Source organism: Marmota monax, unplaced genomic scaffold (assembly GCF_021218885.2).
Source record: "Marmota monax isolate L192 unplaced genomic scaffold, Marmota_monax_Labrador192_F-V1.1 WCK01_AAM20220418_F8-fsc00002, whole genome shotgun sequence".
In the NCBI taxonomy this organism is placed as follows: Eukaryota; Metazoa; Chordata; class Mammalia; order Rodentia; family Sciuridae; genus Marmota; species Marmota monax.
Window position 1 is genome coordinate 6,529,143 of NW_026693571.1, and position 144,179 is coordinate 6,673,321.

The following is a 144,179-nucleotide window of genomic DNA, read 5'->3' on the forward strand; positions in this document are numbered from 1 at the left end:
CAACCTACTCTGCTCCCTGTCCCCCACCTTGCCATACTTCACTCTCCCAACATATTGTCCTTTTGGGTTAAAAAAAAATTCAGTGTTACAACTAAATGAATGAGTTTTGCAACTGAGTAATGTTGTTAACTGTAATTATTTCTTAGAGTTAATAATTGCCTCTCTCTTTTAACTGACTTTTAGATAAGTTCTGCAACTTTCTGGGAAATACAAAAGTTCTTTCAATTTAAACAAATATGACCTTCTGCTTTCTTTTAACCCTCTCTCCCTTCCTTCTCTCACAACTTTTCGTCTTTCTTTCTTCTTGGATGCATCCTTTAGAGACTTCTGCCCTTTTTCCTCACTCTTGAACTAATTGCTTTCTAGGTCCATTGTTTTCCTTTATTAACACCCAAGAGAGGCCTTTGTTTCTCTACTTTGTTGAATTTTTAATTTTCTGGATCTCATATCCTTTTATTGATTTTACTCTCATTTTTACTGCCTATTGGCCATCTGTAAAAGGTGATAAGAATTAAAATAGTTCCAGTGCTTTTCATATTTTTATTTTTCTTCTCAAAAATGTTCATGGATTTGGCTGGGTTTGGAATTCTAGGTAGGAAAACAGCTTCCTGAGAACCGTGAAGGCATTTCTCTCTTGCTCAGTTTAGGGCTACTGAGAAGATGTCCTTTTGGATTCCCAAACATTTTTATATGACTTGCTTTTTTCTCTCTGTAAACTTTTATCCTATCCCATTTTATTATTATGGTCATGATTTCAATCTCCAGCTCTCTTTTGGTGGTAGAACCTTTCTTTTGTTGTAGCATTCTTTTCTTGCTTCATGGCATCACTATCTTCTTATATCTTTTTGAGGAATTCATTTCTTTATTTTTTTGGATGGTAAATCATTTTTTAAATGTTTAAAAAAATAAATTTGTTTTAATTAATTGAATTTAATACATGACAGTAGAATACATTCATGCACTTTGATATACATAGATGGGATACAATTTCTCATTTTTCTGAGTGTACATGTTGTAAAATCACATTGGTCATGCAGTCACATGCATTCATAGAGAAATAACGTTTGTTTTGTTCTACTATCATTCTTATCCCCACACGAGGCATTCATCCTTTAAAATGTTCGTGTATTTTTTATTTTCAGTAGGTACTATACACACATGACAAACCATTCAAACAATAAGAAGAATACTCAGTGAAAAAAAAAAGTCTTCCTTCCTTCCATGACACCTTCTGTCCTGTTTTGCTCCATCAAGGTATTCCTTTTGAGGCTAGTAAATATTCTTTACAAGAATTCAGTCTTCCTGTGGGGAAGTGTATATGCCTTGGCTATCAGTTTTCTGGGATCCATGTGGGCAAAAGTTCTAGAAGTTTCCATTGTTAGGGGTTCAACTATCTGGTAGTCTCTTTTCATTAAGCTGCCTCACTCCCACTTTGACTTGTGCAATTTTATTTTATTTTTTCCAGTACCAGAGATTGAACCCAGGGGTGCTTAACCACTGAGTCACATTCCCAGCCTGTTTTTAAAATCTTGAGATAGGATCGTACTAAGTTGCTCAGGGCCTCTCTAAGTTGCTGAGGCTGTCTTTGAACTCGCCATCCTCCTGCCTCAGCCTCCCTAGCCACTGAGATTATAGGCATACACTACGCACCCAGCTAGTTGGGCAAACTTCAGAGACTCCCTCATATAGCTGCTTGGGGAAGGGATATTCAAAGGTCTTCTCTGAAATGGAGGAAGAGTGGTACATGTCTGGAACAGGAGATGGGAAGGGAATCAGGATTGCTTCTTAGAGACTGTTCAGTTCATCTCCCTGTTTTCAGCTTATACTTTAGAGGATACTGTTTTCTGCCATTTCTGAGTCTTTCTGAGGTTTTGTAGTGAATTTCAGGTGTCTGATTTTGGTACTACTTTCAGATATTTAGCAGTCCATTGCAACCTAGAGAAAAGCCTTTCTTAAGTTCTCATCCAAATCAAAGCTGCTCTCTTTCTCTGCTTAGTGAATCAGTAGCCAGCAGTGAGCTAGCAGGTCTGGTGAATGATTATTTTACTTTCCTGGTTTCTGTCTCTCTTCTGCCTGCTTCAGGTTCCTTCAGGTAGAGGAAGATAAAGACAGGAGTAGAGGTTGAAAGTCCTTTTAACTCAATACAAACTGTTGGTTCTCTCTCAGGGGTCAAAAATCCTTTGTCATGGAAGGAGTCCACGTGTTTTCTATGTCTTGTGGGCCACCATTGTAGGTGTGTTGGAGTTTCCCATGAAGGGAACTTGACAGTGTATCTCTCCTCTCCTACGGATTCCATCCAGTCCTCCAGCTGTCCCTGAGGTCTACTCTCACACACAGCCTCTTTCTGCTGGTATCTCATGGTCATCTTGTATAATGTTTTCCTGTTTTCTCCACCCCATCTATCTTTCTCAGTGTCAACCTAGTCCATGTGAGAATAGCACGAGCCCACTAACCCATTCTTTCTTTACCCAACCAGTATAACCACTCTGACCAGTATTAACCTGTCTTTATTTTTCCAAATGACACCAGACACCAGGATCTATGCCCTAAAATTCCAGAAAAAGTCCAAGAGCCCTGTCTGTCTGTGCCAGTAATAATATAGGGCTGATCCATGAGTTTCTGTTTCTCAGCAAAAATATTGCTTGAGAATATTCTAGACAGCATCTTTTCTCAATCTTCTGAGTTGTTCTCTTGGGGACCCTTATTTAGCTTGAGGAAAAGGGAGAAAAGGGGAAATATAAATTTGTTATTTGTACATAAATGCATTACAAAGTCTTCACCTGGAGAACTCTCTGTGGTTGTCTTTTTTAAAGCACTGGGGATAAATGTAATTTAATAATAAGTAGTTTGGTTATCAAATTTACTAACCAAATAATGTGCTTACAAGTCCTATCTGTGTTTGTCTACATCTTCTTTCTTTATATTGTGTTGCAATTTGAGAGATATATATTTTTTTGTCCTTTCTACTCTGCAGTGTACTACTACAAGGAAAGCTGATTCCCACAGACTCCATAACTTGGATTCCCTAGCAGCTGATTTCTATCTTACAGTTGGATTTAGCCAAGAAAAGATCAGTGGGAGTATGGCAGGAGAGAATGATCAGAGAATTTACTTCTGTTTCTTCCTATTATGTCTCCTATTGCTGCAGCTTCCACTACGTGGTCCCTCCTTCTCAGCATCGGGTCTCCCTGAGCCCCTGGAATATTATCTCCTCTCCCTTCAGTACCAGTCATGGTAATAGAGTCCCATTATTGACATCTCTGGGTGTCTCACCATCTTTTCTTTTTTTGTCTCCTTAACCCTGTCCAAATATATTCAATTTCTTGCTTCATAGGAGATTTTCATTTGATTTATTTGGAGCTAATATATTTCCCACCAGGGTCCTAAAGCATACAACAGGAAATATTAGTATTACAGAAAATAGAAGTATAGTTTTAGAATTTAAAATAACACTTTGTCACTAATTGAGAAAGAATTGCATTGCAGGAAGGGAATATGGAAATAATCAAGGGCCAGATGCCAGTAACCACCACATCTTAGTTCCTTGTTGTATCAAAACAAAAGTGTTATTATATACATATACAGCATATATTGTTGCCTCACTGATGGAAGAGTAGAATGTATAATTACAAATAAAATATTTCTTAATTTGCAGAGGGAAGTGGTCACAATGTCTGTTTTGTGCTTATCATTTTGTTGAGACTAACTTTTTGGTTCACTCATCTATCTTATTATATAGAAGAACTGATGTGTTCATATTTTCTTTTCTCAGCTTGAAGGAATAAACCCCCCCCCCCCCCCCGCCACCATCTCCTGTTCCAAAAGCAAAGCTCATCTTCCATGGAGGTTGAGGAAATGAATCTTCTGTCTTAAATTCTGTCTACTTCTGAAAATGTCCCCACTATTTTGAATATTTGCAGGCAGAAAAAGAAAAGGAAAAAAATCAATCTGGTGTATCATTCTTGAGATGGGGAAAGTGAGGAGGAGAAACAAGACCAGCCACCTGTTAAATGGCTGCAATTCTGTGACATTCCTGATGGATCTTGAGAAAAATGCTGTGTTTGTGAGCTGATCTACCCTATTGTCCCCAAAGGATAAAGCTGTAATAACTTCAACAGGTGTTCGGCAGCTTTTGCCAAAAGGAAAAATAATTAGAGAGTGTGGGCAAAATTTTAGAAGTCACATACAAATCATCTTGTCTGTTTGATAGATGCTCTGAGCATATGCCCTTGGAGAAATTGGTTTATTTTCAAAAGGCTAAATTAATTGTGAAGTTGTGATATGGCATGGCATGCTCAGTTTATTCAAATACACAAGTTCATATAACTTCAAAGGAAAGAAATAAAAAACATAATCATGTTCACTGATGGCGTCTCTTAGGTTTCAAATTTAGTAAATGTACATAAACTATTGAGAAATTTTTTTTGTTAGTGAATTTGGTAAGAGGAGGTATGTGGGCATTAAAAATTCCCTACCATTTATACTTAAACTTATCACAGGTACGGGTTGATTTCACTTGGTCTGCCCATGCACCTAGCACATAGGAGGCACTCCCAAATACTTATTAGTTGATTTTTAATGCAACTCCAGTGGTTAATTTTCATCACTGTCCTCATAAAAGTAACTTCTATTTAAATAGCTGTGTTGAGGAAAGAAGAATAACTTTTCCAAAAATTTGCTTGAGGGCATCTAATTTCAATTGCTTTCTTGCTGACTACTTCAAAGATCTACATAAATATGCCATATTTACTTATTTATTGTCAAGTTACTTTAGTGAGGAGACTCTTGGCAAGTAGTCAGTGAATTTGATAGTTCAGATGCTTCTGATTAGCAGATATTTTATGGTTTTTAGCCTGGTGTATAGATTTATAAAATTTCCTAACATCTATCTGCTAAGTGTTCTTTATTTATTCAAAAAGTACATGTATTAGGAACTTAGTATATGCCAGGCGTACTTGGCTACACATTTGTGTTAGAAACGAAGGTCAAGAACATAGATTTATGTTTTCATGGGGTCTAAAACTATGTGCCTATGTTTATACGTGTGTGTGTGCGTGTGTGTGTGTGTGTGTGTGTGTGGTGTGTTTGTGTGTGACACGGCAGGAACATAGACCAATAAAATCAACATGAAATTACATTGTAATGTGATAATAACAGCTAAGGTGAAGAGCAGGTTTCTAGGTGCCAACTTGGTCCTTGAGGATTAGGGAAGCCTGACTTCAAGAAGCCATGTTTGAACTTACAGTGGGGGAGGGATGGAGTTGACTAGGTAAGAAGGTAGTGGCAGGAACAATGTTTCAGGCAGAAAAAAATTCTACATACAAATTCAGGAATCTGAGGGTGTCTGAAATATAGTTATCAGCTAAGTAAAAAATAATTTTTTTCTGCCATAGTAAAATTCCCCCTCTTATTGACAAAAATATTGGCAATAATATTGACAGTATTTATTGATCTAAAAGTCAGTGTGACTTTTAGAACTTCTAGCAACACTTATTGAATATTTATCATGTTTCAGGTAGGTGCTATGTTTCGATAAGTATTGTTTTATTAAATTCTCACAGTAGATACATGAGGCAGGCTTCATGCTCTCTTTATCTCAAACATAGGGAGAGTCACAGTCAGAGATATTAGGAGAAAGGTCAGACACTGATTAATTGTGGATCCTGGACCCAGGCAGGTTTCTCTCACTCTAAAGTCTGTGCTCCTAATCACTGTGCTTATGATCTGTCTGAGCCTGGGAATTAATAAAGAAACTTAAGCAAGCACATAATTCACGTAACAGTTCATACTTAAAGAATCTAAATTTTAAAAAGGAGAAAAATCTAGGTTATTTTCAAATGTGCTTTTCTACCTATCTGAGAATTCTATCCTATGGTTATAAGTAAATGCAGATTTAATTCAAATACTGAGTGCAAACACATTCACAAGTAATGCAAAGAGTGTGGACATAATACCTAGTTTTCAAGTCAGAGGAAAGATTAGCAAAGCTATAGAAATCAAGTATGAATGACTAGGGCTGTATGTAACAACTAAAGAAAAACGAATATATTGTCTTAGGTTTCCTAGAGAAGCCTCTATGAACTGCAGTTATTTGAAACGAGCCGGATACTAAAAGGCCATGCCTGGTGTTATTTTCAACATTACAGGCAAACCTTGGCTTCTGTGTGTTTGACATCTCAAATCCCCTATAAGTTCCTCACTGTGATCCAGCTTGGTCTGTTTACCAAATCTAAATCTCTGGAAAATTTGTTCCTGCAGAAGATCTAGAAAAAATGATTTATTTTGGGGCCCCACATTTGTCATTCACCTCCAACCTTTCCTTCCCAGGGTCTTGCTGAGGTTTCCATCATCGGGTCTGACACCTCTGGGAATATCCCTCCTCCTTTTGTTTCCTGTTCACTTTCTTTCTGTCCTTTCCATTAACTCCTTTATCTCTACCCATAATTCTGGTTTATCGTTCATCCTTTCATATACATATCGCTGGCATCTATCTTTCTGATTCCATCTCCTTCCACCTCATTTTGCTTTGGTTTCCCCTCATTTCAAATTTTCCCTTTGCTCTTCACCTTGAGAAAGTAACGATCTGTACAGATTTGCAGCCGGCGTTATCTAATTCCTTGTCTCCTTACCTCCTTCCTCTTGCATAGTCTGGCTGAGGCAGACAGATTCTCATCTCTGTTCTCCTCCTCTTGATTCCCTCCCCAGCTGTATTATTTCTTGCATGGTTTTATTGCTTTGGAGGAGGCTGAAAAGATTGCCAGGTGACCCGCAAGACCTGACCGGTGGTCTTTTGTGTCTCAGCACCCAAGGGGTAGTATTTAGATTTTATGGGGTGTGAGGTCTTATTTTGGATACTGTACAACTCCCTTGTCTTAGAAAACCTCTTTGGGAGAGAGTGGACATTGAAATCTTTAAGCTATGCAATGCTATGTTCCTTCTGTAACTTCTTGTCTTTGTATGTCTCAAATAAATATCCCAAATTAGGTTTGAGGTTAATAAACAATGATGAACAGTGTTCTTGTTAAAATATTAAAAATTTTTCTTGTAAAATAATTTGTGTTCACACTTGGTACAGTGGCACACGCTTGTAATCCCAGTGTTGCAGGAGGCTGAGGGAGGAGGATTGCAAGTTTAAGGCCAGCCTCAGACAGCAACTTAGTGAGACCTTAAAAAATTTAGCAAGACCCTGTCTCAAAATTTTTTTAAAAAACTGTGCCCATTAAAAATGGTAAAAGAAAAAATGGTAAAAAAATTTCTGAATTCCTCATTGCAACCATTGTCTATTTATTATTTTTATTCACTTTCAGATTTTTAAAAATTCTGTTATTTCTTTTGATTTCTGACTATTGCATAGTTGTAAACATTATGTATGCAATTTGCATTTTGTCCACTTAGTATATAATGAATGGTTGAATTGTTTTTTCATAGTCTACCATGGTCATGCTTTATAACTTATTTAATTTTATAGTGCTGGGGATTGAACCCAGGACCTTGTATTTTAGGCAAGTGCTCTACCACTCAGCTATACCCCAATTCAGTTATAACTAAAAAAACTGAATAATATTTTTTGGCATGTCTGAAGTATAATTTATTCAATCATTTACCCACTTTTTTTTTTTTTTTTTTTTTTTAAAATATTTATTTATTTATTTTAATTCTCGGCGGACACAACATCTTTGTTTGTATGTGGTGCTGAGGATCGAACCCGGGCCGCATGCACGCCAGGCGAGCGCCCTACCGCTTGAGCCACACCCCCAGCCCATTTACCCACTTTTTAAGACATGAGATTTCCCTGGCCTAAGTGCTCAAGGTGACCAACTTTATGTCATCTTTGAGTGACTTTCCACGTGACCCTCTTAGTCGTTGCCTCTGGGTCCTATGTGAGTGGTAACTCAGGGAATATAAGGCATGAAACAGAGAAAACAGTCCCCAGGCTGTGGTAAGCCTCCTTCCACAAATCTCTGTAACAATATGGTGCCCAGAACAAAGTCAGAAAATGCCTGGGATTAACTGGAATGAGAAGTAGTGGGGAAAAGCAGTTAACGACATACAGACTGGCAGGCACAAGTCCCCAGAGGAAAGTTATTGACATCCCTTTCAACACAAATAAGGAATGTTACATGGTACCTACAGGGAGGGTGAGTGTTTTGGATGGATGTTTGTTGAAAGAATAGAGTAGTAAAAAAATCACTAGAATCAGTTTGCTTTTAGGTATGTGTTAGGACTGCAAATATCAGAAAACAAAATTAAACCAACTTAAATAAATATTGTCTCACCTGTTGGAACATTGGTGGTGTGGGGATGGGGAGCTTCAGGCTGGCTACAGCCAGAAGTTCTGGGCGATTCTCTTCAGTAGTTCTGCTATTCCTGCCTCTGTATGTCACCTTCATCTTCAGGCTGGCTTCATTTATGGGCAAAAATGACCCAAGTTCCTCACAGTTCCATTTCATGACTTCCACAGACAGTGAAAACTTATTTTTCTGTTTTTTTTTTTATGAAAAGTGAGAAAAGTTATTTCTCAAGAGTTCTACCTAAATCTTTCTATGTATTTCAGTGGTTTAAATTAGATTGCATGTCCAATTCTGTACAGATCCTGTGGCCAGGACAATATCACATGCTGACTGTTTACGTCTGTGTTCCTGACCCAATCACTGTGACGGAAGTGTTAAAAGTAACCACCATTAAGTCAATCTGGTTTGCTCCAGGACTAGGGATGTATGTAGTTTGTGCCTCTTTATATATATGGAGTTCCCCGGGTGAGAGATGGTGGCAGGAAGAAAAATCAGACCATTATTAGGAAAAAAAATGGATGCTATAAAGTTTAATCCATAGTAATTGTCAATCTGGAACTTGTGTCTGGTTTAGGGTTTGAAAAATGTTAAAATCTTAGGAAATGTTCACACAATTGGAATAGATAACACTTCCAATGTAAACTGTGATAAAAATTTGGTGTTATTAAATAAATGTTGATGAGGATATGGGGAAAAAGGTACACTCATGTGTTGTTGGTGGGACTGCAAATTAGTGCAACCAGTCTGGAAAACAGTATGCAGATTCCTCAACAAACTAGGATTGGAACCACCATTTAACCCATTTATCCAACTCTTTGGTATATACCCAGAGGAGTTAAAATCCACATACTATAGTGATGCAGCCACATCAATGTTTATAAGAGCATAATTCATAATAGCTAAACTGTGAAACCAACTTATATGCCCATTAACAGATGAATGGATAAAGAAATTGTGGTATATATGCACAATGTAATATTACTCAGCCATAAAGAAGAATTACTTTATGACATTTGCTGGTATATATGGGTGGATCTGGAGACTATCATGCTAAATGAAAAAAAAATTCCCCCCCAAAACAAAGGCTGAATGTTCTCTCTGACCTGTGGATGCTAACCCACAACAAGAGGAGTGGGGGGCATAGAAGTTTACTGGATTAGACAAAGGAGAATAAAGTGAATGGAGGGAGAATAGGAATAGGAAAAACAGTGGAATGAATCTGACATAACTTTCCTATGTTCATATATGAATATACCACAGTGAATCTCAACATCACTTACATCCACAAGACTGGGATCCTAATTAGCATAAGATATATTCCAGGCTTGTAAAAATATATCAAAATAGATTCTACCATCATGTATAACTAAAAAGAACAAATAAAAAATTTGTTGTTAATTAATTTAGGAGAAGATATGTTAAGGGAATATTTTGGGTATATACTTCTGGAAGCCTGTTTCCTGGGTTTTCAAATCTCATTTCTTTTACTTACTAGTTTTGTGATCTCAAACACTGTTACTTTATTTCCCTATGCATTTGAATTTCCTTTTCTGTAAATGAGACCATGAATATATCTATAGCACAGGGTTGCTGTGAGGATTAAAGGAGTTAATACATATAAAACTTTGATAACAGAATATAGTAAAGGATAACACTTGACAGTTATTTTTAATACTTTTTTATTTCATTTTGTACTCTGATCAAAATTCTCTCACTGTCCATTTTATTGTTATTTGTATTTTATATTTTCAACATGATTATTTGAAAAGTTTAATGTCTCCCATAATTTGATACAAAATCAGTTTTTCAAAATATCCAAGAAATATACGTTTTGGTGAGATGTACTTTACTTTGTGTGCTCTCTCTCTCTCTCCCTTTCTGTGCGTGTGTGTGAGTGAAAGAGAGGGAGGGGCGTATGTTGATAGGGCTTATCAATATTTTTTAAAACTTTATTCAGTTTTATGTGCTTTTTAAATTATAAGGACAATATATATTGATGGCTGTCATCTATGCCATCCACTCCACAGAGGTGGATGAACCCTACTTGAAATTTGATTTTTGATGTTGAGACTGATGATGTCACACATGCCTAAGAATACAGGACAAGGTATATGACTCACATTACAGGGATTTCTGCAGGGAGCAGTGTAGCCTCCTGGATGGGTTTAGAGACAGCTTGAGAGAGTAGAGTCTTGGTCAATTGTTATTATGGTTCCCTAACCATATTAGACAGTTTTTAATACATTAGACATGTATTAGACAGTTTTTCCTTGCTAATACCCAATTTCCCAACAAAAACAACATAGAGGAGGAAAAGTCTATTTTGGTTCATGGTTTCAGAGGTTTAGTTCTCAGTGGGCTGACTTTATTACTTTGAGCCCAAGATAGGCAGAATATCCTGGTTTGAAAGGTATGATAGAAAGTGCTGTCTATTCACGTAGGCCAGGAAGCAGAGCACATGGGAAAAAGGCCATAGGGAAGATGAACTCTTCCAGGGCACATCCCCAGTGACCTACTTCCTTTAGCCACACCCCACTTGCCTGGAGTTACCACCCAGTTAGTCCATGCAAACTAGAATGGACTGATGAGGTCACAGCTCTCACAATCTAATCCTTTTACCTCTTACATTAACACAGGAGCTTTTGTGGGGACCTCTCCTATCTAAACTGTTACAGGGGATGAATGTAAGGTAAGTGTTCTTGCCCATGGACAATGGATTGTATGGTTTGCACCTCCCCTCAACAGTAAAGGACAGGAACCCCACTCCATTCCCAGCTCTCCACTTTTTGAGCTTTCTTATAAGCTTACCCAGATGAAGAGAAAGAGTGGATGAAGACATTTAGAAGCTTTCAGCAGCCCAAGCATCATCAATGGAGTCAGACAACTGTCGAAAACATGGAAGATAGAGAGAGCATACTGATTTTACTGAAGTTAAAATCTTCAGTAATCATCCTTTTTTAAAATTATTCCTGGTAATTTTAAAGTACCAGACTTGATTTTTTTTAGCCACTCTTTACCATTGTAAACCATTTGAAGCCTCCTATTGTGTGTATTGAACCGAAGAGAAGAGGCTCTTTGGGTTATAAATCTTCTGTAAAAACCAAATTGTCTTCTGAGCTTTCCTCTTTCCAACTGCAAGTCATTTAAGGTTATCCATAGTGATATTTAACAGATAACTTGAGCCAAATGACTAGATAAATTCTATTCATTTCATGTGAGTCTGTTGCCAGACAGTCAACATCATTCAGCCAGACAAAACCCTTACAAAAATGACCTGAAGTGTTTGTATTCCTTTTAGCCTTATTGATTGCCCATTTAAATTCAGTTATTAGTCTGATTTCATGTACCTATTTTTGTTTTGTATATAAACCTTTATTTTTTGAAGGGAGCTGTGTTGAATCTGGGTCAAACAGACTCTAGAGGACCCTAAATATGGTCTAGCTTAAAGTAATGATTTCTTTTCTCTTCTTCATGCAAAAGATTATCCGAGAAGTAGGTTTTCGAAGCTCCCTTTGTCCAGAAAATGTAAGTTATTTTTAAAAAACATAACAGTTTTTCTCTTGGCACAAACACAAGGCATATTATTTAAGTACTTATTTTGCTTTTGTGTTAAAGGTAAATGATACATTAATTGGACCAGAAAAATTCTTAAACCTGTTCTAACTGCATTATATAGTTTTAAAAAGCGAAATGAAACCTCTATGCTCAGATATTCTGGTAATAGACCTAACAGTTTTGCAATAAGCCAGATGGAGTTCATAAATATGCCATCCATTGAAAATGCTGCCATAAAATTATAGTCACCCATTTATTTATTCCCAATGTGGTTGTTGATTGTCGAGAACACAACAATGACTAACGTATAGACTCCAATTCAAGAAACTTTCACTTTAGTGGAGATGGCAGACAATGCAGAGTCCAGGACCATGGAGTGTGGTGTTAGGACAGAACACACCAGCACCACACTCTCAAGATTCCATGGTCCTCACTTTTCCTTTAAGTGTGTGTGACTTGGATCTCTGGGCCTCAGTCAGTTTGATTATGTATAATTTATAATTTTTAAAGAATTAAATGAAAAAGTACAAATACACAGAGTACCTGGCAATAATGCTATGCATAGTAAGTGCTTGGTGAGTAATAGCTATTATTATTAGCAGTCTTGGAAGTCATGATCATTGTACAACCATACATCCTAAAAGCCTTCACAGATATTATTACTATGTCACTTACTCTCTTACTGCAAACCCTTGAGTGATTTCTTATTATATAATAAAAACCATAATACTTCTTTGAGGTTCTAAACAATCTGTCCTCCAAGCCCCACCCCTTTTTTATCAGTGGGCCCTTTGTGCATCTTATCATCTGTTACTTTACCTAGCATGCCCCATATTTGTCCATCCTTCCATACTTATTATTTAATAATAGAGACTAATACTTATTGTGCACCTATTATATAACAGGTATTATTACATCAAGCACTTTATATGAATATATTTAGTCTCAACAGTGAACCCAAGATTTTTTCTTATTATCTTCATTGGCCAATGAGAAACTGGCCTGAGTTTCATAATAGCTCTTTAGACGGTATTTGAATTCTAACTGTTAATTCATTCAGCTAATTCTTAACTGTTGTACTCTTCTGCCTCTACATGGCCTGTCTGATGAGATCCACTCCTCCTTCATGGCCTTCTTGAAATTTCAACTTCTGTAAGGATCTTCCTCAGTTAGCTAGAGTTAACCTTTTCATCCCATTGGTACTCAGAGCTTGAATTTAAACCTTTGTTACATACTTTCTATTTTTGTTCTCTGTGTAAATATCTCCTGAAGTCCATTATCACAAACCAAGAGTGGGTGCAGTGTTTTATTTGGCTTTGTGTTCCTTGAAGGACCACACAATGTGCTGTGCTTTACTTCAGAGGTACTCAATGGATGCCCAGGAAGTTAAATGAAATTATACTGACACTGTTCATCTGAGCTCTGGAAATATTTTGTTATCCATGCTAAAGTGTCTTTGATGAGTGTGACTCAGAGAGGAAATAGAAAGCTTGTGGAATTAAGAGGTAATATAGTACCCTTTATGTTAAAGACAACACTTGCTGTTAGTAAGTGGGTATCTGAAATGTAGTTTATGATTCAATTACCTCAGAAGTCTTCATAGAAACTTTCTAGTTTCAGTAGTCCATATGTGGACAGTCAGTTATATTATCCTTGCTACACTGGACCGTATTGCTAGACTGTAAACTTTGAGAAGCAGAGGCATACTTGTCCTGAATCCCCAATTACTATGAATCCCCAATTTTTAAAACTGTGTCTGGATAGGAAGTGCTCAATTAGATCAATGTGATTGACATTAGCTTAATGTTGAGCTTCCTTCTTTTTTTTAAGAAACAGGTGGACTATCAGTAAATAAGTCAAATGATGAATCAAAAAAGGATGATTGTCTTAAATATGACATTTAACCAGTAATTTCCTTCCAAGCTAGAATAATAAATTGTTTTAATTCTCAATCTATACACTCAATTTTGGTTTTGTGCTTTTTTTTTTAAATTTACAAATGAAAAACAAACCAGAATAAAACATATTCATTTATTTTCACCATTGTAACCACTCTTGATTTTGTGACTATAATGACTGTACCTTGCTCCTTCCCTGTCTCCTATCTGTACTCTTCTGTGCAGTTTCTGGAGCTGACCTCTCAGTGTAAATCCTTATCTGAAACCCACACTTCACCACCATCTTCCTTTAGAGTGTGTGTAGCAGGGCCATTTCTAGCTGTGGAACTGACAGAATCCTAAGAGATAACCAGATGCATCAGTCACTTCCCAGGGTTTATAAAAATAGGGTTTTGACCAGGACTTTGCCAGGGGCCCCAAATGATCAGGAGAGAATAAGACTAATAAGTCATTTTAATGTATTTCAGGATGGAGATGAAAATACCTATCATGGAAAATACCTTTTGTTCTAGGATTTACGAGTAGCCTGATTTTCTTTCTGATGAAACAATAATGCTGTGATTCAAAATTCCATTCCCTTGATGGAGTGATGATTGTTATGGGTTCCCTGGGGAAGGTTTTACCACCTCAAGTTGGGGAGTGGGGGAGGGAGGAGAAACAAGGTAGGGGGCAGTGAGTGGAAAAGAAAGGGAAGATGAAGTTCTATTTAAAAAAATTTTTTTATTCTTTTTAGATATACATGACAATAGAGTGTATTTTTGCATATTATACATACATGGAGTATAACTTATTCTAATTAGAATCCCGTTCATGATGTGGAATTTCACTGGTGGTGTATTCATATTTGAACATAGGAAAGTTATGTCTGATTCGTTCTACTGGTCTGCAAATACTTGTTCTCCTTTACCTTGTTATCTCAGTTTTTGTGAATGCTCATAAATAAACAATTTTACTGAAATATTTGACAAAATATATTAATACAGTGAGTTCATTGGAAATACCAGGAAATATGAAATAGTAAAATGATGTCTCTCCTTGGCCTTTGAATTTGATGCTTGCTTCCCTGGCACGTGGCCATATGAGCCTGGAGCACATTCTCTTGGAAGCCATCTTGTGGGAGCTTGTGGGTTTTCATTTTCCAGCTAGACAAAGTCATAGGAGCTGAAAGTGAAAATAGACCTCCTTCCAGGTCACTGCAAGACCCTCCGGAGTCCTTGATAGCAAAGCAGTAGTTCTAGAAAGTGGATTTGTTTTCAAGGTAAATGCTCCAGGAGTCATTAAGTTTCCGTTTCCAAACTTTGCCGTGAAGTGATCTTTTCCCCTCCCAAAACATTTATTACTCATACTGTTATCAGCTATAATTAGGTTAAGTTAGACATTCCCATTTTGTAATGCTCAGAAAAGTCTGTCATTTCCTAAATGCTCTGCAACAAAAAAAATACTTTCTATGCCAAATAATATGTGATGGAAAGCTTCCTTCTAAGATGCAAAGACTTACTGCCTTAATGAAGAAGGTGCACATGCTCTATCCAAGTTGGAGTTACTGGATTCAGACCTTACAGATTTCTTGGTAATTTTTAAAGATCTTCTTATTTGTTTAGCTAATTTTGGATTTCCTTTTCCTTTTCACTGTGCTCAAGAGTACCCATGCATTTATGCAATTTCCTGAGAGAAGATGGTTTTTGAAAATGATTCTGAACATAAACTTATGTACTGGATACACAAACCTTAAAGATTTTCATTGTCTTCTTCCCCCCACCCCCCCAATTCTTGGTGTCATGTTGCCTTTAACAGAGAAATGTCCCTCTGTCCTTGGCTCACATACTCCCCCAAGCCACTCCATCTCTTGCCACCTCCTTCACCCTACGGAGTCTGCTGTCTCTATCATCTTTCTGCGGTGCTGAATGTATACAGCTTCTGAAACACTTTGGAATGAAAGGTGATATGAAATTGTAAAGTGTTTTTATCACAGAGTTCTGCCAATATGTCTCAATCCTGACGTGCAACACCTCTTCTATTTCAGTGTTATGACGGGAACACAGCTGGTCCTGAGAAGCCACCACACTCAGACAAGCTTGTGAGATTGCATTTGTCCCTGTGGGGGACCCCAAGCTTCAGAGCACCTACCATGTTAGATGATTGATTGTGAGCAAGGGTAAAGTAGGTTAGCGTCTTACTACTTGGAGTGTGGTCTGCGACATCACCTGAGAATCTGTCATAAATACAGAACCTCAGGCCCTGTATTTGATTTTGAGTCAAAAATCTGTGTTCTAACAAGCTCTCCAGGGCATTTGTGCACACATCATTAGAACAGTGGACATCTGTTAGGTTTGTCTGCCTTGCATTTCTTGCTTTGGTAACCATGTCTCTCCTTTCCCAATAAAACTGCTCCTTTCTTACTTTGTTATTCTGGTAAGATTGCCAAAATCTCAGGGCCTTAATATCTTGACAAGAGGCAGACACACATTTCAGATCTGGACATTGATGCTTCAGTGATTGATCCTTGGGTGGTCACATGGGACCCAGGCAGGCCCATAAGGATTCTGTGTTTATTCACCCTGAAGTTGAAGAGGCGTCTTTCCCTCTGAAGTCATGGGCTTGGGAAGAGGTGAATGTAGCGTTTTCTGTAGCTGTTCTTCCAGCTGAGTGGAGAATACCTGTCAACTATATGTGAGAAAGAGAGTAACACCTAAAGAGAAACAGAGAGGAAAGATGGAGATCTGGTGCCTGATTTCTACCCATGGTTTGGCTCAAAAAATGTTTTTTCTTCTTAGCTGACTTTCAGTCCCTTGCAAAAGGTGCAGATATCCTCCATGGCACAGACAGATGTAAGAAAAGCAGGGTTTGTTGTGAGAGGGTGAAGATTGAGAAAACACACAACATAAGAAAAGCCAAGGCTTAGTTTCTTGTTTAGCACTTCACTCACCTAAACTCTCTCATTTTTCTTCCTTTATATAATAATGACTAAAACTTCTTATAAATTTATTGAAAATTTTAAGTGAGAGAGTATATATGGAACACATAACATGGAGAAGCATAAGTAGCAAATGTTCAGTGAACATCACCTGCTACCCATGTTTTTATTATCGACATCATCCCATCATTTAGCTCCTTTGATAGGGTCAACTCCCTCTAACCTAGGGATCTGAATGCTTCTTTACCCTTTTGAATCCCAATAATTGCTAATGCAGGTTTAACTGTTTTCTTTTCCTTCTTTCCTCCCTTCATTTTTTTCTTTCATCTGTCCTTTCTTTTTTAGAGCAGGTCTAAATGTTCCCTTCAGTGAGATGCATAACTGCTGTAGCCTCAAGTTAGAATGTCCCCCCAAGGCCCATGTGTTGTTAAGGGCTTGATCCTCAGCTTGGAGTATTGGAAATGGCAAAAACTTTCAAGGGGTGGGACTCAGTGGGAGGTTTTGGATCACTGGGAGTGTGCCCTCAAAGGATATTGTAGAAACCTGGTTCTTTCCTCTTTCCCTTTGTTTCCTGGCTGCCATGAGGTGGGCAACTTCCCCTGTCACATCATTACATATTGCCTCACCATAGGCCCCAAAGCAGCAGGACCAACAGACCATGAATTAAAACCCCCAAACTATGAGTCAAAATAAACCTTTCTTCCTTCTTCTTCTTCTTTTTTTTTTTTGGTACCAGGTGAGCTGCCACATCCCCAATCTTCTTTTATTTGGAGGTAGGTTCTCACTAAGTTGCTTAAGATCTCACTAAGTTGCAGAGGATGGCTTTGAACTTGTGATCCTCCTGCCTCACTCTCTCTAGCTACTGGGAACCTTCCATCTTTAAGTTGCTTATTTAGGTATTTTGTTGTAGTAACAGAAAACTGATTAACATAATAACAAAAGTAATTCAGATTGCAGAGGAGCTCCAGGTAAGTAGAAGGGTAAGTAGAACCCTTTTCCCCTGTTGAAGAAGTCAAGAGGACCAGAATCCCTTGTGTAATGAAGTTGCATTGAATGAAGTAAATGAAACTCTTTCAATTTCAGTGACAGCCACTACCAGGAGTGTCCACTTTCCTTGGATGTCCATCCTCTGCGTCCAATTTCTTCCTCCACAGTATTCACTGGATATGGATGTGGATGGCAACTCTCAGCTATAATTTATACTGACTCCGTTTTTGGTGTTCTTAGTCTTTTGGACTGTTCTTAAATATACTCTCTTAATAGCTGGATACCTCAGTTTTTTCACACTGATTTGCTCTCAGAGGAATTCTTTTTGCCTGTGAGGTTGTCAAAATTTTCAAAGTAACATTTCTTAAAGGAGGTTATCCAAAGTTCTCCATCTTGCTTTAGGCAAATGATCTGGGTGTCACCATATTTCTGGTTGTTACTTCAATTCATTTTGTTCCCTTTAGGTGGGCATAAACACAATAATTCTTTGGGTATAAGTTGGACCACATCTTCCAAAAGGTGTACTCACAGGCTGCTATACAGTAGTCTTTTTCTCTGCCTTTAGCCAAAGTCTGAGCTCAGGTATTTGAACACATGACAACAGCTCCTAAGTCGTGTGTGTCTCTTTTCGGGGGCAATGGTGTCATCTTGGGAATCAAATTAGTAGTTTCCTAAAGAATAAGTTAGGTTACAGGTTGATATTTATTTTGTGTTGCACTTCTCTCTGTCTGGATTAAAAACTGATTTGAAAATAATGATCCTGGGGCTGGGGGTTTAGCTCAATGATAGAGCACTTGTCTAGTATGTGTGAGGCACTGAGTTCGATCCTCATCACCACATAAAAATAAATAACAAATAAAATAAAGGTATTATGTCCATCTACAACTAAAAAATATAGTTTAAAAAATAATGATCCTAAAGAAAGTAGAAAATATCTTCTGATCTGGGTGCAGTGGCGCACACCTATAATCCCAGGGGTCAGGAGGCTGAGGCAGGAGGATCATGAGTTCAAAGCTAGCCTCAGTATTATCAAATATTATCTTAACTCCCAAACATGAATTTTTACTTTTTTTTGGATGTGATATTGCCCTTGCTAAAAATGTATGGTGTAATGATAATAACAGGTCTTTTAGAGCCAAAATCACTTAGGTTAAAATACCAGCTCCATCATTTATTTCTGGGTAGCTTTTGGGAAACAACCTAAACTTTTTGACCTTTAGTTTTCCTATCTATGATGTAGGAGTAATAATACATACGTACAAGAATATTGTGAGGATTAGATGTAATATCAGTAAAGTGGCACTTTAATATGTGGTAATAATTTTCAGTCATGTTAATTCGCTTGAATATCATTTAGACTGTTATGTCAGATAATATATAATGTAATGCCTTATTTATCATTAGATAAATAGTGATAAATTAGATAAATAGTCTACATAGTGATATAATAATCAAAATTCTTATGGATCTGTGGTACTTAAACTTAGCTGTATGTAAAATTTTCTGAGAATCTAGTAAATATTTCAAATTTGGGCCAAACCAAGGCCAATTAATTCACAGTGTCTGGGACAGAATATAGGCACCCATATCCTTGCTCTAGACATTCAGTCCAAAGTATGAATAAAATCTGGAGATAACTTTAGCTTTTATCTCAAGAACATGTTACCTGAGATTTAAAAACAAACTATCACAGAGTCATGGGAAGAAATTGCAGTTGATTTATTCTAGTATGGAATAAGTTGCATTAGATAAGTGCCTTTTTCCCAAAAGATGTATTTTAATAATGTGTGATTTTCAAACAGGTAATTCTTTTCTTCCTTGTTACTGTTTCAGAAAGCCATGAGTGAGCAAGCCCCAGGGGCTTGTGACATGTGGTATTTTTCTCTTTGAAGGGAAAGGCATATTTTCCAACTTGAGGCATACCACAGCCTAGACAGCATGTCACAGCTGAGAAGTCGGCTTATGATATGCTTTTCCTTTCATTGAGAAACATGTCACACGTCACAAAAGACAGTGGCTAAACTGTAACTGGCATGGATCAAGTGAGGAAAATTTTCCATCCAACTAAGAGTAGAAATAAATGTACTGTTTTTTTTTTTTATGTGACATACAGCATATGAAATTCTTGGTGTTTCATGATTTGCTTTCTAGAATTTCAGTTAGAGGTACTTGTCCTTGGAGTGACAATCTTATTCCATCAATAAATTGATGCTCTGTCAGCAGTGAGATGCCAGGAGGACCTAGTTCAGAATGGGTGTCTAAGAAGCATGTGACAGACACACCCTAGGCACCAACGGTAGTATTATTAGGAAAGACATGCTTGGCCCTACAAGGTAGAAACAATTTTAGACTCAGGCCTGAAAAGATAAATGGACAAAGAAAGAATTTCAGAGCTACATGAATATTTAATAACTATAGATTTTTTTGGTGAGTAGCACATTAGACACATTATTGCCATGATCAAAAGTAATTGAGCTCAGTGTGGTGGCATACTCTGTAATCCCAGCAGCTCAGGAGGCTGAGATGGGAGGATCATAAGTTCAAAGATGGCCTTAGCAATTTAGCTAGGCCCTATCTCAAAATAAAAATAAAAAATAAAAAAGGACTGGGAATGTGGCTCAGTGGTTAAGTGCCCCTGGGTTCAAAATCCTGGTACAAACAAAACAAAACAAAACAAAAAATAGTAATTGATCACAGAACAAAGTCTGATGTCTTGAGTAGTTGTCTGGTTCATATTGAGTGTGTCTGGCATTAATATAAAGCCATGTTTTAAAACCAAATCCAAAAGATTCTCACTAATAGTAATAAAAATTAGTTTTAATAATAGAGAAATATTCTAGTACTTAAGAAGTTATGACTTCTGTAAATTAAAGACCTAGTTTCAGTTTATGTAGTCTGAGCATTTCAAATATAGGTCAATTTCCCAACCAGATCAATTACTAAGAAATAGAAAGTCTAAAAAATTTTGAATGAAACTTTTCAGTTTGGGCTTATAGACAAAAACAAAAACAAAAACAAACAAACAAACAAACAAAAACTGAACAAAGAAAACTTAAACCTTTATGTGCTCTCAATTTATTCTTTCTCTACTTGTTTGGAGATTATATCCTTATTTTAATGATTATTCTTAATATTTACATAGAATTTTATGCTTGAGTAATTAATTTTCTTCTTATAATTTTTCTTACCAATAGTTTTAGTTTTTAAACTAATGATTTTATTGTTGCTTCTCCTGCTGGTTGAAAAGCTAAAAGCCATACATTTAAAATTGATTGAATATCTGTAATTTCTGGGTACTTGCATACTTTTCATTATTTGCCAATTGTTTTGAAAAATCTTTTTTTGTGTGAAAACCTTTATTATTTGCAGTTATTAGTTATTCATTGCCTTTTGTGGATCAAATTTCCTGGAATAGTAGGATGGAAATTATTAGCTATAGTTGCTAGAGAAATTAATTAGTCTTAGTCATAGAAATTGTCACTTATAGGGAAAGCAGCTTGTGCCATTTTAATATATGTGTAAGAAAGGAACTTGGGTCTTCAAATCAAGAATAAGTCATTGTTATCATTTAAAAATTAAATGTATCATCTCTCTCCATTATAATTCTATTATCAGTTGAAATTTAAAAAATATATAAAATCCTAAGTTATGGGCTTGAGTTGTGGCTCAGCAGTAGAGCGCTCAATTAGCATGTGCCAGGCACTGGGTTCGATCCTCAGCATCACATAAATTAAATAAATGAAATAAAGGTATTGTGTCCAACTACAACTAAAAAAGAAAGAAAGAACAAATTCTTAGTTATTTATAATCAATATGAAGTATTTACATACAGATTTATCAATAGAACATATTTTTTAAAAACTTAATAATTCCTGCTGGGGATGTGGTTCAAGAGGTAGGGCGCTCGCCTGGCATGCGCAAGGCACTGGGTTTGATCCTCAGCACCACACAAAAATAAAATAAAGATGTTGTGTCCACTGAAAACTAAAAAACTAAATATTAAAAAAATTCTCTCTCTCTCTTTAAAAAAAAACAAACACTTAATAATTCTTTCCAGGACTTAAAATGTATCAAATGCATTGACACATTCATGGAAAAACATGGTGCCAGTTCAATTTATTTGAATTACAACCTCAAGTTATGTATTTGTTGAAATGACTGAGATGATGAAAATTTTAGGAAGAGTTGTTGGTGACGCCAGTTCTCTCTCTTACAAGGGTATGAGCTTATTAAGAAGAACAATATATTGATTTGGTCTTTCAACTAACACAGAATATTTATGAAGCTTCTATTATTTGCAAGCTTCAGTTTTAAGGCATTCCAGAAATGTCTCTTTCAACTCATTTGAAATAAAAAAATGCAAAGATACACACAAGTGCAAAAGCATATACATCCATGCATACAATTTTACACACACATACACATTTCCTTTTGAGGTGTGCAGTAACGAGAGAGAAGAAGAGAACCTGTTTAGGGGTAGGGTCTTAAGGATGTATAGTGGGTTGAATGCTAAATCTATGGAAAAGAGAAATAAATGTTTGGGGTATAATTTAATTTGATGTGCCATGCTATTTTCTTCTGAGATTTATAGGAATGTTTTCCCAATAATAATAAAAAATAGAACAGAGGGCAACAATGGCAAGAAATGCTTTTCTGATGGTTTGGGATACCTAATACTGAGTTTCTAAAAACTTTTTCCTTTGCCCTCCAAAAAGGATTTTCTCCGAAGAAGAAAAGAAGGGATTCTAAGGATGAAACAGACATAGAATTAGCTTAAAGAAACAATGATAGTGCATGTTGTTTATGAAAAACAAAACAACAGGGAAACAAAGAATGCTCCTCTGAACAAGTCCCTCAGTTCTCTATATTTAAAACTCATCTAACTATAGAGCAAGGGATGTATTCTTCTAGCACTTGAATAGGACAGTTCTGGCCATCCTTGTCAATTGTTATCACAAATGAAGGTCAATTACCTCTTTATAGTGGCTTCATTAGGAATGGGAAGAAGTACAGTTTTTTTTTTTCCATTGGGCCATAAGAATAAGATTCTTATTAGTATGAATTAGTAGTAGAATAAGTATGAATAGTAGAATAAATATTATTATTGTCATTATTGGTAAAATATTACCATTGATATATTGACAATAATATTTCATTTAATATTATTAATAAACAACAACAACAATATTACTTTGTCCAATGAAACAAATAGACACAAAAATAATCCGAGTATTATTTCTAAGGGTACTTTTAATTAGTTAGGGGGAAACTTATTTTTCCATTAATGATTTAGCTTTGGGGTTTAGATTAAGAATGTGACTTAAAATTCTATTCTGTGGGTTATGTGCTAGAGGTGGTGTAGTTAGAGCTGTGAATGATGTCTCATTTATCTGAAGTTTACTCAGAAGAGAGGAGATTAACAAGAACTGATTCTTGCAGAAAGAAGAGGAGGGTGTGGGTGTCTCCAGCATGAATTAGAACAAAGGACTCAACTAAGTCAGGTGCAAGCAGACTTTGGGGAGAGAGGAGACCTGGAGTCAATGTAATGAACATTTTCAAACATGCATCAGAACCTCATAACAGAGGTCCACTTCCTGAGCTTATAATAATGAAACAGGTCTTCATTTCTTAAATGTTTAGGTGGGTGAAGCTAAACATCCAATAAGCCAGTATAAGCCAGCTATGGTTAGGTACCAAGCTGTCATTTAGTGCCATTTCTAAAAATGAAAACAAATAGTTTTAATGTAGAAATGCCACTCAAGAAAAAAGGAGGAAAACAAAAATCATTTAATCTCCCTCTCCTTCAGGATAACAAACTAACAATTTATGGTAATATAGCCTTCTGGTTTTCTTCCTACCTATATGTAAGCCAATGTTTATGCCTGTATGTGTTTTATTTATAAAATGAGACCATATATATACTGTTTTAGAGCATATCTTTCCTATTTGAAGATATATTGAAAATGTTTTTACACCATTAAATCTGTCTATAATTAAACAACTGCACAATATTTTAATATATATCTTTCACAAAATGGATTTTTACTTAATTCCCCATTTTTGGACATTTAGTTTATACATTCTTCAAAAGACTTGTTCGTTTCCTTTACTTAGAGGAGCATTCCTAACCTCAGAATTGTTGGCATTTTACTGTTACTGTTGCGGGGAGCTGTCCTGTGCACTGTAGGATATTTAGCACCATCTGTGGCCTCTTACTAGGTGCCATTTGTACCTCACAGATATAACAACAAAGTGTCTCCAGCTAGTGCCCAAAGTCCTATGGGCTGAAGTTAGGTATGGTGAATTGTTCCCAATTGAGAGCCATTAATCTAAATGAAGAATAAAAAAAAAACATTAATAGATATATCAATGGTATGAAAAATTGTGAAGTTTAGAAGTAGCCAATTTGGTTTCAAATTTAGCTCTCCCATTTACTAGCTGTGTAAACTTGGTTAAGGAAGACAAAGCTAAGATTTAGAATTATATTTGGTGGAATTTGAGAGGTATTTGTAAGTCTCCATATATTCAAATATCTCCTTTACTGGATTAACATGGCTCAGTAAGCCCCGAAATCTCCCTGCAGTAGATTAAATTGTCTGGATTCTGACATTATATTTCTACAATCCAGCCCCTATCAAACTATTATCTCTTTGCAGGGTTGATAGCATTATAAGCTTCACAGACCATTAATATTCAGCACATTTTGATCAGAGGGAAATACAGTTAGACTGGGTACAGAGGGGAGATTCTGTGGATAGGTGACAGGTAGGAAGATTTCTTGGGTTGTAAGCATAGGAACTGACTGTGGCCAATTTAAGCAGGTAGAAGGAGACTGGGCGGGTTCTTACAGAGTTGAAGGGAGCCCAATGTGTAATTGTGTGGAGCATAGAAGGCAGATGGTGTGAGCCTCTGACGACATTTATTCATGGTCATTCTTCCCAGGGTATTGTGATTAATACCAAGATTTTGTACAGCTCAGTTTAGAATTTCAAATTCTAGTAAGAGTGCTGTCTTGTTCTGTTTGGGTCAGATGACAACTTCTGAAACAATCAGCTATTTCCAAGATGTCACAGCCACTTAGAAATATGGTCTCATAAAATAATACAAGGGGGACAAATGAATGTCAGTAGAGAGGGCAGAGAGAGAAGAGGGGAGGGGAGGGGAGGGGAGGGGGGATAGTAGAGGATAGGAAAGGCAGCAGAACACAACAGACACTAGTATGGCAATATGTAAATCAATGGATGCGTAACTGATGTGATTCTGCAATCTGTATATGGGGTAAAAATGGGAGCTCATAACCCACTTGAATCAAAGTGTGAAATATGATATATCAAGAACTATGTAATGTTTTGAACAACCAACAATAAAAAATTAAAAAAAAAGAAATATGGTCTCATATCCCATGCTTCTGTTTGTGTTTATTCCCAAACAAGGGGACAATTTTGTGTTAAGGAGTTATTCTTGAAATATCTTTCAAAGAGCAGTAAGATAGTTCAGATTGCTCTGAAGACGGGAGACCTGGGCAGAGGGAAGTGGGTCAAGAGTGTCAGCAGAGTTCATTGACTTTGCATTTGACTTTGAAATTCAGGCAAATGGCTGTGTCCCTCCGTGTTTGACTGGAAGCTCCCTTACATCAGGCACTGTGCTGTCTTCTTAGAGCTGGATGGAGATGGCCCAGATTACTAATGACACTGGGTAGCTGCACAGTAAATACCTGTAGAAACACCAATGCATTATGTCTTATACAAAGCTTTCTCTAATCGTTCCCTTATGACTAGGTTTTGTCTGTCGTTCGTTCATTCGTGCGTTCAATCGTTTGTTCCTTCCTTCCTTCATTTCTTCCTTCCTCTTCTCCTTCTCCTTCCTTCTCCTTTCCTCCCTTCTTCCTTCTCCATCTCCTCCCTTCATTTCCTTCTTCTTCCTTTTCTTCCCTTCTTCTCCTTCTCCTCTTCTTTTTCTTCTCCTATTTTCCTCTGTATCTCCTTGTCCTCCTCCTCTTTCTCCTCCTTCCTCTTCCCTGTGCCTCCCACTTTTGTCCTGGGGATTGAACACTGAGCTACATTCCCAATTTTGAGATACACACTTGCTAAATTGCAAGGTGGTTTTCAAATTTATGATCCTCCTACCTGGGCCTCCTGAGTCACTGGTATTATAGGCAAGAGCCCCTGTGCCTGGCTCAGTTTTATTTTCTATGGTGCATCACTTTGTGTTCATATGTATGGTTTTATTTAATCATATTACATTGAGATTGTTTTCTTTCTCTGTTAGCCTCCACTAGACAGTGGGCACCTAGAGGGCCAGGGCTATAGCCATTCATCTTTTGCCTAGAACTGTATCTGTAATGTCAGATCTTTGTCTTTGTGACTTATCACATTAGGTAAGTGTTTCATATCATGTGAGCTCTACATATTGGGAATAAATAAACAAATGAATGAACCCATGAATGTCTTGGCAGCTCTAAGTATCAACCTCTGACATTCATCAACATATATAGCAAATAAAAGTTGATTTAAAAACCATAGTTCTTGGCTCAGTTGGTAGAGTACTTGCCTCACATGCACAAGGCCCTGGGTTCAATCCCCAGTACCAACAAAACAAACAACAAACAAAACAAAAACATATTTCTTGGGGTAACCATGGGAATAAGTCACAGGCATTGTTAATTTTGTTGTCTGCATGATTGGCTTTAATATGGGCCTTTATATTTGGGGGAGAATTTTCTCTTGGGAAGTGGCATGAAACGGTGCTACTTGGCAACAGTGCTGTTCGGTAGGTCAGGAGTGAGGTACGTCATGAGTATTCATTACCAAACATAGTTGAAGCACTGAAGCTTGCAAATAATTTACATTTAAAATATATTTAGAACAGTCTCAAGGTTATCTCTGTTATAGCATCACTCTCACTCTCTCCAGTGCTGATATGCTTTCTAGGAGTGAAGTGCTGTCTATCTGGAGTCCCACACTCTGTTAGGCAATATGGCTTACATGTGAGGCTCACATGTTGAGACCACTGCCTGGGGTGAAGGGTCACAGATGCAGTCATTCAATGGAGCTTATGAATTGCCCTTCCATTTATACACTTCCTGTTATTCAAGGCCCTTAGAACAAGGGTCTGATAATTTTAACTCAAGGGCCTGCGTAGAAAATATCTGATGGGAAGAATGACAACAAAGGGGGCTCTTAAGAGTCTGGGGGATTCTACAATGGTGTAAATGTGGCTCTGTCTCTTGAAATTTCCCCTTATAGTGACAGAAACATGTATTCAGGTCTTACTTTTTGAATATAATAATACTTCTGACAATGGGGGCTAGAGAATTTCAACTAAAGCAATCACAAGTAGTGAGTTGATGTGATCCAAGGGGTACTTGCCTCCAAAAGGGTTTGACGGCTGCCTCACTTGGTTCAACACCATCTATCCATCCTTCACAAATGTGGGTCATGATGTCTGTGATTGAATCCACACCTCTATACTTTTCTCTTAAGCTCACCTGTTGGCAAATGATTAAATTCTTTCACCTAGTCCTAAGTTTTATCTTTTTGCTCCTCCTCCTTCTTTCCTTTCTGATAATCATACCTTCTTCTATTGCAGTCTGGAATTTGACTTTTTCTGTGTGTGTCCTTTAAAATTAACTATTATGTTCAATCCTTATCTCCTAGGCCTCACAGCTACCTGTGCTGTGCTGTTCACGTCATCTCCTATTTATGTAACTCTTCCAGGCTGTGATGGGTGAAAAGAGGAGACACACTCAGTTCTGCGATGCCCTGGAGTCTGTACCCTTCATTCCTTGGCCTCTTCTCAGCTGGCTTCCTACTTTCTGTTTGCAATATAATAGTATATCATCAGCAGGATTCCTCTGGCAAGAGATTTCAAGGGGTAAAAGGTTTCTTGTGCTTCATCTTCAGTAAGGAGAAGAATTAAAAAGTAAATATTGTACAACAGAGGTTGTCAAAATTTTTTTGTGAAGGGCCAGACAGTGGATATTTGGTTTTGTATATAGTTTTTTTGGCTCCACTACTTAGCTTTGCTATTGTAGCATGAAAATTCTCCTGGATGGTTACATAAGCAAATGAACTTGGCTTTGTTCCAATAATACTCTATTTATAGACACAAATTTGAATTTAATATAATTGTCACTTGTCACAAAAATAGTATCCTTTCAATTTTTTCCGATCACTTAAAGACAGAAGAATAATTTCTAGCTTGTGAGATACACAAAATCAGTGTGAGTTACATTTAAGGGTACTACATTTAGTATTTGGTGTCCTGGACATTTTTAATAGAAATTCATTTGATGTTTATCTGAAATTAAAATTTCATTAGGCATTCTGTATTTTTTTTTTTCAGATAACCCTAGCTTTTTGGTCTCCAGGCATAGTTTGTAGACACCCATCCTATAAGTATTCAGTTCTTGCAAAATATTTCTCTGATTACACTTGTCAGGGGAGTAGCTGATAGTGGGTATAAACCTACATGTGCTTTGTTCATCTAGTTTTAAATAGTAATATGATCATCTGCTCTAATGGGGTTCTCAGATGTGGAAGAAAATATTGAGACACTCAGGAACCAGTTTGTTTCCAGAAGAGTCATGACATCAGAGCTGAGGTTTGCAGCAAAGATACATAAAGCTAAGGTAAAAATGACCTTAGATATTTAGCTGCATGACAAATATTATTCTTCAAATTTTGTTTCTAAGAGTGTTTGTTTTAAGGAGGAATGAAAAATACCCCACAGACTTTCCCTCTTACCAGCTAGGATAGTGGCCAATTACTGAAGTGCTCATAGTAAAATATTTGTGCTAATGGTTTTCCTATTCTTTAATATTCATATATCCATTGAGTTTTTGTTGTTGTTGTTTCTGTGGTATAAGGGATTGAACCCAGGGTCTTATACATTCCAGGCAAGTGCTCTACCATAGAACTAAGGGTCCAATCCTTTTTTAAAATTTTTATTTTGCTAAAATGCCCAGGCTGACCTTGAACTTGCAATCCTTCTGCCTCAAAGTAGTAAAGCCTCTGCCCTTAGGAACTCCTATTCTAGTTCAAGAAAATAAACAAGAAAGTAAAATGTTTGTCTAATATAGAAAGGGCTATGGGAAAAAATGTAGTAAAGAAGAGTGGGTATTGCTGGAGGAGAAAGGAATTGCACTTTCAACAGGGGGGTCCCTGAGAAGTTTACTGTGGAACAAAGACCCAAGGACGTTGGAGAGTGGATCTTGTGGTCAAATGGCTGAAGCATCTGTGGCTAGTGTGAAGTATTTAAATTTTGAAGAACAACAAAAAGGACAGAATAACTCAAGCCATGGTCAATGAGGAGAATAGTAAAGTTAGAGTACTGTCATTTTCATGAGTATTTCTTCTATATTTTATTAAGTATATGTGTGTGCATATATACACATATGTTAAGCAAATATCTTTGTTTTCTTTCCTCTTATTCCTATATGATGTAACAACATTGATTGACTTTATGTAAGTATATAAATGCTATTAAATTTACATCATAGTATTTAAATTATGGATGTCAGGAGAAGAGTAGGCATTGGTCAAAAAACTTTGCCTCCTCTTCTGGGGAGGAAATTAGTGAATTTTTGGTTATACAGTATAGTTATATCATGTTGGGTAGAATTATGACCTTGTTATTTTCTTTTTTGGAGATTAAGTGCAGTTTAAAGAGACATGTTTGGGTGCCATGTTGATAAGGGTGGACTTGTGATGATTACTCTTGATTGTCAACTTGACTGGATTGAGAGACCCTTAGAAAACTGTTAAGGCACACTTTTGGGTGTGTCTATGAGGGTGCCTCCAGAGACTGGTACATGGATCAGCAAAGCAAGTGGTTAAGACCTGACCTGAATATCAGCAGCACTATTCAGTGGCTGGGGCCCAGATGGAATGGAAATAGGGGATGTTTATACAAGTAAACCGTTGATCCTTCTTTAGCAGGTGTTTTTTTTTGCTGTTGCCATTGCTCATGAACATCTGTCTTCAGATTCTTCAGTCTTTAAATGTGAACTTGCACCAGTGACTCTCTAGGGAGCTTTCAGAACTTCAACCTCCTGCTCCCTCTTCTTCTAAGACTTACAACTTCTTGTTGAGTGAGCTACTGGTTTCTTGGCTCTCCCACCTGCAGTTGGCCATTGTGGGACTATCCACACTATCTAATAAAAACCCTTTAAAATTCAAAACATTTTATTAGTTCTGTTAGTAGAACCCTAACACAGGGGGTAACAAGATATGAGGTATAGAGTGTGGTGTGCAGGGTATACAGGACTTTGGAGGGTTGGCTTTTAGTTTGCTGAAACAAAATATAATTTTAGGATTTTGAAAAGAGGAAAGACATGCTTTACTTAATCCCTTGTTTTTCCTAATCACTCTGAATACTTTATACCTACTAGACTACAAGCAGCAAGATCAGAGGCAGAGACCAGTTAGAAGATTATTGAGTAATCCAGGGGAGAGATGATGGCTCTTGGATCAACACAGTTGCAGTAGAGACAGTGTGAAGTCATTCTAGGCAGCAGGGAAGGTACAACTGACAGGATTTGCTGATAGATTTGATGTCGGGTGTGAAAGAGAGAAGTCGAAGATAACTCTCAGATTTTTGGCTTGAGCAACTGGGAGGATGGACCCCTTATTTACTAAGAAGGGGAAAATAGTGGAAGCAGAAGATTTGGGAGAGAAATCAGAAGTTTGGGTTAGGCCAAGATAAGTGTGAAATGCGTATTATCCTTCAAATGGCGATGTCATGTAGGCAGCTGAATATATGAGTCTGGAGTTCAGAGTTGCTGTCTGGGTTCCAGATATAAATTTGAGAATCATCAGTGTATAGATGATGTTGAAAGCCAAGTGACTGAATGAGGTCATCAAGGGAGTGCGCGTAGCAAGAGGAAAGATGAAGTTCAAAGAGTCATATTTTATGTGAGTTAGTGAAATACTTGATAGCTTCTGCATTAATCATAGCTACAAATACAACTAATATTAGGAATATTCACATTATGCAAACATCAAATGCTTTATGGTAGCAAAGATCTTCCACCATATGAATGCTAAATATTCAGATGCATCTTTTTTTTGTAAACCAGATAAAAATGTTTAGATAAACATTTAATTTCCCTACTGGAATATTTCAATTGGAGATGTAAGATTTGACCAAATTTGTTAAGATTTTGGTAAAACCTGAAAAAAATATATGTTCTGATTTGAAAACTGCTTCTGGATAAAAACAATTTCAGAGGAATGAAAATACTTCCGGATTAGTTGACTCTTATTGTTTTGCTTTGAAAAATATGTTTTATTGCTAAATTTCAAAAAATTGTTTATAGTTACATTCATTTTACTAAAATACCTATATCTGCATGTATACATCTGTATTATCTCTATTGATGTGCATATTCATAGGATTTGTAAACATTACTGGTGGGGGTGTTAATTGTTGCTGGGCCTAGATGCCTCCATGCACCTCCTCCCCCACCAAAGTCATTTTTTAACAATAGTCAGGTTATCCCTTACCTTCCACCCTGCTTATTACTATTTCCTAAAGTGGCTAAAGCTAATGGGCCTTTGTTATAAAACTGTCTGAGGAATTTGTGGAATGTTTCATGAATCAGGACTTTGAATTTAGACCCAAATACTACCTTCAAATGTAAAATAGCATAAGAATTTTAATTTGTGATTTAAATGGCTTTTCCCCCCATTCTGTTTGCTTTTAAAAATTATTTTTCTTTCTTAGCTTGGGAGCGCCAGTCCCTAAATGTTTGGCTATCAGTAATGAGTAGTCAGCCTAACCCTTAAACATCAAGTCATCCTTAGGGTAATAAGATGCTTGATTCTGGTGTCCATCGCCACTCCTAATAAGAATTTGTACAAGTCTGCTGGCCCCAGTAGGAGGAGCAAGAGTAGGAACAGCCTAAGCCACATGCATGGTACATATCTACTCAATCAATCTGTTGTCATTGTACCCTTCAGACCCAGCTGACAGAAATGCTGTCCATTTTCAGGAGAGGCAAGAAATGACTTGGCTTTCTTGAAGCCCTAGCTGTTTGGCTTCTCTTCCTCGGTAGGTTGCTGGACCCTGCCTGGAGTTCTCATATCTTTTCTGGCTAGGAAACTTCTCATTATTTCCCACTAGGGGTTCAGAAGAATGGAAGATATTTTCTTCACACTCTGTAGTTCTGTATGACTTCTTATCATGTGGATCCTTATGGATCCTTATAAACCCTTTGGTCCAGAAGAAAAAGTACTCTTTGTACGGCTCCTCCTATATATCAAAATTTGTCCTTAATTGACTGGCATACAAATCCTTCTTAGTAAACTACTTCAGTATGATTGCCAAGGTCAACATATTTGATAGGCAGAGAAGAGGAGGGCGGGATGTGCCAACATTAAAAAGTTCAAGAAGCAATAGATGAATGAGGAAGGAATCCTAAGGTCTCACTGAGCTAGGGTCAAAGTATAAGTTGTTTTCTGGAAGCTTAATGGAAAAAAAAATGTATTCAGAGGAAGAGAGCAGTTAGGTGTGTCAAGTGCTAGGTGTGATCAATTCCTAGTTTGGGACTGAGATTTAGCAATGTGGAGATCATTAGTGATCTTGGAAAAATAACTTTGGAAAAATCATAGAGGTTAAAATTAGAATGGAGTGGGGTTAAAGATAGGATGAGTTAGGTGAAGTAGGAGTGAGTGAGATTAGAGGATTCTTTTGAGTTTTGCTTAAAGGAAAGCAAAGAAATCACGTGGGAGATGGTGCAAAGTAAAGTCAAGGGCAAGGATTCATTTTCTAAGTTAAGAAATGACTTTGTGAAGAGAAGTCAATGAAGAGTCAAAAAATTGTGACTTAAAAAAATAATTGATGGAAGGATGTCTTTATTTAGTGAGGGGGAAAAGGATTTGGTTCATATATGTAAAGACTGATTGCTAATAATAGCATTGGATGATTGAATAATGATGACACAAAAGAAAAGATGTTTGCCTATTGCAGGCATGTGGGTAGATGTAAGGGTGGAATATGCGGGAATTATTATTATTTTTTTTTAAATTTGCTTTTTTTATCTTTCTTTCTTTCTTTTTTTTTGGCAAAATAGGAAGCAAGTTTAACAGCTGAGTAGAATGGTATAAAAAGAAAACATGAAAGGCAAAGGTATAAAATGTCAGTCTAAGGAATAGAATGGACAGACTAGACATAGTATGTTGAGTGATGGGCCCACTTGAAGTTTGTCATACATAGAAAGCACAACCAGTTACTCTGATTTGTATTTTTCTACCTCATGATTAACTACCTTTAGATTAACTAGGGCAGGCTTAGATTAGGCAGAAAATTGGATTTAAATAGGATTATGCTTTTGCCAACCAAGAACAACAAAATGGTAGAGGGAAAAGAAAGTCAATAAACATTGACAATGGAATTTATGTTTCTTAAGGACAGCAAAGAGGATATTGAGGGGATTATCATGGTGAAAGATAGTGGGATCAATGAATTAAGGGGATAGAAGAATTGTGAGGTAGAGAGAATGGGAGAAAAATGATAGGGGATGCTGGAGAGATTGAGATCCATGTAATTGACACTAAAGATAAGATGTAGCCATTGATTATAACAAGGTCTAGCATAATGACCATGGGAAGGAGTGGCTTGAATGTATAGAGGAAATAAAGAAGATCCTGAGATTTTGATGACCACCACCATGAAGAGTTGTGGTGAGATTATATCTATGACACATATTCAACATGAGTGGCTTTTGGAATAAGGGAGGATTGTGATATAGAATGAAAAGCCACAATAAGGAACAAGGAGGATATGTTCTCTACTTCTAGGCAGTATAAGAAGCCTGGGAGACATTATGAACTCCACTATAGAGGGAATCAGGGTGGCAGTTTCGTCAGTGCCAAGCCAAGGAGAAAAGAGTGCTCAGATAATGGTGAAGAATCAGGGGAGTTTGCTGATGGCTGACTGAGTTTCAGAGGATAGAGTGGAAGATTTTCAGAACTTGGGGAGGGGTGGAAAAAGGGGACAGAATAACTTCAAAATCTGATAAAGACTGTGTCAGCTGAGAATCAGCTTGAGTCTGGGCATTTCTTGAAATGGAAAGGGAGTGGGGAATGATGAGTCCTGGGGCATCCAAGGCAGATGGTGCAGGTGAGATTGAGCATTTCCTGGGGAAAGAGGATGGCTGTGGTGGAGGGCTGGTCTTTCTCAGATTCACACTTCCTATAACCAGTGAAGTCCAATTTCAATCCAGGTCTCCCTGGCTCCAAAGGAAATATCCTTTCCTTTCCACTTTTCTATTAAAGGTGCTGTCTGCAATGGTATAGAGGATAGGTATCACTGGAGAACTTGTCAGGAATTTAGACTCTCAGACCCCAACTCAGCACTCTTCAATTTGAATCTGCATCTTAACACAATCTCCAGGTGATTCACATGCATATAACAGTTTGGGAAATGCTGCTTTACACTATATACTTTTCAACCAGTGAAAATTAATTTTTCTGCATACATTCAGTGGGCCTTCATGGGATTACAAAGGAGTAGAACTTTGAAGTATGAAGGCTTTCTGCACTTTTCAAGACTTTAAAATTTCCAAAAGCAGGGTGTGTAAAAATTGAAGGCAGCTGAGTACAAGGGGGAAAAAAGCTTGTCATATTTAGTTATCTGGCAGATGGCTGATCTGTTATTTTCCAAAGTTTTAGGGCTATGTGAGAAGAAGCCCCGTATGCCTTTGAGATTTAGTTCTTTCTACTTGGATTCTGGGTTTGCCACCCATCTAATTTATAAGCAAACTAGAATTATCAGGACAAGGAAGAGGTGGGGTAAAATGAGTGTTTATTTTCTTCAGCTATTATTAACCTAAGCTCTGGTTCTTGTACCAAAGAAAGGAATTACTTGTATTTATTCTTATGGATAAATTGCTTGCAATAAATTATGAGAAGGAAAAAAATAACCATGGGGGATAATTGACTGAAAAACAAATGTCAGTAAGAGTAAACAGAATGGATTCCACTAAACCTATTTGCAAAAATGTCAGAGGAGTTGAGCTGTTTTCCCTCACAATATTTGTGCTAGTATAAAGGGACTGCAGTTTAATTAAATTTCTCCACAGAGACTAGGTATTCCACTAGATGTCACTTTGAGATTTTGCTGAAGGAAGGACTGCATTCTGATTAAGTGACGCAGTGTCTTGTCCTCAGCAGTGGGGTGAAGACAATTGACACCTCTCTTCCCCAGCCCTGGAGAGTGGCAGGAAATGAGAAACATCTGCCACCAAACCAGGATCGTGGAAGCTGAGACTGGTCCTGCTTTGGTCACTAGCCAGCTGTGTGACCTTGAGCAGGTCTCCTGAGACATCCTAGCAGCAGTGTGTTAGAGACACTGCTTTGCCCTGCGACATATGTTCAACAGCCAACTCTTAAAGTCGTTCAGCTCTAATAATCTCCAGTTCTGTTGTATTGTGTTATGGAGACACCAATATACATGGTCAGTGAAATTTAGCAGAATGAAAAGGAATTTTAGGAATTCTGAGAACTAATAAATTATTTACAGGGCTAGAGTCATCAAGTAGCTCTATATTATTCTGGAAAAAGAAACTTAAAGGAGTAATTACTTAAAGTAATACTTGCTGAACCTTTTACGATTTTAAAAAAAATCTCAATATTTAATTTATTTGGCTTATAAGGCAACTAGTTCTGACCATTCTTGAGTTTGGCTATGTTTTCAACCCATTTGAGAATGACAGACAAAAGAGTGTGGTTTGTATGTATAGTTATTTTCTTCTTTTTTTCTGGTGACTTAAGATTTTGGGGGACAATTTTAGATCTAACCACTTAGTAGTTTTTTTTTTTTCTTAAGGGCATTGTCCCAATAATTAGAGAATTGGAAGGAAGACAGGCATATCACTATTTAGAATTCTTATTTTAAAAAATTTATATATTAGTAATGCCTTAAAAATAGTTATGGTAGTTTTATTTCTTTTCTTGTGACCTTCCTTTTATGTGGAAGAAAAATAGAATTGACTTGTGTATGAAGAGACAATTGAGCTATTGTTTGCCACTAAAATAATAAAGAAATGTTCCCAGTGAAGTAATCAAAGTGATTTTTTTTGTCTTTGCAATTATGAAATTGCCTTTTGTTTAGTTGGGAAATGAATAAGAACCAGAAGGAATCTCTGTTCATCCCAACTTCTATGGTATGTCCATTCACCTTTGATGTCATATAAGTAAACAACTGTATTTGTGATATTCAGAAAACAAAGAAATCAAGAACAAAAGTTTAAAGAAAAGAATATGTCTGAGCTCTGAACACTGAGCTTTAAGGATTGCTAATGAGTATTCTAGAACCCCTACAAGCTGCCTAATATTTACGCTGTAAACATTCATGATGTTTGCACCTATGCTCATTTGTTTACTAAATATATGAAAACAATGGATCTTAATTAAAAGCAGATTAAGCACACAGGTACCAAAGGAATGTGTAATTGAGTTTGGTTAATTCAGCTAAGCTAAGCCCACCTAGGTTTTTCTTATGGTTACATACCATTTTAGCTTCTACTGCCAGGAGAACTTGTAGGCCATTGATTATACTGGGCTATAGATTAGTCAGGTAACAAACGAAAAATATACCAAGTCCTCAAGTATGATGCACTTAGTTTAGAGAAATAATACACTGCTTTGGCCCCTCAACCAGAATATCTGCTGTTCCACTCCATGTTTGTGTGTTGTTTTTCTTTTATTCCTGCAGGAACACATATCTGAGGTCAAATCAAAATTTTCTGAAATTTAGTTTCCTCTGGGTATGTGCTATTCTTAGAAAAATATCTAAGCATGTTTTCATTTCGGACTCTGATTGTGAAGATGAAATCATACCAGGAAGCTTAAAAATTTAATAAAACATCTGAAACTAAATTTACCTAGTGTTATCTAACTAATTGGTTGTTTTGCCATTATTGTTGCACTGAAAGTTTTATGTAACTTTTTTTCCCTTTCTTTTCTTTTATTTTACATACTGATAATTTATAGATATGTTTTGACCTATAGTGAAAACAGCAAAGGAGTTGATCAAGTGGGCTCTGTCATTGCGTGGAGGTGGAAACCTTTGTGGGGAACAGTATAACAATAAGTAGAAAAGCCTTAATTTGTAGGCAGTTGTTAGTTTATAGAAAAAAATTTTTTAGGACTTACATATTTTTTTAAAAAAAATTTTAAAAAACTTGAGAAAAATGTAAATGTTCCATAGTTGTTTTTAAGAAGAAGACCAGGAAAGATGAAGATTTGGGAGAAGGTAGGTAGTAGGAAGAGGTCAGAGGCAATGTGGAGAATCAGATCTGATATTGCCCTTTACCATTGTTTGGTGCTGACCAAGAATTACTTCTTCTTTGTTGGTAATGTAAATTATTATTCAAAGTTTAGTGTTTCTTTAAAGAAAAAAAATAATTTATCAAAGGAATTCTAGATGTTTTTCCTATCCATAAAGTTAGCACACTAAGAACTCACAGGAAACACAACTAAAATATCTCTTCGAAATTTTTGCAAACACAGTGCTTTTTTTGTGTAAATTCAGCAAAATATTATTGATTCAGAATAAATTGTCAGTTGATGGAACCATTTCCTAGGTTCCTGGCCATTTACAAACATAGTTACAAAGCACATACGACGTGACATGAAACCATGAGAAGACACGGGCATCTCACCTTGTGGACCTAGTTTGGGTGGTTAGTATTTAGAAATTTATTTTCAGAAATGAGATCTATTAAGGTTCTCCCAGAGAAACAGAGCCAGTGTGATGTGTGTATATATGTTTATGAATATATATTTAACATAGTTATTTTATGTACTTGTACAAACACATGTGTAAGCATCTATATCTACATGTCTAAAGATATACTTATTTTAAAGGATTGGCTTATGTGATTATGGAAGCTGGTAAGAAACAACTCTTCAAGGTAGTCTGGCAGGCCGTAGCTGCAGGGAAGAGTCGATATTGCAGTTCAAGTCCAAAGTAGTCTGTTGGCTGAGTTCCCTCTTCCTCAGAGGAGGTAAGTTTTAAGGCCTTCAGTTGATTGAATGAGGCCCATCCACATGATGGAAGGTAATCGGTTTTACTCAGTCAGCAGATTTAAATGTTAATCTCATTTTAAAAATACCTTCACAGCAACATCCTGATATATTTGACCAAATAAGTGGGTACTGTGGCTTGCCAAGTTGATACATAAAATTAACCGTCACATGAAGCCAAGCACTGACATTTTGAAAGTCATTACTAACTTGAGGGACAGCCATGCAGAGAAAACCTAGGTTTAATCCCAACTCAATAGATTTCTCTGCAATAAGAATATCTAGAGTTTATAATTCCCATAGGAAGTAATATTTTCCCCTCATATCTTTCCTGTATTGCTAACAGTAGACACTCCATATTTCAAACAAGTAAGCACTTCTATAAAAGTCTTCATAGGGTTCTTGGTTTTACGCCAGGACTTAAGAACACAATTTGGTAGTGTCTCTAAGCTGGGATGGGTCAAAATATAACTAAATCCCACACTTTAGCTCACCAGTTAGAAACAATTCAGCACTGTGCCCACAATTTAATGAAGACCTCTGTAGACATTATGAAGTGATTTAGCCTAGTGGTTGAGCTTTGTAGCCTCTCAAAACTGGCAAATATATACATGAAATTGGAGTTTGGTTATGTCTTCTCTATGATGCAACAACTACCTTTTCCCATAAAAGGAATTAGGGCCTTGTGTTCAGATATTTGGCCTCAAATTAGTTGAATAGCAAGGCCAATTGGACGGAATAAAAATAGATGACACTTCTCAAATGCTCACCCTATGCCACACTCAATTCCAAGTACCTTGAATTAGGTAATTTAAATCCTCACAGAACTCTAGGAGTAAGGTCTAAATTATTCCCATTCAGGGGAACTTGAAGCAGAGGAAAACTTAATACATCTTTTAAGACCATAGAGCCAGGACCCAGATCTGTGGAGGTTGGCCTCAGGGTCTGCACCTAACTGCATCACTGTCCTATGTGCCAAAATAGAATAAGCAAGTTACAGAGTGCTTGGAGCAAAGCTCTCAGGATGGCAGGTACAGAGCCTCAAAGCCATGTTAACAGAATGAATGGTGTGTAGTCTGATTCTTCTAAAGAATAATACTAAGAAGGGGCAAGCCCCATGAGGATCTAGAAATGCACATTCATCAGCCAGATATGCCGAGAACTGAAGGATGGTCCTGATATAAAAAGAAGGGTTTTTTTTTTGTTTGTTTTTCTTTCATACGTCATGCAAAGAACTGAAGTATAGAGACATCCAAAAATTGGGGTAATGAAAAGAGACAAGGAAAAATGATTGCACCATCACAGAGACCACACTATTGCTAAGAATTGTCACCAATTCCTATGGAGGAGATAGTTGGACATTTATCCTGGAACCTTACTGTACATAGTTTTGGTATAGACATATAATTACATACAAGTCATTTATGTAATTATATGCCATTATAAACAGATCTCATTTAATCCTGTAGGCTTACTAATGACTAAATAATTCCCTTTATTTTCTTCCTGAAACCTAAATTCAAGGATGCCTTGAACTGAACTTGAACTCATCTGGACTGAGCAGATCCTGTTGGGAGCATCATGGGCAGAATGCAGATGTGGATTGTCATCAGTTGGCCAAGCTTCTTCCTTTTCAAGATGATTCCTTGTGTACCATCTGAAGTTTGTCTACTGCATAAAAACTTCTTAATGATTGGCTTCCCTCAGATGACTACAATAAGTGACCCTCCACAGAGCCTACAACTTGGATATTGTGTCTACCTCTGTTTGGACAGAAATATGACTTTGGGGGCTCTTGAAAAAACCCCTGATATCTGAAGTATGAGGATGGGTGATTAGAACGAGGAGACATAGCAAGAGCTGTTGAGCTGTTTGAATATGTTGGCAGAGAAGATTAGGAAGGAAAACTTATCTGCAAAACTGATTATGTGGATAGTCTTCAGAATGATTTAGAGGCTTTGGCATGGTCAAACCGTCACGAGCTTGGCTGTGGTTGTAAGATGCGCACTCTTTGCTTTCACATTCCTGGCTGAGGTTCAAATTTAGAGAGGTGGCAGGTTGAAGCTCTGTGTAGCTATCAGCATCTTTGTGGGCATCTGAGATGGCACGGAGCCCTCACATGGCAGCAAGTCAGACATGATCCCTCCTTTTCACACGTAGGGCTCTAGTCAAATGCTGACAAGGCCAGCTTTGGGCAGAGCAAGAGCCTGTGTCAGGGGAGTGGCTTGACTTCCACCTAGTGGCAATTGCAAATGGATCAGCCTCTTTTTTCAAGTTAGGAACATTGAAGGCTAATAGATTTTCCAAATATGCAACTCAGGGCCTTCCTGATAACTTTCCTTAAAGATAGGCCAGTTCTGTCAGATATGGAGAACAAACAAAGTACACCTTGCTGTGTGCACCTCCAGAGAGAAATTAATTCTCCCTTTTATTTCCACAAAATTCCTCTTTTAAAAAACATCCTTATTTCTCTCTAGCTTCTGCATGAGATAAAACATTTAACCTTTGACTTTAAGTCAGCTTATTTGACTTAGCATGATGTTTTGCAGTTCCATCCATTTATCAGCAAATGCCATAATTTCATTCATTTTTATGGCTGAATACAACTTCATTGTGTTTATATATAAGATTTTCTTTATCCATTCATCTATTGAGGGACACCTAGGGTGGTTCCATAACTTTGCTATTGTTAATTGTGCTCCTATAAACATTGGTATGCATGTATCACTACAGTATGCTGATTTTAGTTCTTTTGGATAAATACCAATAAGTGGAATAGCTGGGTCATATGGCGGTTCCATTCATCCTCTTTTGAGGAATCAATTTACTGTTTTCCAAAGTGGTTGTGATCATTTGCAGTCCAATGTATGAATGTACCATTTTTCTCACATCCACACTAGCATTAATTGTTATTTGTATTCTTGATCATTGCTCTTCTAACTGGAATGAGATGAAATCTCAATGTAATGTAGATTTGCATTTCCCTGATTGCTAGGGATGTTGAACTTTTTTTTTCATATATTTGCTTGCTATTTGTATTTCTTCTTTTAAGAATATCTGTTGAGTTCTTTTGCCTATTTATTATTGAGGTTTTTTTTTTGGTGTTAAGTTTTTTGAGTTCTTTATATATTCTGGGTATTAATCTCCTGTTGGAAGAGTAGCTGGCAAAGATTATTTTCCAATTTTCTTGTCTCTCAGTTCATGCTCTTAATTGTTTCCTTTGCTCTGCAGAAGCTTTTCAGTTTGAATCCATCTCACTTATTGATTCTTGTTTTTATTTCTTGAGTTTTAGGAGTTTATTAAGGAAGTCAGTGTCTATGCCAATATGTTATTGTGTTGACCCTGTGTTTTGTTTTAGCCAGTTGCAAAATTTCTGGTCTAATTCCTAGGTCTTTGATTTACTTTGAGTTGACTTTTGTGCAGGGTGAAGTTAGGGAATGAGTTTTGTTCTTCTATGTATGGATATCCAGTTTTCTCAGCATCCTATGTTCTATCTTCTCTATAAGCTATGGCTTATGGAATAATTTGAAGAAGATTGGCATTAATTCTTTTTTAAAGGTCTGATAAAATTCAGCAGAGAATCCATCTACTCTTGGATTTTTCTTTGTTAGAAGGCTTTTAACTTCAGGTTCAATCTTATTGTTTGCTATTGGTCCTTTAGGTTTTCTTTATCCTCTTGGTTCAATTTGGGTAGGTAGTGTGTGTCTTTCTAGATTCAACAATTTATTGGAATATAAGTTTTCAAAATAGTTCCTAATTATCTTCTGTGGTGATATTTCATTTTTAATCTCTAATTTTATTTGATTTAGGTCTTCTCTCTTTCTTTTGGTTAGTTTGGCTAAGGGTTTGTAAATCATTTTTCAAAGAATCAACTCTTTATGGCATTGATCCTTTGTATTATTTTTTATTCTCAATTTCACTAATTTTGGCTCTGATCTTAATTGTTTTCTGCCTTCTAATAATTTTGGAATTAGCTTGTGTTTTAAGGGTCTTGAGATGTAACATTAGATTGTTTACTTGGGATCTTTCTCTTTTTTTAATATAGGCATTCAATGCTAAAACCTTTCTCTTTCACTTCATAGTGTTCCAGAGATTTTGATATGTTGTATTTCTGTTCTCATTTGTTTCTAAGAATGTTTTGATTTTTTCTATAATCCATTCCTCATTCAGAAGTAGCTATTCAGTTTCCATGTGTTAAAATGATTTGTATTTTTCTCATTATTAATTAATTTCTAATTTTATTTTATTATGATCTAATAAGATACAAGGAATTATTTTTTTTTTTTGTATTTGTAAGATCTGTTTTGTGTCCTAAAATGTGCTATATTTTGGAGAGCTTCCATGTGCAGCTGAGAGGTGAACTTGGTTGTTGATGGGTGAAATAGTTTATAGATGTCCATTAATTCTATTTGATTAATAGTATTGTTTAGGTCTGAGGAGTCTTTACTAAGTTTTTGTATGGATGACCTATTTATTGATGAGACAGGTGTTTTGAAATCACCTAGTATTATTTTATGGGATTCTATCTGAGTCTTCATATTGAATGGGTTTATTTTATGTGTGTGTATGAATTGGCATGTGGGGCACACATATTATAATCATTATATCCTGTTGTAGAATGAAGTGACTGTCTTTGTCTCTTCAGATTAATTTTGGCTTGAAATTTACTTTTTTTTTTTAACTTAGAAAATCCATCTTTTTACTCCTTATTTGGCTCATTACTTAAACACCACTTAATGTTCTTAAAGTTTGGCTTCTGTTGTATAATCAAATCCCACATTCTAAATATAATGAATCAATGTAGCATTAAAATCTAAACTATTAATATTTGATTAAATTTTGTTTATATTAATTTTCATTAGTTATTATTGATAACAATAAAATATGATCCTATAAAATAAAAATATGAAGTATTCCTAGTTTTATCCGATGTTATGAATATGAGAATATAGAGTTACAAAAATTAATTTCAAATTCTTAGGACACCTTCGTAATTATGCTTGTTTAAGAATAGGGCATAGTTTTTTTTAAAAAATGGTGTTTTCAAGTGAGGGAGAAGGATCGAGTATCAGCTTTGGGTCAGAGAGCTCAACCTTGGGCAGATAATATAGCATCTTAGCTACAGGTTTCTCATCTGAAAAATGGATATAATAAAATATACATGATATTTGTTGTGACAATAAACTAAGATTTGTAAAGCACCTGGTATATTGCTGAGAACAAAGTAATCAAAAGAGTGATTACTTTTGTTATGATGGTAATGATACATAATAGTACTGTCTTCTTTAATATTTACTTCTCAGAGAACCAATAATTCTGCCTGAGCTTCTTTTTGGCTACAGAAATGTAACTGCTCAGGTACTCCTATGTAATTAGTGTTTTGAGAGAAAAAGAGCTACTAATTTTCTGATTTATTTTGATTCCTGATTCTTGACTTTTGTTTTTTGCTCATGAGGTCATTTTTTTTTCAAGAATAATATCAAAATATCTATGAGCTGCAGCAATCAAATCCCATTATTTTACTTGGTCAACTGTAGATATTCTGTATTTTAAAAAATCACATAAATTTTATGATTTTTTAATGCTACATAGGCTAATTGAAAGTATCATAATTGATTAAATTACCTTAAATTATCATATGTAGTGTACATAGATCATTTATTGCTTCATCACTAATATATAAAAAAGCATTTTTGCTCCCAATTAAAAAGTCAGTAATTAAATTTAACAAAATACAGTTCACTAGTTCTTCATTAAGAAAGGATCTTTTAGGGCTGGGGTTGTAGCTCAATGGTAGAGCACTTACCTAGCATGTGTGAGGCACTGGGTTCGATCCTTGGCACCACATAAAGATAAATAAATAAAAATAAAAGTATTGTGTTAATCTACAACTAAATATATATATATATATATATATATATATTTTTTTTTTTAAAGAAAGCATCTTTTAGGTAAATCAATTTATAATTTTCATCATCATTTTCATTTAAAATCCTCATTGTTATCCTTTTAAAATGTTTCAGTATATTCAAATATATATGGAATAGAAAAAGTCAATTGTTTTTCTCTATAATCACACATATTATTCTCCCCGCTTCTGCCCTGCACCAAGAAATTCTACAATTTAATTAAATAGCCAACTCAAGGTCCTACAATTAAACCCAATTTGGACACTCACAGTTTCAAAACCCAATGGTTGAGAGCTGGTCTCACAGGACTGCCCCCACTTCAGAGGACAGTGGAAATCCAGGTTATCATCTGTACTTTCAACTGAAGAGCTATAAACCCAGTTTCTCATGACTGCCTTCTTGAATTAGGCAATTTCATAGAATGGCTGGCAGAATTCAGGAAAGCAAGTTACTTACTAAATTACTAGTTTAATATAAAGGATATAGAGGAATAACAGTCAGATGAAAGATACATAAGGCAAGGAATAAGGCTAGGACGTTCCAGACCCTCTCCAGGCACATGACCTTCTCAGACCTCCATGGGTTAAGGAACTCAGAAGCTTTCTGAACCCAGGTCTTTTGTTTTTCATAGAGGCTACCTCACATGGGCATGGGTGATTAAATCATTACCGATTGGTGGTTACTTGGTGGTTACGTCATTGTTCAGTCTTTCTCCTTTCCCTCAAGGTTGGGGCTTGGTGCTAAAAGGCCAATCCTCTAATCACATGGTTGGTTCCCCTGGCCAACAGTCCCCCATCTGTAGGGGTTTTCCATAAGTATTCTCATTAACATAAATCCATGTAATTAAAAAGGGCTTCTTATGATCATAACAAAAAGTGGCCTTTCAATTACTCCTATGACTTAGGAAATTACAAGGAAATGTGTGTGTGTGTGTGTGTGTGTGTGTGTGTGTGTGTATATATATATCATAATATCACAAGTATAGCCTTGAATCTAGTCAAATAGATCTCTGATGCAAAGCTTTGGCCAAGCTGTTCTCATAAATTTGGGAATGATTCTGGTTGCTCATGAGGGAATATCAGAACACCAGTGCAGAAACCATAGAAACTTGATTTTACTAGTTAAAAAAAAACTTATTTCCTAGGATTTTCAGATTGTATGAAAGATGACAGTTGCTTGTTTTCTGTTGTATCCCTTTCTCTGCTCTCTAGAAGCAAGGCCCTGATTGGTTGCACAGTGGGTTGGTTAAGGTGGTGGGCTAGGGGCTGCTCCTGACACTTGCCATATCCCTCCTTTTTCATGAAGACTAGGTGCTGCCAACATAGAGCATGCACTCACTGTAGGAGGTGAAGGCCAGAAGTCTGTTCACTTCACAGTCAGCAGAGGGAAATGGGGTTCTTTCTGCTATTTAACTCTAGGCTCAGATAATTCTACTTCTTGAATGCTTTTAATGTCAGAAGACATTGAATTATTATCAACCACATCTTGAAGGTACTATTTGTATAAATACAGATATAGAGGCCAGTTTTAAAAATAGCAAAATGGTGATCTAAACCACATCAAGGCAAATACTTTGGAGTTCAAGAGGTAAAATATCTAAGGAGAAGAAGATACCAGAAGTTGTTTAAGTCTTTCACTTCCATATTTTGTGTTTTTCTCCTATAAAAGCCTATTTCTAAATTATTACAGGGAAATATTTACGTATATATTCTGATATACATGTATCTACATCCATATCTATATAATCCATCTCTATGTATATGAATATGATATGTTTGTTTGTGTGTGTGTGTGTGTGTGTATACAGTGGGTTTTATTGACTTTGATTGTTTAATATAAGAATCTTCTTGGGCTGGATTTATGTTATTGCTGATAAATAAGAATCAATGAACAATTTGGTTGGTATTATTCTTTTGTTTTCAACAATAAAACTACCATATTATTTCTTCTCGTTTAGTTTTATGGTACTTCTGTAATGACAAATCAGGCCAACTTATTTCATTTCAGTAGTTATAAATTTTTAGTGAACATTAACTTTCTAAACAAATGAGAAAACTTTATTCTACTCTTTCATATAAATTACATTAAATGCTATAAAAAATCCTTATAAAACTTATTAGCTTACTAGAGTGGCCTAAGAAAATATATTTGTCTTTCTATTAATACATTTATGTCTTGATACATTCAGTTTTATAGGGAGTCTAATTATGACTATAGTTTCCTTGCAGGAATAACAATGACAGAAAGTGGCATGGTTTGGATATGAGGTGTCCCCTGAAAACCCCTGTTAATACAGTACTATTCAGAGGTGAAATGATGAGATTGTGAGAGTTGTAACCTAATCAATCTTAGTCTGAATGGACCAGCTGGGTGGTAACTATTGGCAGATGAGGCATGGCTGGAGGAGGTGGATCACTGGGGGTTCCCCTGGTAGGCTGCATCTTTCCTCCTGCTCACCTTTGTGACCCCACCATGCTATCCTCCACTTGGCTCTGCCCCCATGGTATGCTGCCTCACCTAGGACCCAGAGCAATGGAGTCAGCCATTTTGGGATTGAGTCCTCTGACACCGTGTGAGCACCAAATAAACTTTCCCTCCTTTAAGTTGTCCTTGTCGGGTATTTTGGTCATGGCAACAAATGCTAACTAAAACCAAAAGAAAGTAAAATAAGAAACCTGCAAATTTAGTTAGCAAGCAATAAGCCTTTGGTGTCCTCCTCTTCTCACCCTCCTCCTCCAATTAAAATTAATCTAATTAAATCTAACTTCTGTTAATTAGAATATATCAGCCACTGTGGCATAGATATTAGGTCACTCCACCTCGTTCTACACAAAACTTTTCTAGAGGATTGTATTCGGGCCTGGGTATTACAGTTTCAAGAATATAGAAAATTAAGCTTCCCTTGGGGGAAAGGAAACAAAAAGATGAGAAGGTAAGGAACTTGAAATTATTCAATGCTGAAGACTCACAGAAATGTGACTGCTTAGGATGGAGAAGGAAGAATCAGGGGAGTATCTGGGAACTATAAACTATGTCAAGTTTTTTTTTTTCCCTGAAAGAGAGCCAAATCTATTCTTTGTTACCTCCAAAGTGAAACAGAACTACTAGGTGAGGTTATAATGGAGGGATTTGGGGTAAATCTAAAGATGAATTTCCCTATGTTCATATCTGCTCTAAGAAAAAGATTCTCTTTGTGTGTGTGTGTGGGGGGGGTACTGGGAATTGAAGTAAGGAATGCTCTACTAATGAGCTATATCCCCAAACTTTTTTATTTTTTATTTTGAAATAGTATCTTGCTATATTGTCCAGGCTGATCTTGAATTTGCAATTCTCTTGCCTCAAACTCACGACTGGCTAGGATTACAGTTCTGTGCTGCCATTCCTGGCTAGGATAACCTCTGGACAAGGGGACTCTGTCATTAGTAATGCATTTGTATTAAATTCTCTTTAATGGCATTTCCAAACCTGAGATTCTGAAGAAAAATTTTTTTTCTGTTTTTGTGTCAGTCATTCTGAAGAGCTGAGGCTTGGATCAACTATTGTTTTTCCATTTTTTTTGGTAGAAATTTGCAAACTTACCCTGTATTGTAAATACTGCTGTAATTTTCTTCATGAGGAGAATATTTAATGTTTCATGCCAAGTATGATTCTTATAGTTGAATGAATGTTTTAACCATGTAATCTTGATGTGTAAGTATCTTCATGGAAGTCATTACATTACGTTCATAAAACTTTATTTGAAATTTTAATGGTCATGGTAAAAAATTTATGGTCAGTGCTTTTGTAAGCTTAACTTCGTAAATATTTACATTTGATTGCCTGAAAAATTTGATGCTGGTCTCTTTGCTTTTAGAGCACAGGGCTTTGGTGGGTCCTTTTCTTTCTTTTATACCCCTTCCAGAAGTTGCTTGGCTTAAGAATAAATATGGTAATTTTCAGACATGGGGGATCTGAAAGCAGATGTGTCCCGGGATGTGTCTCCTTTCTTGAGATAAGAAGCCAAATCTCTTTCATAGGCGTCTAAAGTTAAAAAGTTGGGATTTGGGAATATATTGGATTAGTTTGTTCCATATAATTCTTTCCAGGCTCTTTTATATGCTCACTGTCTTTAACTTTAGTAAGAGTCGGGAGAGAAGTAGAGAAAGAAATGAACATTATCTATCAGAGGGAAAGGGGAATCTTGCTTAAGTTGCTTCTGTTTTGCTTCAGTCAGAAGCTTGTAAATGTCATACTTGTGAACTTAAACTCTAAGAAGGAATTTATGCAATTGGAAAAGGAGAAAAATAAAATGATATTCATTGCTTTTAAACTTAGAAAATAAATAGGCCTTTCTCCTTCCACCCTCCTACCTTCACATAAGCCCTAGGGAATAATCATGGGGCTGCTGTTTGCCCACTGCTGGGTTCCTGGGCATAAAGGGTTTAAACAAGGCTTCTTCAGCACTGCAGTGTGTGAGGGGAAAATGGGAGCAGACATCTTTATGCTGAGTGCAGTGTGTGGGGAAAGGCCTGAAGATGGAGCTCTTGGCAAAGTTTTGATGTAGAGTCTGACGCCAGTATCTGAATGGAGGTGCTTGTTTACAGTCCTTTAAAACTTTACCTTTTCCTCAAAATTTTGCATTATAATCTGCTGGAAATGCAAACTGAGGCTCTGTGTTTTTAAATGTCTTAGAAAAAGTTACAAAGATTATGATTTCGGAGGGTCCTGTTTTTGAAAATAGTAACTCCATTTCTATCTTAAAAGACCCCTCCACTGTTCTTATTTTATTTTCTTCTCTCATCTTTACTTTGTGTCACTTTTGGCTTTGCTGATCTGGTTCATTCTGTGATGTTAATGGTGGACATTGTCCCTTGATTGTGCTTGATCCTTCCTTCTGCCCCGTACCCCTGTTTATCTTTCTTGTTTTTGTCGAATGTATGAGATGCCACATACAGAAAGGTATCTTTCAGACTGTGATTTTCAGCGTCAATCCATTGTCAAGTTTTGAAGGAGCTTTCACATCCCCTAGTCCTCCCTCTCCCCTTCACATATTTATTGAAAGGAATTCACTCTTCCCCTTGTTTTTCTTGGTACACAGTTGGTAAATCTCTTTGTGTATTATTTTCTTTTTTTTTCACACTTAAATATGCATGCTTTATAAATCTAGGATCAATTTAGACATGTAGCTCTCTATTTATCTAAGATTTTAGGATGGTTAGGATTATATTCACTTTCTAAGAATCTTGTTCATTTAGGATTCAGGAAAAACTGTTTAAAAGAATTTTTTTTTTCAATATTTTCTGTCTTCTTTGTGTTTTGGTCAAGCTGCACTGTGAGCATTGCTTAAGATAACAGAAAAATAAATTATAATCACATTTCTGATAAACAAAGGCTGATGTTTTTAATTATAAAACTTTTGGTTACAGGTTTTGAGTCATTCTAAGCCTCAGTTGAGAGTCTCCAAAGTGGGAAAACATGTACAGTCTTATATATTTCTTGATTCATTGCTATTGGCTTAATGAAGATGCTTAATCAAGCTTCAGAAATAATAAGAATGAATCTTATTAACCTTTTAAAAATGTCCTGAAGTAGCACAGCATAAATATGAGAGAATATCATCTTTTGTCTTTTTAATTATTAAACTGAAATCCTAAAGCATTAGTGTTACAAAACAAAAACTAAAATGCATACAAAATCGGAAGGCATATTTTGGAGTTGTTACCAAGTGTCAGTTTGCTATGTTTATATGTCTTTAGCTGCACATGTATATGCAGTTAACAATGAACAATGTCTATAATGCATATGCAGTTATCAAATGGTGTCTAATTACAGTTTATTAAAGAAATAAAACTCCCATATATAATAGTAGTTAATTTTCACTTTTTTTAATAAATGAAAAATAAATGATTGAAGATCATACAGATATGGAGTTTTTATAGTTTGATAAGTTTCTTCTTCTTCTTCTTTTTTTTTTTTTTTTTGGTACTGGGATGGAACCCAGAGGAATTGAGGAATCAACTACTGAGCCATATCCCCAACTCCTATTTATTTATTTATTTATTTTTATTTTGAGACTGGGTCTTGCTAAGTTACTTAGGGCCTTGCTCAGTTGCTGATTACATAATTTAAGTAATATATTACTTTGAACTTGCAATCCTCCTGCCTCACCGGCCTGAGCTGCTGGGATCACTGGTGTGCACCATCATGCAAAACTTGATGCAGTTTTAAATGGCTATTTGAAACAGATTTTACTTATTGCTCCTGTGTTACCATAATAACTTTGTATTGAGCAGAATTTTTAGGGGAGATCAGCTCATTGCTTTGTCTTAAGGAAGATGAAAATGTACTGAACGTGGCTGATATTAGCTATGATAGCATTTTTACATAGTGTGACAACTTGGAATTACCATCTTAAATCCAAATCATCTGAAATCCATTAAAATCTACTAGGGGCCTGTGTCCACTAGATTTAATTTGGAGGATGAAGGGCAGGAATGTAGACCTCTCTGTAACTAGTACACTCTCTCTTTCACTCACCAGGTAGGTGAGTGCAAAATCCTTGGTGACCTTCCAATCTCTCCCTGTAGCTGGCACTTCTTGGCCCTCTGTGTGCTCCATGGTATCTGCACTTAGTCCTTCCATAATTCTTGTAACTCTATACTGACATCACTCTCTCCCTCAATAGATATAGAACAAGAATATGACCTATATTATTCAAAAAACTAACCCAGCAAATAGCACTTGTTGGCATCCAATAATTATCAATAAATACATCGGGATTCTACAACCTCTGGCATCTGGCTGCAAACTGAGTCTTCAAAACAACAAGCTCATTAATGAGATGATCACTTTTGCAGCTATCATTTTTAGAAATTACATTTATGTATGTAAATTTAGAAACTTTAGGGTATTTTTTTAATCTGAAACTAATAGAAGTGTTAGTTGAATCTTTCTTTTTGTGATTTGGCTTTTGATAACTTAAAAGGGATAGTATTTTCATCCAAAATAATATATTTTTTTTACCTAGGATATCATTCTAAATGATATCCCATTTAGAATCTGATCAAATAAGAAATCATATATGTTTTTAAAAAGTTAATAGCTTGTTGTATTATTAATTTCTTAATGTAATATTGCCATGAATAATTACTTTTATGTGAGATCTGGAGAGATACACTGAGTAGTATTGTCATAGTAGTTTATGAATGAATGGAAATATCCTGTAAAAATGTCTATTTGATTTTATGCTTTCAGAAATGTGGATTGTTTTCTCAGTACTGTAATGAAATCATCTTAAATCCATTAAAATCTACTAGGGGCCTGTGAAATTCAGAAGACAGAGAAGCCATTTAATTCCCCTATGTCATGACAAAGCGAAAGGAAATCTTACATGGTGCCAGTGATTAAAATCCCAACCCATAGTCTCCTCAGTCATTTGGTTTCTTCTTCATTTACTCTTACCTTTGTAGATGAGACCCTTGAGATTTAGGACTAATCCTCACTAGTTTCAACATGACCCCAAAATGCTATAGAAAAGTGTTTCATCTATTGCTAAATTAATTTTCTCTTAGTCACTAATTTGCATGTTTAAGAGATTATCCAAGGATCCTACAAAGGTGTTCTTCCTTTTTCAAAAGCCACTCTTCAAGAGCCCTGTCTACATTTTAAGTGACTTCCTTTACCAGCTTGCCACATCCTCTTCCAAACCGTTTTTGTCTTGGGGTCTGCGGTCAATTATTTTATGTGAGACTAATGAATAAGAACTATTCATAGCTCTCTCACTAACCCAGCAGATTAAAGAGTCTCACTAGGTATTTCCAGGCCTGAAAAATTAGATTGAATAGAAAAACAATTAATTGAAATATATGAGAGAAAATTTTATTTTTAAAAACTATCCATCCATCTCCATCCATCCATCCATCTATTCAGGTAGCTATTATGTCTTTGAACACTATACTATTTTCTTCTTTTCAAAAAATATTCAAGTTTTATTTTGATATGATTTAAGGCAATATGGGAGGAAGCATCATTAACAAAATGTGAACTGCAAAAATACAAAATGAAGAAAATGGGCTTAGACATTGCATTGGATTGTGGGATATCATCAGAATTTGAGGGAGTATTCTTACAAGCATGAGCCATATCACGTAGCTAACATTAAAAAAGGTGAATATGTTTTCATATGAAACAATATGGTTTTTTTAGAGTAAATCATTATCATAGTTAATTCATGATGGATTGTGGTCAGCCAAGAAAAGTAAGACAAAAATGTCAGCAAAACAAAGACAGCGAAATTCCATAATTCTTTCTGGGTTCTTATTTTGAATGTCAGGGCACAAGGAGAGGCAGTTTGGTGGGGGGAGAGTATGGTGGTAATTGCAATTCGAGACAATTTTGAGCACTTTAAATGGTGATGATGTTTTCCAAAATCTAAGTTTTGCACTTGGAATGTTTTCTTCTTGAGAAAATTTATCTTCATTAATTAGCCCAAACTTTTCAACAAGAATTGAGTTCTTCCCACAGCTCACTGATCAAAGAAAATCTAAATAAAATGAGAAATTAGTTTTCCTAAGGTTAAAAAATAAAAAAAAAGAAACATAGGGGGAAGATAAAAGTGAAGTGGGGTTAAACTGTGTGTGTGTGTGTGTGTGTATATATATATTATATATAATGTATATATAAAATATATAGTATATGTTTTTATATATTTTACATAATTTAAGTAATATATAACTGAAAATGCACAATTCCCTCCACAACCATATATTTTTATGTTTCTTTAATATTCTTATAATGTATGATCTGATTATTGCAGAACTTGGTAGTATTACTAGTTCATGAATCTGGGCTTATCTGTACCAAGACATTAAAAGATTGCATTGGATTGGATTTTGAAGATACACCATGCTTTGGATCATAACAAACCTACTGCTAACTCAGGTCTTAGAATTGGTTTAAAATTGGTTATTCTTATCCTAGACTTTAAATTCTGAAGTGTGGAACCTCAATCATGTGTTTTACATTCATCAGTCAGTGTTTGTTGAGTGCCTGTTAACTCTAAGTCCCCGAATAATGTTCTGAGGGTGCCGGGACAAACAAATGGCCCTGGCCTCAAGGAGCTTGAGTTTTCATGGAGAAAACCAACATTACAAAAGATACACATTGAATTATGATAGTTCAAAGATTCACAGTGGAGTGGGGAAGTGACCTCCATGGTCTGAAGGAATGACTTCATGTTACCTCTTTCCTGATACTTTTTTTTTCTCTCCTTGAAATATCAATTTCTTTCTTTTTCCTCTGCCCTATAGAAATCTCTTATCAATTCATTTCTCTTGACACATAGTAAAATCTCATTCGATTGGGACATTATTGATCCCATTATTATTACTGATTCTCTGCAAAGAGATACTCTTCCAAATAGTTAGATATGAATTTATACTTTCAAATGATGCAGAGGAATTATTTTAGTATGGCTCAGTAGTTTCATACATGATATTTTAATTTTCCCTATCGTCGTCTTCTGTTCCTCTTCATTGATTTTCATTTTACAATAATGTTTTTAAAAATCATTAATCTGAAGAGGGATCAGTGGAGTGGAGAGGAAGGAGAGGGGAGTAGAGGGGACTGATTGGAGTTGGTTGTGCTCCATGCTTTTGTGATAATGTCAGGATGTATCCTGGTGTTGTATATATCTAAAAATAACAAGCAATAAATAAATAAATACAAAATTCAAAACAATCATTAATCTGAAAAATTAGATAGTTATATGTTATTTTGACATATTTATTTAGGTGATAATAAGATTTTGAAGATTATAGAAAGAATAAAGTTAGAAGGTTGGCAATACAAAAAGTCTTTGTAGAAGGAAAATAATATTTGACTTAAAGAATCTGGAAACATTTTTTCTTCTAAATTTGCATGTCCTACAAAAAGAAAAAGAAAGAAGGAATGGAACATGTTTGATTCCATTATATATGTTTACATAGTAACTGATGGGATATATTGGGAATTTATTTGTCCTTAAATTCTATAAGTAAAAAAGAGAAAACATATGCCAAAATAAGTCTGAATACTATTAAATGAACAGTTAGAGTTAGGATATTAAATAAATTCACATCACTATCTATTAGAACTTATTTTAAAAGCTCATCTTTTGCATAAAGTGTTGAGATAGCTTTGAATATGAATATAATTGTAATACTTGATTTGTTTTGGAGATTACTTCATTAAAATGAAATGTAATTGTGGTTTTGCACAAATACTAGTTTAGTTGGCCTTTGCAAATTTCTTTCAGGGAAACACATAGCCATTAATTCTTTATTATTGATACATAAGTAGGTGAACCTATATCCCAGATTGGCTGGAATTTTCTGGTCAGTTATAGTTCAATTAATGTGTGTTAATTACTTCAGCATCTTCTTTCACTCCTAGTAGTGTCCCAGTTTGGGAGATAAAAATATATCCTTTCTTTGTTAATAGGCCCAAAGGTTTGGTTTTGTCTAGGTAGCTAAATTAAAGAAAAAAATATTTTACACAAAAATTTAAAACGTTCTGAGAAATTAATAAAGATCACAGCATATACACTTTTTAGAGTTGATGCCTACCTTGTCTAGTAATTGAGTCCTGAGACAATGTGAAGATTTCACTTTTAATTCCTTAGGCGATAATATTCAGTTTCAATTTGCTAGATTTTATAGAGCATTGAAGGATCACCTTAGAGCTTCTAAATATGGATTTAGGAATGGTCCTGTTATTGATAACAGTTAACGTTTTAATCAGTCTATCGTGCCAGACACTGTTGTAAGAGTTTCTTACACAACCTATTTAGTCTGCAAAGGAGCCCGAGAAGGGAAATACTAGTATTATCCTTATTTAACAGTTGAGGAGTCTGAAGCTCAGTGCAATTAAGTGAATTGGGTCCTTTTTAACTTTTACTTTATGAAGAATTAAATAGATAGCTATGATGTAAGTCAGCAGGATAAAATAGTTCCATCTCAGGATCCTACTAGTGAATATAATATTAGTAATTGTCTTTTAACTTCTGCGATATCACATTGTTACACAAGGGAAGAGTGCTCATAGAAGATATACCTCGTATACATTCCTGGAGAGAGATTCTAATTTTCACTCTGGAATCAAGCTTCCTCACTGGGCATACATACTTGGATAATATTTCTTTGGAACATTAAAAATGGTCTTCTTCTGAGCTAGGTTCTGGAGGTATTGGTGGGGTATGCCTTTGGGGCAATAGGAGAAAGCTCTCTGTTTTTGTTGGTGGTTTTAGTTTTGCTTTTAGAATGCTGTTTCCTCTTTCTCACAATGTTAAACAGACTTCAGAGATAGAAGTCATGTGCCTTCTAGTTGTTGGTCTTTTATTTTATGGGCAAAATTGAGAATTTTGTTGCTGATTATCTTTCCTTTCCTTTTCTTTTCTTTTTTCTTTCTTTTCTTTCCTTTCTCTTCTTTTTCTTTCCCCTTCCTCTCTCCCTACCCTTCCTCTTTCTCTTTTTCTTTCCCCCCAAAATAAAAGCAAATTTATGATTCACTCTTTGCTATTAGAAAAAATTTTCAATGCACTTTTCTTAGGCTGATTTTAACTAAATTAACTCTTATTTCCTTTTTTTAAATCCCCCTTTGTCCTTACTGGCAAGAGCAGGGATTTAGGGCCAGACAATCAGGGTTCAAATCTGCTCCTCAGTTTTGGACTTGGGCTAATTAGCTGAAGACCCAGTTTCTCAATTGTAGCAAATGAGGATAACAACAGATCACCTTCATAAGGTTGTTATGAGAACTAAAGCAAATAATTCATGCAGAATTCTTAGAACACTATCTGACATGTAATGTCTGATTGTGTCTCTTGCTGTTATGTCATTACATTGTTTAAATATTTGTAAATCTACTGAAATCCTCCTTATGCTGAGACTCAACATAAATGTCAAAATGCTGCCTCTTTCTCTATATATGGTATGAACACATAAACATAAACATTCTCACCAAATTGGAATATTTCCCAAAGTTTGTTAGACTGTATCTATAAATCACAAAATATAGACAATTTAAAGGTGTTTTATTTTCATAAACTATTTAGAAAATTGTAGCAAAACCCAGAGAACCTGTGTAGATGAATAACTGAATAAATCATAATTGATGTTCTGCAAACTTAGAGAAATGAATTACATAAATGTAAACTTCTGATTTTGGTAGAATAGAAAATAAATCTGCTAAATACATGAATATAAATCTTATAAAACACTATGTCAGACATGAAATTTTGCAAAGACTTTACCTTTTCAAGGAAATGAAAGTATTTTATCTTACCCTGTGTGGGAGGAAGTATCTGAGTTTCAACCACAAAAATAAGCATGTCCAGGCAATTGAACAAAAGCAGAGGTGGTTGGCCAGGTCCCATTTGTGCAACTAGCTCATGAAAGATGGTTTAATCAGGTTAAGACTCTGGCATACCAAAAACCCATTGATGGTAATTAAGTCTTGTGGGGACACTGTATTTCACATTTCCTATTATTTCTTCAAAATTTGTCCAAGATATGTAATAAGAAACATTTTCTGTTAGAACTTAGTACTAGTATTACATATCAGGAGTGAGATTGTTTTCATATTCAACCTATTGAGTTTTATTAAGATTCTTGGCATTATACTTATAGATTTTTTTAATTTAGTTTTTGATTGTGAAGGTTAATACTGAACCATATGGTTCTCATTTGACTATCCATAAATACCAGAATCATAGTAGTCAGCATCGCTATTCTAGTACCATCCAGGTCCTGGCTTGGGTTATCAATGAGAAGGTCCAGGGGGAAGGAAGGGTAAAAGAAGGATCCCTCAAAGTGAAGTCTTCAATTTACTAAAATATAGCAAGTTGTGTAGTAAGTGCTAGAGATTCACTTGAAGGATGAAAAAGCAGGACAGAGTGGATGAGTAGGGTGCATCTAGCATTATATTAGAAAGAGTAGAGGGAGAAGAAAATATTTATTTTACCATTTAAATGGGAAACAAACAAGAAAAGAATATTGCAATAGAATCATGATTCTTCCTAGAAATCCTAGAGTCAAAAGAAAATAATAACCATCTATCTAAAGTTTAATAGTTTAGCACAACTAATTAATTCAGTGATTACATTCTCCAAATTGAAATTAAAAAATGGCATCAACTTTGCTCATGTGTATAATTCTGATATCCCCTATATTTAATCTCCTATGGATTCAAATTCATAATTAAGATGCCAGAAATCCAATGGATCCCTGGTCCATATCCCAAGCATATGCAGAGGTGAGCACAAGTAAAACTGTTAGATTTACAAGGATCCTTGGTGGTACAAAGGAAGGAAAAAGAAGACAACACATTAACACTTATGATTTCAGTGCATGTATTCAAAAGTACTACTTTTCTTCTTCCCCTGAAATACTAGTTAATAATAAAGGGAGACATTTATTAAAAACCTGTTGTCAACCAAGCACTTTAATATCTCATTTAATTGAATCCTCATAAACATTCTGTGATTTATCTTCTGTAATGAACAGATGAAAAAAGTGAAGGTCAGAAAAGCCTATGACTTTTCTAGGTTTTGCAACTTAGAAGTGCAAGGATTTTATTATATTTTCATAGCCATACTTATGGAATTGAAGACATAGCATAGATTGTAATTCATATCCTACAAACATGGTCACATTTTATTCAAAACAGAATGAGTTCATCAAACCAATACACATTTGCCTTCTGGTGCTACTTCACTCAAGGATGCTTCATAATTCAAATAATTTCAGACAATGTAATTGATTTTCACATTGAGTAGGTACCTTGAAACTGTCAATGATACCTGAATATTGGTGGGGAATGGAGATCTAATCTCTGTTTTTACACTTCACTGTTTTATAGCAAAGATCTTCTGTCTGAGTGCATATTTGAACCGTTATCTAGACAGAAATAGGAATGCATACCTGGACTTCTTACTGTTGAAATTTAGAAGAAACAATGAACAAAATTGTTTCTATTCTAAAAGATTAAATTGAACCAGAGAAAATTTTATCTTTGAACACTGTAAAGATGGGTTCTTAAAATTGTCAAGAGGTAAATAGGAGGATCAGTGAATTAATGAGGAGATACAAGCCATCTAGGCGTTGGCAGTCTTTATGCTGTTGAAATTCTTGTAAGAAAACAAAACAGGTCTAACCTGGATATGTCTGTTTTGTATGTATTTTAGGCTGTGGATAATGATAGATTTGCTGATTTCAGTTTTACTTTATTTTTTCCATGTCTAGGAGACATCAATCAGAGTGGCCTTGTGCCATTTCCCCTTTATAGGTCATTGTACACAGTCAAAGAATGAAAGAGGATTGTCATTTGAGGAAGGATTAGACAGATTAGTATCTTCTGCCCTCCTTCAGAATTTTATTAATATTACATTTTAAAGGGAGCTCTTATTTTTTTCTGTTAGTCTAAAATTTGGCCCAATGGCCTATGTACCCCAAATTGCAGAATAAAACAAACCTTATTTAATAGTTTGTAGCTTAATAAAACTAAAATTGTCTGAGCAAGTCTGTATGAAGTATTTATAATCATAAATTGCAAAAAATTATTTCAGATTAATATTTGATATATTTTGTTTCTCTATTCTACATTTGACTGATATTTTTGACCTTTTATCTTGAGGTACTTGCTGGATCTGACCATATCAGATGCAAAAGTTTTAGCACATGGGCAAAGCAGGACATAATAAAATGCAGAAATAATCAGGATTTGTCTCTGAGAACAAGGAGCATTATTATCTCTAACAGAAGAATAAACACTTTCTTAAGGATCAAAGTTGTCAACCAGAGGGATAAAATTCTGATAATGGTTTCAGAGAGTTGGCTCACAAGGGAGAGAATTTTTGTGTGGGTGGAGGCCTCGCCTCAAATCCCATCAAGAAAGCATTGACTAGCTCTGTCTAGTTGGGAAAGGGTTTATGGATATTTTTGTAGCTATTCAATTGATATAAATTGTACTTTCCTTCTCATCTCTGTGGTGCTGTGTATTGTGCAAACAAGGGCTTCCATATTTACCTTTTGTACAATAAAGGTAGATCTTACAAACTGATCTTTATACCTAAGGACAGAAAATTGTAGTACATGTGAGAAAATCCATTTCCAATGAAACAAGTATTTCATATGTATACTTTTTATATAGTCTTCAAGTACCCATTCACATCTTGATGGCACTCAGTTTAGGTTGTTGCTTTATATCTAGAACAGCTACTAACATATTTCAAGCCTTATTAAAACTGATAAAGAAGAGAGATATCAGGAACAGGTGATTTTCTCCAGACAGTTCTTTAATATCATACCCTGTTTCTTCTCAAACAATCTTTTCGTTTAGTACTTGTTAAATTTTAAAATGAGATTTCATTTGAAATCTGAGGAGTGTTTCAATCTTTTTTGGTCTTTTTTGAAATATGCTAACAGGTAACCAAATATAAAAAAAGCAAATGTAGACATCAGCTAAGGTCAGCTATACATCATGGGATGTTAAATTCCAGTTGCTGTTTCATAGGTTCAGAAACATTCACTCAGGCTTTTTCAGAGTCCATTGGATCTTATCCACCTTTGGAGAATATCTAGCTCCATTTATTGGAAAGGTATAAAACAAATTCACCTAAGATAAAAGGGAGGAAATTATTTAGTCTTCAATACTATTGGGCTATTCTAACTTAACCAAATTCTGGGTTATTTTATATCTGATGTTCTGGTTATGACAATCAGTTTGATCATTTTCCCTCTTATTTCTTTTGAATGTATGTCAGTGATTATATATTATTCTAATAAATTTTAGGTTATGACTTTAATGAGGCAATGAGTGATATATGTTGATTCTGATATTAGTTAATATACAACATAAATAATTGGTCTTTCTAGGCAAAAAATGATTGACTATAAAACTGAAGGACTAATCAATATATATGCTTAAAGTGGTAGTAAACTTAAAATGAATTTGCTTGCCTGGATAATTATTTCTTTCATATAGTTTTCAGAATGAAAGCACAAAAATCAGATGTTCATGTATATGTGGCATCTTGGCAAACCAAAGTCATGTGCAGGCTGAAAGCTTTGAAAGAGAAGAAGAAGCTGGTCTACAGGGAAAAACTGAAAAATGGACCAGAGACCCTGAGAATCAGAGCTGAGATGCCATGGGGCATGAGGACTCACAAAAGAAAAGACCATTAGCTTCCCCCCGAATTTAAGGGTAAAATCCCTCCATGTGACCAACCTATACTTTTTTCCTTTTCTAGGTCTGCAAAATTTTGTATTATACTTTCAATGAGCCCAATTTTCACTTAAGATAGCCTGAGTGAATTTATCCCTTTCAAAAAATGTTTGTTTGTACTTTTTTGTTTTTTATTTTGTGACAAGGTCTCACTAAGTTACTGAGGCTGGCCTGGAACTGGCCATCCTCCTGCCTTAGCCTCCCAAGTAGCTGGGATTCTAGGTGTATTCCCAGTGGTTTAAATAAATTTCATCCAAGTTGATTCCTAACTGAGACTCGGAGTCATAAATATTTAAAATCCAACACATCTTCCACTCCATGTGTGCTCCCAGTGCTATCATTCCTATAATTTGCTCATGTCACAAACCTTGGCATGGTCATTAATTCATTTCTCACTCTTACTACCTGTAGCCAATCTTGAAGGTGTGTGGCATGCTTCTTGGTTACTAAGTATGGCAGTCTAAGCAATGGGATTTCTCATGGGTCCTATTTTAGTTAGCTTTCCATCACTATGATGAAATATCTGTGGCAAGTAACTTATAAAGAGAAAAGGTTTATTTCTTCTCATGATTTTGAGGGTTCCAGATCGTAAGTGAGCAGCTCCATCTCTTTGGGACTCTGGCAAACAAACAAAAATTTATCTCTTTCAAAAAAGTATGGTAGGAGCATATGGCAGAGAAAATGTCTCACCTCATTAGTCAAGAAGCAGAAGTGAGAGAAAGAGAAGAGGTACACAGCATCTGTTGATATTGTAATGCTGAAGACCAAGGCTTTGACACATTGACATTTGGAGAACACTTATCCACACTAGCAGTTCCCTAATTCATATCCTTCATCCATGTAAAAGAAATTAACTGATAAACAGATACCTTTCTGTTTTCTTCCTTCAAATTTCTTTCTATCTCTGTACCTTAGTAACTATTCCTTTCCCTGGCCCCCTTCCCATTTAAAAATTTAGATGATTTCTTTCATATAGCCTAGTTTAAGTATTTTTCCAGAATATTTTTTCTTATAAGCTTCAATTGTGTCTCTTTTTAATTTTTAATTAACTTGTTTGGACTATAATAATCAATAGTGTTAAAGATGGGGACCCTTTGGAAATAAAGATGGAATTATTAGTTCAATTAGCTCTGTTGAGCACCAGCTATTTGACAGGTCCTGAGCTAGTTGCTGAGACATGGGGTCAATAATGGGTGCACTTATTCAATAGATATAGATTGAATTTGTAAAATATGCTAAATTCTGTTCTAGGTAATGTTTCTTGTTTTTATGGAGTTTATATTTCAGTGGAGGAACTATATATATAAATTGTATATATATAAATATATTATATATATAAAAGGTTATACTTCTTTATATAATATAAAAGGGATTATATATTAAACATAACAAAATATGTTATATATTAAATATTATATATTTGATATATCTATAATTCCTTTTTCTTCATAAGGTTGTTGGAGGATTAAATAAATTTATCTCAGAAATTGTTCAAGATAGATTTTCATTGCGTATTTTACTGAAAGTATATAGTATATATTTTAGTGCAGATTTAATGATTGACTGTTAAGATATTTTGGTAAAGATTAGGCATGGATTTGTTGGGTGCCTATAAAGTGTGTATAAAAGTTTACTTATTAGGTGTTATTTAACAAATGCATTTCCTTAGGTATATATATATATATATATATATATATATATATATATATATATATATATATATAATTTTATATGATAATGATGGTGGTAGTGGAGGAGATGATGTTACTGTGTGCATGCTGATGACCCCATAAACAGAAAACACAGACGACTGGTTTCATGTCTGGAATGCTTCCTCATTCTTCTCATGCATCCTTATTTATGCAAACTCCTTAGCTTCTATTCTCAGCTCTAATTTCTCTTCCTTTGTTCTTTAGTAGCAAATTCAGATATATTTGCAACTTTTGTAACTGCACAGTGCCCTGTTGGTAACGACCATGTATTCTATTCTGATACCTGAAAACCAGTCCCCATGCCCAGGTCCTTCCACAGCAGCCACTCAACTCACATGTCTAAGCACAAACTTCTGCCCTCATTTTAACTCTTCATGGCGCCGTCTCCTCAGTTTCTTAAGCTTGAAGCCATCCAGTCATCTTTGACTCATCCTCTGCTTGAGCCATGGCATCTAATTAGTCATGAAATTATATTGCTTCTTCCTTTTATTTGTTTTTTTGTGTCCTTTACTTCTGATTCATGATCCCATCAACCACTCTGAATTAGGCTGCCATCATTTTGTACGTGGACTATTAGGTTAGTTTCTTAAGGGCCCCCTTGTCATCTTTGACTACTTGCAAGGCTTCCTGTTTATAAAGAAAACATCCTTTGCATACTTTCCTTTATCTTCTTTCTTCCCGTTCAGAAATCAACAAAGAAATTCCATCTCTTACATCGAATCTCATTTTCTTGAGTGTCCAGCCACTCTATAACTTGGTCCAGATCTGTCTATCCAACTTTGTTTCCCTCCACTCTCAGCAGAAACTCCTTTTCTGTCAGGCTATTTTAACATGTGACCTGGTTGTTCTTGTTCCTTTCTTCTGGAAGCAGTAGAAAATCAAGGTCTGTTTGCTCCGAGCTCTGTGATCCAGAGCAAATTACTTAACTTCCCAAGCCTTAGTTTCCTAATAGAAGCATTAAAACTTATCGTGTGTTGTGATAAGTGAAAGAGATGATGCACGTTATGTGCTCAGTACAATGTCTGATAATATCATGTGCTTCATAAATGTAATCGCTATTTTTACTCTAAGTATTGTCTTTCTTCTCCTGGCATTCATTTCTTCCAAGAAACCTTAACCCACTTATTTGTGCTCTCTTCCACTTCCTGAAGAAAAAAGCAATAACATAAAAAATGAGAATCTGAAGTGCATGTTGAGAAGGTGAAAGTCAAGTGTTATCTGGGAATCCAGGAGGCTTTAAACTCTAACCCACTCTTCCAATAATTGGATTGAAAACACAGACATGATCATTCTAAATCTCAATTTCCTGGTTTTTAAAGTGGGAAAATTACCAGCTTTTTCTTCTTCATGAGGTTGTTGTAGGATCAAATGAATTTACCTCAGAAATGATTCAGGACAGATTTTTACTGCATATTTAATTACAAGAATATCTCTTCAATGCATATTTAATGAATGATTGTTAGGATATTCTGGCAAAGGATAGACACTGATTTGTGGGGTGTTTATAGACTTTTGGAAGAGTAATGATGCACAAAAATTTATTGATTATAAGTTTTATTTAACAAATCCATTTCCTTAGTACAATACTAAAATGAATGATAATGAAGAAATTCAATCTTGTTGGTTCATTTCCATATGTGATGTATTCCTCCTTTCTTTGGTTTCTGGAGAATTATACTTAAGGAAAGGATTACAACTTATAACAAACATGGTAACAAACTTGTGGCATTCCTGGTGCTTACTGATAATTCCAGAGAAGCTTATTAGGTCTTCTTGAGTTATTTCTAAGTTGTCAAAAGGAATAAAGAAGACCCCAAACCAAAAACTAAATAGGAAAATTTAAATATTTTTCTAATGTTGAAGTTTAACTTTTCTCATCCTTAAACTGTCTAATTCTATTTTTAGTTTTCCTGAAGTCCACAGACCCCTGTCTAAAGGGAAAAGCTATTACTAAAATGGTCCAGTATGTAAGGTCACTCCCACTGGACCCCACCCAGGCTAATTGGCATTATTGAGAGGAGGCAGAGGGAATGGTGGCCAGAGGGAGTTGCCCGTTTGCTGTGAGTCACAGCTTGCAGCCACTGGGGGAAAATCTAGAGGGAATCCACTCCTATCTAAATGCCAGGTTCACACCTCTACACAATTATTTTTAAGTACATAACGTTATTTAAAAAAAATCTGGCCACACCTCTTGGGAAAACACAAAATACGTCAAGCTATCACAGGTTTCATTTTCAAATCTTATTCATTCACAGTTTCATTAGCCGCAGACACAATGAAGAAATAATGTGTAGTAATCAAGGTGGTGGTTAGCTGAGTCCTGTGTAGACTCAGTTCTGGGAATTTTGTAAATAAGAACGTGTGCTGTAAAGACCAACGTGATTTTTATGTCCCCCAAAGAAACAGGTTGGAATTTCCAGGAGTTGACCCTGCAGCCATCTCTCTGTTATTATGTTTTTTTTTTTTTTTTTTGTACCAGGGATTGAACCCAGGGGTGCTTAATCACCAAGCCACATCCCCATTCCATTTTCTACATTTTATTAGAGACAGGATCTCGCTGAGTTGCTCAGGGCCTCGCTTTGAACTCATGATCCTCCTGCCTCAGCCTCCTGAATTGCTGGGATTACAGGCCTACACCAATGTGTCCGGCTGTATTGATGTTTTGGGAAGCAATAATATTCCAAAGTTACTATAATGTGTGAAGGAACCCTTGGGGACTATGAAGCCTTCCAAACTGACCATTCAAAGCTCAAGGGCCATATCAATTTCTTTGGTAACTAGAAGAACCAAATATAATAATTATAACAATAAGTCAAACTTACCACTAGGGTCTCTGATCAGAATGCTTGAACAAAGAAGTGAGAACAGTGAGCATGGCAGCTAAAAATAATTTGGCTTAAAAGGTGTGGTCTACCTAGAAGTTAAAGCACATTGGTTGTGATCTCAATATGGGAACTTTTCCTTTTATTTCATTTCTGTGAAGTGAGTAGCTAAGAGAGTCTTCAAATGATTTTTTTTTTTTTTTTTTTTTTTTTTTTAGTAAAGACTTGGACTGGAACGAAATTTGAAATGAAAATGACTTTACAGTAATATGTACTAGTATATTACTTTTTTTAAATTGGATTGAATTTAATGAGGATTGAACCCAGGGGTGCTCTACCACTGACCTACATCTCAAGCCCTTTTTATTTTTCGTTTTGAGGCAAGGTCTCACTAAGTTGCCCAGACTGGCTGCAAACTTAAATCCTTCTGCCCGCTCAGCCTCCTGAGTAGCTGGGATTACAGGCATGTGCCACTGTGCCCAGTTTTCCTTCCTTGTTCAGGATCAACATTTAAAGTTTTGTTATAATAAAAATAATGGGATCCTACTTAGAATACATTATATTCCATGAGTGTATAATGTGTCAAAATACGCTCTACTGTCATGTATATCTAAAAATAACAAATAAAAAATTTAAAGTTTTGTAATGTAAGATTTTTTAAAAGTAGCAATTTAATTTTCAAAATCCTCTCTCCCACTCAGTAATTCTTCAGTGGATTCCCAAGTGTATGCTCCAATAACATACAGATGGTTGTCATTTTCTGGATTGCTTGTTTTTTGATTATTCTTCGTCCCTCACCTCATAGTTGTTCTATCAGATAATTTCAAAAATCAGATTTTCATATGTAATTCTTTAACTTAATTCATTTTACTAGAAATAAATGTTAGTCAAAATCCATTAATTCAACTGAATTTAATGACATAGTTGCTAATATTCTCTTATGAATTATAACAATTAGGAAAAGTAAAAACAACTTCTTTGTGAGACTCCACTGTCAAACTATGAGTGTGACAAAATTCACTTCTTTAGTTTTGTCCCAACTCAAAATTCATGAGTAAATCTTTATTTTCTTTCTTTCTTTCTTTCTTTCTTTCTTTCTTTCTTTCTTTCTTTTTCTTTCTTTCTTGACAATGAAAGGACTACATGTCTTTTAAATGATGAGAGGCTTAAAGAGGTGGAAGAATTAAGGAGTGAATTTGGGAAGTGGTAATATAAATTCAATATTTTCAACATAGCATCTGAGGTGAAGAGTAGTAATTTTCTGGGGGCAAAGAGGAAAAATGAGATTCTAGAAATTCTATAAAAACAGGCCCAGAGATGATATATGTAAATGAATTTTCAAATTTTAGTCACTTTCTCCAAAGAATATTTCAAAATCATTTTTCCTACGTATAGTTAACTGTAGAAAGAATAGGAACCTTGTTGATTGAGATTGCCACCATTACACAAAATTCTCTAATTTTAATGAAGTTCCACAGAAAGCTATGTGAAGAAAACTAATATTGCAGCATTTTGTGATGAGCTGGCTCGTTCTCATTTTTTTCATGATAGGTGAGCTTTCCCTTCCCAATCCTGGTTGCCACTAATTTTTCCTCTCAAATATCTACAATTCAGAGGCTATGGCCAAGGAGAAAATGGGAGGACAACCTCAATATGAAGGGTAGAAAAGATTAAAAGGCAAATGACAGATATCAATTTTTTCTTTTCCAGTCTGGGCTGCAAATCTCGATTGTATTTCATGAGATGGGAGAGGAGTTACAGGAAGGTTTTCCCCTGTTGCTGTGACAGGTCACCATTTCTAATCTGAGGGTCACAGCCAAGTTCCCTGTTTAGTAATTGCTTGATTTGACATCTATCTTGACCTTTATTTACTTTGGCCTTTCTGGCTAGAGGTCACAAAAGCAAAAGAAGATAGAAGTCTTATGAATGCCTTGATGATGAAAAATGAGAATGGTATCCCTTTGGCCCCATGTATGAATATATGTATAATGTGTTGAGGTATTTTAACTCTTTGGTGCAGTCCACAGTGGAAACACTTACACATTTTCACATCATTCTAGAGATGTATTTTGTAATGACTTTGTGACGAAGATCTTAGACATTAACACTGGCAAAGTCTTGTTAATCAAAAACTTGACCATATGAAGTAGAAGTTAATTGTCCTGGATTAATTATTTTTGATCTGACAGGGATTCTAAGTACAAAATCGTCATGTCACAAATAGAAAGTTTTGCTTTTCAAATCCTCTAAAACAGAGCAGACTGAGGATTTGATATGTGCTTTAACCGTGCGTTCATCATGCGTCATATGAATGTGATATCATGAATAATGTTAAATTTCTTTTTCATGTATTGTTAGCTACATGTCAAGCATAAGTCTCAGCCTTTCCCAAATTAAAAATATTATTTTTTCCTAGAATAATGTTAATAAATAAAATTCAGACATTTTTGGTCTCACAATCAGGTTAGGAATGTGAATTTGAAGGTGACATGCTGTATTCTCTTTGCCAAATGTTTTATCTTAATCAGAGGATTTTATCTGACAATCTTCAAGATAATTATTTAGAACAAACTGAATACTGTAGCCAAGAATCTATTTTAATACAATTTCATGATTCTTACATGAGATATTCTTCACATTATCACATGGTAAACTGATGTGAAAAATTATAATTTGATACTATTCCAATTTTCTGTGTTCCTTTGTAATGATATAGTAGGGGAATGCAGTGATATAATAAGAGATACAATAATGATATAGTAAATGAAAAAGAGGAGGTCCTGTGATTATCAGAGTGCGTATACTGAGATTTTTCAAAAAAATATATCAATATTTAATTAGGGTTGTCTGAGAATCAATAAGAGTACACCTTAAGATGGTTATAATGGGCTTTTTATGAAACTATATCATCACAAGCTTTAATTTGTAGCATCTAATAACAATGATGTCTTATTTTATATTATTATAAGTGGTCCAGAAGCTTAAAATATTGAAGATATTTAATGTAATTATTTTTTCTTCATTCTCTATCTTTTCTTCATAGTATTTATCAGTCTTTGTGATTATACATTATTTTATGATTTTAGTGATATTTTTATCTCCCACTTAACAACAAACTCTAAGAACAGCAATGAAGTCTGTTTGCTCACCATTACATTTGCAGCACCCATGTAAGTTTCTGGCACACAGTAGGACTAAAATACACATTCTTGAATTACACGCAAAAACAATACTTGGAATGAATAAATTTTCCACTGAGACTCCCATTTGCTAAGGGAGTGAGGTTAGTGGAGGGATTAGGAGATGAAAGAGTCCTTGTTTCTCTCACCATAAAGAGATGAGGCTAACTGGTCTCTGGCCTCTTATATTTCCAGCAGGGTGTAGAGTGTTTCTTGCAAGGGATTCTTATTCATCATGATTCAAATCTGAGTTTATAGCTGCAGGGAGGAATGATGAAGTTTTGTGCTGGTAAACTGGCTTTTAGAAAAATCAAACCCTGATTTACAACTTTTCCCAATTTCTGTGTTGCACATACTTCCACCCAGGATGATTTCAAGTCACACAGTGATGTCACAGATGTGGATCTGGGAAGAGACATGTGCAGTTGGCTCTCTCCAGCAGAGCCCACAAATCATCTTGATACCACGTCTTTGAAAATTGTGTTTTTGCTGCACACTACAGGGACACAGCCACATCAATGTTTATAGCAGCACAATTCACAATAGCTAAACTGTGGAACCAACCTAGATGCCCTTCAGTAGATGAATAGATAGAAAAAAATGTGGCATATATATATACACAACGGAATATTACTCGCAGTAAAGGAGAATAAAATCATGACATTTGCAGGTAAATGGATGGAGTTGGAGAAGATAATGCTAAATGAAGTTAGCTAATCCCCCTAAACCAAATGCTGAATGTTTTCTCTGATATAAGGAGGCTGATTCATAGTGGGGTAGGGAGGGAGAGCATGGGAAGAATAGAGGAACTCTAGATAGGGCAGAGGGGTGGGAGGGGAAGAGAGGGGACAGGGGGTTAGAAATGGTGGAATGTGATGGACATCATTATTCATAGTACAGGTATGAAGACACGGTTTGATGTGAATATACTTTGTATACAACCAGAGATATGAAAAATTGTGCTCTATATGTGTAATAGGAATTGTAATGCATCCTGCTGTCATGTAAAAAATAGAAAATTGTGTTTTTGGCTTCTATTCCTACCACTTTCTACATAGAAATTTACAGTCCAAACCCTAGACCTAGATTTACAATGTGATGGACACAGAAATGCACCACCCTGGTCCCCTTCAAGAAGGACCTGCTGCCTAACTGTTTCCAGCTCCTGGCATGTTTTCTGCAGATTGCCTCAGTTTCAGTGTGCTGTCTCTCCCAGTGTCACACCCTCTCAGTTTCCTGAATCTAGTGAAAGAGCCAGGAAGGAAAATAATTCCTGGTTTCTGTGCTCCCCATGGTGTTGACAGACGCTGGGACCACCAGCATCCCAGCTCAACTTCTCCCTCTGTCCAGACCTCCCCCTCCCACTTCCTGCCCCATGCATTGATCCTCATAAACATCCCACACTTAGTGTCCACTTCAGAGGCTCTAAATTATGATGTCACTTCTATATTTTTATCTCACTTTGCTTCATTGCCTGGGAGAAATCTTTCCATTTTCCCCACTGATCAGACTTATTCATCTTTCATAAAGTTAGATCAGGTCTTAATTCCAGGAAATTTGTGAACTGCTCTTGGACAAACTGACCAAGGGGTTTCCTAGCATCCTGGTACCACATTATGTCATTATCTTCTTATCTGTCTCCATCACTACATTGTAAGTTACTTAAAAGTTCTCTTCCATTTCTGTTACTATACACATAGTCTAATGGTGGCACATGGTAGGCACTTAATAAATACACATTTGTTGAACTGGACTAAATAAAATGATTTGCCAACACTCATGAAGTTCCCATTGTGAGCTGGTGATATAATAATGGGGGGACTTCTGAATCTCCGTGTGGCTGAGGTGGACTCCTGTGGGAAAGAATTGGCAGGATGGTCACCTGGCTAGATACAATGCTGGTCATCTTCTCTTGGTATGAATTAAGGCTATGACACTGACTCCCTTTATAACACAAGACAAGTCAAAAAGGGAAGGGATAGGTCTCTTGGGGGGAGAAAAAGGCAGCCAGCATGCATACAATATTTAGAAATATCCATTTTTTTGATTCTTATATTTGTATAAGAAAGAAAAGGTAACACTCAAATGCTATTTCTGTTCTTAAAAGGGCCAATTTTATTGTTTGGTTAAAACAAATATATTCTGTAGAATATATATGATTTTATAAAATAAAATGTTTATTTTGAAAGAAGGTATAAATCACTGGTTAAGATATGTTTAAGAGTTTTCAGAAAACAGATTTAACATTGATAGAATTCGATTATATGGTTTTATGACATGCTAAATCACAAACTGTGAGTTTGATTGTGTTTCGACATTTAGTTTGGCAGCAACCTACTGAAGAATAGCTTAATTTGTAGAAATTAGAGTTTACCTTGAAATCACTGCTTAAATTAAGTCTTCAAAAATATTTAATATGTTTATATTAGTAATTTTTTGGTAAGGCTTATTGTGGTCCCCTATTCTTTTTATATGGAATTGTACCTATGAACATATAAACTGGTATATATAAATAGGAGTGATGATGATGGAAAACTTATGTTGGAACATTTCTTCTATATTTACACATGATAATGTAGTACATTCCCCCATGTGGAAATAAAGTTTTTAAATTTTGTAATTTGATAATGATAAAATGAGGCAAAAAAAGCATGTGATGGCCATTGGGCTCTGTACCCAGTTATATAAAGGTTATCATTATAGAGAAAAGTATGACAGGGTACTAGATATAATTGCTTTTTGTAGCACATTGAATTGTCTATATTTTTATGATTCTGTATTTGCTTTCTTCTCTACATGAAGACATTACCCGTTTTTAGTGCTGCCTTATTTATTTGTTCTAAGTTGTAGGTACTAGAAGATTTAAGTAAAGATACCTAATTTTGGAGATAATTGAGGAAAAGACCTGTCCAAGAGCAACTGAAGATTTAGAATTGTCTTAGTGCTTTAGAGCTGCCATAACAAAGTGCCACAAACTGAGTGGCTTAAACAGCAAATATGTCTTGCCTCACAGTTGTGGAGACTGGGAGTCTGAGATCAAGGTGTCAATCAAGCAATGCTCCCTCTGAAGGCAGTAGAGAGGATCTTTTCCAGAAATCTCTCCTAGCTCTGGTAGTTTCATGACTTGTGGCAGAACTTTTCTCAGAACTTCTCCCTTGTGTGCTTGTCTCCAAATTTCCCCCTTTTATGAGGACACCAATCATATCTGTCTGAGGGTCCATCCTACTCTGTATGAGCTCATCTTAACTAATGACATCTGCAGTGGCCCTTCCAAATAAGATCATATTTTGAGGTACCAAATTCAATATTTGAATTTTTGAAGGACAGAATAAAATTCCTAACAAGATCCAATACAAATTACATCCAGTTTCAAAGAGGATGCTTCCTATTGCTGCTAATTAGAAGATATGCATTGATAGGATTCTATCAAATTACTACTATTATTTTTATCAACTCTCTATACTTGACATAAGGAAAGATTTAATGCATCTAGTAGCATTAAATGCATTAAGTGCATTAAATAGGTAAAGTGCTTTATAACTAATAAAATCTTTATTTTCATTGTAATATTGTAATTCATTCTAACACTTTTTTGATGTCACATTTCCAAGTATTGGTATAATATAATTAATATAATGTAATATAATATAAGAATGGGTCTTATCTAGGAATAGGACCATTTTTCTAGGGATCCCAGAGCTAAGCTATTTTCCTGTTAGAAACAGTATTTAGAATACAGGCCTAGGAGCCAAGAGATTCAGGTCTTATCTTTTGTCACTTGATGCTTTTGGGAAAATCACAATCTTCTGGAAACTTCAGTTTCCCTTCTTTATTAATCTTTAACTAAAGATTTGGATTAGGTTAGAGTTTGTTCCAATGTGCTATTCAGAACCTTAGACTCTCCAGCAGCCAAATGAGAGGAGCATAGATAAATAGAAGAACCAGGGACCTGCACATCTTGGCTGTTCCCACCCTCTTTAACTCCCAGGGAATAGCTGGAGAATAAAATTTTTTATGTACTGTTGATATAAGTATGATTTTGATCTATTGCTAAATAATGGATTGAAAATCCCTTGACTAACTTCTATGGCTCTTTTCTGCTTTAAATTATGACTATATCATTTTAATAGACATTATTATAAATCAAGATTGCATATCATAGTTTAAAGGAGAGAGGAAACCTATAATATTCTATGGGCTGTCTGTGGTTCTCAGAGTTTTTCAGGTGTGTGTTAAAAATTACAAGTACCATAAACCTTCTATAATGCCTATGTTCAGCAGTATCATCTTCACCTTTCATTTAATCCTGCACAATAAATACCTTCTTATTAGCACTGTGAATCTCTTTTATATGTACTTTGTCTTAGATCTAGTTTTGATGTTGGAATTAAAAGATGAATGAGACAGTTAATCAGATCATTATGCCCTGGATATATAGACATTCAAGAAAAAGCATCTAAACCAAACCAAGCGAGAGTTGGGAAATAATCAGGAGTTCAAAAATTTTTTGAACTTAATTGCAATCATGCAGACATCGAGGGCAGTGGGGAAAAGGAGAAGCAAAGAGAAATAGGAGAGGCAGAGCTCCATTCCAGCATCTCTCACCTATGGTGATGACACTAGTCTGGAATGGAGAAAGTTGAAACTATTTCCTAAAGAAGGAACAGTTATCCAAAAAATAAAGAAAGGAGTGGGGAGAAAGAAGGAATTCTTCAGCCAGTAGGAAGGCAACATGTCCTGGAGCAGAGGACAACATTACATGTTTTGGTAATTTGAGGACATTTAGTGCAGTGGGACATAATCTGTGTGGGGTAGTAAGAGGTCAGGATGGAGAGGGAGCAAGAGACAATTAATAAAGGGAACCCAGGCTCTTGAGAAAGTTTTGGGCTATAGCCTGAAGACTCTAAGGAAGCCATTAAGGTTTACATAATAAACTGTGTCCTGAAAGCTCATTCTGATTGTGATGTGGACACTTGATCAGAGATAGGTAAGACTGGAAGTGCAAACATCAGTTGACAACTTTTACAACATTCTAGGAAAAAAGTTATGAGGGTAAGAACTCAGGTAATGGAAATGTACCTGAAGAAAAGCTGAATCTGAAAGTTGTAAAGCGAGGAAAGATTCACATGTGATAAGTTATTATTGAATGTGGGAAATGAGAAAAACAAAGGAGTTAAGAACTGTCCCTGTTTTTTGGCTTTTGCAGTTGAATGGGGGTGTGGTGCCATCTGCAGTAGTAGCAGATGTCACAAATTAGGATAGATTTAGGAATTTGTAGGAAATACATTCAGTTTTATATGTATGGATTTCAGGGTAGGGTGAGCATATAAATTAGTATTCTTTTGGGAAACTTTTGTGAATGAAGGGAGCATACTGTGAATGATTAAGCAATATGAAAATTATGTGGAATGGATGGCCATCTTAGCTTTACATGGAACAGAAGAATGGAGAGTTGGATCTATGGAAAGCATCAGTGTGTAGTGGTAGCATCTAAGTTTTGGAATTAGACCTGCATTTGAATCCATCCCTATTGAACACTTCAGGGATTTCAATTTTTCTACTCTTCAAAATCTATTTGTTTTTAGCATACAATTTGACCTCCCTCTGCCTTAAAGTCTTCATGTATGTAGTGTGAGTGTTAGAACATCAATTTCATACAGTGTGTGCTGCATCAAATGAAAAAAATTAGGTGAGATGTATACTTAGTCCCAAGTACATACGCTCCCAAGACAGAAGAGGGTTGGAAACTCTTGACTAGCCAGTGTGTTTACATGAGTTTGAAGGAAATAGAGTTCTTGTTCACAAATAAGTGGTGTAGGCAATATCAGGTGCACTTATCATGTTCATGTTCTATAGCATCCTCAAGGGCCAGGTGTTTGTTTTTATTCTTGTTCAAAATATTATAGGATAACAATGAAGATGGCTCAAAATAGAGAATACTGCTATTCAACTTTGAAGTCAAAATTTTCATCACAGAAGTGCTAGCAGATTCAAGCGATGATGCAAAATGTTATTCCTAAATTAATAAAAGAACCATTTTTAGATCAGATTCCTTAGTCTTGAAATTGACTTCAGAAACTTAATTTTATACTTCCTTAAAATTTTGTGCAACTAAGCTTTATACTCTAAAGTAAAACTTGGCACAGAGAAGTGAAAATGTAGGGGTTGCTTAACTGCTGCATGGGCTATTTCTCTTTCTTTGCTGTGTCATCTTTTAATTTTACTGCTATATAAAATTAGACAATTTTAGTAATAATACTACCTTTCAATGAATAAGACTTTCTTCTATTCTAGCACATCATATAATTAAAAACCATTAACCACTGTTAGGGGATTTGGTTAAGTCATCTTTAAGTTCATGAAAACAAAAATGAATGGCCTTCCATAATCTCAAAAAAGTCATCGACTTGGCAGCCAGTGGAAGCTACTGTCAACAGTTCTCCTTGGGTATTACTCTATTGTGTGATCTTCATCACAGATGTTTTAAAGACCTTATCAGAGTTTTTATGTAAACTTGCTAAAAGGCTTTGGGTTTATGAAGCAACATTGGCTACTTCTAACAAGCTACTTATTGTTAAAGTCACTTTCTAGGGAGATGCCATATTTGTAGCTGTAATGATGGTATATTTTCAGCATGGATGCAATGCCAAGTAGGCAGAAATTAACATTTAAACACAACCTTTAAGGATGGTATTTAGAATTTGGCCTCATTTGGCTTTTATTTCTTTAGAAAAGGCATAAGAAGGGATTTCATTTTCTTATGAGGTGTGACAGAACTTTTTTCTGCAATTTGCAATTTTTTTTTAAACTTACTTCTGCTTGCATGTTATAACTCTCCTAGTGCTAGTATCTCTTCAATTTTTTTGAAGGAGTGTATTTCTTTCCCAATGTACCATAGAGTTGTGATAATATGTTAATTTTAGGTTGTCGAAGATAGTAATTATTGAGATAATGTATTTTGTTTCAGCATGCCTCAATGGGAAGAATTTGTTAAAAGTTCAAATGGGCCTGAGGAAAAATCTATGATGTCAGACCACTGGGCAGAATTTTAAGGACACCCAATCATTGCTGTCTCCTCTACTGGTCTGGTCTTTAAAAATATAAACAGCTCAGGTTACTTCATAAGTCATGGACAAGTCTGATCTTGGTGGGAAGCATAAGTACAGAGGAGGCACATGCTCTTGGTGGAAGAGAGAAGTCAAGTGTCAAATACGGGGTGATACAGTTATTTATCACTTAATGGAGTGAAGCTCATGACCTTGCACGTGAATCCTACCCAGTTCAAGGAATTGTAGATTTGTGACAATTTTCTTCAGTGAAGGAGCAATCGAGTTCCCTAAGTAGACATCAGAGCAGCTTCAAGATCATATCTGCATACCTTTTAATTCAATATCTTATAACAATTTAGAAAATATGATTCTCTTCAAATTCTCTGTTAAAGGAAAAGAAAATTTAAAACAGAAACATTTTGAATCCTGATAATTGTCATCTTCTCCCCAGCAGAGGATGTGCCATAGACCTCTCGTGACTGACAAATCCCCAAAGGGGCTCATTGCCTCCCTCCCTGTTGCTCCTAGGATTGTGTTTCTCCTCAGTGGTCTTGAGACCATGACCATTCCAAGGAACTGGAACTTCGGCTTTCTTTCTTACTTCCAAAGGATTTTATCATTCCTTCTTCTGTTCTCCACTTTCTTGGTGGTCTTTATGACCAGCACTTATTCTAAAAGCTATGCTCCATTGTTATAGTGATAGTAATGATGGTAAGAGAGAGGAATTAGCCAGTTAATGTGATAAAATAAAAAATGGAGGAAAAGAAGAAATAAAACTCAGATTTACAGATCTCTGTGTTTATGAGTTTTATTGAGAATATGAGATATGTTATTGCCTATATTTTATATTTTTAAGAAACAGTAAAATTATCTTCTTTAAAATATGACCTCGTGGAAAAGATGAGAAGCCTCAGGTATTAAGTAATTTATCCACATGATCTAACCGGTTGATGATCTGGAACTTAAACCCAGATCTATCTGACTCAGTCTTCTAATTATTCAAAATTGCTAAGTCTTTATTATTTAGGTAGTGGGGAGTCACTGAAAAGTATTAGGTTAGAAGGATACTGATATGATCAGGTATATATGATGCATATTTACATATAAGGTATGTTACACATGAAGTACCAGAGGAATGGAGATTCAATTTGGAGATTAGTACCATTGCCAAGAAAAGATGTCATGAACGCTGAAGGTAAATCATTCATTACACAAATATTAATTGATCCCCGATTGTATGTTAGGTATTCTTATCTTTGCTATATCACAGTATACAAATGGGACTCTCTTCTCTCATGGTGCACATTCTTGAGGTGAAGAGAGCCAGTATATAATTTTACACACGTCCCCGTGAACACTTTGCTAGGGCCCCTTCTCAGACTTTGGAAAGACCCTGAGTGGGCTGAAGTTGAAGTTCCCCTAGCTTTTTGGTAAATCTGCCTTGGACACTCTAGTGGCTTATATAAAGCTTTCTAATGTCTCTCCTTCCCCTCTAAACTTCTTCCCATGGACGTTTGCTCCCTGCATATGTGGGTTGCTGCAGATTCATCTGAGGACAGTTTTTTTTTTTTCAGATCTTCTTTCAGTTCCTCAAATGTATTCAGTTCATTCTTAACTCAGGTCTTCCTCCAACGTTAATCCTTCTGCCTACCAGATTCTTTCACCTCCTGGTTATCTGGCCAACTTCTACTTACTCTTTAGGTATCAAGTTTTTCTAAAGAACATTTCTCAGAAAGGTCATCCATGAATTCCCATCTAGATTAGAGCTTCCCCCCATTACTCTCTCTCACTGTCCCTCTCTTGTTCCTTTATCATTTTTCATAGTCTGCAAATTGCTTCTTTGTGTGTTTATTTGTAGTATTTGCTTTCTACACTTGGATACCTGCTGAAGAGCAGAGAAAGAGCTCCTCTAGCTCACTACTTCATAAGTGTTGTGTAAATACAGTGATTGTCATAAAAAATGTTGTTTACGTTTTGTTGATGGAATGTATGACAGATGAACAACTGGCATTAGTCTCTGAAGGTCAACTTTCATGCATGCTATGTTTGTAGAACTAGTTCTTTATCTTTAGGCATCCTTCCATTCTCTTAGTTTGAGGAGCAGCATCAATAGCTGAAACTATTGTCAAATATTTCTTAGTAGTTGAGGTTTACAAACTTGACAGGTAAGTATCACTTTGGAGAAATGCTATGAAATAAATCCTCTTGGGTTTGCACAGATACAAGCTGGAATTATTTTTTTCAGAAGAATTTCTTTTAATTACTGAATATTTCCCATTGGATTTCCTACTTTTCAAAGGTTTGGGCTCTTTGATTTGTTTTTATTGGGTTCTTAGTTTCTGTTGCATTACAATTGCTAAGTGCAATGTAGCTAACAGCTAATAATTTGGCTTACTATGCTAAAATTTCTTTGAAATTACTGATGCACGTTTTCCATTGAACTCAGCAGTATTCACAAAAGCAACAAACTTATTTTGAGTTATTATTTGCTCTGATTTATCAAGGTTCAGTAACCAATTATGCCATGTATTTAGGGTACATTATTTGTTAGTTCTTGGCCTTTTGGTCACTTCTTGCTGACCACGTGTTCAGGACTGTTTACCCCATTCTGTAGCCAATACGGATTTTTCTTGGCAGGTGACTGTGGTCTTGAGGTTCTACTCTTTTGAAAGTGAGGTTTTGTCAAAGTCTTATGCATTTCAAGCTCAAGCAGTCACCTGTGCAGATACCAGCTTTTCAACATAAACCACTTAAAATAAACCCATGCCATAAATTTTATGACCATTTACAAAAAGCTGAACATAAATAAAAGTTTAAATGGTAATCCTTACTTTAATTTTAATAAAGCCCTGTGTTTAAATAAAAATTGTAGCCTCAGCAGCCTTAACTAGGGAATTTTAAAAAAATAGTATTTACGGGGAAATGCCAGTGTCCTCTTGCACTCTAACGTCATCATCCTACTTGGTCAGGTTAAAAAGTTAGTCATTTGTGGTTTTCCAACGTTTGAAATATTGGATAATAAACCTTTTGGCTTATAAATCCCAGAGTCATCCTGCATTATGTTCTAATTTTAGCAATATCCTGAGATGATACTTAAACCTTTGGATCCCCGGGGTCTCCATGAATGATTTTAACCCCCTAGTTATTTGAAACTGGTTGTCTTTAAACAATTTGTCTAAGAAAACAAGCAAATAAATAAACCAAAAGCTTCAATTTTTTGATGGTATTATTCAGTAAGAACATACCCTCTAAAATAATAAAGTTTATTATTATGGTTGTCATTCAAACATTTTAAACAGTTTTTTTCTTACTAATACTTCTGAAAATGCAATCAATAATCCAATGTCATTACTCTTCTTTTAAAAATTAAATGAATATTTTCTTTTCAATTGCTTATAAATACCACTATATTCCAATACTAATACTAATAGATTCAAGCAGTATATTGAACATACATCTAGTTATCCTTCTCATGAAATTATATAAATTTTCCTGATCAGTTCAATTATTTTGATGCTCAGCACAAACATATTTTCAGTGGGAATATAATCAGCAGAGAAGATTTTATTATCACTAAACTAATTCTGTTCCCCTAGATTGACCCTTGCTTTAAGAAAGAAGAAATGAAGTTAGAGTAAATGACTATCGATTAATATTGGTCTCCAGTTTCTAGGACTCAAAGTAAAAGTAGAGGTTGAAAAAAATCGTTATGTACGAACACATTTATCCCAAATGGATTTATAAATTAGTGTCTAAATATTTATGGGAAAACAGAAGCTAGCAAATGGGTGGGTCATATGAGTATTGGGTGTCAAGTTATGCTCCCTCTCTTTCTATTTCAATTCAGCTTAAAAAATCTTTTCACTTAAAAAAGTGATTGCCTGGAGACCTTTGAAGCTAGGGAGGATGATGAGGGGGCAAGAGGTTTATTCCCAGGGTCATACTTCATTTGCATAAGCTAGTAACCATAGGGCACTGTGGAATGTCTGTAAATAGATTTCATTACAGAAGTTCAGCTTAAAGGGACTAAAAATAATCCTCAAGCAAACATTTTATATTGCTTCAGGTTCTGCTGTAATAAAAATATTTTAGTAACACAACATTCTACAGAGGCAGGAAATGAAACAGAAGGGCATCTATATCTTTCTTTTGGTGGACTCTTATGAAATGGTTTAAAAAAGAAAAACATAATATTCTTATTTTAACAAAATAGTCCTACAAAAACAGGATTATGCCATTCTATATTGCTGTTATTAGGTAGTAAAACAAATAGATCTCTTGCTTCTTTCCCCTTTGCCTCCCTGTCTCCCCACCCCCACACCCCTCTGTGTGTGTGTGTGTGTGTGTGTGTGTCCCTCTTTCCTCTGTCTTGGCTTTTGTCTCTTCTTAACTCTTACTTTTTTATCCTGCCTAACATTGCTGCAGGATCTGTTCAGCAAGAGTGTATCGTGTCTGAAAGAGTTGAATATTACATTCTTCTCTCCAAAAGAGTTTCTGCCAGAAAACAGGATTTAAAACCCACATATCAGACTCAAATATTGGCATCTCTGAAAAAAAACAATGTATGTGCAATACAGTTTTAATTTGGACATAGCAAAAGGGAATGTCCCATTCATCAATCATAATGAAGTTTGAACTTGAGTGGTAACAGTGGAAGACATCAATATGCCCAGTTCTTCAGAGATACATGCTCTGCTATGTTACAATATAGGTAATTCACATCAATTTTCAAATAGAAATAAGCTGTTATGAATGTGACTTTAATTAAATTATACCATTTCATGATTACTTTTTATGAGTTTTGTATGTTGACTTTAAGAAACTGATAGTACAGTACATTTCAAATTTGTGCCGTATGTCCTACATTTTACCAAATCTAATATTTCATTCATTCATTCATTGGATATTTACTAAGCACATACTAATTACCAGATGCTGCTAGGTTCTGAGCAGAAGTAAAGATTGGGTTCAAGTTTCAGATTGGGTACCAGGAATGTGAGAGTTTCCATAGTGCCCTGGAATGATCATACGCTTTTGAATCAGGTTTATTGTGGTTCAAGTACTGCTTAGCACTAGTTAGTTGAGCAGGCTGGGGTAAGACACTTTATATCCCTGAACCTTGGTGACCCCATCTGGAAAAAGAGTCAGTAAATTTACCTTGTGGAATCTTATGAGGTCTAGGAAAAACTAGAAAAAATGATTACTGTGTATGACATATTGATGCTGAAAACCTCACAGCTAATTTATATTGGTATATTCTATTTTTAATAAACCCAATAATACAATTTTTAAAATTATTAATATTATTTTGGTGCCAGGAATTGAACCCAGGGGCACTTAACAACTGAGTCATATTTCCAGCCCTTTTTATTTTTTTATTTTGAGACAGGGTCTTGCTAAGTTGCTTAGGGCCTAGCTAAGTTGCTAAAGCTGGCTTTGAACTTGGGATCCTCCTGGCTCAGCCTCTCAAGTTGCTTGGATTAGAAGTGTGCACCACCATTCCTGGCCAATGATACAATCATTTTCTGGCTCAGTTATGTGGGCACATGTTTTTCATTGTTTCAGGCTGAATGGTAGAGGTCTCAATGAAGTAATTTTATTTCCATTCCCATAGTTTTACATGATCACAATAGGTTTAATAGATTTAGCCATTTATCAGAAAATAAAGACTAGAGCATTTGAGACCTTGAGGCTTTTTACAATTAAAAAAATTTAATGACATGATAATTGTACATACTTATGGGGTACAATTTGATATGAATATACAATGTGTATTGATTAACCAAGGCAAATAGAATTTCCTTCTGAAATGTTTAATTATTTCTTTGTATCAAATACTTTGAACTCTTTTAGTTCCTTATAAAATATATAATAAATAAGGCTTAATCTGGATCTGGTATTCAGGAAGAACATTTGTAAAAACAGAATACATTCACTAGCCTAGGGACTGTTTGAAAAGAATCTAAACATAAAGTACCATAGTATGTCTTTAATTTGCCATGGCCCAAAATGCATTTTTACTTAAAAAACCCTCATAAACTCCATATGTATTTCTTTTTTTTTTTTCAAAAATTTTTTTAGTTGTAGATTGACACACTACCTTTATTTTATTTGTTTATTTTTATGTGGTGCTGAGGATTGAATCCAGGGCTTCACACATCCAAGGCAAGTGCTCTGCTACTAAGCCCCAGCCCCAGCCCCCATATGTATTTCTTTACGAGGGAGTGCAAATTATAAAACTGTCCTATAATAAGAAAAAAAGGGAAAGTAAAATATAGAGAACAAAGATAACTACTTTTCCATGAAAACTATTAGCCTTTTATAGTAATTTAGTCAAATAATTTCAGTTTATGTTACTTGTGTTTCATCATGTTTACTTTTCTAATAACTACAATTATTCGCAGAATGACATTACATTTTTCTCCTGGAATAGATGTGCTTAAATTGAAAAAATCCAATTGAATAAGAGCGTGTAACGAGAAAATGTAATCCATCGTTATTAAAAAAGGCAGCTTACCTTTATCTGGGTGTTAAATAGTACAAATCCATGAGAGCCGGTGAATGTTTTGAAGTCAAAACGAAGGGCATTACGAAGGCTGAAGTGGATTTGTCACAGAATTATATGTATTACTTCAGAAATAGGTTATTATATCTAGGAGGGGTAAGGGGAAATGCAGAGGAATAAAATAAAAGACCATTTCATTTTTATATATCCTTACCAGGGTGAAATACCTCTGATTTAGATTTCTATGCAAAACTTATTCAGGATAAATAAAATCCAAAGCAGTTAACTGAATAAAGAGTTTGATATCAGTTGATTAAATAGGATATGAGTTCTGGAGGGAAGCTTTGGAGGATGTGTCTGACTGATAAGAATTCCCACAGGAGCCCTGTCAAGGATGCCAGCACAGAGAGCAGACACTGTGAGGTGGCATCTGCCTCCTCTGGGGACCTTTGTACTTTGCCTCCAGGATTCATGTTTGGTTCAATGCTATTGATGTGTCTTAAAATGATTATGAATCATGTTGTTCTTGTTAGAAGATATGGTCACTTCCGTAGTTTTTAAAAACTTGACAGTGGCAGCAACCAAGTCAACGTGACCTTAAGTATGCATTTTTAAATAAATTATTTAAAATAAATAAAGCATTAAAATGTATGGATTCATATCATTTATACATTTCTTGAATTCATTTACAAGGAAAACAACAAAAAGCAGTAAGAAACAGCATTTCACTGGATAATAGCCCTTTAATATTATCGTAAGCAAAGCATGGTTTGGAGTAAAACTACCTGAATAATTGAAAGAATTTCACCATAACATGATTTCACCTGCACATTAGACCCCACAGCATTGATTTTTATGGGCCCACTCAGAACGTTGTGCCTGAGTATAAATTACATGCTTTACAGAATCAAAATCAAATGTGCTTCTGTGGGTCATCAGAGCTGTCATAGAAAGTGGTAATCATACATGTAGTATCGCTTTAAGTAAATAGTCTTTTAAAAAGAATTGTGTAAGTCTTTATATGAAATGATCCAGAGAAAACTTGCTTTATCTTAGTAAATCTTTTCTTAATGCTTTACCCTAAACATTTCTTTATACTTATAAGAGAGGCTTTGTTTACTATTGCTCTCTCCTCTGCATGTCTGTCTCTTGCTATTCAGGACGAAAACAAGACACGCTCATCATCCAAGGTGATTTTGATTATAAGGATATACATTTTTGATCTTTTAGTTTCTGGAACATATTGAATGGAATGATGTTGTTGCCTCAGAAGGTGGCGGTTAAGGCTGAGAAATGTAGACCCTGTAGAAAGTCATTGTCATTATTTCCCATGGATGGGGCCTTGTAGAGTCCTAAGGAGTGGGTATGAATTGCTTAGGAACTTTGCAATTGACAGATCACAGAGTCCCTGAATAAGGGAAAGGACTGAGTTAATCAGAGAAATAAAGATTATAATAGTAGCTCTTATTTCTTGAGCTTTACATACAGCTCCACACCAGGCTTCACATGCAGTGCCCTCTCAATAACACTGGAAGGCAGGTGTGAGCTTCATAGTTTTGCAGTTGAAGAAACAAGACTTCAGAGAATTTAAGTAACTTTTCACTGCCACATACATGGTAGCAGAGCTGAGATTCAAATATAAGTCTGTTGGCTTTATGGGACCTGCAAAGATGGTGGAAAGTACAGGTAGAATGAGAAAGGGTGGAGGAGTGGGTAGAAGGGATACTGGGGTTATGCAAGCAACAAAACCAAAGGTGACTATGCTAATGAGGGTGTTGCAGTGGTCCCAAAGGATGATGACAGGACTTTATTAGGACTGTCCGATTTGTTGGTGCTTTAGGATTTGTGTATGCATTTGCATATCCTGCCACAGTGAAAAGTCACATTCACAGGACCCTGAGGTCCCACGTGTGAATAGGGTGAATGCTCTGAGCATTATTATTCAAACAAAAAGACTTACATTGATTTGAAAATGAATCTTATCTGCTTCCTCATGGTAAATCTTTCTCCAAAAGATAATCATTTTTTTTAACATTTTTATATATGTATATAGGTTTTAAAAATTAATTTTTGAATTTGTCATACATATACTTTGTTCTTTGTTAACATAAATTTAAATTGTAAGCAACATTTTCATCTGTATTTTTCATTTGGTGGCATATCTACCATGGGCAACATCCCCCATCAGAGTGGTACTTTTGTTATAATCAATGAATCTACATTGACACCCCAAGTCCATAACTAGTCTTGGGGTTCAGTTTTGGTGCTGTGCGTTTTATAGGCCTGAACAAATGTACAATGACATGTATTCATCAATAAAGCATCATACCATTTTCACTGCCCTAAAAATCTTTTGTGCTCTGCCTAGTCATCTTTCCCCCTCCCTTCTACACTTGATAACCACTGGTCTTTTTACTGTCTCCATAGTTTTGCCTTTTCTAGAATGCCATAGAATCATATAGTAGGCAGCCTTTTCAGATTGGCTTCTTTCACTGAATAATACACAATGCTCCTTCATGTTTTTGCATGCTGATAGGTCATTTCTTTTTATCACTGAATAATATTCCACATTGTCTGTATATACCAATATTTTGTCCATTCACCTATTAATGGACATCTACTTCCAAGTTGCTTCCAAGTTTTGGCAATTGCAAACAAAGCTGCTATAAACATCTGTGAGCAAGTTTTTGTGAGGAAATAAGTTTTCATTCCCTTTGGGTAGATACTAAGTGGTATTTCTGGATCATATGGTAAGATTATGTTTAGCTTTGGAAAACCTCACCAAACTGTCTTCCTAAGTGGCTGTATTATTTTGAATCCCCACCAGCAAGGAATGATAGTTCATTTTTCTACATCCTCACTAGCATTTGGCATTGTCAGTTATTTGGATTTTGGCCTTTCTAACCGATGTGCAGCGGTATCTCATTGTTGTTTTAATTGGCTGACATATGATGTGGGGTATTTTTTTCTTTCTCTGTATCTTTTTTGGTGAGGTCGCAGTAAGGTCTTTGGCCATTTTTCAATTGTGCTGTTTGTTTCCTTATTGTTAAGTTTTAAAGGATAATAGTCCTTTATGAGATATGTCCTTTTAAATTTTTTTCTGTTTGTGTCTTATCTTTTCATTTTATTGATTGTCTTTTAACAAAGCAAAAGTTTTTAAATCTTAATAAAGCCCTTCTTATCAATTATTTCTTTCATGGAACATGCATTTTGTGTGAGCTTCGTAGTTTTTCAGTTGAAGAAACTAGACTTCAGGGAATTTAAGTAACTTTTGTGTGAGCTTCTTACACTTCAGAGAATTTAAGTAACTTTTGTGTGAGCTTATCTGTTTGCATAATCTTTATATATTGTATTTTCATTGCTGCAATGATTATGAAAGCAAGTTTCTAAAGTCACTGATATTCCAAGGTCAATTGCTTTTGCTCCATCTATCTTTTAGGAGCTTTGTAGTTCTGTATTTTACATTTAGATCTATGAATCATTTTGACTTAATTTTTGCAAAGGGCATATCTGTGTCTAGATTCCTTTTTTTTTAACAGTTGGATCTTCATTTATTCTAAGTGCACCATTTGTTGAAAATGCTAGCTCAAAGTTAATTATACGTATGTGTTTCTATTTCTGGGCTTTCTACCATGTTTCATTGATCTATTTTTTTTTTTACCAATATCACAATGTTTTGATTAACATAGCTTTTTATTAAGTCTTGAAGTTGGGTAGTGTTGGTCCTCCAATTTTGTTCCTTTTTGATATCATTTTGGCTATTTGGTGGGTAAGATAAGTCTTTTCTAGATGGGGAATGATCACCAGAGAAACTAACAACATTGTCAGAGGATTAGAATTTTCAGTATTGCCTCCCAAACTCTGGGGGAGGTGAGAGTGGCTGGAGATTGAACATTAACAATGGCCAGTGATCTAACCATCCATACCTCTGCAATGCAACCAATATCCATAGAGGCCTTTAATGATTTGGTGAGGAAGCTTTTGAGTGGGTGTGAACCTATCCAGGTGCCAGGGGAATAGCTCACCCAAACTTCACAGGGACATAGTTCCTGTGCTGGGGACCTTTCTGGATCTTGTCCTATGTACCTCTTCATCTGGCTTTTCATTTTATATCCTTTATAATAATCTATAATAATATACCATTTCCAGACATCTATGAGTCATTTCAGTGAACGTGTGGAACTGAGGAGAGGGTATAGGAACACCCATATTTTTAGTCGGGTGAGCGTGGAAGTATAGGAAGCCTGGCATTCAATTTTTGGTTAGCCTCTGAAGTAGGGAAAGTTTTGTGGGACACAACCTTACCCTCTGGGTTTCTGTACTAAAAGTTGGTATTAGAACTGAATTGAATTGTTGGACACCCAGTTGGTGTCAAAACAATCGGAGAATTGGAGAATTGGTGTGTAAAAACGATCTCTGTATGATGTCAGAGAAAAATCACACATTGAGAGTCCAAAGTATATCAAGAGACACCACATAAATAGGAAAAATTAATTAATATATATCTACCAATAAATGTATTAAACAAATTTACATAACAGTTATTTACAGCAAAAATGTTTTTAAATATATGAAAACTATAGATAACTGCACTATGTGTTGTATCCTCTGTTTCTCCATGGATATCTGTGCTACTGTTATTTGGATTCTTGTGACCAAGTAAAGATAAGTTTAGGAAGACAATCTGATCTGGGGTATTTGGCTATATGTTAAAACACCTATGAATGGTTCCAGCATCATTGATTTCTGTTGCCTTTTCTGTTTGGGTCATACCACAATAAACTAAGTGGTCACTTAAGCAAATTTAAGAGGCATTTCTGAAAGTGAGAATTAGCACATGTGGTATGCTTACAGAATGTCTCTCATATGAAATCACTACTAGAGATAGGCAATTGGATGAATTTTAGCCAAGAGCTCAAGGAAACAGGAGACCAAGAAGAGAATTCTGAGAGTACCAAAAGAATGGAAGAGATGAAGGCATCCAGAGATAATGAGGAAAAAAACCCAAACAAACCAAAAATCAGGATAAGAATCACTGGGAGTCAAGGGAGCCTGAGATTGTCAAATCTTCTTTATCTGTTTGCATCATCTTTATGTATTGTCTTTTCATTGCTGCAATGATAATGAAAGCAAGTTTCAGGAAATCAGTAGCTTGAAAAATCCAGTAGCATAATTTAATCACCACCAACTGGGTGTCCAACAACTCAATTCAGTTCTAATACTAACTTCCAATGTCAGTACATAAACCCAGAGGCTAATGTGCTCTTTGGAATTAACAAATGTGATGGCCCTAAAATAGTTTTAATAGTTGTAGGACAATGAATTTTGGTGGGAGGGAGAGGTGAAGGAAGAGGCAGAGATTTTCAAATGTAACCTTTTTATTAAGTGATTTAAATATCAGAATGTGTTTTTCACATTCTACAGTTGTAAGAATGAGTGAATATATAAGTATGGCCCATGCCCTAATACATTCTAAACTCATTGTAAGCTCCACAATGAAGTGATGTGACCCAATAAATCCTACTCATGTCTTGTGGGTTCTTAATAATAATCCTGACAAGATTTTTGACATTTGAATTCACTTGTGGCTTTAATCAACTTTCTGACTTTAGACTATAAATTACATAACATAGATGTGAACATTGTGAACTCCAAAGATATTATTAGCCCTTTACATTTTAAATTTTAACAGTTTAGAGTGCTTTGCCATTCTTATTTAATTTGATCTATTCACAATTTTACAGGGCACAGCAGATATTCAAGAAAACTTAGAGAAGTTTTGTGGCTTAACCAGAGTAAAGTCTTTTTGGTGGACTGAGGAATAGATTGTTTATCTCCTCATTCCCATTTTAGTGTCTTTCACGCTTCACATGGGTATCTTTACAAAGATATTCATGTACCTAATATATGTATGATAATGTCAGATTTTAAAGCTACTTAGAAATACAAATATGTTAGCTTTTGTCACTGTAACAAATACTTGAGAAAATCATCTCAGAAATGGAAAAATTTATTTCGGCTCATAGTTCAGAGGTTTCAACCTATAGTTGACTGGCTCCTTCATTCTGGGCTTGAGATGAGGCCATATGTGTATCATGGCAGAACATGGCAGAGCAGAGCTGCTCACATCATGGTGGTCAGGGAGGGAGGGGGAGAGACAAGATAGAGCTTTCTAGGGAATGGCCCCAATGACCTACAACCTGTTTCCTTCAAAGAAGCCCCACCACACAGTTTCCACCACCTCCCAATAATGTTATCAAATATAAATCCCTTAATTAATCCATTGTTGAGGTGAGAGTTCTTATGATCTAATCACTTTTCTTTTGCATAGGAAACCTCTTACATAAGTGTATTTCTATTGGGGCTGCTTGTGCAGACACAAATATGTTTTAATCCAAACTGGGAAATTTAAAAGTTTACTTGAGTTTAAAAAAAATGGAAAATGAACTATAAATGATCATATAATAAATGTAAGTTTGCTGATTATAATCTTCAGGATTAAGTTCCAAGCAGTTAGATGCCAAATTCTAGCTAACAAAAATGAAACATATGGACTCCCATAAATTAAAATATTAGGGATAGTACTAGCTTTAAGTATCTGGGAATGAAAATAATGTCAGGATTCTGCTTTTGGCACCTCTACCCTTCTACATTTCTATTGGCTCCATTTTCAGGCAGTCTATTTTCTCCTTATAAGTAGCACTGAAAAGCACACTATCTGAAATTGAGAACCACAGTGTTTGGACTTAACAATACATTAGTCAGTAGACAATAGGGCAACGGCAAGTACCCAAATGAAAACAGAAGAAAATGTACAAAATATAGAACACAGTCTAAAAGATGTGATGTATAATAAAGATATCTAATTAGTAATGTGTAATTTAAGTGACAAAAACAGGAGAGAAAAAATCAGGTAGAAGCCTGTTTGAAAGGATAATAAAATTGAGGATGTCCCAAATGGACGAAAAGGCAAAAATTTCATAGATTTGAAGATCTCAACAGACTTCAAAAAGGACAGATTCAACAAACAAATAAAAACCAACCAACACACACACACACACACACACACACACAATCTCTCTCTCTCTCTCTCTCACACACACACACACACACACACACACAGAGAACTTTTAAATCAACTGTTGAAAACCAAGGTCAAAGAGAAAAATTTTAGACCCGGGGAACATTAGTAACTTCAGAGAAATAACTTGATGAGCTAGAGTTGACTTAACAGAAATAATGAAAAGTCAAAAATTGTTTTGAAGCCAGGCACAGTAGTGCATACCTATAATCCCAGCGGTTTGGGAGTTGAGACAGGAGGATTTTGCCTCAGCAAAATCCAGGCACCAAGCAACTCAGTGAGACGCTGTCTCTAAAATAAAATACAAAATAAGGCTGGGGATGTGGCTCAGTGGTCAAGTGCCCCTGAATTCAATCCCTAGTACAGCCCCCACCAAAAAAAAATTGTTTTGAAAGAGTTAAAAGAAAATTGTAGCCTAAAATTCTATGCCCAGAGAAAATATCCTTTAGAAATGAAGTGGGATGAAGATATTTTAAAGCCAGGTGCAAGTGGCACACACCTATAATCCCAGTCATTCTAATCCCAGTGATTCCGGAGGCTGAGGTAGGAAGATCACAAATTCAAGGCCAGTCTCAACAACATAGTGAAACACTTTCTCAAAATTAAAAATAAAAAACACGGAGGTTGTAGCTCAGAGGTAAAGCATCCCTGGATTCAATCTCCAGTGCCAAAAGAAATAAAAGCAACATTTTAAACAAATAAAAAGTTAAAAGAATTTGTCTCATGCAGGCCTATATTGAAATAAATATTAAAGAGAATTCTTAAGGAAGAGGGAAATGATCTTAGACAAAAAAATATAAAGAGAAAGGTAGAAAAGTAATTATTGAATGCAAAATAATATCTTATGGAGTATAAAATATTTTTAGAATTAAAATATAGAACTAATTAAAAAGATAGAAAGAGATAAATGGAGTTGTCACATTAATATTTTAGCATTTTACTTGAGTGAATGCATATTGTTAACATTTAGGGTAATGGTTAAAAAAAGCATATCTAACAATTTAATAATTCAGGGAATGGAATAATAATACAAAGTTTAGTTCACAAGATTACAAGGAAAGATAAAAAAAAACATAAACTAGACGGATAAGATAGGAAAAAACCTAGAATGAGAGGTATAAACCTCATTATGTCAGTATTTAGTGTAACTGAAATAAGTATGCCAAAAATATGTGAAAGTCATAGACTGAGTGGAAAAAATCTTTGTGATGCTTATAAGACACACATTATAAATATATAAATGATTTAAATAAAAGAATTAAAATAGTTACAGAATGTATATGCTAGCCCAAAATAAATAATGCCAGATAAGTTATACTTAAGAAGTTATATTTGTGTCATTATTGGAGATAAATAGGGACATTTTAAATTACAAATAGTGAAGCCACGAGGAAAATGTCAGAGTCTTAAATCTTTATGTATATAGCATATTTTCAATATTAAAAATATAAAACACAAATTAGCTAAAAGAAAAGGAGAAATAGAGAAATTCACGATGAGAATGGGTGACTTAAATAGGCCTATCCCAATAATTGAGGGGAAAAAAGGCAGATGAAAATCTTAGTGGGAATAAAGAAGACCTAAACAGAACGATTAACAAATTTGACCTAATTGACCTATATAAACCAATGTACTCAACAAGGATAGAATTCAAGTTCTTTCAAATGCATATGGAATACTTATGAAATTACTATAATCAGGACCATTAAGTGTCTCGATAAATTTCACAGGCTTTAAATAATTAAGACTATATATTTTTCTAAATGTAACAAAATCAATAGCCAAAAGGTGATCAAAATTTCACACTTTAAATTAAAAAAAAATATGAATACCTGTGAATTCAAGGAACAAAATCAGAATAAACTTTAAAAATTATTTCAAATTAAATGGTGGCAAAACCAAAGCACATCAAAAGTTACAGAATGCAGCTAGAGCCTGGTTAGTTATCTGCTTAGGCGGACATTTATAACAAATAGATGCATACAAGTCTGAAAATCAATGTTCTAATGTTTCCATGTGAATATGTTAGAATAAACTACAACAAATCAAACTGAAGAGAAATACAAAAAGGAACTATTAAAGATAACTTTTTAGACAAATAATTTGAAGGGAAAAGTTTCATTTTGGCTCATGTTTTCAGAGTTTTTATTTCCGTGGTGAACTAGGTCCATTACCCTGGCTCTGAGGAAAGGACGAACAGCATCATGGAAGGGTGTAGCAGAACCAAGCTACTAGGTTTATGGCAGCCAGGAAGTGGGGAGGGCTAAGGACATGCCCCCCCCCCTCCGCCCCATGACCTACTTCCTCTAAACATGTTCCACCTCCCGTTAGTCCATTGATGAGGTCAGAGACTTCATGATCAATCACTTCACAGAAGCTCCACTTCTGATCATCACCACTTGGGTACAAAATCTTCAACACATGAATTTTAGGGGGATGTTCCATATCCAAACCAAAACAAAAACCAAAATAAATATCGGAGAATAGAATCAACAGCCAAAATTTGGTTCTTTGAAAAGGTCAATGAAACTGAAAAATCGCTTGTAACAGTGGTGAAGAAAAAGAGAATACAAATGATCAATATGAACAATGAAAAAGGCAATAATATTGTAGATATTAAAGACATTAAAAGGGTAACAAGAGTCTAGAGATGTAACTTAGTGGTAGAATCCTTGACTAACATGTAGGATACCCTTGGTTAGATCCCCAGCATTGAAAAAAGAACATAAATCAATAAAAAGTCAATAAGAGAACATTAGAAACAAATTTACACTAATAACTGAAAAGTTGGATGAAATGGATAAATTCTTTTAAAAAGAAGACCAAAGTGATAGAAGAGAAAATAAAATATAAAATGACTCAATCCTTAAAGAATCTATTGCCTTTACTATTTCATGCCAGGTTACTCTGTTGTTAACTAGTATTTTTATATTTCATAGTCTTCTGCTAGCCATCAAGCATTTTTTTCCTCGTTTCTATTTCTGCTCATTCTATATATTGTGGCAAAATTTCATCTTTAGACCACTGCAATAGCTTCCTGTTATTAGTTTTTTCCTGCTTTAGAGCCTTTCCTGACCCTATTTCTTGAATATTTATGGCCTCATTAATCTTTCTAAAGTACTATTTTAACATTAGGTAACCATGGTTCTCAAACAACTCTTGAACTTCTAGCTAAGCCTTAACTATTTGTTTAAGTCATTTTCCTTTTCTTCTACACAGTGGTCCTTAATGTGTGGTCCTAATATGGAGAGTATCAGTCCAAATGAAAAACTCTTGCTAAGGCATCTTCTCAGGTCCCACCCCAGAGTACTGAATCAGCAGGCTGGAGTGAGATATTTTTAGTAAAATCTTCTGGAGATTCCCATTGATCATGATATGTGCTATAATTTGTGAAACATTGCTCCAAACTCATTAAATCAACCAGAACACTAGGTTGTATTTGTTCTTCAATACCACAATAACATATTGTTACACATTTAGCATCTTTTTAAAAGAAAGAATCAGTCTCTATTCTGAATTGTAATATTGCTTCTTATTTTTTCACAGAAATTTTCAAACATATTCAAAGATATAGCGAATGGCAAAAATATATCCTTATGTACTCAGCATCATCCAGCTGCAACAATTTTCAGATTTAGGAAATTTGTTTCATTCATGCTCGTGTTCACTACTCCCAGTAATCAAGTAATATCCTTACCAGACTCAAATAATATCTTCATAAATGTTTCATCATGCATCTTTAAAAGACTACGATTCTTTTTAATTAAGCATAACTACAACATTTATATTTACCTCTCACCTAAAATTTTAAGAGTCTGTCTTTTTAAAAAATCTTACATGATACTGAGGTTTGTTTGGACATAATTATATATGCATGGGACATAATTTGCTCCACTTCAGATCCCAATGCTTTCCCTCCTCTTTTCTCTCCTTCACTTCCCCTTCCTCTAGTGGTCTTCTGTTTGTTTATATATTTTTTAAATATTAAAAAAAAATATATATATATATATATATATATATATATAGAGAGAGAGAGAGAGAGAGGAAATTCATTGTAGTACTTTAATATATGTACATAGCATAATCGGATCAAATTCATTTTCTGCCCATTCCTCCCTTATCCCTTCCCTCCTCACTCCCCCTTTCATTCCTTGCTCTACTCCACTGATCTCCCTTCTATTTTCATGAGACCTTCAACTTTTTTCTCTTAGTTTGGTCAAGTTTCCTCATATGGAAGAAAACATTCAATCCTTGCTTTTCTGAGTCTGGCTTATTTTGCCTAGCAGGATGTAACAGCAAATGCAATAATTTTATTCCTCTTTATGGCTGAGTAAAACTCCATTATGTATGTATATGCCAATCTTCTTTATTCATTCATCTGTTGAGGGGCATCTGGGCTGGTTCCATAACTTGGTTATTGTGAACTACACTGCTGTAAATATTAATATGCCTGTATCATTATAGTATGCTGATTTTACTTCTTTAGGATGAATACCAGGGAATGGGATAACAAAAGCAACATGGTTTTGGCATTAAAACAGATATGAAGACCAATGGAATAGACTAGAAGACATAGAGAGAAATTTGCATATATATAGTCACTTGATACTATACAAAGGTGCCCAAAAACATACATTGGAGAAAAGACAGCCTTTTAAACAAATGGACCTGGGAAAACTGGCTATCCACAGGTAGAAGAACAAAGCAAGATCCCTGTCTTTCACCCTGCACAAAAGTCAACCTAAAGTGGATCAAAGATCTAAGATTTATATCAAAAACACTTCAAATGCTAAAAGAAAACATAGGGTAAACATTCCAACATATTGGCACAGACATCAACTTCCTTAACAGGACCCCCCAAAACTAAAGAAATAAAACCAAGAGTTAATAAATGGGGTGGCATCAAATTAAAAAGTTTCTGTACAGCAAAGGAAACAAGAGCATGAAGGAAGAAACTACAGAATGGAAGAGTATCTTTAGGATTAATATCAGGAATCTATAAAGAACTCAAAAACCTTAATGTCAAAAGATTTCCACAAATAACCCAATCAATAAATGGGCAAAAGAACTAAACAGACACTTCTCAAAAGAAGAAATACAAATAGCTAGCAAATTTATGAAAAAAACTTCAACATCTCTAGCAATCAGGAAAATGCAAGTCAAAACTACATCAAGATTTCATTTCACTGCAGTTAGAATGACAATCATCAAGAACACAAATAAGCCAGGCATGGTAATGCATGCCTGAAATCCCAGCTGATCGGGAGTCTGAGGCAGGAGGATCTCGAGTTCAAAGCCAACCTCAACAAAAGTGAGACACTAAGCAGTGAGATCCTGTCTCTATATAAAATACAAAATAGGGCTGGGGATATGGCTCAGTGGTTGAGTGCCCCTGAGTTCAATCCCTGATAACCAAGAAAAAAACAAAAACACAAATAACAATAAATGCTGGAGAGGCAATGGGGAAAAAAAGGTGGACTCATACATTGTTGATGGGCTGCAAATTAGATCAACCATTTTGAAAAGCAATATGGAGATTCCTCACAAGGCTAGGAGTGGACCCACCAGGTAACCCACATTTAGCATCTTAAACAAAACAAATTTCTCTTTCAGTTTTCATAGAACTTGGAAGTTCTGATAGACAAGGGTGGGCCCTCTGCTCAGGTTGTCACAACACAAAAGGACAAAATCAAGGTCTGGGCTGGGCTGTATTCCTTACTGGAGGCTTTGGGAAGAATCTGCTTCCAAACTCATTTAGGTCGCTGGCCAAATTCATTTCTGCATGGTTGCAGGACGGAGGTCCCTGTTTCCTTGTTGGCTGTTAACTGGGTTTGTCCTTGTGCCTAGAGACTGTCCACGTTCTTCTATACATTTTCTGTGGTTGACTCCTTTACAAATGATGTGCTGATTTCCTACCATGTTTGGGATTTCTAACTTAGAATCTCTCTGGATCTCTTCTGCAGAATGTCTCTGATTGCATTCAAAGAAATTTCTCTGCTTTTAATAGCCCATGTGACTAGATTGGGCCCACCAGACTAATCCAGGATAATCTTCCTATTTTAAAGATTGTGACTTTAATTACATTTTCAAAGGCCCTTTTGCTATGCAAGTTGTCACAGTCACAGGTTCCAGGAATTAGGACATGACATCTTTGAGAGCCCAGTCTATCTACCCAAGTAGGCAATTGATTTAATGACCATATGCAGAAAGATTCAATTAAAAATGATAAATTCTGCATTACATTTGTAACTCAGGTATAGTAAATCAAGAAACAATGAAAATGATAACAGGATGAAAAATTAGTAGCCAAAGAATATTTATCTATATAGGCAGAATTAAGAAATAAAGGTACAAGAAAAAAATTCAGGGGAATCTTTAACATTTTTAGTTGTGGGAAAAAAGTCTTAGGTTATAAAATAAGCATAGATTTCCCCTATGTATTTCAGTTTAGATTGCCCAGTGTAGCTCTTTATACACTACTGTTGGCAATTTCTGGATGATGATGTTTTCTCTCTGTGAGAGGCCAGCCAGGGCCCTCTCTATTGAACTTGTTGAACAATTTTTATTTTTATATCTTAAGCCAGGTCATCACAAACATACATGCCAAATTTGGTGAAAGCCTATCTAGCCATTTTCATGTGAGAGTGTAACAACTAGCAGGTAGAAACTTTTATTTATATAGATTAGGACATAAATGTTTTGTATACCAATTATGATGCAACAATGAGAGTTTGAAAAGCTTTGAAATCTCTAAAACAAACACAAGGTATGATTATCATCAATAACAACAATTATGCAGTATGATTTTCATTGTAAACACTGTCATTGTATTTATGTCAATGCATAAGAAGGGATAATGCATTCTATCGAAGATCTGTTTAATAGGGCTTAATTATTTGTTATGGGACTTTATAGTATATTTAATAAAATTAATGAGATTCTGATTACTTGAGCCTGCCACTCTCTTTGGCTGGAAGCTCTCTTTGATAAGAAGTAAAGCAAGATTGCCAGTTTTCTTATGAGAATTATAGGGTTTGAGGATTAGTCAACTGAGAATTGGTAAGGTCCTCCTCTAATTAATGTCTTCCCACCGATGTTTGCCCTAATCTCCCCTTTTATTACATTTATTACAATGCTTCAGCGGGATGTCTGTGTGGCAGGGAAGGTCTATTAAATAAGGTTACTGTTCAGTTAGTGAAATAGCAATAAAGATCCTAATTCTGTATTTGTTACTTTGTTAATTCCTTTTAATTTAAAGAGTCACCCTGAGGCAGGCACACATTTAAAATGGAAAGAACAATTGGCCTGACAGTGAGGAGACCCACTTCTAGTCTTGTCTTTACAATCTTGGGCAGGTCATCAACAAACTTTCATAGTCCACACTTTCTAAACCAAAAAATATAGAGGCTTTGGACAAGATGACCGCTAAAATTACCTTATCCGACAAACTAACTGGTCTGATAAATTAAGGGAAAAAATCTTGCAGAAATGCATCAGCAGAAACTGTTTCAGAGTTTTATTTACAACCCACTTGGAAGTTGTCTCTTAGTTAGTCTTCTTGCTTTTTAAAAATTTTGATGCAGTAGCTGTTATGTAATCTATTGGAATATTTAGATTTTGTAAAATGCTACTTCATTCCCTGTTCAAAAACCTGTGTACGGGCAGGGATTGTGGCTCAGTGGCAGACCGTTTGCCTTGCACATATGAGGCACTGCATTGGATCCTCAGCACCACATAAAAATAAATAAACAAAATAAAGATATTGTGTCCATCTGTAACTAAAAATTGTTAAAACAACAACAACAACAACAAAAACCTGTGTATGTTTACTGTGGACTTCAAGGGCTTTTAAAATCTTGACCTTATCTGTCCTTGAGCCTCCTTTTACTTTTCCTCTCAACAAAAGCCTTCTCCCTAACCCCACATGGGGGTCAATTTGCTTGTTCTAATTGAGTGTGTTTGTATTTATCCTCCGTGTCTTACTCTCCTTAGTCTATCCTTCCCTCCCCAACCTACCCCTTGCCTTCCCACATGTGAACATCCATTTTTTAAAAAAATATTTTGCTTTTTAGTTGTAGTTGGACACAATATCTTTATTTTATTTTTATGTGGTGCTGAGGGTAGAACCCAGAGCTTCACACATGCTAGGGGAGTTCTCTACCACTGAGCCACAACTCCAGCCCCTGAACATTCATTTTTAAACACCACCTACTGAAATGCTAATTAATTCTTCAAGGTCAGCTCCAAAGCTGTTGCCTTTCCACTGTCTTCTAAAGTACCCTCAGTACACATGTATGTAGGCACAGATGGTGTGACTCTACATTGTGCACATCCAGAGTAATGAAAAATTGTACTCTTTGTGTACTATGAATTGAAATGCATTGTGCTGTCATGTATAACAAATTAGAATAAATAAAAAATTTTAAAAAATAAAGTACTTCAACTACAAGCAATCTTTTGCTCCCTGAAATCCTTTAGGACTTAATGATATTTACAATTCAATAATAAATATTTAACATATATTTGTTTAATGGTCATGTTTTCCAAGTCCTGTCTTTGGTCCTGGGGATCAAATAAAGAGGAAAATAGATGTGATCTCTGTCCTAATGAACCAGGTTAGTTTCATGGATTAGTCTGATACAAATTAGGATAAGCATATGAAAGAAAAATTTATGCTTCACTTTATGCTTTAATAGTCTCAGCCTCTATACTAAATTGTGAACATCAATAATTTTGTTTTACAAATCTTTGATTATTTTAATTCATTTCTATAAAAATATTTTTAGAAGAAATGCTTGGTGTTATAATTTTAAAAATGGCCCCTAAGTTGTTTTAAACCAGGGAATAATTGAGCATTTTTATCTACTTCCTGTTGTATTTAGAGTTGAGTAGAAAAGAAGTAGACTAGGTTAAACATGTGAATAAAAATCCCATAGTTCATTTTATGTCTAAGAGATTAGGGAGTAATTTTCTTTTTTGTACTGGAAATTGAGCCCAGGGGTACTTGATATCTCTAGTCCTTTATTTTCATTTTTTATTTGGAGACTGGATCTCGTCACCTTGCCAAAGCTGGCCTCAAAGTTGTAATCCTCCTGCTTTAGCCTCCTGTGTTGCTGGGATTACAAGAATGGGCCACCACACCTGGCTAGGAATTTTTTTTTTTTTTTTTTTTTAGTGGAAATTATCTTACCTTGATCCTTTTTGGTTCCTATGTATTTTACATTTTGCATTTAAAAATAATTGTTTTTATTATCATATTTTGAGTAAAATATTATTATTTTTTCTAATAAATATTTTTTGAAAACCATTCATGCACCCAGGTCTGTGGAACTTGTTATGGATGGTACAAAGCAGTATGAGTTAGTTCAATAAACATTTGTTGAACTCACACTGGAATCTCACAGTGAAGTAGACTTTGAGCATAAATGAGACACAATTTACACCTTTTTAGTTGCTGTGTTGTGGAGGAGGAAGAATAAATACTGATAATATCAAAATTTTAGATGCAAACACAGATTGTTTGATCAGTAGATATAATCATATAAATTCCAACAACAATGTTCTTTGAAAGTAAGAATTAAGGTCCATACAATGTGAAAATAATAAAATTTCTAAGGAAATCTATCATCAGAGAAATTTGATTCATTCCATTGTCCAGTCTCTGGTCTCTAAGATTATTATAATAATAATTCTTATTATGGTATAGGGAATGGAAATATGTTAGTGAAATACTTTGAATTACTAAGTTACTATGAATATTTCCAATTGTGTGTGCGTATGTGTGTGTGTACACTGTGTGTGTGTCGGTCATATCCTGTGATCGTTTAATCACAGGCCAAAGAATCTGACAACTGGGTCTTGTCGCTGGAGAGGAAATGTCCTCTGGGTTAAGCTTTTTACCCTGGGTTCTGACAGGCCTGTGCTTGTACCAAAATCAAGCCTTCATTGCTTACTCACAATATAAAAACCTATCTAAATCTCAATCTCCTTATCTACAAGATGCAAGTCATAACTGATCTATTTTAAAGTAAATGCTGGAAATGTAGCTATGTATATTTTCAATCAAATTTTAATTTGAAAATGGAGAATTTTTGTTGCATTTGTAAAATATTTACAATCAAACATCCAACTAAGGATGGTTTGACTTTTGTTAAGTGGAAATAGTTAAAATTGGGGCTAGGAGTAGAAGTTTCTGTTTGGCTCAAAGAAACACAAGTAAAGGCACCTGTCTGCACTTTACTGAGTTTACACATACATGGGTAAGTTACATCTCAAATTGCCTTTTACTGCTCAAATGATCATGAATTTTAAAGATGTGCGTTCCTTAATAATATTTTTTGTGCTTATTTTGTTTAATTTTGTTTACAGAATCATCATATAATGCTTTTAAAAATAGAATAGAATTGATTTGTAGAGCACTGAAATAAGTGTAAAGCATCACAGTCCCAGAATTTTGAGATAGTTCCAGAATAGCAAAGGTTAAAAAAGAGAGAGAGAGAGAGAAATGAAAGAAAAAGAGAAAAGAAAGAAAAATAGCTACTAAGTTCAGAATTACAGAAAAGAAGACTTAGGAAGCCCATTGGGCAAAAGGAAAAAAGGTACAAAGAGGAAAAATGATAGAGAATACAAGTAGCCCTTAGTCCAATAAACTTTATTATTTTTCCCTTGCAATATGCACTTAGTGGAACTAATATACTGTTTTTATCAAAATACTTTGTAGAGTATAAAAATTATAAATTTTACTGCCAATAGTTTAACAAAATCTGAACATTAAACTTATATGAATCTCCTTGTTGAAGTAAAGCTGTGTAAATGAGAGAAATAAAATGAATTTTGAATAAGTACTACTTGGTAAGTTTCAGTTTATTCCATTTAGGACATTTTTATGCTTAATGAAGGCATAATAAAAAAAGCATTTAAACAGATGTATAAAGAAAATAAAAATACACCTTCTATCCAATTAATTCTTAACTCTCAGCAATTTTCACTCACTTGCTGGAAATGTAACCCACAATATTCAAAATGTCATCTCGGACCTCTACATTTTATTGGGTTCCTTACCTAAGCTCGTGATCATAAATGACTGTGCAAATTTCAGGTGGAATTGAATGCCAAATGAAGGGAGAGAAAAGGAAAGGGTAGGGCAAGAAAAGAAGAAGAAGAAGAGGAGGAGGAGGAGGAGAAGAAGAAAAGAAATAAAAAACTAATAAATCAATCAGAAGGCAATACCAGATGTACAGTTGTATATTTTCCATCTTGAGAAAACCTCTGGAGCTCTGCAAATAGTTCAGATGATGAGCCCACTTTCCTATTTTGGGTAACATTATTTTTTTTTAAAGTACAAATTTAGATAAATCTCAAGGTGAACTAGAAAACTGAAAAACAGATCCTTTCATAGTATCATACCCTGAAATACTTGGAAGGTTTATTTTTGTGGAGTCTTTAGATGCATGTTAATATTTAGTTAAAATTATAAAATGTTCATTGATAGAAATGATAATAATGGATGGCTTTGCAAGTATTAAAGTATCAGGAGAAAAATGCAGCAATATTGATTTTTCTTGATCATCCTTAGTTGAGAGTTATCTAAGCTAAGTGATAATAATGTCCATTGATTGCATTGTGTGGCTAGATTGAGAACAATTAGCAAACCAAAAAAATATTTAGGATATAAAAAGACTTTCATGTACAATTACCTTTTCTTCTACTTTCATCTTTGTTGAAAATGGGGAAACTAGACTTTCTTGTAAAGTTATCAGGCTTCCAGATTAAGGGAATAACTTTTGTGAAAAAAAGATAGTCATGAAGCAATTGGTGTTGTAATTGTATTCCCCAACTTCCTGTTTCTGGATGGCCAAACTTACGAAGAATGTGTTATTTAATACTTATGACACAATTTGAAAACCGAAATCACATTGTCACAACTAGGCAACTGTTGAAAATTAAGTAGCAGATTTATTAGCTGAGATTTTCACAAAGATTCCATTTAATAACGTTGGTATACCCTCTGTAATTTATTTGATTAATAATATTTGATTTGAACCCAAATGATGACTTCTCACATATATGACAGAACTAATGAACTGTGAAAGAAGAACCGTTCAGATGGTCACCAATAACCACTGCTTAGTTAATCCTTTAAATAAACTGGAGCTCACAATGTGTCCCTTTGAAGTCATAAATAATGTATATTTTTCTTTTGACTTTTAATAAGCCAGTAGGGTTCATCTCACAGTCTCCAAACACATATATTTTATTATGGGCCTCTGCAGTTTACTTTAATTAGTGTGTCTGAGTGCTTTGGGAGACTTAGCCCTACTGAAAACAAACAGAGTCTTACCATCTATAAAACATTAGCTCCCTTTGGTTTATCCTGACACAGCGGGGGAGGCTCAGTGGAAACACATGGTGTAAGTAAACACTCATAATTGCATTAGCATTCTCTGGTGGATTGGTAATTCAAGCTCTGTTCCATGATATTGTAAGAGCAGTTAGAACAGGTTTACCAATCTTGTGGTCTGCTGGGGATTTCATCGAATTCCATGTGAACAGAACTTTAAGTGACAAATCTACTAGAAACAGAATACAAGAGAGGGGAGCTCGCTTTTAAATGGAACTTAGTTGCGTTGGCGGTACAATTTTGCTTTATTTCCTAGGGAGCTGCAAGATTTTTCAGTTCTATTTGCCATTCCTTTTCTCACGTTATTTAACATCAAAGTTGGTTCCAATATGTTCTTTGGATACATCCACTTTATTGATGAAGATTGTACTGCACTTCATCAGACAGCTGCTTGACTGGATTGAAATTTTCAGTTTTCAGATATCTAATCTGATATCCTTATACCCAAACATACTTGTCAAAAAAATAACTGTGCTACTGATTGTTGATGAAATTAATGTATTATTAAAAAATAATTGGCATTAAAACTCTAGGTTTTTAAGTGATAATTTGTAGTGGAAGCCTACTGTACATTATTACTCTTTTGCTTTTGAACCTTCTATTCAAAGCCATTGCTTAGAATAATTCCTGACAAATATATATGGGAGGATAACAGTAGTGTAAAATATTCCCTAATTGAAGGAATCCAATTGACATAATAGAGTGAACCAAATCAGGAAGCACAAATAATTTGCATAATTGAATGACTGAAGCAGGCTATTTGCCTATTTTTTTGCATTGTTGGGATTAAACCCAGGGCCTCATGCATGCTAGACCAGCACTCTGCCACTGAGCTACTTCCCCAGACCCTATTTGTGTATTTTTATATACCTTTCCATGTTTTTATTTTTCTTCTGTTTTTGGATTACTTTACTTTTTTTTCTCCTCTTTTTTCTTTTGGCTAATTTTGTCAGACATATTGGTCAAAATAGGCAGACTTGATTTGTTTGCTTAGCGCATCTTCAGACCCTGTAGAACAAAGAAGTCACATAAAAGTTTTGGTTGAAGTTACTAATCACTTAGTGCCATGTATAGACATGGTCTACTACCATGTCCATTAAAAATCTAGTGCGAGAAGTAGAATTTTACATTTTCTAGTGGAAGTATTAAAAAAGTAAAAAGAAATAGAAGTAGTAAATTTTTCTAATAGATATTAACCCCAGTATATCCAAAATATTATAACTTCAGCATGTAATCAGTACAAGTTATTAAGGATAGATTTTATAATTTTTTTGTACTGTCTTTGAAATTCAGTGTTTATTTTGCACTGAAATTACATCTCAATTTGGAGTAGTTATGTTCAAAATGCTTAATAACTATATGTGGCAGTGGCTGTCATTCTGAACAGTAAGATTATACCCTTTCATATAGATAGAATAATTGGGTGGTTAAAAACTCCTATGGTTAAACTTTTAAAATAATCCACAAAATCCATATCCCCTATTTTATATATACTTCCTTAAGAATATAATTCTTTTTGTGACTGATAATCTCTGCTCTGATTTGTAGATTGTAATTTTCCTACTTTGTTTTACCCTCTTTCCTCAACTTCAGTCATTTCATCACTTACTCCACTGCCTCATCTTTTGAAAGTGACTTGGATGACTTGAATGACATGCATATGAAAGTGTATAATATTTCATATCAATGTCTTTTATGGCAATTTGTGATGCTATTCATAGGAAACTTACTTAAACAAGCAAATAAAAAGACTTATGTGGAAAAGATTATCTTGCAAGTATAAAAAAGAGGCTAATTATATTTTCAAGATTATACCACACCATTTCTGCATTGTTTTCATTGGTGAGACCTGCAATTTAGGGGCATATATTGCCTGCATGGAGAGGTGGAAAGAAAAGTGATGATGCTTTAGAATTTGAAAGTGTTAGCCAAGTAACGGGAGCGGAGTACCATAAGTTATTTTTCCTCTTCAAGTTTAATTTAGAAATTAATTTACTTTCTATAGAGAACACATTTTAAAAATTTGTTCCACATGCTGCTGACTCTGTAGTTTTTATCCAGTTCTTATTACTTGAGAAAATTTTCTACAGAGTGTCATGTTATATTTAGGAGAAAATGTCTAAGATTGAGTCTAACTGATAGTCAATAAGTAGGCGAACAAAAGGAAGACATCAAGTTTTCTGATCCAAAACTCATTAAGTATACACAGATATTCTCATCTGATTGTAGCTATTTAATCCTACCCCAGGCTACATGATTTCCCTTTGCAGACCACAAACATTTGGATATTTTAAGAATTTATATTGTTAATGTAAAAATCATGCAATAGTTATGTATTCTGATGATTAATTTTAAAAATGAAAACTGTCAGAAAATATACTTTTAAAAATGTTAACAAAATTATTGGATAGCTGAAAGCATTATATTATTTAATTTGTTGAACCAGGTTTAATCAAAATTGATATTTTAATTTATTAGGTTTTTGCTGACCACAGTCTTGTGGCTGTAATTGATATCATATTTAAAAAAAAATCTAAGTGTTTTAAATTCTTTTTAAAAATTTGCTTATATAAACTCAAATGTATGTATAAAAATTTCATATAGAACCAAAATGCACATAATATATAAATACATTTTACATAAATTGTATAGACTCAATATGTAAATAAAATTAAAATAATGTGTCATTCATAAAGTGAAAGTATAGATTATATTTAACTTGTAGCACAGATTAGGTTAAACCATTTGTATATTTTTCATGTCATATCTATAAAATCTAACATGAAAATCACTACTTAACTATTTTGCTATATTATTATCAATATTTCATTAACAGATTTTCTTAATTTTATGTTGACTTTTGAAATTTCTTTTGAATTACCTCATGCAAAATGTATTAATGTATATAGTCTTATTATATAAGCTTCACTTTCTTAGAATAAAAACTCAATAATGTAAAAAAATGCAATAGAATAAAGCAGTTTTTCTTAAATCTCTAAGATATTATAGTATAAGATTATTTAAATTAAATTTATTTATTTAAATTTAAATTAAAATTTATCTATTTATTTAAATTTAAATTAAAATTTCATATTATGAGGCATGTCAACATACATTATGATTTTAAAAGTAGTAAAAGATATTTTTCAAATGGAGACTTAATTTGTAGAATAACCTACATATGTTTTGGTACAATTTATGTAGGCTTCTTGTTTATGTATTATGAGTATTTAAGTCTCATGAAGGAAATCACTTATCTGTCAAAACTTTCAAGATTGATATTTGGTAACTAAACGAACAATGATAAATAATTCTTTGAATTATCTTTCTAAACTTGTTTCCAGTGATCTTTTTTAGGAGTAGAAACCAGGTTTGCTTTGAAATCGTTCAATGTTTGCCTCCTGCCAAAGCTGAGCTGTCTGATAAGCACACCCCTCAGCTTAAGCAAGGTGCCTGACAGACTAGAATGGTTGGTAAGGAATCAAAAATATGCTTTAATCCAGTGTTCATTTTCATATCACAAAAGGTGCTACAGAATGATTGCCATTCGTAAAAGGAAAAGGCAAGCTAAATTAAAAGCCAAGTTTCTAATCCCCTCTGCTTGGCTTTAGAACCAGAGCCAAAAGAAATAGTGCTTTAACAGGTACATATGCCCTTAGGGGGAAGCACCCGACCACCTAGCTGGCGAGATGAAAAGATAATAGGATTGAGTTATATCAGTGGCCAACAAATTGTGCCCCTACTGCTGTGGCTGACAAGAGGCAGTAGAGCTAGTGGGTGGCCAACAAATCTCTATTTTGTGACAATGGGTAGGTAAATATTGCAGCCACTCAAATGCCATCTTTCTAGCTTATAGTTTCGATCTTTGCAGTCAAGACATTTATCAGAAGTATGTGAGAAAATCTTAGAGCAAGTGCCTGACATTTGTGTGGATAGCCTTGTCCAGATGATTGAAGGGCAGTCTGAGCTGCTAACCACTAATTAGCCTAATTGACACCAAATTGAAAGGGATGGCTCAGCTGTTGCAGAAACACTGCCTAATGGCAGTGTTGTGTCTCAGCTGCTTGGATGAGAAGTGATTATTAATTGCACCTTGTGGAAAGAGAAACTGCTGCATTATATTAATATTGGGGAAGTAGAGGATTAATCTGACAATAAACTTGCCCCACCCTGCTGGCACTCTCATCATTAAGAATATTTGACACAAATGACATAAACTGATTTAAACTCTACTATTGCTATAAGGGGGATTTTACTGATAGGTTGAATTGCAAGCTGAGTTTTTTGAGAGTACCAAAACTACGAAAAATAAATCTAATGATGAAGACAAAAAGAGAAAACTCAATCGTGGATACTAAATAGTTTTTGTTATTGAAGAGCATGAGTTTTTGTTTCATGTTACTTTTTAAACACAACAATATTTTTAGCTGATAAGCAGGATTTTATTTTCTACTTAAGATACTCCTTTTCTATTGATAGATATGACAAAGTTTTTTCAGTGAAGCGTCTACAGAAGGAAGGAATGAAAGTTAAAAGTACTACAAGTTACAGGTTAGGATATGACCAAACAGTGGAAAACAAAAATACATTAATTGGATTTGTTAACTTACATTGAGAGAATAATTTCTGGAGCCAGCCGAAAGGAAAAATTTTTAAATACAATTCTTTCCTTACAATTTTCTCCTTCCCTATAAATCGTTGGATTCCATTATTCCTTAATAAAGATGAGATCTTTCCTGCATAATTTCATAGTGGTAGGATTGAAAGGACCTCTCAAGTCATTTGGGTGTTTTGATAAACATAGGAATATGGGGTGGGGGTCACCTTCTCTAGTATTATGCTGGAAACTTTTAATTTCAAAGTCAGTTACTGAACTTAAAAAAGGCATGGTAATAAAAACTATATCTAATCAAGAGTTTTAAAACTTATTTGAGAAAGCTCATCAAGGGAGACAAAATTTGATTCTGCTAAAACAATCATCCCTGCAAAGATCTTTATGAACTTTGGCAGTTGAGGAATAAATAACATTATATATTCTGGTGTCTGACAACATGAAGAGTCAAATGAAATTATATAAGACGTAGTCAATTTCTAAGCCAGCAATGGGATGTGTTCTAAGGGAGCATTTTCAATTAGTTGGATATCAGCATACTTTTGGATGCCAGAAAGTGATTGTGATCTTTCTTTATTCTTTCATATAATCATTAATTCAGTAAGTATCCTTCAGTATGTATACAGGCACCACATAAATCTTTGAACTAAAGGTCAGATTAGCCAGAAAGAGACTAATTTATAAAATATTTTCTAGCAGTATATTCCCAAAGAAAATAATGGAAACTAATAATTGTAATTTAGCTGTAAGAAAAGATGCAACGTGGCATCAATTTGTGTGTTTTTAATGAAAATAAGAAGTTAGTGAGTTGGCCCCTCCTTAAAAAAACTTTATTTTTCACACTAGCTCCACAGATATACATTTTTTTTTCAAAACACATGAAAATATGAGACTGGTTGTTACTTGTTGTGCAACTGGAGCAAAGTTCATGGTAGAGATTATTTATGTCAATGGTAATATGCAATTGTAGTGCTAATGAAGAGAAAAAAATGCAGGGAAAGTACATTGGGAGAACAGAGTTAATTTGTTAAGTGCAATTCTGAGCCTGTTGCTTTCATTTGTTACCATTTTTCACTTGCTCACTTGGCCTCCAGACACATAGGTAGGCTCCCCTCAGGGTGAATCTGAGTCTAGAGGTTTGGAGGAAAAATAACTATACAGACAAAAATGATTTTGCATAATTTTAGAAATGCAATATCTTCTCTCAACAGTTTAGCAAGTTAATTCTCCCAGTGCTAAATGGAGAAATACCTCCATAATATCCACTTCTGTCAATGGCCTTCATATTACATAGGTTGTAAAATAACTGGGATACATTATGGAAGTGCAACTGTATTATGAGTACTTCCTTCCAAGGGATTGTTCATTAAATAAAATTAAGAGAGGAGGATTGTTGAGTCTCACCACGTGTTCATCACTTCTCTGTGTCTTGAATTTTGTTGTGCACTTACCATGTGGAACCATTTGTGATGATTCCAGAAATAGAAGAGGTAGGAACAAGCTTTGGTTGGAGCCTCTGATCATCAGAACTCTGCATGCTGGAAATGTACTTCAGAACTGAATACAATTACTTAGTTTTTGTTTTCACTCTAGTTCCAGAAGTAAGAAATAAGCAATCTCATGCTGGGCATGGTGGTGCATGTCTGTAATCTCAGCAGCTCAGGAGGCTGAGGCAAGAGAGTCACAAGTTCAAAGCCAGACTCAGAAACTTAGTGAGGCCCTAAACAACTCAGTGAGACCCTGACTTTAAGTAAAATATAAAAAAGACCTGGGGATGTGGCTCAGTGGTTAAGCACCTCTGGGTTCCATACCCAGAACAACAACAACAACAAAAGCATCTCCTACTTTGCTCCTAAAAAACAACCATGGAAATTTCCTTTTTTTTTTTTCCACATTAGTATTATTATTTTTTTCTTAGACCATGATATTGTCTAATGTGCAAGGTGGAGAGAGAACTTGGGTCTTTAATCTCATAAATACAGGGCAGGAGGTTTAAGATTGAAGGATTAGTAACCACCCGCCCCCCCACTGCCCCAGAGAAGAAAGAGGTATAATGGGAAAAGAGAAAGATTTTAAGTGGGGTACTTTTACTTTTCCTGATAATCATGAGCCATTGCAATGCAGGTGAAAAGTTTGGATGTCTTTGAATTTCAGTTAAATTTTCAAGATCTTTATGAAGTAACTTGCTGGAGGCATTTTGTAGAGTCTCGCAGGAGCCAATTCCCAATTCCAAGATCAGGGACACACTGATATCTTCAAATTGGCCAAAGTAGGAACATTTGTTTCCGAAGGAATTGGCAAATGTTACAAATCAGGGTGAGGCTTCTTCCTGTCCTGGAGATCTGGCTGTTAACCTTTTACCAGCACACCATGGGCAGTAAGAGCTTTAGGATCTCAGTGAATCATCCAAACACATCCAACTGTGCTGTGACCAGCTTCAGCAATTAGCACTTGGCTGCTGATGGAGCGCAAATCCAACCTAAACCACTCAGAGCCACTGGGAAACCCAGTGATTGCAGTTGCTATGTCAATGACTCATAGACAAGTAATACGACAATTGTAAATTTGCGTCACACTCAAGTTGTTGGTATAAATGAAAGCAGAACCACAAATAATTTAAAACTTGCAACATTGAACAATGCATTCCATTGTAAGTACCTGGACTAGTATTCAGGGTACTCTTAAGATGCTGCAAAAAACTTCAAGGAGAGACATTTTTAAATAAGAAAAGGAAAAAATTCAGCCAAACATATACTAGAATTTATAAATGCTCTTATGACAAGTTGTGAAGGGGGGTATTTCTGACAATGTTTTGAGAATTTTACCATAAAAACTTATGGGAGTCCTTAATGGCTAGAGATATTAATATACTTTATCTTCCCTGATTTTCTTTGATTGTCTAATTTTGTATTTTCCATATTTCTTACTGTAATTGTTTTTACTTGGCAAGTTATATTAATTTTATTTCCAAACAATATGTGGAAGAAGTGTAGAACTGTACTTTGCTTCTATATACCTTGGATTGAAGCTAGCAAACATTTATTCATTTTGGACCAAAAAATATTTCATCTTAAACTGGGCATGGTGGAACAGGCCTGTAACACAGGTACTGGGATGCTGAGGCAGGAGGATCTCAAATTCAAGGCCAGCCTGGGCAATTTAATGAGACCCTGTCTCAAGATAAAAAATTAAAAGGGCCAGGTATGTAGCTTGGTAGTAGTGTGCTCCCTGTTCAATGCTCAGAATTAAAAAATAACACCAAAAATATTTTTCACTTTTTTTTTTTCAGCTAAAGACAAAACTGATTTGGGTTTCTGTCAAGATAGAGACAATTTACAAAGTAATAAACATCTTATGGTTCTTACAGTTTTTCAAATAAATTTAAAAATATTTGAAAAGTCAGTAAACATGGACTTAATTACATATGTATTATGTAATTACATATTTAATATAAATATAAAAAACAGAGAAGTAATCTATTAACATCCAGGGTTTGAGATGGGAAAAGTGGGATCTTCATTTCCTGATGTATACTTTTTTTTTTTTACTACAAAAAATACATCTTAATTAAAAAAATTGTTAGTTTCATTTTTGGAATATTCCTCTTACCTTTCAAAGGCAGAAAGAGATAGAATTTAAAAAATACAGAAAAAAAATAAAGTATAATTTTTGTTTGCATTTATCTTTCAAAAAATGTACACAGATTTCTTACACTTTTTAAAATCTAAATGACTATTTCCTGTTGCTGTTTCTGTATTTGTACCAGTAAGAATAATCATCAGATCTAGTTCTCAGTGAGGTATTCACTTACTGCTCTGCTAGTGCTTTGACACTTACATGAAAATTTTTATTAGTTCAGTTTGGAACTGAAATGTATTATTTTGTTGAGTGTTTCTTGCTTTGAAGTCTTAATGGCATAAGAGAATATGCCTAACTACAGTGGTTTACCTAGTCACACACTGGTGTATCATTTGGTATGTAAAGTAAGGAAAAATGCAGCTGATCTGGTATTATTTATTATAATTCTGATGGATTACAGGAATATTTTCCCATTATAATATGAAATAGCCTAGAGATTTAAGCTACAGTTGAAAAAACAATGAGAACACTTTCTATAAAGAAAGGCTCCAAAACTTACTATGCTTTATGTACCTTTTAACGAGATGAAAGTAACATTTTAATGTCTCCGGCGGTCAGCAAAACAGTTTGAGGTGTGCCGTTACCACATCACCTCAGCTTTTTCACTCAAGAGCGATTTCAGATCTCTTTGTGGTATGTTTGGCAATACACTTAAAAGATTACGACTTAAGCTAGTAATAATCTGGCTTCAAGCAATTTTCTGTCTGTCCACCCAGCCGCCTATTCTTTCTTCGGTTTTTCAAAAACCCCAAAATGAACAGCATGAAACACAACAACAACAGAAAAGGAAGAAACCATAATCCTCTTTAGAGTTCCCCCCTGACTCTCAGACAGCCCTGAAATTACTAGAGGGCTAATGTACTCTGGGTTTTATTTCAACACTAATTTTCCAGCATTTGGGGGAGCGGGGTGGGGTGTGAGATGGGAGGTAGTGGGGAATGGAGTAATTGTGTGATTTCTATGACCTCTTTTGTGTTTTAATCTGTCCCTTTCCGTGTTTTAATTTAGATTAGGGAAGGCAAATCTCTTTAGAGTTTTGAAGTTTGCTTTTTGGTGGGTTAACTAGATGGAACATTGCTCTCATGAGTCCAGCTAAAGACAAAACTGATTTGCGTTGCTGTCAAGACAGAGGCAATTTACAAAGTAATAAACATCTTGTTAGCTTCAACTTTACCATTATTGAAGTCTGTATTTTATCTAGAATCTCTTCTAAGAACTCATACTTTTTATATATATAAACACTATACTATATGTGTACAGCATAGTATATATAATATATATAATCTAATTGAGATTTATTGAAAAATAATTTGATTTTAAAAAGAAATGATACCACCCTATGTGCATATATGATTACATGACCTGCGTAACTCTACATCATGCACAACCAGATGAATGAGAAGTTATATCCTATTTATGTATGATGTGTCAAAATGTCATGTATAACTGATTAGAACAAAAAAAAAACCTGATTAGAACAAAAAAAGTCCAATTTAAAAAAAAAAAAACAACTCATGAAAGTTATAAAAAACAGAACATATGAACAAACAGTAGATTGTTCAGTTCTTTCATACCTGAGTTTTGTTTGCCTAGATAGTCACAAAATATTTACTTATTCATACTAATGTTAGCAATTATTGAGTATATCAATACTTAGAATTTTCTGATGCATGTTATAATATTTTTATATTGATATTTGTATTGATATTTATTGAAGTTTTCTCATTTATATTTTATAGTATTTTGTTTTAATTGCTTTTATGTGACTGTATAGCATATATCATATATAAAAATCACAATTGTAGATATATATGTGTATGTATATATATTTATGTATATTTCTAATGACCCTACACATGTCCATAGCAGATTCTTCATGTTACTCACTTTTTCCTCCTTCTTCCAATGCTTTAATGTGGAAGAGAGTTTGTTGGTCTACAGGGAATTGTGTTTCCTTAAGTAAGTCAAGTTTCTTCTGCAGTAAAACCAACCAACCATCCAACCCACGCCACCCCCCCCCAAAAAAAAAAAAAAAAAAAAAACCAAAAACAAGAAATCCCACAGTCTATAGAACTACTAAGGTTTTGTCTTGTTCTTGAATTCCCTGGGCTCTTTCCCCAAGGAAGTAGTCAAAAAATTTAAGTACGTGTTTTGAAAGTATATAAATGGAAGAGGTATTTAACTTCTACAGGATATGATAAAACAGCAGAAGGTCATGGAATACAGACTTTCCTATACAAAAGACTGTGGACTATAGTTCTTTGCACAACCCTGTGTGCCTGTGGGTGCTTCCTCCCAAGGTTACTACTTTATTTTTCCTGTTCTTTTCTGTCTTATGAGATTTTCCCACTTCCCAACTTCTCAGGGTCAGTCATCTTTGAGAGTGAGAGGTCTTCCCTTAGTCAGGTGCCAGACCCCTGCTGGGCTGTTTCTCTGTAGAATATTCCTTGTCAAGAATAAGGGAATTTGATAGGTAGAAATCAGAGGCTTGTGCAGGTCTGGTGAAGCTGGAGGATTATACAATTTTGGAGTGTCTTCAATTAAAAAAACAAACAAACACAAAATTAGAAGATGGTTGAATGAAACAGACATCATTACCCTAGGTATATGTATGATTGCACAAATGGTGTGACCCTACTTAGGGTACTATCAGAGAAGTCAAAAATTGTGCTCCATTTGTGTACAATGAATCGAAGAGCATTTCTGCTGTCATGTATAACTAATTAGAACAAATAAATAAATTCAAATAAATGAAAAAATACAAAATTAGGCACAAAAGGAAACATTTATTTACAATGAGAAAAATTCTGTATGATAAATTTTTAAAATTTGACAAATATGACAATCATTATAAAATCAAGAAGAATAGCATAATTATTTTAATTAACTGCCACACACTTATATTCTTTCCCTACACATTTGGCAGCATATTTTGAGTACATCTTCATAGGATAGCAGTATTATAATACCAACACTGATAGAGGAAATGGAAAGATAATTTTGTCTTTTCTCTGGCATAATAAATCATTTTTATTACTTCACAATTTGTTATGGTTCTTATGTAACCATATGTAAATGTCTAGGGTATGCTAAGCCTTTAGGTAGGTAAGATTGTCTTATGCAGTGACCAATCTTAAGTCTCCTGAGTTGATGACCTTCTTTATCCTCATTGTAAAGGGCTAGTCCAAGGGGACTGGGAGAGTCTCATGTAGTTAAGGGGCCTGGAAGTTTGAGCATCACTTCTTTGTGATCAGTCCTTTCTTAACGATAGATAATGTTGACAAAGAAAAACCTTTGGAGTTACGTCCATGTTCAAATTTCAGCTTCACTTATATGACTTAAGAAAAATCATAACCCACTTGAATCAAATGTATGGAAGATGATATGTCATGAGCTTTGTAATGTTTTGAACAACCAATTAAAAAAAAAAAGAAATAAAAAAGAAAAGTAAAAAAAAAAAAGAAAAATCATTAAGTACTTTAAGCTCCATGTTTCTCAATTATAGAATAAGAATATTAATAATGTCAATGGTATTAGACTGTTTGGAGGATTTTAAAGTAGTAGGGGGTTCCTCAAAACTATTAATTCTTTTCACCATCCTCTCCTTCTTATTATGTTTTAATCTGAATTTTAAAGAGCCTTTTTGAAACCACATCTTAGTGTCAATATTAGATGGGGATTTTACTGTTGGTCTTATTTTGTCTAATTAATCATGAGAAATATTTGGGGAAAAAATTGAGAAAAAAGTAAAGATAGTTTGAATATCTAATATGTGCCAATGTTTTTTTTTTTTTTCATGTATTATTTTAGCTTGCATATCTTGGGTCCTCATGTCTATTCAAAAATATATACACATATAGAATCAGTCTTAGAATCCTATCCTCTAATTACTGACAGCACCTAAACATAGTTAAAACTGAAAACATATTTATTCATGGGTAAATAAACTAGTTGCCTCATATATTCTTCAACAACTCTGATAGGGAGACTGACCTTGCATTTTACCTATAAGGACTCTGAGCTAGTAAGACCCTATCCAACCAAGGTCTGTCTGGTCAATCCATGTACCATTCATCTTCAACAGATTTTTCTTTAAACTTTAGACATTTATTTCTCACAGTTCTGGAGGCCAGGAAGTCCAAAATCAAGGTTCTGTCAGACTTGGTTTTTAGTGAGGGCTCTCTTCCTGATTGCAGTTGGTCATCTTCTTGCTGTGTCCTCACATGGTAAAGAGGGAGAGCTCATGACCTCATCTAGACCATACTACCTGCTAAAGGTCTCCATCATATTATAGGTTAATACCTCAACATATGAATTACAGGTAGGAGGCTGACACAGACTTTCAGTTCATAACAGATCACTGACTAAAGTGGTAAAAAGGATTACTAACCCCCAAATGCTCTTCAATTAGATGACCTTTAAAGAAATTTTTTTTGCTAAGTGTCTCTCCATTTATCAGCCATACTTTTTCTTCCTTTTGGGGAATCTCCTCTCACCCTTTCAGAAGTTCTCATCTTGGCTCCAGGATGGAGAATGTCACCCAAGCCTAAGGCAATCATTAGAATATTGCAACCTCCCAAGTACAGTGATTGCTTATGGGTGCAGAAATCACAAAGAAAATTCAAATGAGGGGAAACAAGGAGACTTTGGCAGGAACTTCAAATGTTGAGACACATGCTTTTTCCCTTCCTACCCTCACCTGAACATAGGATGAAGACAGACTGTGGTCATAGCGGCTGTCTTACAATTGCCTCCACAGATCTTCATGCTCCTCAAGTCATTTCTTGTAGGTGTTGCCTACTTGTCTCACTGCCTACCCTGTCAATCAGTGCGGAAATGTTTTTCAATTCCTCAGACTCTAAGTCATATTCTAGTTTTTTTCTTTCATAACCCAAATCCAGCCCACCACACACCCTTGGGTTGCTTTAAACCACAGCACCATTACCATGGTGGTCCATGTGAACACCATCTTGTGCCAAAGTTATTGTGAGAGTCTCTCCTTTGGAAATGTAAATCAGGTCATTCCACCCTTCCCAGAAAACCTCTCCAAAAGTGTCTACAATTCTGACCACTCTCAGCCTCCAAGCACAGTCTCTAAGGAGGTCTGCACTTGCCATTTCCTTTGTCAGGAACTGTCCTTCCCCACATAATAACATGGGGCCTTTCCTTTATGCCTCTATTCAAATGTCACTTTGTCAGTCAGGAAGGGCTTCTTTGTCACCTCATATAAAATAGCAAGTCCTCACTTTCTGGGAATTTTACATCCCTCCTTGCTGCTTTGCTTTTCTACCCCTTGCTCATCTGCATCTGACGTACACTATGCTTTAACTATTTACTTGGGTTATCATTTGACTTTCCTAAGTAGAATAAAACCATCATAGGACATATCTGATTTTTTTCATTAATAAACTCTATCTCAAACAGTAGCATCCAAAAAGTTGACACTCAATATACATTTGTTGAGTAATGATTACCTCACAGAAAGAATAAATATTAAGTGGTTTCAGCTTGTGGTTTTCCTCTGGCATTTATGAGTTTTATATATTTGACTTACACAGAATCTCAAAATTTAAGTTAAAATTAAAAATGAATTTGAAATTACATAACAGCTGAAAAATAAGTGTTATACCCCTACAAAAGCCTTAATTTTAAAGTTTACTTAGATTAAAATTATTTCATTTTATTACTATTACTTAAAGAGTTTTATTCAAATACTTCTGTATACATATTTATCTCTGCAAGTTGAAGTCAAAATTGTAATTTCCCACTTCCTATAGTGGCTACTTGTTTTTGTTAATCAAATATCTTGTTGATATTAGAATCATAGTCATCAATTCACAGATTATCACTTTTCTTGAAAGTATACTATAGCTGGGTATGACAGTGCCCACTTGGGAAGCTGAGGCAGGAGGATTGAGAGTTCAAAGACAGCCTGAGCACTTAGCAAGGCCCTAAGCAACTCAGTGATACCCTGTCTATAAATAAAATACAAAAAAGGGCTGGGCATATGACTCAGTGGTTAAGTCCCCTGAGTTCAATCCCTGGTACCCCCTACCCCTCAAAAATTGTAGACCACAATTATAGTAATTGTAAATATTTGCTTTGGTGATTTATAAAATAACTTAAGCCTCTTATTCCTCACAAAGTTCATCATAAACATCAAATTTATTATATGTCACATTCAATAACAATGTTGAACTAATAAAAGAAATAAATAAGGTAAATAATAAAAAGCAAATTTTTAGTTTCATTCTGTATGTGTGTGTGCCACCACTTTCGTTGGCCTTTGTTGGCCACCTCACTATTCTGATCTTACTCCATCAGACTCTTGTGGGCTCCATCTAAACCACTGGGTTTGTATCCATATCTCATTTTTTGGATGATGTCACAGCTAAGATTACAAACAGAGTCCCTATTTTGTTGTCTGTCTAAATGGAGTTCAAAAATTCACTACAGCAATTTGTAGCACAAGAGAATGATTATGTTAAATTTTAGTGAGAAGCATATTAGTATTTAAAAATTCAATAAACTTTCCAATAGTTTTTCTAAGGATAGCATTGTACTTCTGAACTTATTAAAGCTTAAAACTATATAAAGATCTCTGGAATACCCTCTAAAGTTAAGTCTCTATCTATGCAAATTTAGTCAATAAACAAAATTACCTGAAATGTTTATTACAAACACAAATCTTTGGGGTTCCCATATTCTTCTTCCACTTCTATCAGAAATTCTCAGTTTTGTCAATCCTGATGAGACCCAACCAATCGTTTCTACGTCTGTGTCAATGTTTATACCTGTGTCTAGATTTAGGTGCAAGATCTAGATATCTCTCTCCCTATCTGTGTGTGAAGATATGTCAAGCTATAGAATCTCATGAGCTACAGTAGCATTTCTTATAATGTGTGTGAATGAACTAATCTCCCAATAAACTCTACAATGGAGAGGTCATAGTCAGATAAGATCATGTGTCCTGCATGCCTGTAATATTCAGGGCAAAGTAGTATAGTTTAGGCTCTGAAAATTCCTGTCACTCATGAAATGGAAAACTTTGTTTAAAAGTTTATCAATCTGCTTCATCATGGAATCCCATTTTCCCCTGCAGCAGCTGCTAACATTCCTTGAAACCAAGGAACTGACATGTTATGTTCAGTCTTTGTTACACAACTGAAATTCATCAGACTATTCTCAAATAAAAGAGGAAGATTGTTTTTTATAGAAGACATGAGTTTTGAAATATTTCAATTCCTCCCCAAAGCCCAAATTTATTTGTATACTATGATAAAGTTCAATCATCATAGTTTTCTTAAAGTAAGCAAGAGGTTATTTTTACTTTTTAAAAGAAACAGGTTATAATAATGCTTCATGGCCATAAAAGTATATTTGTAATGATTTATTCATGGAATTGGCACTTTGTTAGGATTTGGGGGGTGTTGCCCTTTCCTGGGATCCACATCATTTTGTTTACTATGTGCTCAGGACTAGCTTTACTCCTAGTAAGTTTGTCTGCTAATAGTAGCATACAAAGCTTTATTTTAAAGGATGCTTAATTCAGCTATTGCAATATCTTCTTATTCTTTGTCTGTTAATGGTTACAAGTATGGTAAAATGAATCTAAAGAGTACCACGTCCAAAGATTTCCCAACTTCTTTCCATTATCTTCACAATTAAAAACAAAACAAACAAACAAACAAACAAAAAAAAAACAAAACACAAAACAAAAAATTCTTTCTCTTTCTACATTTCTAATTTTTTTGTTCTTACCACAGAGTGCAGAGACAGCAAGAAGGCAGTGTTTCTCTACCTCCTTTCCTTCCTTCCCTCCCTTCTTCCCCCGCCCCCTTTTATTTGGTACTACGATTGAACTTAGGGGCACTGACCACTGAGCCACATCCCCAGCCTTAGTTCATATTTTATTTACAGACAGAGTCTCACTGAGTTGCTTAGTGCCTCCCTTTTGTTGAGGCTGGCTTTGAAATCATGGGCCTCAGCCTCCTGACCTGGGGGATTGCAGGCATACGCCACCGCTCCCTGCCCTTCTTTCCTCTCTTGCTTACACTTTCTCATTCTCTTTCTTTGATTATTTATTTACTTATTTATTTTTGGTACTTGGGATTGAACTTAGGGGCTGGGTTCAACCACTGAGTCACAAGGTGTTACTAAGTTGCTTAGGGCCTCTATAAATTTCTGAGGCTGGCTTTGAACCTGCTATGTCAACTTACATTTTTTAAAATTACACAACCAAATGTTTTTTTTTAGGCCTAAGTTTTAAGATATCTATTTTTGTTGTCTCCCTTATATACAAATGATAATTATATAGGCCTTTCCTTTTTCCATAATCTATAATAGAAATACCTATGCTACAAGAAAAATTCTTTGCAAATACAATGTAAATAAAAGATATATGGAGATACAGTATAGAAGGCTTTGTCTTTGTTAGCATGTTTGTCCCAAAAGAAAAATGTAATGGAAAATTAGGGTCAGTCTTGCTTGCTGCTGCAGAACTATAGTGAGCATTTGATACACACTTGTTGAAACAGAGGCACTATGATAACACTTTCTCAAAGGGTTTCCCAAAAAACATTCAGAGGTGTGTGTTCCTGTATTCCTCAAGACTGATGCAGGCTCTAAGGACAACTTTTCCAGCCTCCTTAACTCATTGTGATTTCTCTGACTGAGGAAGGCTAACAGAAATGGAATTCAAAGATATGGAAGAAAGAAAAAGAATAATATCAGGTAGCCCCCCCCCCCCACCACCACCCTTCCTGCTTATTGTGGTCAAGCCTTGGGTTTCCAGATGTGGCAGAGCTGAAGGCAGTCATGTTCAGAATCTTTTGCTTCACATGCATTATTAAATTTTTATAAAGAAAACAATTTTGCATGAAGTTTCCGTGGTTAGACCATATATCCAACATGAGTAGAGCAATCTTTAGCATTTGAGTTTCTGTGAAGATTTCTGGGGCTCATGGCCTTAGCACAAATTGTTTTGTTGTTTGTTTACTCTTAATTGTGGAAAAGATTAAGGATACAGCGCCTGCAATTCAAGTTGCTTATACATAATTGTTTGGGCATATTGAAATGCAGAGAAATGAAGTGTTTTAGCAAGATTGCCAGGTGTCAATTCCAAACAGTGAAGAGGAAAGACCACATCTCCTGAACCCCATGTTATGCTCGGTTATCTAAAGCCTGCTTTCTCAAGACAACAAGTCAGTGACAGCTGGGTGTATGATCAAACTGCAAAACACAAAGCAAGGACAAGATGGGAGGGATAAGGATATAAGCTATAAGGATATAAGGATGATATTTTCCTACCTGTTCAATTATCTTTGATTCTTAAGTTTTCATGCCTGATTTCATACAAATACTTGGAATCACATGAAAGAATACCCTCTCCTCACTTTGTTCTGGTATGTTCTCCTTAGCCTGTTTTTAAAGTTTGATTATCTCCTGTTCTCCAAACCACCAACTCTGTTTTTTCTTTTATTTTCTGTTTCAGCTTCTCTTTGGATGAAATTCTCAGTATTTCTTTTGCTCATTTGCTCTTTTCCTTGATGTGTTCCATCTTTCCTCAGCTACTTAAGCTTAATTAAGTATGACTCTATTGCTTCTCACCTAATGTCACCATTAAAGTAGATGCTTTCGTAGATCTTGTCCCTGCTATTCAGAAAGAATCAGATAATTTTAAAACCAGAATTAAGAGTTCAGAAATATGGTCAAAGACTTAAACAGATATTTCAAAGAAGAAGATATGCAAATAGCCATTACACACTGAAAAAATGCTCAATATCATTAGTCATCAGAAAGACATAAAATTAAAACCACAATGAGATACTACTATCTACCTATTCAAATAGCTAAATACAAAGATGGACAATACTAAGTGCTGACAAGGATGAAAAGCAAATGACACTCTCATATATTGGTGGTGTCAGAATAACAGGACACAAACATTTGAGAACATTTCAAAAGTTTTATATGAAGTACAATATGGAGATACTACAGTGCACGTAATTTTACTCCTAGTTATTTACTTAAGTGAAAGAAAAATAAGAACACAGAATTGCACAAAAATGTTCCTAACAGTTTTATTCATATGACCTAAAACTAGAAGTGGTCCTGATGTTATTATAGGAGACTGGATGAGCCCATTGTAGTATATTCATAGGATAGAATGTCACTTAGCAGTAAAAATGAACAAAATTATTACAACAATATGGATGAATCTTAAAAATGCTATCCTGTACAAAGGAGGCCAGCTACAAGAGTACACTATGTGATTATGATTGAAAATATATGAATTTACACAACAGGCTAATCTAGAGAGATAGAAAGCACATGAATTATTACAGGGTACTAAGGGTAGGGGAAATTACTACAAAAGTTACCAGAGAATTTTTTTGGGAAATGTCAGCGTGAAAGGGGATACATGGATGTACACATTTGTCAGAACTCATCAAAATGTATATTTAAAAATGGGTACATTCATTGTTTGTAAATTATAACCGGATATCAATTTAAAAATTAAATAAAACTCAATGAGGAAAGGGAAGCATCTAACAATGATAAAAACCAAATCCTAATTAAGGAAGTGCAGGGATTTGAGCCAGTTTCCAAAAGATGCCATAGGAAAATGTATAGTGAATTCAGCTGTATTGTGACCAAAGCACACTGTCCTTGAAAAGCAGAATCAAATACCATCTGTTATGTGCCTATTCTGTGTTTTGAATTCTTCAAAGTACCCTGTGAGCATTTTCTCGTTCAATCATCAAAACATCCCTGTGAAGAGGAAACTTTTAAAAACATTTTAAGGATTGTACATTTCAAGGGGACAGATATTTTGTGGAAGATTACCCAGGCATAACATATAACATATAATTAAAGTACAGGAGGTTTTAATATTACATATTTATACAGGATTAGTACATTCTCCTCCCCCCCCAATCAATAGAAAAAGTTTGATGAAGCAGGTAGAGCAAACCATTTATTTATATTTTCCAGTAATATGATTTGAATCTGATTGCAAGAGTAATATTACTACCAAATGTTTAAAATGATTTTATTAAGTTTGACTAATGTTTTTAAAAGATAGGAATATAACACATTTTTAAAAGATAGGAATATAACACATTAATTACATTTTAGAACATTAACAAAAATGGTCAAATATACAATAAATGGAACCTCAAGATTACAAAAATAACTGAAAGATTACAACAATATGTAACATATATATGTAAATATATAAAACAAATTAAAGTTAATTTAAAATATCTTAAGGATGTTTTACCTTTTGAAGAAAAAGATTAAAATGTTACTCTTTTATTATATCCTCAAAGGACTTAAAAATCAGAAATATCTTGGTAGATTTCTCTGTGTTCTTGAGAGTAACTATCCAAAAGATTTAATTTTTTTTTCTTTCTCAAATTCTTGTTTATTAAAAATAAGTTTGATATAAAAATGTCAAGTTAACAGATCCTCCAGAAGAAGCAAATATCCATAGACCTCAGTGTCAAAATGTTGTGGATGCTCTCCTCTGTCTTCAGGGAAATCTGTGTTTTTTTCTTAATTCTTACATTACCCGAATTGAACCCAATTGCACTAAACCACTGAGCTACATCACCAGATAAAATACATATATATCATATAAAGTACATATATATAATTTTTAAATTTAGAGACAGGGTATTGCTAAGTTACCTAGGCCTCACTCAGTTGCTGTGGCTGGCTTTAAGCCTACGATCCTCCTGCCTCAGCCTCCCCTGTTCCTGGAATTACAGGTGTGCACCATGGTGCCTGGCTTTCTCCAACTCTTGATATTTATTTACTTTGCAATTAAACATCTTCAATTTATTTTCTTCTTCCTTTTTTTTTTTTTTTTTTAGTACCTAGGATTGAACTCAGGGGCACTCAACCACTGAGCCATTTCCCCAGCCCTATTTTGTATTTTATTTAGAGACAAGGTCTCTGAATTGCTTAGTGCCTCACTTTTGCTAAGGCTGATTTTGAACTCATGATCCTCCTGCCTCAGCCTTCTGAGCCCCTGGATTATAGGCATGCACCATTACCCTCACATAACATCGTCAATTTCTATAACTCTGGATGAGAGTGTTGAACTCACCTTCAGGTGTTGTGCACTTTGAAAGCTCTCCAATTTAACCCACGTAACAATTTCCTCCTCTCTCCTTTTAATTCCCATATACCTTAATAAAATTGAAATTTGATTCAATATTTGACGACTAAATGAGAGATACAATTTCACATAGAGATGTATAAAAAGCAGTTCTAATTTTTGAGGTTAACAATTTCTAGTCTTTAATTTTTCTTGCCTACATATCTCCATTCGTTATGTTAGAAGAAACAAAAAGGATAAGATGAAAAATGTGATATTTCAAAAATAGGAAGTAATGATTTTGGTATCCTCTTAAAGAAATGAGCCACATAGTGAATTAAACTTGTTTTACTGGAGAGGGGGAAATAAAAGACCGCAAGAACATTTTTTGTTTATTTGTTTTGTTTTTTAAACCCAGTTTATTAGAATAAACATAATATTGTGTCTCTTGGTTAACCAATTCCTGTTTCCAGATACGACTGAGTTTTGGACACAGCCTAGTTGGCTTGGTTCATCACTTTTGCATATAAGCAGGACAGTTAGTGTCCTGTGTTTACCCCATTTTCATGCATCTAGTTTAGAAAGTTTTCCATTAGGCATTTTTCCTCTGGATTCTGACTAATTAACTAGTTTTAATGCTTAATGATTTCTCTTGTGGCTAACAGGACTTAGGTTCTGGGAAATAGACCTAAAGTCATATCACAAAGTGTTCTTATGTGCCAGTGCCTAACACTTTACCAGTGATGAGCCCCTGATGTCTCTGATTATAACCTGTGATTTTTCAATGGGAGATTTAAGATAATAAACTCTCTTCCTAAAATTATGAAAAAAGTAATGGTCAGATAATATGGGGGAAATATATAAAGATGTCTATACTAATGTATACTCATATAAACAATGAATGGAAAGCTAAAGACAAAAGTGAAAACCAGGTTTCACTAAAATGGTGAGATGGTAATATTATCACAATTGCTTAAATTTTATTGTAGTATTAGAGCAACCTGTAAAGCCACCTTGCCTTTCGTTTTCAGAAGCTACATTTTATTTGATATTTTTAAAAACACAGCAGGATAAGCATTGTTTTTACAACCCTTGATTGTTTAACCACTAGAACACTAGAGGTCACTGTAGCGAGTATTTGTGTCACTGTCACTAGCTAATCTTTGTTTTGCTGTTTCAGTAATTTAAATTACTTGCAGTTTTCTGTTTACTTCAGTAGCTTTTGGTTTAAAGGTAATCTGATCTTCCTGATTTCATGGGCTGTATATCTCTACATCTCTATATGGTTTTAGATAGGTCTAACTGCAGTTTTCTATTTCAGAAAGGCAATGTAAACCAGGAAAAATACATGATAGATGAGAAAGCTACATTACCCATTTCTACCAAAACTGGAAAGTATTTGCAATTTTTTACTTTGCTCTGGATGTTCTTTGTCCTGCAGTTGAGTTCCAATTTCAATTTCTAAAGTTGTTATCCCACGACAAAATAAAGTTTAGGTGACAGATTAACATATCACTCAGATTCCTAATTGGTTCATTAAGGCCTGATGTGATTGCAAATAATGAAGAGAAGATGTTTGGGGAAGGCCAGGAGGCAGGGTGCTGTTCACCAGCCCCTTCAAGTCATCATCTCAGTCGGGAGGGACAGTTTGTGATCCAGAAGGGATCTTGGAAGCAGGGCCCTATGCCAGCCTCTTGAATGGCTCTAGGACACAGTCCAGTCTTCATAAGTCCAAAGCTGGGTATGTGCTTTAACCTGTGAAGGCAGCTGAGCAAAGGGCCGGGTTTAATTGGTATTTATTGTTGCTGGTGTTTTGGGTTCCAGACCTTTGATAAACCTTTCCCAGCACAGCAAACCCATGGTTAGCTCTGCAGCAGTGAGGAAGCTATGGCAGCAGAACTACAATTACCCTTCACTGGCAAAACAAAACATAAAATACTACGAGGAAAGCGCGCTTTCTACACATGCAATTTTTAATGACAGTTGGCAGGTGAAAACAATACCCCTTAGAATGAGAATGTATTTTGTGTTCCTTTACACTCACCAGGGAAGAGATATTTATCAAAAAGGGCTAATTATTCATACTGAAGTGAGGAGAATAAAAGGAAGAATGTAAAAGACAAAATATCATAATTAAAAAGTAGATTGTTTCAAATACTGGGATTCAAATGTAAGTGTTTTTTTTTTTTAAGTCACAGTACTCAATGGGGTACCAAATCCTAACTCAAAATTTTCTGTGTCATTATCTGGAAGAGATGGTGTCAATAATGGTAAACACTCTGTCTTAAAAAGCTGCAGATTCTAGCTAATTGTAAACAGGCAAGACTTTCACCTGTTCTAAGCCTCAATTTCTGAAAAATTCAGAGGCCCCTTAACAGCCTGTAAGCGGAGTGCTCTGTCACACTGTATTTTGAGACCCTTTGGGGCTCTAAGCTCTCTCATTACAGTAGAGCGTGTTTAGTAACTTATCCTTGAACATACTCTGCTTAACATGTTAGTAAAGACAGGAGACTGGGGAAAGTTCATTAGAAGAAGATTAAAGGGAATGAAAGTCTAGAGGCAAGAGTCCAGTTTTTAAACTAGAAAAGAATAGTCTTTGGGAGAAAGAGAATGTGACATGGAGGACTTAGCCATATTCTGGAGAAAAGGCCAGATAAAGATAAAGAATGGAGGAGGAAGGGGACAGAAAAGTGACAAAGGCAAGAAGGGGCTTTGTGCATGAATTAGCTAGGAAGACATACTTAAGAGGTAGGATGAAGTATCCGAATTGACAGGTCAGCCTTGTGGGTAGGAGTGGGGTTGGCCAAGTCTCTCTCCTGCTCTTCCTTGATTAGTTACCATTGTTTGTGAATTATTGTGCCTCGTGCTTGAGGTTTGACATTTGCTGGTAAATATAGAGACTTATAAATTTGGACGGCAGATAGATCTTCCCATCTTTGTTCCAAAGCATTTTCCTTTCTCAGAAGTTATGCTTTGAATTTGGAGACTGCTATGAAGAGAAAACTCTCAAGAGAACCAAAGCATTGTTGTTTGTGGGACATGGTTGAAACCTGGGCCAAGGCCCAGAAATTCTGATGCTGTGAATCTCCGAGAGCCTGCTGGGAACCTCTGGGAGTTGCTCATATTGAAGACTCTCAGCTGGAATATATTCTGTACGTTAACATTTTTCATTGTGTCAGTTTCCATTTCGAATTACTTGTCAGGTTGGGAATATTCTGGTATAACCTTTTCCCCTGGTGTTATAGTATTTATTCTTCTTTTCTAAATCTGAAGCCACTAATGAAATGGTATGTGGGTTGAAGCCTTGCTTCTCTTTCTTCCCTTGTCATCTCTTTTCCCTTAAGTCTTGCAGTGTTTTTAAAGCTTCAGATGCTCTTGGAAACTTTATCTTGGGACTTTTGTTACTTGAAATTGATTTTCTATATAAGGAAAGTCCTCCTGGGTTCGACCTCTATCTTTCTTTCTTCTCATCTTTACATTGACACCAGCTGTTACCAGGTGGTGAAGATGATGGGATAATGAACTTTTGCTGGAGATAATTCATTCCCCTCAGTCTTTTTGTCCTGAACTGTGCTGACATTCTCGGTGGCCACTGAGGGGAGCCACATACCCATATTCTGTCAGCCTGAACAGTGTCTCCTTTTAAGGAAGTTGAGACCATATTCAGCATGTACCAATATGAAAATTAAATTGCCAAATGCCTTCGGAAAGAAAACAGCAATTCACTTTGGCAAAATCTTGTGTTTAAGTTTGAAGCAGTAATTTAACTTGACTTTCACTGTTTCTATCTTCAGAGGATGTGGAAACTCATGCAAAAGGGGCTGCATCTTTAAGGAGATGTGAAAAACACTCATATCTCTCCTTGCAAAAGCATTGTCCTTTCTTCCTTCTGAGGGTGCCACTGGCAAGCAAGTTAAAACTTCTATGAGCATGCATTGTAGCTATTAGAGCACTATATTCTCCAGGAAGGTTAGACAAACAGCATTAAAGGGGATGTCTTAAATTTCATTCTCTTTGATTTGCATCTCTTGGCTATCTCCAAATTGAATTTGTTTTTAGTTCCATCACCAAAACCTGATCTTTAGTCATAGTGTTAGGAGATTATTGAATCTATGGGAAACAGAAACATGAGTGGTGGGAAGAAATATCTGGGCTACTGCTACCCACATCAATTTATAATAGTGGTTGTACTGTGTACTGTTTGAATACAATGATACAAAATAAAAAGTCCGAGAAGAAGTGATGAAATGAAATTAAAAAAAGGCATACTGAGCTGGGGTTGTAGCTCAGTGGTAGAGTGCTTGCCTAGCACGCTTGAGGCACTGGGTTTGATCCTCAGCACCACATAAGAATAAATAAAATAAAATAAAGATATTGTGTCCATCTACAACTAAAAAAAATGGCATACTAACTCAGGAACAGGGACTTATTCTAAGTGTCTTCTTTTGAGGAATGAGGTCAAGTTTATATTGAAAGATATTGGACATAGGATTTAAGGAGGTTGTAAACCCAGTGATTTGAAGCTTTGATGAATATGATGCAAACAGAAAGACCTGTTGTTCTGAGACCTTTGGTTTGACTCACCTGAGCAGGAACCATCATTTGATTAGACTGTGGTAGTATCTCCTAATTTTCCTGTAAAGTACTTTTTCTAATCTGGCTCCTATTTTTTTTTTATTTAATTGTGTTATAATCAGCTACCTCTTTGGGGAATAATAATCTGGAATTTTAATCAGGTTAATTCTGTCCCACACTAATGTGAACTTTAGGTTAATGCCCATTATATTTGAAAAAAAAAATCTTCTTTGGAAAAAACATTAAAATTTGACAGTATTTAGAATTGTATAACCTAAAAGATTACTCAACCAAACCTATCATTTTTTTAAAGTAAGTGAGAGAGAGAGAGAGAGAGAGAGAGAGAGAGAGAGAGAGAGAGAATTTTTCAATATTTATTTTTTAGTTTTACCTGGACACAACATCTTTTTATTTTATTTTTATGTGGTGCTGAGGATCGAACCCAGTGCCCTGCACATGCCAGGCAAGCATGCTACCGCTTGAGCCACATCCCCAGCCCCTCAACCAAACCTTTCTGTTTTTCTTGATTAAAAACAATCATGTCCAGAATATTTATAAATCCACTTAACTTTGGAAGATAATCCAGAAGTGATTGGCAAATTGTTTACTAATTAAGATATTGTTTTCTTAAGGAACCAAAGTTGGTAAATCATTTCAAGGAAATAGTTTGGATGAAAACTTGCATTTGTTAAGGGTTTGCTCTGCACTAAACACTTTATTTATACATTTACTCTTCACAATGCCAATGAAAACGATACACATTTGACAGAAAACTTAAGTGCAGATTTTAAATAACTTGCACAAGCACATACAGTTGATGTCAAAGGCATAGTTAACAGGACACTTACACCAACATTTATTCTTTTAATTTTAAGAAAAAAAACTTTCTTATTTTATGTTAGTACCATTCAAGTTATTGTTTCTGTTAATTTTAGAGTGGTGTCTTAAAATAGTTCAAACCAAATCCATTGTTTCTGCATATGTTGACTTCCACAGAGAAGCTTGCCCAGCTAGTCTCTAAAGGCAGTGCTGAGTAATTTTTTAATATTTCCTTTCCCCAGAACTCAGACTTTTGAAGTTTATTAAAATTATCACAGTGAAAAATAAATGTAGGCATCTTGCTCAGGTACCCAACACTACTTTACTGAACATCATGGCTAATTAAATTTGATTCTAATAAGCTGCTTCTTCCAGTTTCAATGTTGAGTACTATTTTATGACTTAGAGGTAGAGAGTATTAGAGAAAAATTTGGGTATGTGTGATTTTATTTCTTAGGCACCTCCAATATTCAATTGAAGCAGACCTTTTATTAATAATAGAGAGAAGGTGGTCATAGTGGAGAAGTTAACCAGAAGAGATACTGATTACAGATACTGAGGAAATATTAATAAAACCCCATAATATTATAGTAAGTGAAACATTATTCTTTTCTTTTCTTAATTTATATTTTGGATCAATATCTAATGATATTTAGCATAAAAGTTTAGCTTAACAAATGATGGTTTAGCAATAAGTACAAAGTAAAAGATACAACTTATAATTAATAGTAGTCCTTTTAAATGACGGTAGATTTTGTTTCAAATTTTATGGACCAGTATCACAGTCTAGGCAATAAAAAAGCTAATATGCCATCTAAGTATAATAGACTGATTCATTTTCTATCATTCTTTCCTTCCTTCCCCCCCCCCTCGTACTGAGGATTAAACCTAGAGGCACTTTACCATGCAACTACATTCTCAGCCCATTTTTTTTGTTTTTGTTTTTTATTTTAAAACAAGGTCTCACAGAGTTGCCTGGGTCTTGCTAAATTGCTGAGGCTGACCTTAAACTTGGGATCCTCCTGCCTCAGACTCCAGAGCTGCTGGGATTACAAGTGTGTGCCAGTGTGTCAGGTTAATAGATTAAGTTTTAGTCAAATACAAGAACAAGTTCATTTTACCTACATAATCTTTCCCATGAGTATATTATTTTCCATGTCCCCATTTTAGTGGACTAGGAAAAAACTTGTCCTGAGTAATATAACTTCTAAAGATCAATTATTTGCAGCCTCTAAGATAGTCTAGATCATGGATTTTTTTTAAACTAGAAAAGAAAAACTACAAGGAACTAGAAAGCATATGTTCATATTGGTTGTAAATCCATTTCTACTTAAGATTTAAGAAAAAAAAAGACAGTCCTAATTTTCTACATTTTCTAATTTTGAAAAATTTAAAACTATGAAGAAATTTAAACAGCACAACAAATACTCACATATCCTTCACTTATGTTCTGAAATTGCCAATATTTTGCCACATTTTATGTCTCTCTCTTATAATATCATCTCTCCATACAATCCCTTTAAAAATCTATTTGAAAATAAACTGGAGGCATCAGGACACTTCTAGATATTCTAATATGTAACTCTCAAGAAGAGATGAACTTTCTAATACATAACTGCAAAACCATCATCACACTTGAAAAAATGTATAGTAATTTAACAATTTTATTGAATATCCAATACATTTTAAAATTTCTTCGATTGTTCCCTGATGGTTTTGGAGGTTCTTCTCAGTAATGCTTGCAGAGAAGTTTAAGTTAGCTCCATGAAACAGGAGGCTGATAAGAGTTACTGGACTCTGTTGCCTCCATATTTCTATTGAGACCATTTGCTCAGTCTGGAAGACTTCCATGCTGCTTAGTTGTACAGATCATCCTTGCCCAGCCTACACCCTGTGGATATGTAGAGAGCCTTATCAATGGTGAAGGGTCCTTCTCTCCTGGAACATTGGTCAGGCAACTTAGAGGTCATCTGTCACCAGTCTAAATTCTGAGATTATGAGAGTTATGCAGATGAATGCATTCTATTCTTTTTTTTTTTTTTTTGCTTTAAGTCTGTGGTTCAATTAACCTTATTTTATATCATGATATTGTTTGTCTGTCATCTCTTTGAATTGCATTACTGGAGACTTAAGCAATTCCTTTTTTTCCCTATACATGATCCAATTTTGGCTTACAGATTGCACTTGGTTTTAATCTCTTTAGTCATTTGTAGAGCAGTCTTTTATCCCTGCCTGCCCCCCAACAACAGGGACTTTAGAAGAATTGTGGGCAATTTTCTCTTAGAATGTAATACATTCTAGATTTGTCTGATTGCTTCCTCATGGATATAACTTGTTTCTCCATCTCACATATTTCTAGTGAATTGGGTGTTTGGTCTATATATAAATTTGATAAACTTAAGTTTAAACATGTATGGCAAGAAGATTTCCTAGATCATTCATACTGTGTATTATATTTATATCAGGAGGCATAGAATAAGGTAATCCCACTGTTACTGGTTAAACTGCTGACAGCCAGAATTGATACTGAAAAAGGTATACCTTTCTGTTTTTTAAAAGCATTATTTAATCTGGTATATGACATTTTGGCACTACAAAGCTATATTTTACCCATTGATCTTAGCTCCCTTTAATAATTCCTGCTTTGAATCATTATTTATATTGTGGAGGCGGGGAGAATTAAATGGTGATTTCTAATTTGATTATCTTTTTTCAACATTTATTATCTGGGATTCTTTTTATTAAAAAAAGACTCTAATTCCCCTCTACTTCCCACCTTTTAAAAAATGTTACAGACTCATGCATTTAAGAAAATACATTGCATTATAACCAATTATTTTAGTTATTCTTAGTGATGACAATTGGTCTAAATGGTCAATTCAATCAGAGCCCACTCAAGTTGGTTCCATTGACCTTTGATATAATTCAGATGATAGGCAGTCACTGGAATGCCTCCTGACAATCCCTGCTTCTAAGTATGTAGTCCACCATTATCTGCAGGGCAGATGTTCAGGAACCCCAGAGGAGGCCTGAAATCTTGGATGGCACTAAACATGACATAGACCATGTTTTGCACCACATATGCATGCCTATGATAAAGCTGAATGTTTAAGCACAGTAAAAGATTAATGATAACAATAATAGAATAATTATGACAATGTACTGTAATAACAGTTATGTGCATGTGGTCCTCTCTCTCTCTCTCTCTCTCTCTCTCTCTCTCTCTCTCTCTCGATGAACTGTAGTGAACTTACAACTTGCAAGGTGATAGAATGTCTATGTGACGAGGAGAAGGGAGGTGAATGACTGAGCACTGACCATGCACTATGGCCAAAACTTTTGCATTTTGAGGTGCAAAAGCAAAACTAGTATGAATTTATTTTTTCTTTTGTGCAATATCCTGGATAAAATATTTGTTCCCACCCTAGATCTTAGCAACTTCAACATACAATTATTTCCCCTTAAATTGAGAACTTTCTCCTTTTCATTTATAGGAAGCACTTCACGTTGTGACTTCTCTTTGGCATATCTGGTGTCTTTGTCTGTTTTTACCTTGCTATGCCTGAATACTTGAGATTTGGTAATTTATAAAGAATAGAGACTTATTTGGCTTATAATTCTGAGGGTTGGAAAGTATAAGAGCATGGTGCTGGTGAGGGACTTGTGCTGTTTTCATGCAAAACAGAATAGGGAAAAATAAGAGGATGCATATGAAAAAGAAAAGAGGGTCAAGTTCCTGTGATAGTTAACCCATTATTGTGAGAAGGCATTAATCCATTCATGAAAGATCCACCTCCATGGCCCAAATACTTCCTACTAGGTCCCACTTCCCCACACTGCCACAGGGGCAACCAAATTTCAACCTGAGTTTTGGAGGGAACAAATCATATTTAAACAATAGACCTGAATTTTTCAGCATCTCTATTTTTGTGCTTTGCAGACATTATTAAGTAAAGTGAGTGTTATTTGTACAAAAGTACTGCAATACCACAATAGTCAATCTGATAACCCAGGTGACTGATGGATGCATAGCATATATGTCATGGATATATTGGACAAAGGAATGATTCAGATTTCAAACAGAACAGAGAAGGAAGTGTGTGAGATTTCATGCTACTCAGAAAGTTTTACATTGCGCAATATAGAACTTATGAATTATTTATTTCTGGAATTTTCAATTTAATATTTTTGGATTGCTGTTGACTTTGGGCAATTGAAATTGCAGAAAGTAGAATTGTGGGTAAAGGGGTCTATTGTGTCCATACCATTATATAATTCCTCTCCTTAGTAGGGCTGAACTTAGTGACTTCTAACCAATATGACTAGGTAAAAGTGGAAGGTATGTTGTGTGTGAGATTGTGTTATAAAAAGCCTATGCCTTCTGTTGTGCTTACTTTTTCTTACTCTTTTCTTGTTCTTGCTAATGAAAGTCAGCTGCCATTGTAAACTTCCCTATGAGGAAGCCACACAGCTAGACACTGAGGGAACCTGCGATCAATATTCAGTAAGGAACTTAAGTTTTCAATTCACAGCCAATAAGGAAACAAACATTGTCCGCAGCCACATGAGTGAGCTCACAAGCAGATCCTCCCCAGATGACCCTGTAGCACACTAAGCCTGGTTGACAACTCCATTACAGTCTTGTTTGTTAGAGATTCTGAGTCAGAGGACCCAGCAAAGATACCCTCATATTTTTAGTTCACAAAACTGAGATAATATTTATTATCCTAAGACCCAAAGTTTGGGAGTAATTTGGTATTTTTCAGTTTTTCCAGATTCACTTTGTATTTTTCTCAACCCATACGTAGAATAAATGTTTTCCTAATTCCCTTAATTTATTTATTTATTAGTAGAGAACTGACTTTAAAATATAAGTTCTGAGCACAAAATATGCTAATTGCTAAAGAGAGATCATTGTTTCTACATCCATCAATAAAGATAGCTGGAAACCACACACAAAAAGTCTGGTACTCATGTTGATATTTCTAATTCACACTTAATATCACATGGCTCTTATCTTGTATTACTATTCATTATGTCTCTTTTATGGTAGAAAACCTGTTTTCTTATTTCAACAGCAGAGGATTGACATTATAAGGAAGTTGAGTACTGGGCATCATAATTTTAGCAATGACAGTAAGTTCTCTGGCTTTCAGGAATATTCCCTTTTGTAGAGCCTTTGTTTCTACCACTTAAGATTTATTTGGGGAAGGCCTATGCCAAAGCTAAGGCTCTGGTCCAGGACTGCCTCTACCCCTCCCCATGGGAGCCCAGGTCCAGGATAGACCCAGAATCACCTCCTGGGCCCACCTAGGATCCCAGGCCCAACCCACCTCCATCCTGGGCCATGCAGCCATTGCCATAGCTCTCCCCATGCAGTAGCCTTCACCTTGCAACAACAGACAGCTGCATCTCAGAACAGGCAACCCAAAGCCAGTGTAAAGGCCCACCTTTTCAGCCCCATCTCTGAAAATGGTTTCATCCACCTTGGGACACTCCCACTGCTATCTGAGTTACATCTGCTATTGTTGTACAATAGACAACAAGATGAGGTACAGATAATCTGCATGGTCACTGTAAGATTATAGGGTAGAAACCTCTGATCCACACTGCAAGAAAGGAAGATGCTTAGGTAATATGAAAAACCAAGGGAAGGAAGAAAGTGCCCCAAACAAACCAAGATGCTACAATAATAGAATCCATGGATGGTGTAGTTGATGAAATGTCAGAGAAGGAGTTCAGAATATACATAATTAAAATGATCTGTGAATTAAAGAAAGACCTAAATAAGCAAATGCAGGCAACCATTGATCACACTAGCAAAGAGATAAGAGAGCAAATACAGGTAGCAAAAGATTACTTCAAGAAATAGAAATTAAAATAATAATCAGAAATCCTTGAAATAAAGGAAATAATAAACCACATAAAAAAACTCAATAGAAAACATAACCAACAGTTTAGATCACTTGTAAGACAGAATGTCAGATAATGAAAACAGAGTATACAATCTTGAAAATAAAGTTGACCACTCAGTAAAGATCATAAGAAACCATGAGCAGAACATCGAAGAATTATGGAATAGCATCAAAAGACCAAATATAAGAATTATTGGGATAGAGGAAGGCACAGAGATTCAAACCAAGGGAATGCACAATCTCTTCAATGATGATATCAGAAAAATATCCCAAACATGAAGAATGAACTGAAAAATAAAATACAAGAGGCTTATAGGACACCAAATGTACAAAATTACAACATGGCACATTGTAATGAAAATGCCTAGCATACAGAATAAGGATAGAGTCTTAAAGGCTGCAAGAGAGAGGAATCAGATCACATATAGGGGGAGACCAATTTGTATCTCAGCAGATTTTTCAACCCAGATCCTCAAAGTCAGGAGATCCTGGAACAACATATTACAAGCTGTGAAAGAAAATGAATGCCAACCAAGAATCTTTTATGCAGCAAAATTAAACTTCAGATTTGATGACAAAATAAACACCTTTCATGATAAGCGAAAGTTAAAAGATTTTACAGTGAGAAAACCTGAACTAGAGAGCTTACTCAACAAAATATTCTGGGAGGAGGAAATGAAAAACAACAGTGAAAAACCAGCAAAGGGAGGAACTGCACTAAAGGAAAGGCCAATCAAAGGAGAAACAAAGTCAAGTTGAAAACCAAAAATAAACCAAAATGTCTGGGAATACAAATCATATTTCAATGAATATGAATGGCCTAAACTCATCAACTAAAAGACATAGACCGACAGATTGGATTAAAAAAAGACCCAACAATATGTTGCCTTCAAAGAGACTCATCTCACAGGAAAAGACATCCACAAACTGAAGGTGACAGGCTGGGAAAAAAACATACCTCTCACTTGGACCATGTAAACAAGCAGATAAAGTGGAATATCAGATAAAGTGGAATTGAAACCAAAGCAAATGAAAAGAGAAAAAGAAGGACATTTCATACTGCTTAAGGGATTCATACATCAACAAGACACAACAATCATAAATATCTATGCACTATTGGGGCATCTTTGTGTGTCAAACAAACTCTTCTTGAATACAAGAACCAAATAAACCACAACACAATAATATTGGGTGACTTTAATATACCTCTCCCCCAACTGGATACATCTTCCAATAAAAAATAAACAAAGAAACTATGGAACTCAATAATACAATCAATAAATGGAACTTAACAGACAAATATAGAATATTCCATTCATCAAGGAGTGGATACATTTTTCTCAGCAGCTCATGGATCCTTCTCCAAAATAGACCATAATGTCATGCCACAAAGCAAGTCTTAGCGAATACAAAAATATAGAGATACTACCCTGCATTCTATCAAAAGATAATGGAATGAAATTAGAAATCAATGATAAAAGTAAAAATAGAAGCTACTCCAATAACTGAAGACTAAACAATATGCTATTGAATGACATATGGATTACAGAAGACATCAGGGAGGAGATAAAAATAATTCTTAGAGGTAAGTGAGAACTTCAATACAACTTATCATAATCTCTGGGACACTATGAAGGCACTGCTAAGAGGAAAGTTCACTGAATTAAGCTCATTCATTAAACAAAGAATAAGTCAACAAATAAACAACCTGACATTACATCTCAAAGTCCTAGAAAAAGAACAAACCAACACCAAAAGTAGTAGAAGTCAGGAAATAATTAAAATCAGGGAGGAAATCAATGAAATTGAAACAAAAGAAACAAAAAAATTGACAAAACAAAAAGCTGGTTCTTTGAAAAAAATAAATAAAATTTACAAACCTTAGTCACCTCAATGAAAAAAAGGAGGGAGAAAACTCAAATTACTAAAATTTGTGATGAAAAAGGAAGTATCACAACAGACACTATTGAAATACAGAAGACAATCAGGAACTATTTTGAAAATTTATGCTCCAGTAAAATAGAAAATCTCAAAGACACAAATTTCTAGAGGCATATTGATCAAACCAAACTGAGTCAAGAGGACATACACAATTTAACCACATGAATTTCAAGCAAGGAAATAGAAGACACCATCAAAAGCCTACCATCCAATAAAAGTCTGGGACCAGATGGATTCACAGCTGAGTTCTACAAAATCTACAAACAAGAATTAATATCAAGGGGGGATCCAACATGGTGGCCGGCAAGGAAGCAGCACTTTCAGTATCTTCACATTAACCGGATCAGAAACACCCATTAAAACAGCTACATTCTACCTACTGAGGAACTTCTAGCAAAATTCCGCTGAAAGGAGACCTGCCAGGAATTAGTAAGTTTATTAGAGGTGACAGTTTGTCCCAGACAAGTGAATCTTGGCTGGCCACGCGGGCGCAGAGGTCCAATCCTGCAGCCACCGCCTGACCGGCTCTGCAAGCGGCCCCCGGCGGCCCAGTGCGGCATGGCGAGAAGGGTCCCTGCCTGGCCTGGCAGACAGTCCCCGCCATCCCGGCTTTCCTGACGGCCCTGCTCGCTCTGTGATCGGCCACCCCGCCCACCCGGCTCTTAGCCACGAGGCTGCCGCCTGCCCGGTTCTACAAGCGGCCCCCGGCGGCCGGCGCGGCGAGAAGCGTCCCCGCCTGGTCTGGCAGACGGCCTGCGCCCTCCCGGCTCTGCTAACGGCCCCGCCCCCACTGCGAACGGCCCCCGCCCACCCGGCAAACGGCTCCCCCCCGCCGAGACGACGTGAAGGGAATCTAACCAAGCCTTTATGAAATAGCGAACTGGGAACTAAAACCAGAGATTGGGTCAGACCAGAGACAAGCCAGTTCCACCCCTCCCTTCGGACACTCCAGCAAGGAGCCAGGGGCCAGCCATAGCAGAGAGGGGAAGTCACCAAAGTTCGGCCAAAGAGATTCCTTCCCAGCGGAATCTACTTTAGCAGGTGTGTGACTCCCACCCGCATCAGATACAAACAACCGTGAAACTTCAAAATCTCTCCGTGGGCGTGACCGTAAGGGCCAAAGGACTCTCGACCCCCACCTCCCCCTACTGCCAGTGACGTGGGCGTGACTGTAGGGGTGGAGGGAAGCAGAGAAGACTCCCCACCCCCAACTCCCCCAACCGCCAACTGAGAGGGCGTGACAGTAGGGGCGGAGGGAAACAGAGGACACTCCAGACCCCCAACTCCTCCTACCACCAGCAGAGTGGTCGAGATTGTAGGGGCTGAGGGAAGCAGAGGGGATCCTCGACCCCCAACTCCCATTACCACCAGTGGCGACACCAATGGTCTTAGCCGCTAGATTCCGAAGGTGTGCCCACCAAAGGGGACCGGAAAAGATTAAACTATTGACTCCCAGAACACAGCTCCACAGCACTGGGGCTTAGATGAATGACAGAGAGAGTGCTCAGTCATTAGGGAAACAGCACTCGGAGGGGCTGAAAGTGTAACCAAATCCTTGGAGAACCGCCTCCAGTGAACAGGACCTGGCTGGCTGGCAGGAGGAAGGGGAGGAGGGGCTGTAGAAGTGAAATGGCTCTGGACCAACAGGATTGAGAGGCTCCCAGGAGCTGCCTTACAGGGATTGCTGTTGACACATTGAGGGCAAATCTCAGCCCAGAGGGCACAGCTTTGCCTACGGGAAGAGAAGAAAATCGATCTCTAAGACCTAATTTTATTTCTCATTTTATTTTATTTTTTCTCTCCCTTTTTCCCTCTCTCTCTCCCCTTCCAAGTTTTATTGTTCTTTCCATTCTCCTCTATGCTATCTAACTCCCCCTCCTTCTTTCTTTTCAAGAGCACCTTCCTTCCCCTTCCCCCCAACTTTCATCCCAAGCATTACGTCCTCCATTTCGTGTAACTGTCTAAATGCAAACAGGTGAATATTTCGAGGCCGTCTGTAGTGCTCCTAAATACCTAGCTACTACCAACACCCTGATCCAATTGACGGTTAGTATCCCCCTTCAGTAGAGCAATCTTCTAAAGTAGCCAAGACATACTAACCCTTATACCTTCATAGCACCTAACCTAAAGTCCTAAGAACAAAAAACAAATCACTATATGCATACAAAATCCGGAAGCCCTTTATAAATTGAATGAATCAGCTCTAAAGTACAATAAAGCCCAACATCTATAGGCATAATCTCCCACCACAAAGGAGAGACAACAGATATAAACAAAGCCAAAACAAATGTATAGGAGAAAGCAGTTACAAAGCAGTCAAACAGAGCTGGAAAGTAACGTGAACAACATGAAAAAACCAGGGAAAAAAGGAGTACAGATAATGCAGGACAACTTAAATCTACAGGAGGACCTAGAAGCATCAGAAACATGGACAGGGAAAGAAATCAAGGCATACCTAACTCAGATGGAATGGTATTTTAGAGAAGACATGAGACAGCAAGTCCAAGAATTGAAAGTATATTTTGAAAACGAACTAAACAAACAAATTCAAACTGCAAAGAACGAGCTTTACCAGAAGATAGAGATCTTAAAAAAAAACCAAACAGTGATTTTAGAAATGCAAGAAACCATAAACCAGATTAAAAACGCTAACGAGAATATTACAAATAGACTAGATCAAGTAGAAGTCAGAACATCAGATAATGAAGACAAAGTTTATCAACTTGAAAAGAATATAGTCAATACTGAAAAGATGCTTAAATCTCACGAGCAATCTATCCAAGAGATATGGGATCTCATCAAAAAACCAAATTTGAGAGTCATTGGGATAGAAGAAGGCACAGAGGTTCAAACCAAAGGAATGGACAACCTATTGAATGAAATAATCCTAGAAAACTTCCCAGAGATGAAAGATGGAATGGATTGCCAAATCCTGGAAGCCTACAGGACCCCAAACATCCAAAACTATAATAGGCCAACTCCAAGACATATAATTATGAAGATAGCCAACATACAGAACAAGGAGAGAATATTAAAAGCTACGAGGGAAAGGAGGCAGATTACATTCAGAGGTAAAACCAATTAGGTTAACGGCTGATTTTTCATCACAGACTTTGAAAGCGAGAAGATCCTGGAACAATGTATTTCAAACACTGAAAAATAATGGATTCCAACCAAGAATACTGTATCCAGCAAAATTAAGCTTCAGATTTGACAATGAAATTAAAATCTTTCATGATAAACAAAAACTAAAAGAATTCGCAGCCAGAAAACCAGCACTGCAAAGCATTTTGGGCAAAATTCTACAAGAAGAGGAATGGAAAAATAGTGCCCAAAACCAACAGCAGGAGGTATCTCAGTAAAGGGGGAGGAAAACAACCAAAAAGTAAAAACTAGCCAAACTAAAATAAATAAATAAATAAACATGACTGGAAGTACAAATCATATTTCAATTGTAACCTTAAATGTTAATGGACTAAACTCACCAATCAAGAGACACAGGCTGGTAACCTGGATCAAAAAAACAAATCCAACAATATGCTGCCTTCAGGAGACTCATATGATAGGAAAAGACATACACAGGCTGAAGGTGAAAGGTTGGGAAAAATCATACCACTCACATGGCCCTCGGAAGCAAGCAGGAGTGGCCATACTCATATCGAATAAAATCAACTTCAAACCTAAGTTAATCAAAAGGGATAAAGAAGGACACTATATCCTGTTAAAAGGAACCATCCACCAACAAGACATAACAATTATCAATTTATATGCACCAAATAATGGTGCAACAACGTTCATAAAACAAACTCCCCTAGAGTTCAAGAGTCAAATTGACCACAACACAATAATTATGGGTGACTTCAACACACCGCTCTCGCCATTAGACAGATCCTCCAGACAAAAGCTGAATAAAGAAACTATAGAACTCAATGACACAATCAATAACCTAGACTTAACCGACATATATAGAATATATCAACCATCATCAAGTGGATACACGTTCTTCTCAGCAGCACATGGATCGTACTCAAAGATAGATCATATATTATGCCATAGGGCAACTCTTAGTAAATATAAAGGAGTGGAGATAATACCATGCACCATATCTGATCATAATGGAATGAAACTGGAAATCAATGAAAAAAGAAGGAAGGAAAAATCCTGCATCACATGGAAAATAAATAATATGTCACTGAATGATCAATGAGTTACAGAAGACATAAAGGAGGAAATCAAAAAATCCTTAGAGATAAACGACAATTCAGACACAACATACCGGAATCTATGGGACACAATGAAAGCAGTTTTAAGAGGGAAATTCATTTCCTGGAGTTCATTCCTCAAAAAAAGAAAAAACCAACAAATAAACGAACTCACACTACATCTCAAAACCCTAGAAAAGGAAGAGCAAAACAACAGCAAATATAGCAGAAGACAAGAAATAATTAAAATCAGAGCGGAAATCAACGAAATTGAAACAAAAAAAAACCATTGAAAAAATTGATAAAACTAAAAGTTGGTTCTTTGAAAAAATAAATAAGATCGACAGACCCTTAGCCATGCTAACGAAGAGAAGAAGAGAGAGAACTCAAATAACTAACATACGGGATGAAAATGGCAATATCACAACAGACACTACAGAAATACAGAAGATAATTAGAAAGTATTTTGAAACCCTATATTCTAATAAAATAGAAGACAGTGAAGACATTGATAAATTTCTTAAGTCATATGAGCTGCCCAGATTGAGTCAGGAAGACACACACAATTTAAACAGACCAATAACAAAGGAAGAAATAGAAGAAGCCATCAAAAGACTACCAACCAAGAAAAGCCCTGGACCAGAAGGGTATACAGCGGAGTTTTACAAAACCTTCAAAGAAGAATTAATACCAATACTTTTCAAGCTATTTCAAGAAATAGAAAAAGAAGGAGCTCTTCCAAATTCATTCTATGAGGCCAACATCACCCTGATCCCGAAACCAGACAAAGACACTTCAAAGAAAGGAAACTACAGACCAATATCTCTAATGAACATAGATGCAAAAATTCTCAATAAAATCCTGGCGAATCGAATACAAAAGCATATCAAAAAAATTGTGCACCATGATCAAGTAGGATTCATCCCTGGAATGCAAGGTTGGTTCAATATACGGAAATCAATAAATATTATTCACCACATCAATAGACTTAAAGATAAGAACCATATGATCATCTCGATAGATGCAGAAAAAGCATTCGACAAAGTACAGCATCCTTTTATGTTCAAAACACTAGAAAAATGGGGATAACAGGAACTTACCTCAACATTGTAAAAGCTATATATGCTAAGCCTCAGGCTAGCATCATTCTAAATGGAGAAAAACTGAAGGCATTCCTGCTAAAATCTGGAACAAGACAGGGATGCCCTCTCTCACCACTTCTATTTAATTTAGTCCTTGAAATACTAGCCAGAGCAATTAGACAGACAAAAGAAATTAAAGGCATAAAAATAGGAAAAGAAGAACTTAAAATATCACTATTTGCGGACGATATGATCCTATACTTAGAAGACCCAAAAGGGTCTACAAAGAAACTACTAGAACTAATAAATGAATTCAGCAAAGTGGCAGGATATAAAATCAACACGCATAAATCAAAGGCATTCCTGTATATCAGCAACAAAACTTCTGAAATGGAAATGAGGAAAACCACCCCATTCACAATATCCTCAAAAAAAATAAAATACTTGGGAATCAACCTAACAAAAGAGGTGAAAGATTTATACAATGAAAACTACAGAACCCTAAAGAGAGAGATAGAAGAAGATCTTAGAAGATGGAAAAATGTACCCTGTTCATGGATAGGCAGAACCAACATCATCAAAATGGCGATATTACCCAAAGTTCTCTACAGGTTCAACGCAATGCCAATCAAAATCCCAACGGCATTTCTGGTAGAAATAGATAAAGCTATCATGAAATTCATATGGAAAAACAAAAGACCCAGAATAGCAAAAGCAATTCTAAGCAGGAAGTGTGAATCGGGAGGTATAGCGATACCAGATTTCAAACTGTACTACAGAGCAATAGTAACAAAAACAGCATGGTACTGGTACCAAAACAGGCGGGTGGACCAATGGTACAGAATAGAGGACACAGAGACCAATCCACAAAATTTCAACTTTCTTATATTTGATAAAGGCACTAAAAGCATGCAATGGAGAAAGGATAGCATCTTCAACAAATGGTGCTGGGAAAACTGGAAATCCATATGCAACAAAATGAAGCTGAACCCCTTTCTCTCGCCATGCACAAAAGTTAATTCAAAATGGATCAAGGAGCTAGATATCAAATCAGAGACTCTGCACCTGATAGAAGAAAAAGTTGGCTCCGATCTACACATTGTGGGGTCGGGCTCCAAATTCCTTAATAGGACACCCATAGCACAAAAGTTAATAACTAGAATCAACAAATGGGACTTACTTAAACTAAAAAGTTTTTTCTCAGCAAGAGAAACAATAAGAGAGGTAAATAGGGAACCTACATCCTGGGAACAAATTTTTACTCCTCACACTTCAGATAGAGCCCTAATATCCAGAATATACAAAGAACTCAAAAAATTAAACAATAAGATAACAAACAACCCTATCAACAAATGGGCCAAGGACCTGAACAGACACTTCTCAGAGGAGGACATACAATCAATCAACAAGTACATGAAAAAATGCTCACCATCTCTAGCAGTCAGAGAAATGCAAATCAAAACCACCCTAAGATACCATCTCACTCCAGTAAGATTGGCAGCCATTATGAAGTCAAGCAACAATAAGTGCTGGCGAGGATGTGGGGAAAATGATACACTTGTACATTGCTGGTGGAACTGCAAATTGGCCAATATGGAAAGCAGTATGGAGATTCCTAGGAAAGCTGGGAATGGAACCACCATTTGACCCAGCTATCGCCCTTCTCGGTCTATTCCCTGAGGACCTTAAAAGAGCATACTATAGGGATACTGCCACATCAATGATCATAGCAGCACAATTCACAATAGCTAGACTTTGGAATCAACCTAGACGCCCTTCAATAGATGAATGGATTAAAAAACTGTGGCATCTATACACAATGGAGTATTATGCAGCACTAAAAAATGACAAAATCATGGATTTTGCAGGGAAATGGATGGCATTGGAGCAGATTATGCTAAGTGAAGCTAGCCAATCCTTAAAAAACAAATGCCAAATGTCTTTTTTGATATAAAGAGAGCAACTAAGATCAGAACAGGGAAGAAGAGCATGAGGAAAAGATTAACATTAAACAGAGACGAGTGGGGGGAGAGAAAGGGAGAGAGAAGGGAAACTATGGAAATGGAAGGAGACCCTCATTGTTACACAAAATTGCATATAAGAGTTTGTGAGGGGAAAGGGGAAAAAAAACAAGGGAGAGAATTAAACAACAGCAGATGGGGTAGAGAGGAAAGATGAGAGGGAAGGGGAGGGGGGACAGTAGGGGATAGGAAAGGTAGCAGAATACAACAGTCATTAATATGGTATTATGTAAAAATGTGGATGAGTAACCGATGTGATTCTGCAACTTGTATTTGGGGTAAAAAATGGGAGTTCATAACCCACTTGAATCAAATGTATGGAAGTTGATATGTCATGAGCTTTGTAATGTTTTGAACAACCAATAATAAAAAAAAAGAATTAATATCAAGACTCCTCAAATTATTCCATGAAGTAGAAAAGGAAGAACCCTTTCCAAACTCATTCTATGAAGCTAGTATCATCATGATACCAAAACTAGGCAGAGACACATCAAGGAAAGAAAATTTCAGACCAATAAGCCTGATGAACATTGATGCAAAAAATTTTCAATAAAATTCTGGCAGAATTCATACAAAAACATATTAAAAAATAGTACACCATGATCAAGTGGGGTTCATTCCAGGGATGCAAGGTTGGTTCAACATACAGAAATCAATAAATGTAATTCATCACATCAATAGACTTAAAGACAAAAACTATATGATCATATCAATTTATGCAGAGAAAATATTTAACAAAACACAGTTTCAAAACACTAGAAAAACTAAAGATAGTAGGAACATACCTCAACATTGAAAAAGCTATCTATGCCAAACCCAAGGCCAACATCATTCTAAATGGAGAAAAATTGGAAGCATTCCCACTAAAAAATGGGAAGAAGACAGGGATGCCCTCTTTGACCACTTCTATTCAAAATAGTCCTGAAAATCTAGCCAGAGCAATTAGACAGATGAAAGAAATTAAGAACTCAAACTATCGTTATTTGCTGATGACGTGATTCTATACTTTAGAGGTTCCAAAAACTCCACCAGAAAATTTCTAGAATTAATAAATGAATTCAGCAAAATAGCAGGATATAAAATCAATACCCATAAATCAAATGCATTTCTATTTATCAGTAATGAATACTATGAAAGGGAAATTAGGAAAACTATTCACATTAGCCTCAATAAAAATAAAATACTTGGGAATCAATTTAACAAAAGAGGTGAAAGACCTGTACAACTATAGAACACTAAAGAAAGAAATTGAAGAAGGCCTTAGAAGATGGAAAGATCTCCCATGCTCTTGAATAGGCAAAATTAATATTGTCCAAATGGCCATGATACCCAAAGTGCTATACAGATTCAATGTGATTCCAATTAAAATCTCTTTGTCATTTTTTATAGATATAGAAAAAACAATTATGAAATTCATTTGGAAAAATAAAACACCCAGAATAGCCAAAGCAATACTTAGCAAGAAGCGTGAAGCAGAAGGCATCATATACTACAGAGCTATAGTAACAAAAATGGCATGGTATTGGCACCAAAATAGACATGTTGACCAATGGTACAGAATAGAAGACACAGAGACAAACCCACATAAATACTGTTATCTCATACTAGACAAAGGCTCCAAAAACATACATTGGAGAAAAAATATTCTCTTCAACAAATAGTGCTGGGAGAACTGGAAATCCATATGCAGCAAAATGAAAAAAAAAAAACAAAAACAAAAAAACCCTATCTCTCACCAGGCACAGAACTCAACTCAAAGTGGATCAAGGATTGAGGGATTAGACTCTCTAGTCTGCACCTAATAGAGAAAAAAGTAAGTCCAAATCTTCATTGCGTTGGATTAGGCCCTGACTTCCTTAACAAGACTCCCAAAGTGCAAGAAATAAAATCAAGAACAAATAAATGGAATGGACTCAAACTAAAAAGCTTCTCCTCAGCCAAAGAAACAATAAATGAGGTGAAGAGAAAGCCTACATTTGGGAGAAAGTTTTTGTCACATATACATCATATAGAGCACTAATCTCCAGAATATATAAAGAACTCAAAAAATCTAACACCCAAAAAGTCGAACAACCCAATCTATAAGTGGGTTAAGGAGCTGAACAGACACATCTCAGAAGAAAACATTCGTTCAACAAATATATGAAAAAATGTTCAACATCTCTAGTAATTAGAGAAATGCAAATCAAAACTACTCAAGATTTCATCTCATGCCAGTCAGAATGGCAGTTTTCAAGAATACATACAACAATATATGTTGGCAAGGGGATGTGGGGGAAAAGGCACGCTCATTCATTACTGGAGGGACTGCAAACTGGTGCAACCAATCTGGAAAGCAGTATGGAGATTAAATTCAGCATACTATAGTAATGTAGCCACATCAATGTTAATAGTGGCTCAATTCACAATAGCTAAACTGTGGAAGCAACATAGATGTCCTTTAATAGATGAATAGATAAAGAAACTGTGGTACATATACACAATGGAATATTACTCAGCATTAAAAGAGAATAAAATTATGGCATTTGAATATAAATAGATGGAGTTGGAGAGTATCATGCTAAGTGAAGTAAGCCAATCCCCCCAAACCAAAGGCTGATTGTTGTCCCTGATAAGTGGATGCTGATCCATAATGGGGAGGGGCACAGGAAATATGGAAAAATTTTGATTAAGCAAAGGGGAAGGAGGGGTGGGAAAGA